Source organism: Fusarium phalaenopsidis (assembly GCF_050370095.1).
Source record: "Fusarium phalaenopsidis strain FUZ10S chromosome Unknown contig_32304, whole genome shotgun sequence".
In the NCBI taxonomy this organism is placed as follows: Eukaryota; Fungi; Ascomycota; class Sordariomycetes; order Hypocreales; family Nectriaceae; genus Fusarium; species Fusarium phalaenopsidis.
Genome location: NW_028145404.1, coordinates 2200180 through 2335171, shown reverse-complemented (window position 1 = coordinate 2335171; position 134992 = coordinate 2200180). Strand labels below are relative to the sequence as shown.

The 134992-nt window shown below is 54.2% G+C and overlaps 36 protein-coding genes across 36 annotated transcripts; 22 read left to right on the top strand and 14 right to left on the bottom strand.

Moving 5' to 3' along the window:
• Positions 1–40: 40 nt before the first annotated feature.
• On the bottom strand, positions 41–1492 carry LRP88_10000 (uncharacterized protein; the record flags this gene model as incomplete). The annotated part of the gene is made up of 3 exons (XM_083246473.1): positions 41–112; positions 175–1018; positions 1074–1492. 3 exons carry the CDS (start codon positions 1490–1492, stop codon positions 41–43), a joined length of 1335 nt encoding a protein of 444 aa, XP_083097586.1.
• Positions 1493–4542: 3050 nt separating this feature from the next.
• On the top strand, positions 4543–9177 carry LRP88_09999 (uncharacterized protein; the record flags this gene model as incomplete). Its single annotated transcript, XM_083246472.1, has 4 exons — positions 4543–4734; positions 4791–5100; positions 5154–7798; positions 7852–9177. The coding sequence occupies 4 exons, from the start codon at positions 4543–4545 to the stop codon at positions 9175–9177; spliced, it is 4473 nt and encodes a 1490-aa protein (XP_083097585.1).
• An 859-nt stretch (positions 9178–10036) lies between these two features.
• Positions 10037–10959, top strand: LRP88_09998 (proteasome subunit beta; the record flags this gene model as incomplete). Its single annotated transcript, XM_083246471.1, has 2 exons — positions 10037–10165; positions 10240–10959. 2 exons carry the CDS (start codon positions 10037–10039, stop codon positions 10957–10959), a joined length of 849 nt encoding a protein of 282 aa, XP_083097584.1.
• Positions 10960–11173: 214 nt separating this feature from the next.
• LRP88_09997 (glycoprotease family-domain-containing protein) lies at positions 11174–15929 on the bottom strand (the record flags this gene model as incomplete). Its single annotated transcript, XM_083246470.1, has 2 exons — positions 11174–12463; positions 12837–15929. The coding sequence occupies 2 exons, from the start codon at positions 15927–15929 to the stop codon at positions 11174–11176; spliced, it is 4383 nt and encodes a 1460-aa protein (XP_083097583.1).
• A 4442-nt stretch (positions 15930–20371) lies between these two features.
• LRP88_09996 (galactosyl transferase GMA12/MNN10 family-domain-containing protein) lies at positions 20372–21850 on the top strand (the record flags this gene model as incomplete). Its single annotated transcript, XM_083246469.1, has 3 exons — positions 20372–20777; positions 20834–21122; positions 21181–21850. 3 exons carry the CDS (start codon positions 20372–20374, stop codon positions 21848–21850), a joined length of 1365 nt encoding a protein of 454 aa, XP_083097582.1.
• A 3063-nt stretch (positions 21851–24913) lies between these two features.
• Positions 24914–25936, top strand: LRP88_09995 (concanavalin A-like lectin/glucanase domain-containing protein; the record flags this gene model as incomplete). The annotated part of the gene is made up of 1 exon (XM_083246468.1): positions 24914–25936. One exon carries the CDS (start codon positions 24914–24916, stop codon positions 25934–25936), a length of 1023 nt encoding a protein of 340 aa, XP_083097581.1.
• A 1026-nt stretch (positions 25937–26962) lies between these two features.
• On the top strand, positions 26963–27532 carry LRP88_09994 (uncharacterized protein; the record flags this gene model as incomplete). Its single annotated transcript, XM_083246467.1, has 3 exons — positions 26963–27013; positions 27063–27164; positions 27245–27532. 3 exons carry the CDS (start codon positions 26963–26965, stop codon positions 27530–27532), a joined length of 441 nt encoding a protein of 146 aa, XP_083097580.1.
• A 1171-nt stretch (positions 27533–28703) lies between these two features.
• LRP88_09993 (major facilitator superfamily domain-containing protein) lies at positions 28704–30716 on the bottom strand (the record flags this gene model as incomplete). Its single annotated transcript, XM_083246466.1, has 1 exon — positions 28704–30716. One exon carries the CDS (start codon positions 30714–30716, stop codon positions 28704–28706), a length of 2013 nt encoding a protein of 670 aa, XP_083097579.1.
• Positions 30717–34297: 3581 nt separating this feature from the next.
• On the top strand, positions 34298–34771 carry LRP88_09992 (uncharacterized protein; the record flags this gene model as incomplete). The annotated part of the gene is made up of 1 exon (XM_083246465.1): positions 34298–34771. One exon carries the CDS (start codon positions 34298–34300, stop codon positions 34769–34771), a length of 474 nt encoding a protein of 157 aa, XP_083097578.1.
• A 1362-nt stretch (positions 34772–36133) lies between these two features.
• LRP88_09991 (uncharacterized protein) lies at positions 36134–37202 on the top strand (the record flags this gene model as incomplete). Its single annotated transcript, XM_083246464.1, has 3 exons — positions 36134–36413; positions 36470–37128; positions 37176–37202. 3 exons carry the CDS (start codon positions 36134–36136, stop codon positions 37200–37202), a joined length of 966 nt encoding a protein of 321 aa, XP_083097577.1.
• Positions 37203–38269: 1067 nt separating this feature from the next.
• LRP88_09990 (40S ribosomal protein uS13) lies at positions 38270–38954 on the top strand (the record flags this gene model as incomplete). The annotated part of the gene is made up of 3 exons (XM_083246463.1): positions 38270–38308; positions 38458–38588; positions 38654–38954. 3 exons carry the CDS (start codon positions 38270–38272, stop codon positions 38952–38954), a joined length of 471 nt encoding a protein of 156 aa, XP_083097576.1.
• Positions 38955–39256: 302 nt separating this feature from the next.
• On the bottom strand, positions 39257–40174 carry LRP88_09989 (guanine nucleotide exchange factor SDO1; the record flags this gene model as incomplete). Its single annotated transcript, XM_083246462.1, has 1 exon — positions 39257–40174. One exon carries the CDS (start codon positions 40172–40174, stop codon positions 39257–39259), a length of 918 nt encoding a protein of 305 aa, XP_083097575.1.
• A 2032-nt stretch (positions 40175–42206) lies between these two features.
• LRP88_09988 (carboxypeptidase C PRC1) lies at positions 42207–43880 on the top strand (the record flags this gene model as incomplete). The annotated part of the gene is made up of 2 exons (XM_083246461.1): positions 42207–42669; positions 42730–43880. The coding sequence occupies 2 exons, from the start codon at positions 42207–42209 to the stop codon at positions 43878–43880; spliced, it is 1614 nt and encodes a 537-aa protein (XP_083097574.1).
• A 2982-nt stretch (positions 43881–46862) lies between these two features.
• Positions 46863–48342, top strand: LRP88_09987 (GNS1/SUR4 family-domain-containing protein; the record flags this gene model as incomplete). The annotated part of the gene is made up of 2 exons (XM_083246460.1): positions 46863–47624; positions 47674–48342. 2 exons carry the CDS (start codon positions 46863–46865, stop codon positions 48340–48342), a joined length of 1431 nt encoding a protein of 476 aa, XP_083097573.1.
• A 1316-nt stretch (positions 48343–49658) lies between these two features.
• LRP88_09986 (FYVE zinc finger domain-containing protein) lies at positions 49659–50714 on the bottom strand (the record flags this gene model as incomplete). The annotated part of the gene is made up of 2 exons (XM_083246459.1): positions 49659–50036; positions 50229–50714. 2 exons carry the CDS (start codon positions 50712–50714, stop codon positions 49659–49661), a joined length of 864 nt encoding a protein of 287 aa, XP_083097572.1.
• A 6703-nt stretch (positions 50715–57417) lies between these two features.
• LRP88_09985 (uncharacterized protein) lies at positions 57418–59609 on the bottom strand (the record flags this gene model as incomplete). The annotated part of the gene is made up of 2 exons (XM_083246458.1): positions 57418–58049; positions 58259–59609. The coding sequence occupies 2 exons, from the start codon at positions 59607–59609 to the stop codon at positions 57418–57420; spliced, it is 1983 nt and encodes a 660-aa protein (XP_083097571.1).
• Positions 59610–61257: 1648 nt separating this feature from the next.
• LRP88_09984 (uncharacterized protein) lies at positions 61258–62109 on the top strand (the record flags this gene model as incomplete). The annotated part of the gene is made up of 1 exon (XM_083246457.1): positions 61258–62109. One exon carries the CDS (start codon positions 61258–61260, stop codon positions 62107–62109), a length of 852 nt encoding a protein of 283 aa, XP_083097570.1.
• A 399-nt stretch (positions 62110–62508) lies between these two features.
• On the top strand, positions 62509–64230 carry LRP88_09983 (uncharacterized protein; the record flags this gene model as incomplete). The annotated part of the gene is made up of 3 exons (XM_083246456.1): positions 62509–62533; positions 62658–63508; positions 63574–64230. 3 exons carry the CDS (start codon positions 62509–62511, stop codon positions 64228–64230), a joined length of 1533 nt encoding a protein of 510 aa, XP_083097569.1.
• A 1617-nt stretch (positions 64231–65847) lies between these two features.
• On the top strand, positions 65848–67390 carry LRP88_09982 (RNA recognition motif domain-containing protein; the record flags this gene model as incomplete). The annotated part of the gene is made up of 3 exons (XM_083246455.1): positions 65848–66139; positions 66197–66462; positions 66524–67390. The coding sequence occupies 3 exons, from the start codon at positions 65848–65850 to the stop codon at positions 67388–67390; spliced, it is 1425 nt and encodes a 474-aa protein (XP_083097568.1).
• Positions 67391–69509: 2119 nt separating this feature from the next.
• On the bottom strand, positions 69510–75772 carry LRP88_09981 (AP-1 complex accessory protein LAA1; the record flags this gene model as incomplete). The annotated part of the gene is made up of 2 exons (XM_083246454.1): positions 69510–69989; positions 70082–75772. 2 exons carry the CDS (start codon positions 75770–75772, stop codon positions 69510–69512), a joined length of 6171 nt encoding a protein of 2056 aa, XP_083097567.1.
• A 360-nt stretch (positions 75773–76132) lies between these two features.
• LRP88_09980 (post-initiation translation factor DPC29) lies at positions 76133–77150 on the top strand (the record flags this gene model as incomplete). Its single annotated transcript, XM_083246453.1, has 3 exons — positions 76133–76367; positions 76421–76483; positions 76537–77150. The coding sequence occupies 3 exons, from the start codon at positions 76133–76135 to the stop codon at positions 77148–77150; spliced, it is 912 nt and encodes a 303-aa protein (XP_083097566.1).
• Positions 77151–77362: 212 nt separating this feature from the next.
• On the bottom strand, positions 77363–77779 carry LRP88_09979 (uncharacterized protein; the record flags this gene model as incomplete). Its single annotated transcript, XM_083246452.1, has 2 exons — positions 77363–77611; positions 77750–77779. 2 exons carry the CDS (start codon positions 77777–77779, stop codon positions 77363–77365), a joined length of 279 nt encoding a protein of 92 aa, XP_083097565.1.
• A 520-nt stretch (positions 77780–78299) lies between these two features.
• On the bottom strand, positions 78300–80135 carry LRP88_09978 (uncharacterized protein; the record flags this gene model as incomplete). The annotated part of the gene is made up of 1 exon (XM_083246451.1): positions 78300–80135. One exon carries the CDS (start codon positions 80133–80135, stop codon positions 78300–78302), a length of 1836 nt encoding a protein of 611 aa, XP_083097564.1.
• Positions 80136–81915: 1780 nt separating this feature from the next.
• LRP88_09977 (nucleotide hydrolase-domain-containing protein) lies at positions 81916–82760 on the top strand (the record flags this gene model as incomplete). Its single annotated transcript, XM_083246450.1, has 2 exons — positions 81916–82453; positions 82504–82760. 2 exons carry the CDS (start codon positions 81916–81918, stop codon positions 82758–82760), a joined length of 795 nt encoding a protein of 264 aa, XP_083097563.1.
• A 123-nt stretch (positions 82761–82883) lies between these two features.
• LRP88_09976 (YjbQ family protein) lies at positions 82884–83487 on the bottom strand (the record flags this gene model as incomplete). The annotated part of the gene is made up of 4 exons (XM_083246449.1): positions 82884–82979; positions 83035–83122; positions 83171–83261; positions 83322–83487. 4 exons carry the CDS (start codon positions 83485–83487, stop codon positions 82884–82886), a joined length of 441 nt encoding a protein of 146 aa, XP_083097562.1.
• Positions 83488–84142: 655 nt separating this feature from the next.
• LRP88_09975 (zinc-finger domain-containing protein) lies at positions 84143–84752 on the bottom strand (the record flags this gene model as incomplete). Its single annotated transcript, XM_083246448.1, has 3 exons — positions 84143–84205; positions 84263–84430; positions 84489–84752. The coding sequence occupies 3 exons, from the start codon at positions 84750–84752 to the stop codon at positions 84143–84145; spliced, it is 495 nt and encodes a 164-aa protein (XP_083097561.1).
• A 398-nt stretch (positions 84753–85150) lies between these two features.
• Positions 85151–86023, top strand: LRP88_09974 (C2HC-type zinc finger protein; the record flags this gene model as incomplete). The annotated part of the gene is made up of 2 exons (XM_083246447.1): positions 85151–85462; positions 85640–86023. The coding sequence occupies 2 exons, from the start codon at positions 85151–85153 to the stop codon at positions 86021–86023; spliced, it is 696 nt and encodes a 231-aa protein (XP_083097560.1).
• A 3922-nt stretch (positions 86024–89945) lies between these two features.
• LRP88_09973 (Metalloenzyme, LuxS/M16 peptidase-like protein) lies at positions 89946–93196 on the top strand (the record flags this gene model as incomplete). Its single annotated transcript, XM_083246446.1, has 4 exons — positions 89946–90203; positions 90273–91127; positions 91180–92818; positions 92868–93196. The coding sequence occupies 4 exons, from the start codon at positions 89946–89948 to the stop codon at positions 93194–93196; spliced, it is 3081 nt and encodes a 1026-aa protein (XP_083097559.1).
• Positions 93197–95037: 1841 nt separating this feature from the next.
• LRP88_09972 (putative ubiquitin-specific protease UBP12) lies at positions 95038–100062 on the top strand (the record flags this gene model as incomplete). The annotated part of the gene is made up of 4 exons (XM_083246445.1): positions 95038–95683; positions 95747–98436; positions 98491–99229; positions 99284–100062. The coding sequence occupies 4 exons, from the start codon at positions 95038–95040 to the stop codon at positions 100060–100062; spliced, it is 4854 nt and encodes a 1617-aa protein (XP_083097558.1).
• A 7429-nt stretch (positions 100063–107491) lies between these two features.
• LRP88_09971 (3',5'-cyclic-nucleotide phosphodiesterase PDE2) lies at positions 107492–110322 on the top strand (the record flags this gene model as incomplete). Its single annotated transcript, XM_083246444.1, has 4 exons — positions 107492–107651; positions 107711–108547; positions 108606–109198; positions 109255–110322. The coding sequence occupies 4 exons, from the start codon at positions 107492–107494 to the stop codon at positions 110320–110322; spliced, it is 2658 nt and encodes an 885-aa protein (XP_083097557.1).
• A 2319-nt stretch (positions 110323–112641) lies between these two features.
• On the bottom strand, positions 112642–114385 carry LRP88_09970 (major facilitator superfamily domain-containing protein; the record flags this gene model as incomplete). Its single annotated transcript, XM_083246443.1, has 5 exons — positions 112642–113020; positions 113095–113233; positions 113303–113350; positions 113415–114192; positions 114245–114385. 5 exons carry the CDS (start codon positions 114383–114385, stop codon positions 112642–112644), a joined length of 1485 nt encoding a protein of 494 aa, XP_083097556.1.
• A 907-nt stretch (positions 114386–115292) lies between these two features.
• On the top strand, positions 115293–117416 carry LRP88_09969 (transcription factor domain-containing protein; the record flags this gene model as incomplete). The annotated part of the gene is made up of 3 exons (XM_083246442.1): positions 115293–116257; positions 116309–117087; positions 117175–117416. 3 exons carry the CDS (start codon positions 115293–115295, stop codon positions 117414–117416), a joined length of 1986 nt encoding a protein of 661 aa, XP_083097555.1.
• A 130-nt stretch (positions 117417–117546) lies between these two features.
• Positions 117547–118650, bottom strand: LRP88_09968 (ketopantoate reductase PanE/ApbA-domain-containing protein; the record flags this gene model as incomplete). Its single annotated transcript, XM_083246441.1, has 3 exons — positions 117547–117690; positions 117760–118406; positions 118461–118650. The coding sequence occupies 3 exons, from the start codon at positions 118648–118650 to the stop codon at positions 117547–117549; spliced, it is 981 nt and encodes a 326-aa protein (XP_083097554.1).
• Positions 118651–119884: 1234 nt separating this feature from the next.
• LRP88_09967 (uncharacterized protein) lies at positions 119885–122284 on the top strand (the record flags this gene model as incomplete). Its single annotated transcript, XM_083246440.1, has 4 exons — positions 119885–120258; positions 120314–121376; positions 121428–121598; positions 121655–122284. The coding sequence occupies 4 exons, from the start codon at positions 119885–119887 to the stop codon at positions 122282–122284; spliced, it is 2238 nt and encodes a 745-aa protein (XP_083097553.1).
• A 6363-nt stretch (positions 122285–128647) lies between these two features.
• Positions 128648–129712, top strand: LRP88_09966 (uncharacterized protein; the record flags this gene model as incomplete). The annotated part of the gene is made up of 1 exon (XM_083246439.1): positions 128648–129712. One exon carries the CDS (start codon positions 128648–128650, stop codon positions 129710–129712), a length of 1065 nt encoding a protein of 354 aa, XP_083097552.1.
• A 4008-nt stretch (positions 129713–133720) lies between these two features.
• On the bottom strand, positions 133721–134503 carry LRP88_09965 (Arf family GTPase ARL1; the record flags this gene model as incomplete). The annotated part of the gene is made up of 5 exons (XM_083246438.1): positions 133721–133741; positions 133798–134121; positions 134190–134273; positions 134329–134367; positions 134429–134503. 5 exons carry the CDS (start codon positions 134501–134503, stop codon positions 133721–133723), a joined length of 543 nt encoding a protein of 180 aa, XP_083097551.1.
• Between the last annotated feature and the right edge of the window lie 489 nt (positions 134504–134992).

The window sequence follows — 134992 nt, the reverse complement described above, 5'->3', positions numbered from 1 at the left end:
ATGCCAATGGAAGTCCCCTTGAATCTAGAGTTAGAAGCTGCTAAAACAAACGAGAATCAATGTGAACAACAGAAAACTCACCCAGGCTAAATGCTTCACCCTTCTCGAGCGGCTATACCCACAGATTGTCAGCAATTCTGGGAAACAACACTGGTGAGTTTGCTAGCAACTAACCCCTTGACAGCCAGTACATTGGCATAATTCGTCATCATGGTCCTTAACACCACTTTCTGGCTTGTAGTCTCTTATCTTGTCGAGTTCGTTCAGCCTGTCCGAGTTGGATAAGGGAGTGTGTGCCCTTTCAGGGGCTTCCTCGCCCTCCATCTCAGAACTAGATTCACTGGTCCAATCCCTTAGCTCTTCCTCTTCCTGGGAGAGCACGTTCAAGGGAAACCTCAAGTCCTCGAGCCCGGGGCTGGGTAGAGTGTGTGGCCCAGAGCTCGATGGTGAGTCAAGTCTGCTCTGTTCGTCAAAATCCTCGGGAGGCCACGTCAAGCCCTCGTTCTGAGCCTCAACTTGATAGTGTTCCCCATTCGCGAGGTCCATGGCCGTCAGAGGCATGGCGATGACTGACAGGATAGACACGTCTGCCAAGCTAAAGCCTGAGAAAACAGACCAGGTATGAGATCGTTCCGCGGAGCTGATGAATGAGCAGTCGCATGAGTTGCGCTGGTTCCGTTTGTATACCCACGACTGCTCGAGGATTCTCTCAAAGGGTAGTCTCAGCACCCTGGACTGATGTCCTTTTTCAGAGACGTGGTTCTGGTTGCCGCTCCCAATACTTTCTCTGGTGCGTCCTCTGATGCTCCCCCTGATTGTTTCGGTGTCGTCTTCATCGTTGTCTCTTGCCCAGATTGTCGATCGGTCATCTTCTTGCCGCTTGGTGAAGGTGCTCTGAGCATCAAATGAGTCTTGCGATTCATTCATCATTTGCCTCAGTGCTTTGTTCTCTTGCATAACACCTTCAATCAATGCCTCGAGACGTTTTTGAGACTGCCACGCCTCAAACTGAGTCTCGCTGTCGCCAGCTATTAGTCTCGTTGATTTCAACAAACGTTTGAGGCTAACAATACCGTTGCAGAATATTGAGCATCAAAGTTAGGGATGCCTTGTATCTTTGAACCTTGGCCATGTGTTCCTCGATATCTTTTGCATACTTGGGCCATACTGTAAACGCTTTCACCCGCGCAATGTTGTCCAGAGTGAGGAGAAGGGTCTCAAATTCAGAGAATGCCATCATAGCATCACTTAGGGTCACTCTCAAGTCATCAACCTGGATCATGGCCGTTCGCGTGGGATTAAGGGAGGCGAGGTTGTTCAGATATCGGTTTAGGGAGCACAGCGCCGACTGGGCATGTTTGACTTCGTTCTTGGCATCGCTAATGGTCGTCGGGGAGTTTTTGACAGAAGAGATGAAGTCGAGGAGACTATAGATCCTGCCTGCAGCTATGATAAGACCTGCTACGGATGAAGCAGCGCTGAAGGGTTCCATTGGAGCCGGAAGACGACGGTAGTGGAAATTGCAAAGAAGACGTCCATTCCGCAAAGAGGAAGCTCGCGGTACCAAATAAGAGAATCAGGGCTCGCATTCAGCCCAGGAGCTGTGGAAGCACCAGACGCCCTGTTTTGCTGCATCCCCCTTTGTCGAAACTGCCATACATCGTTTCGTGGAGGCTAAGAGGCGAGATGCAGCCAACGATTGGAACACGGAGGCTTTTGGCGGCCGAAGCTCTCCTGGTTGGGTGACAGATCATGTTTGTGTGAGGTGAATTATCACCAACGCTTTGAAAGGAAAGCAAAGAACGGTCACGGGATGGGCGGCTCACAACCTGCGACGGGAAAGAACCATTGACATATCATCTCCGAAGCCAAATTTCGTTTGGCTAGTGTTTCGATATTTGGTAGAAAGGCGACTATGAGGTCGAATCAAGTCATGTTGCAACTCGGACGAAGTAAGTTCACCTGAACTCTTTGTTGTGCATTTATCTCTCGTGCAGAGTTCGACAGGATCCTTTCAGGTCAAGAAATCGTCATGATGGAGCACACGTCGTCTCTTTTAGCTATCGAGCCGACTCTATTCGCCGCTTAACAGATTGGGCAATGGTCCGTCAACTTGGAAATGAAGATCCTTATCTGGTCTGTGAGGAGGCGCTAAAGTTGGCGGGCAGGGTTGGAACATTATAGCGATTGGACCAAGAGACACAAAAACAAGGCAAAAGCAAACAAGATCAGGAAACACTGCGATATTTTTTGTCGATTATCAGCTGGTGGACGGATATGGAGTACGTTTTCCCCTTGGCTGTATGCCCGTGCAGGGGTCGCAAGAGGGGATTCAAAGAAAGAAGGTTTAATAATGCCGGAAGTTCAGGTCGACGAGAGTGGCTGTGCATCTGCGGGTGGAGGAGAATGGGGATGGAGGTCGGAAATGGAGGCCGGAGGGCCGTGTGAAGCGCTGAGGCTCTTTTGCAGGGATGCACTGTATACTTTCTTACGACAGCACTCGACGAGAGCATATCACAGTGTACGACAGTCGCAACAGGCGAGATTGCAATGCAAGGGATTCACGGCATCTTGGTTCACCTTTGACACAGATGGATTGACCGACGGTCCAACAGCAGGCGAGCCATTAAGGGCAGGTCAGTGCAGCTAATAGCTCCCGAAGGCAACCCATGGAGGGCATGGCAAGGCGAGCCATGGCGGGCGGCCTCATTGCAGCAGTTAGACGCTGTGCCACAGCAACGCCCCCCTGGACAAGATGAATCAATCACGGGCAGTGACATTTGACGGCGTCACCCTGAACCTGGAGCCGTGTCTGGAACCGTTTCAGCTTGCATCTCTCTGCTGGAAGCCATCGCGAGGTCACGGAATGTAGGTAGACACCAGCACAGCACGGTGCGCAGCCATGATTGCGACAGCAAAGCAGCTGAAGAGCAAACAGGAAAGGTCCCGAAAAACAAAGGCATCAGGAACAGGGATTGATACCCAGGGACCCAGCCGCCGGCGTGCACACTAAGACGTCTCTGCTCGCCTGGCGCCAGATCTTGGATGGGATGTCACCCTAGGGTCCACCAAACCAAGCCCATTTACCAGCAGAGAGTGGACGCTGGAGAGGCCAGTTCGAGTCTCCCCGGACCATCAATTACGTAGGTGCTGCTCAGCGCCGCAGGGGACAGGCCAGAGCCTTGGACAGCTGAGCGATTGGCCAGGTTGGGAGACGGAGGACAGGGAGCTTACGAAGGGTGGGAATGGGTTACTTGGGATGGGGTGATAGGGTGACTCTGCATGTTGCATGTTTCTCCTCCTTCTGGATATAGGGAAATAGCCCGAATTTACTGGTGGGCTCATCCACGCAATAGCTCGGGGGCCAAGCGACGCTTGCTCCAGCTCCAGCTCCAGCTCTCTTGGGTTGTCGGCTCCTCCAGCTGCCAACAGGGCCCGTCGGTCAGTAAGAAAAGAAACAACGACGACTTTTGCCGTGGGGTGGAGATGGATGTTGTCTTTCTGTGACACGGATAGCTGCACGAACACGTACAGAGAGTTGCGAATGCTGCGAGATGTCCCCTTGACGCTTCTATGCCGAATACTATCATCATCGGCATCATCGTATTCATGCTTCTCCCTCAATGACTCTGATGTTCCGCCAGGCGTCGCAATCACCACAGCAGAAAACTCAGGCGCCAGACTTAATTATTTCCCAGATGGGCAGCGTTGACCCACTTGCCCACCTGCCGCCGCGCGCGCCCTCGGCCCGCCATCACCACCACTCCACCCACTGCATCATCACTGGTGTCATCCGCTGTCTGGGACTGATGATAGCTGGAGAACTCTCCGTTGCTCCAATTTCCCCCCCAGCCACAAACCAGCTCGGCTTGCGGGACCCGAGTGGTACACCAGCTGACGCCTGCAGTAGCCCGTCTGCCAAGGTACCTGCGCCGTACTGCGACTCTCCCAGAGACACCCCAGCTCCCTGACGATCGGGAGGGACCTGGCACGGCCGGGCGAGCTGCACGAGCTTGGAAGAAGCCAACCTACTCTCTGCAGCTGCACCTTCAACCTGCACCAACCGACCTTGTGCCAGGATTTCCTCCACCTTTTGTCTCTCCCTCTCTCCGTCTCCGATAACCCAACCCTGCCTGCGCCAGGTTTCCTTTTGTCGCCCTGCATTCTTTCTCTTCTTCTCCTTCTCCTTCTCTTATTCTTCCCTTCGACCCCGTTTCAACTCCTCTCCCGACAGACACAGAGCTGCCTTTGGCTGCAGAGTCGACTCCTCGTCTCAGTCAACCCGCGACTTAACTTGACTTGGCTTGAATCGAGCCAAGGCTAGGACCTAATCCGAACCACCCACCCCCGTCGTCACCTGGCACCACATCCCTCGAGAATCGGTCCCACGGTCGTCGATTACAACCGACGCCCTACCTCTGGATGCCTCGCGACGCTCATCACAGCTTCAATTGTCCCAATTGATCACACGACGATCCGCACACACCATCTTCGAAGCACCGAGTAGAGAGATAGCTGTCGCGGTGACGCTGCAACGGCGTTATGTCAACCGCCAAGGAGGCCAACGAGTTGAAGCAGCAGGGAGCTGTTGAAGCCGCTGCCAACCCCGAAAGCTCCGTTACCGCCGCCGATGCCCAGAAGGAAATCGTTGAGGCGTCCCGAAATGCCGGGGTTCCTGCCTTTACCTTTGATCCCGATGCGAGCCCCGAGCAGAAGAAAGCTCAGGCCCAAGCTGTACGCCTCTCATTCTCTTGGCCCCGCGACCACGACTAACCAAGCTTGTACTGCAGGCTATCCCACCCGAACTGCAGCATAGCAGACGGCCAAAGGGCGCCGCCATCATCACCGATGTTGACGATGGCACCGGCCCTGTCGAGGACCTCCCAGAGCCCAGCAAGGATGGAGTCTTGGATGTCGCACGAGACGAGCAGGGAAAGCCTCTCGCTGATGGTGTTGACCCCGCCTCTGAAGAGGCTCCCTACTCGCGCACAGGTTGGGCTCCGCGACTTGGATGGCCAAGCGACGAGCTTCTAGAGCAGGAAAGCCTGCTCGATCATGGAACCTGGGTAGAGGGAAAGCTCCCAGATACTCTCTACGGCGGTAGGTTCTCCATCACTTACATGTTCTAAAGCGCAACGGACTAACATGTACAGACTGGTATCACAACACTGGACTTGTCATCTTTGCTTGTATCAGCTCCTGGCTTGTCGCTGTCTTTGGCGGCGGTCTTGCTTGGGTTATTATCATCATGGCCATTTGCTCCACCTATTACCGGACCTCCCTGCGACGAGTGCGACGCAACTTCCGCGACGACATCACTCGTGAGTTGGCGCTCAAGAAGCTCGATAACGATAACGAATCCCTCGAATGGATCAACTCATTCTTGGTCAAGTTCTGGCCCATCTACCAGCCCGTCCTCGCTCAGACCATCATCAACTCTGTCGACCAGGTTCTCAGCTCTGCCACTCCCGCCTTCCTGGATAGCTTGAAGCTCAGGACCTTTACTCTGGGTTCCAAGCCTCCGCGCATGGAGCATGTCAAGACTTACCCCAAGACCGAGGACGACATTGTCATGATGGACTGGAAGTTCAGCTTTACCCCCAACGATACCGACGATATGACTTCCCGCCAGCTCAAGAACAAGGTCAACCCCAAGATTGTGCTCGAGATCCGAATCGGCAAGGCCATGATTAGCAAGGGCCTTGACGTCATTGTTGAGGACATGGCTTTCTCCGGTATCATGCGCCTCAAGATCAAGCTTCAGATCCCGTTTCCCCACATTGACCGCGTGGAAATGTGCTTCCTCGAGCGACCCACCATTGATTACGTCTGTAAGCCGCTCGGTGGTGAGAACTTTGGTTTCGATATCAACTTCATTCCTGGCTTGGAGAGTTTCATTCTCGAGCAGATTCACGGTAACCTGGGCCCCATGATGTATGCGCCCAAGGTCTTTCCCATCGAAGTTGCCAAGATGTTGGCTGGCAACCCCGTTGATCAGGCTGTCGGTGTTGTTGCCGTGACCCTTCACGGTGCTCATGGCCTGAAGAACAGCGACAACTTCGGTGGAACCGTCGATCCCTACGCATCCATCAGCTTGAACAGACGCCAGGAGCTCGCCCGAACCAAGGTCGTGGAGGACAACTCCAACCCGAGATGGAACGAGACCCACTACATCATCATCACCTCTTTCAACGATTCTCTTGATATCCAGGTTTTCGACCACAACGATTTCCGCAAGTCCAAGGAGCTCGGTGTCGCCTCTTTCCCCCTCGAGAACATCGAGGAGCTCAATGTGTATGAAAACGAACGACTTGAGGTCATTGCTGACGGCAAGGCTCGTGGTGTAGTTTCTTGTGATCTCCGCTTCTTCCCTGTGCTCGAAACCATGAAGAACGCTGAGGGACAAGATGAGCCTCCACCCGAGTCTAACCAGGGTATTCTCCGTTTCACAGTGGAGCAGGCCAAGGATCTGGATGGCACCAAGAGTCTCGTGGGAATGCTCAACCCGTATGCAGTCATGTTCTTGAACGGTAAGGAGGTGCACCACACCAAGAAGCTGAAGCGCACCAACAACCCCATCTGGGACAACGGCTCGAAGGAAATTCTCATCACGGATCGCAAGAAGGCCAAGCTCGGTGTCACAATCAAGGATGATCGAGATCTTACTGGAGACCAGGTGCTCGGCAAGTATCAGATCAAGCTCGACGAGATGCTGGAATGTATGGAACAAGGCAAGGAATGGTACAACCTACATGGCGCTCACACCGGCCGTGTCAAGATGATGGCACAGTGGAAGCCGGTGGCCATTTCTGGCGTGGCCAGCACTGGCGGCTATGTCACCCCCATTGGTGTGATGCGATTCCATTTCAAGAAGGCCACTGATCTCCGCAACTTCGAGGCCTTTGGCAAGTCGGACCCGTACACTCGAGTTTTGCTCTCCGGTATTGAAAAGGCGCGAACCGTCACTTTCCGAAATGACCTCAACCCTGAGTGGGATGAGGTGCTCTATGTCCCCATTCATTCTGCTCGCGACAGACTCGCTCTGGAGGTGATGGACACGGAAAAGGTCGGCAAGGACCGAAGTCTGGGAATGATCGAAGTCTTTGCTGCCGACTATGTTGCGCAAGACGAAACTGGAGAGTATCTGGTTAACGATAGGAAGGAGCCCCGCGAAGAAGGGCTGCGCCTCCATAATAAGGGCATTGCCAAGGGAACTCTGCACTACACAGTTGCGTTCTACCCCTGTCTGAACGTCGCCGACCCTGAAGAGGAGGAAGAGGAAGAGAAGGAAAAGGAAGAGGCAGAGAAGGAGAAGCAGGAATCTGGAGAGGAAGGCGACCTCACTCAGCAAAGGTCAGCAGATGCCGGCAAGTTCAACGCAACCCTGGACAAGCCCAAGGAAAAGGACGCCGAGCCACCCACTCCCACAACCGTCGGACGTCCCTCCACCACACAAAGGCCTTCGGTGGACGAGCCCAAGGGCCCTGCCAAGATCCGACTCACCCCGGAACAGCTGCTCAAGTACGAGAGTGGTCTGCTCATCTTCAGGCTCATGGAGGCCGAGATGCCAGAGAGCCACGGTCTTCTCGAGGTCCTGGTGGACGACATGGCGTATCCTTCCTACGTGTCTTCTACTGCTCGCAGCAAGTCACACAAGTTTGAGGAGATTGGAGACTGCTTTATTCGCGAGTTGGACTTTTCACGCCTCACTCTCAGGGCTCGAAAGAAGGGTGATGACCAAGACGATCTCATGGCATCGCTTTCTGGCAACACTCTGGAAACCCTCAAGCAGTGTCTGGTATGTCACATCGTCAGCTATTTCTGTAACATCATAAGACTAACTTGTTGTAGAACAACCCGACGACTCTCAAGCTCAAGGGCGAGGATGGCCGTCCCGCTAGTGTCAAGGTCAGCTTGAAGTACATCCCCGTCAAGATGCAGCTCGACCCAAGCGAGAGCATCAACAACATGGGCAAGCTCCGTGTGGATATTCTGGACGGCGCAGACCTGCCTTCGGCCGATCGCAATGGCAAGAGTGATCCTTACTGCAAGTTTGAGCTCAATGGCCAGGAGATCTACAAGACCAAGGTGCAGAAGAAGACGCTGAACCCTACTTGGAACGAGTTCTTCGAGGTCAGCGTCCCATCGAGGACTGCAGCCGACTTCAAGGTCTCGGTGTGGGATTACGACTTTGCAGACAAGCCCGACTTCTTGGGTGGTGCAGACGTCAACCTGGAGTCTCTGGACCCCTTCAGGCCATCTGAGACTAGATATATCCTGGATGGCAAGTCGGGAACCATCCGAATCCGACTCTTGTTCCGACCCGACTACGTGACACGAACCCGACAAGGCACATCGACGTTTGGCGGAACATTCTCGAGTGCTCCTGGACGCATCGTAACTGGCGTCGCCGGTGCGCCTATCAAGGGCGGCGTGGCAGTGGCTGGCGTCGTCGGTCATGGTGTAGGAAAGGGTGCCTCGTTCCTCCGTCGCGGTCTATTCAATAAGAAGGAGAACGGCGACATTGAGGAGGAGACGGTGCCAGAGGTGGTGGAGCCCCCAACTATGGCGTCCAACGGCAGTGCAGGGTCCAACGGTGGTCTTCGACGGCCGCCTGCCATTGTGGAGGAGGTTGACGCGCCTGCAATGGGACGGCCATCCACCAGCAATGGCCACTCCCGGTCAAAGAGCATTGGACAGTCGTCGGTCCACAGCACACTTCCTGGTGGCGCGGCAGGCGGCACGGCGTCCTTCACTGTGGTGGGAGCGTCAGGATTTCCGCCAGCGTCGGATCTGTACATCATCATCTCGCAGATCAACCCTAAGGAGAAGACGGTGGGCAAGACCAAGCACTTCAAGTCATCGTCAGGCCAGTGGCAATTTGACGAGACGTTCAAGTTCCACTGCACACCGGACGCTCAGTTCAAGATTGAGGCCAAGGGACAGCACCTTTTTGGTAGCGATGACGACCTGGGCGAGCACATCTACTTTGTGGATGAGTCTGGTGCCTCGACGGCCAAGGATCTGTCTGTGGGCAGCGGAAGCGTAACGCTCAAGAGCAGCTTCCAGCCTGCGGAGCCAACCCTGGCACCCGAGAGCCCCAAAACTCAGCTTCGACGAAGTTTCCTGAGCAAGCGAGAGGGACGGACCAGCAGGGAGGTGACGCCAAATCCCTAAGCTGAAGTGTCTCGTCTTGTCTCTGCTTGACACGCGTGATGTTTCTTTGAGTTCCTTTTTTTTTTCTGTGTTATGATGCGACTACTACAAATCTCGATATTGTTTCCTGGATTGTGAAGGTTGGCGAGAGTTAGGTCACCTAGGGAATGGAGGGTGTTCTCTTATGGATGGGAGGGGAAGATGACAATACGTCTTGACTGCAGAGACCAAAGTGGTAGCTTCATTTACTTGAGTTTGATATCCTCTGGAAGTTGGGTTCGGTTCCTTGGCGCGGATTGGATTCAATAGGTAGGGTAATTAGGTAGGAGATTAGTAAGACGCCCGGGAAGGGGTGAATGAATGAATTGAAAAGCATTTAAACAAAGAGTGTTGGCATTATAGGAGTTTGAACTGCCAGGAACCGCCTATGATAGAGACGGTATGGTGATGTTTCTTGTTGGAAATGCAGATGCCTGATATTCAAGGCACCCACTAGGCCGCACAGGGGAGCGTCACCTCTGGCAGGTACGTACCCCACCACCCGTTACTGTTAGCAGGTGCTCTCAGTTGACGCGCGCAATGGGAGCTGCCTGAGCCTCAGCTTGACTGGACTGGAGCTTCTGCCAATCCACACTCAAGCACCAACCATCACCACCGCCGCCGCCATCGCCATCACTTCCTCCACGACGACGATACCCCAATCTCGACCGCGAACAATAATCGACAGCCTCGATTAGATAATCTCGACTCTCGAATCTTGTCCTCTAGACACTTTACTCGGCAAGCGATCCTCATCGCCTGCCAGTTCCAGGGCGTCAACATCGTCATCGACGAGCCGCCACGACCTTTGTAGACTTGCCGTCACTTCATCACAGCAAATATGGACTCTCTTGTCGCAAAATACAGCCGGCCGGCGTACCAGCAGAATGAGCCCTTTGAGGACCAGGATGAGCTGGTGAATCCCATGGCCGACCTCTCCATCAAGTTTGCCATGCCTCCCGTTGCTCAGGTTCGCCCATTAACCCTCCTCTGAGAGCTCCAAAAAGCTCTCCCTAATCTAAAAATGCTAACTCAAATCTCCAGCCCTCATCATGGCTCCGAGCTGCCACCGATGACCGATCCAACCCCGACTGCCCCATCAAGATCGCCCACGGAACCACGACCCTGGCGTTCCGCTTCCAGGGCGGCATCATCGTCGCTACCGACTCGCGAGCCACGGCCGGCAACTGGATCGCCTCGCAGACTGTCAAGAAGGTGATCGAGATCAACAGCGTCCTCCTAGGCACCATGGCCGGTGGCGCCGCCGACTGCCAGTACTGGCTCGCCTGGCTGGGAATGCAGTGCCGCCTGCACGAGCTCCGACACAAGCGCCGCATCAGCGTGGCCGCCGCCAGCAAGATCCTCGCCAACCTCGTCTACAGCTACAAGGGCATGGGCCTCAGCATGGGCACCATGTGCGCCGGTGTCACCAAGGAGGAGGGTCCCGCCCTCTACTACGTCGACAGCGACGGCACCCGCCTCGCCGGCAACCTCTTCTGTGTCGGTTCCGGCCAGACCTTTGCCTACGGTGTGCTCGACGCCGAGTACCGCTACGACCTGACGGACGAAGAGGCCCTCGAGCTCGGCAAGCGAAGTATCCTGGCCGCCACCCACCGAGACGCCTACTCTGGTGGCTTCATCAACCTGTACCACGTCAAGGAGGAGGGCTGGGTCAAGCACGGCTTCAACGACACCAACCCCATCTTCTGGAAGACCAAGCTGGAGAAGGGCGAGTTCACCAACGTGACGAGCGAGCTGGAATAGACGGGACATTAGAGGGACGTGGATGATAGAGGGTTGGTTCTTGTACCGGTTCGGCTGAGGGTATAAAGCTCCAGATGGGCCGCGTAATATGTACAACAAAGGCTTTTCTGTTGTGAAAAGGTCATCTAGATTCCAACGCCTGCTCGTGATGTCTTTGTGAATTACAATAGTATACAGGGCGAGCACACGGCTCATGCTCACATGAAGATTTATATCATGACTCTCGTTTCACCCAACCGTCAACACCCAATATGCCCTCCCCATGCTCCGGGTCCATAGGCCACTTGCCAATCCCCGTGATATTCACCTCAGACTCCCAACCGGCCTGGAACATTTCCATGCCCGTCCACGCAATCATGGCGGCGTTGTCGGTGCAGAGCTCAACAGGTGGTGCTACGATCTGCAAATGTCCAAACCCACGAACTGCCAGCATCCGTCGAAGAACATGCATGAGGAAGCGATTACTCGCCACACCGCCAGCCACGACGAGCGTCTTTGCCTCACACAGCTCTGGTCTATCCTCCAAGGCTACGCAGAGCCGGCCTGCGAGGTGTGTAAAGGCCGCCATCATGGTGTGTTGTGCCAGTGTCTGGCGCTCAACCACAGACATGGATGATCCTGATTCCGTAGCAATATTGTGCACATGCGTGTAGATACTGCTAAAGGAAAAAGCGAGCTTACGGCTCTGTCTAAACGGCGTCGGTACAACCCAGTCGTATCCCGAGGGAGGAGGCTCCATCTCAACAGCTCGCGAGGCCGGCGGTGTGAAGACGGACTCGTAAGCAGACTCCATGCCCTCGCCTGGTGGGAAGGCAAAGGCCTCGAGGAGACGACCGTACATGACGTGGTCGCTCGAGTCAAAGACATCCGCGGGGAGGATGTCACGGGCTGTCTGGTCGAGCAGGTTCCCGACGGCAATATCGCCGCTCGTGGCGAGGATGGCGTGGTCAGTGAGGCCGGACGAGTAGACGAGCTGCGTGTGTCCTCCAGAGACGAGGAGGGATAGAAATGGAAACTCTGGTCCGGATCGGGTCCTCTCCTCCGTCTCCGTCTCTCCCATGCTCATGCCCAGCGCTCTCGCCAGACGAGGTGTCAAGGCGTGAGCCTGCATGTGGTGGACTCCCACCAACGGCACACCCCAAGCAACCGCAAGTCCCTTTGCCATATCGATTCCAATCCCCAAGTTGGAGCGCATCCCAGGCCCGCGCGTCACCGAGACAAAGTCCGGGATCTGCTTGCGAGCGCCGCCGGGCGCAGTGCAATGCCTTCCATCACCAACATCGTCAGGCAGAGCGTCGAGGGCACGGCGGACGAGGGGTGCCAGCGCAGAGCTGTGGCCCTTTGCGGCGACCAGCGGGTGTATTCCCTTGAAGGCGCGGTTGTCGGACGATATGCGCTCGTTGAAGAGGAGCTCGATCGACTTGGGCGTGTGCCGGAGGATGGCGACTCCAGTGTCGTCGCAGGATGTCTCGATGGCGAGCGTCACGAGGGAGCGGCTACGGCGCTGGATGGCGGCGACGAGGGGGAGGCGCCGGCGGCTGCATTGTAGGAGGGAGTGCATCGACGGAGCACGAGCGGGATGGCGGATGGTGGGTTTCGGTTGAAGCTTTTGAAAGCGACGCCGGTCGGCAATTTTAGTTTACGGCAGATGGCGGAACCGGACGGCCCCACTCTCCGGTGTGGGGGCCGGAGCATTTAAGAACCTCACTCACATAAACAACTTGAAATCACAGTTTATGAGTTCAATCTAGATGTTTTATAGACCAATCAAGGATCCTAGAAGCTCCGTTTTACCCAGACGCCCCGTCCAATGCATCCGCTACATGCTCCCATTAATCAGATTAAGTACTGTGCTGTATTTTTCACACCCAGTTTACCCATTGGCATTTGCATCCTCCGGTCCCGCCGTCGAATCCGCCAAACTTCTCGTCTCCGTCTGATCGCTTGTTGATCCATGTTCCACCGTAGGCAATGTTGTTGGCCAGCAACTTGGGATTGCCCTCATCTACCTGCTGCCGGTTGTTAATCGGCCACGCCCACACAAACTTCTTCCCCCGATCTCCGCCGTGGGTATCCATGGTCACTGTCACCGGGTACGGCATTGTGCCTGGTCGGATCAGCTCCTTGGAACCATCGATGCTACCCATGCCCTTAGGCTCAAGTAGTGACGATGTGTTGCTTGCGAGCTTGCGTGTCCAGATTTGAACCAGCAGCCGTGTCTCGCTCCAAGTGGTGAGGAAATCGGCCTCAGTTTCCCCGCAGCCGCCATCCTCGTCCAATGGGATGTCACCCTCGTCAGTTTTGTTGAGAACCGTTATCGATTTCAGGTAGATAGTTCGCTTGAAGTACGTGTAGAACCCGTAGTGCTCCGTAGGGAGACCACGGTCGTAGAGCCGCACCGGTTGCTGCACAGGCTTTGGCAGCAACACAGCTGGCTTGGGTTTGCCGTCTTCATCTAGCTCAGGCGGCGGGAGAGCGTCGGTCAGGTTGACCTTGACTTCCGGCGAGCTATCACGCTTAACCAGCTCCTTGGTCTCCTCCGTCTCAATGGAATCTACCAGACTGATGTAGAAAGGCGTTGCTTCACCTGCCTTCTCCTTCGATTTGATATCGTCAGTCGTGTTGCCCAAGAACCACATCTCCTGAAAGTTTGGCTGGTCAGGGCTGGGTTCAAAGTCGGATGTCTGTCGCTCTCGGATCAAGCTGCTCGCACGCGCCGCGATCCCAATACTTCGGCGGTGCTTGAGTGAAGGGGGTTCTCCGTTAGGAACCTTCCACTCATTGCGTGTACTGTTGTCCCACTGGATCTGCATCATGATGGTCGGCTGGGTAGGCTTGTAAGGGGCAACCGACTTGTGCTGCTCCTTGGGGAGAGCACAGCTCCACATGGTTGAGGGCTCAGTGCAGCCAGACTTGGCCACAACGTTGTCTGGTCCAACCACCGTCAGACCTCCTGTGGGCATAGGAGGGAAATCTGTCAGGTTGACCCAAATCGAGGGGAGTTCCTTCTTGTGGTGGGGGCGGCTCAAAACGACACCCAGTGTGATGGCCAGAATCATCAGAGCAATGACGACTCCAACCACAATCATCCAAACTCGTCGACGTTTGCGTCCCTCCCGACCAGTTCGACCAAAGCAGCCCTCCTTGGGGATACATCCCCTACCCCTCCAGAAGCCACCCAAGCGTCGGGCTACCACCTCTTCCTTCTCGTGCCGACGTCGTGTACGCTCAACCTTGGTCATTTCCCCCCCATCAGCGAGCGAGTGTTCTTGGGGTACAAAGGTTCCAATTGGTCGTGTTGGGAGTGGCATCTGCGAGAGTCGAATATTGTCCCGGATGTTCTCGCGGGGAGCAGGCGTCAATGGGACTTCTTGCAAACGAGTACCCCTTTGAGAAGACATGGTTGAGGCAAGGCCTGGAGACATGGGCCCAGGAGACGTAGGTCCGGGGGGTGGTGGGAACTGGGTCTGAAGAGCATGTCCAGGTGGCAGTACAGCTGCGTACTTGATCGGCGTGCCTTCAGTCTTCTTTGGCGGAGGCGAGTATGGGGGTGGCTGCTCAGAGATAACCTCTGACGTGATGACAATCCGCGGCTTCACAATGCTCGAGGTTGCGTTGGGGACTGGAGATGACCGAGCGGTTGAAGGGCCAGAAGAAGACTCGGCTATGCTTTCGATACGAGGCGAGGGCGTTCGACGTGGTATAGGCTCCTTGACGATGGGTGTCTGGAATGGACCAAGCAGCAGGTTCGGCGTGAGGTACAGGTTTGGGTTCGAATTCGGGTTTTGGGTTTGTTTCGGCTGGGGCTTGTCCTCAACCTTATTCCACCACTCGTCAATGCGACTATCTTTGGGTGATTCAAAGGTCTGCTTCAAAGCGGTCGTGAAGGTGAGCCTCTTGTCCATGAAGGGAGTGACAACATGATGATCCCACCACCCGCGAGTCTTTGAACCAGCGCTGTCGGGGGTCACTCCAGGTGACTTGGTCTTCATCTGTTTCTGTGGGCTTGAGGTTCCATCCTCTTCAAAGAGGGTACAGGGGGTACCGCTGTCCGATTCCTCAGGAGCGTTACCGCCCATGTCGATGCTAACATGCCGATTGTTTTGTGCCTTCTTGAAGTTTTCTGGAACCGCTGGTACTGGAGGAGCGTCGCTATCGGGGGGGACTGGGAATTGCGAATAGATGCTCGAAGCATAGCGGATTGTGCTGAACGATGAGGCAGTATCAGGAGTATCAGGCGACCATACTGACTTCTGTTGGGCAGCAGTCGGTAGTGGCTTGGAAGTAGGAACAGGGGCAGCAAGGTGGCCAGGCACTGGTTGTCGCTGAGGAGGTTCGGGGTGAGGAGTCTCGATAGGGGTCGGCGAGGTATTGTAACCTCCCACGGAACCATTCGCCTCTTCAGACGAAAGAGAAATGCCAATCACGATGGGTCGGTCATCTGGTGAGAGCTTTTGATCCAAAGTTCGTCCTGACTGGGCCGATAGTAGTTGAGGCGAGGCGGTCGCTGGGCTTTGATCCTTGCCCCTCTTGAACCAGTTCCAGTTTCCTACTGAAGCCGAGTTTGGCTCTCCTTCCAGAGCCCTCAGGGCAGCAGCATCGACGAACCTCCCAGTACGGCCCACTGGTGTGTGCCTGGTATGGCCGAAGTTGGTCTGGCGTCGGAAAGTAGACATGTCCGTAATGAGCTTGATACCTGCCTTGGCATTTTGGGCCTTCTGGCGTTGTCGAGACTTGACTCGTATGGCTCTAGCAGCGGAGACTCTCGATGATCGTTGTCCGTAAAGCTTGGAAGTTCGAGATGATACGCGATGCGCCGGGGTGAAGTCGGTCGAGGCCTGCTCGCTGGCGTGGGTTGGCGCGGCGTGGTCATCGTCCTCCCAGTCTTCCCAGTCCTCCTGTACTCGCGGTTGGGCTGCTGTATAGGGAGGAGGGTAAGGTGGGAGTTGAGGCTGTGCGGAATAGTTCATGGTGTGATATCGAAGTGTATTAGATGGAAATAGAAAGGAAAGAGAGTCGAAGAAGGAAAGAAAGGGAGCAGCAACAGGTCATCAAATATGCAAGACTGGCTCTCGAGCGTTGACAATGATCATATGTTTTGTTGTTAAAGGACGTCAACAACGCGGTCGGTCGAACGGTAAGTCGTGGCGCAAAACGAGACAGATGATGCAGACAGAACGATCAACAAAGAATGAATATCCCGAACAGATCAATGAGGGGGGTGACAGACAATCAATGAGGTATTGTTCAGCACAAAGGAAAGGAGCTTGACCAAGGAAATAGATGAAAAGGGAATAGTTTGCCCGTGGCCAAAAGACTGACAATGAGCAGTGAGAAAGAAGGAAAAGGTCAAAGGTCAGAATCTAAAGAAAAACAATGGGCAACGCTACGTGAATAGGAAAGTTGGGCGAATGTAAGGATGCGGCCGATACCACCACCGCCCGCCACTGCATGCTGCACTGTCGGCCTGGGACAGAAGACCCGCCAGAATGGGCAGGACCAAGGGCGCAAGCCCTCTTGATTGGGCAAGGCCAAGAGACTTGCATCGATTCGCAACATGGCTAAATAAAGCCTCTTGAAACCCAGATGTTGAACAACGGCTCATAGGCGGGGGGTTGAATGAGCTGGCGCAACCAGATGTGTGGAATAGCCGCCCAGCTTCTGGGGTTCGGTGCTGTGATTGGTCAGGCCTAAGCGCCGACGTATGCTGTGCGTGATTGGATGCTTGTCGCGGGTCGACGGCTTGGCGACCGCATCCCCAGCATCCAACGCCGAACCAGAGCGCGAGATACAGGGGCCAGGAGAGATTGCTCATCAAACGGAGAAGGAATGTCTCTGATGGTGATGCAGACGAGAGCTCGATTGGTGCATGTCGCGATGATTCGGATCCGGATGCTCCCATCCGGCAGCCGTTGATCTGTTGGCAGTCCCTGGTAGGTAGGTCGTAGGCGTCAGGTGAGTGCTGGAGGATCATTTCTCCTGCCTGTATGCAGGTGTAGTAGTATTTGAATGCGGCCGCTTGGCCAATTCGCCGTGAGTATTTGACGGATTCCGACACGAATCTCTGCATACTGCAAGCCACAGTCAATGCCCCATTGGAGTGAAGACATTTTGAATCTCGGAAGTCAGGCAAATCTAGTTGTGAGGGCGATTGTGTTTTAGATGAAGTTGACGATAGGAGGTGGATGGATGTGGTTCAGCATCACATGACAAACAGAGGTTCCTTCCTCAACACAGCGTAGCAGAGGTTTACTTGGAGATGACTGACGTGCTCGCTTGACTCACAAAATCTCCTGACGCGCAAGTCGAGATTCCTTAAGGATTCTCGTGGGCTTCTCTGCGTCGAGCAGGTTGCAGAACTGGCCTGGCTGGGGTTGTTGCCGAGCCTACCCTAGGGCGCAGCGCTGGCCAGAAAGGTCGAGACCCAGTGGCTGAGTGCTTCATAAATCGGCTCCTTGGTCTCCGGTTTCGATGTTGTATCGTGAGAGGCCGCCCGGAAACGACTCTTAGAATGACATGAAGTTGTCAGACTGAATCGAGATGTCCTGGCAACAATGAAACCGGGCGTTGGCTGGCCAAGTGAGTAGAAGTGATTATCTGGCAACCACGTGACACACACACGTCCGTTGACGCAACTTCAGGGTCCTTCTTCCACTTGGTCAAGATAGGAAAGGTAGCAAGAATGACAGCCAAGCGGGCGTTCATTGGAGCTTCGGGCAGAGATGACGGGTGCCAACGACAGGGTTAGGCTTGGACCATCAGTGAGTGAGTTGATGCAACCCCGTCAGGAACAGTCAGCAATACGGGTCGCCAAGAATCCATCCACTGCGTGAAAGATGTGCCTGAATGAGGCTTCTGTCAGCTGGCATAATATCAAGTTACACACAGGGCCATAACACCAGTTGTGGCGCTGATACTGAGAGCCAGTGTGTGAAAAATTCGACATTGTCGATTCTTCAAGTATTCCAGAGAGTGTAGTACGGAGCAACCCTTGGCATCTTTCTTAGCGGGTGAACCCCTGAACAAGTGAAATTGAGCGACCTGAAAGTGAATCGACAGACGGATGTGGGGGTCCGTCATGACCATTGCGGGCACAGGAATGACAGAGGACAAGAGCACAAAGAATGGAGAGGGTTTCATGATGAGGAGTCCCTTGACGGCTGAGCAAACTCCCCGAGCGATGGCGCAGTTGCCAGCAATCACGGGAATACGTGCGCGTCAAGACAGGCATCAAGTTCTTTCCCAGGGTCGTGATTCGAGGCTTGAAGATTCCCCTCATTTTGCATGTTACAGGTTGAGGTTCATGGGTCTCTTGGTAAATGACTCTGACGTAATTTCTGGCGTAGAGAGCGAAAAATTAAAGAAGAGGAAAAAAAAAAAAAAAAAGAGGCGAAAGAGGATACCTTGGGCGTTGCCAAGACACATGCAGGAGATGACCGGCCACCATTGGGTCTGGCGTGACATTTGAAGCTGTCTGCGGGTTATACAAGATGCAAGAGGCTGGCTGCAGCTTGTCATTTCGGAGCGTCCAACAAATACTTGAGCAATTGTCGATTCGGCAGGTTGACTTTATGTTGCATGGATCTCGGTAGCACATGAGATGGGATGGTGGGAATCTCCCACATGCAAAGGGTCCGTCATCTGATGGATTCCTTGTCTGGAAATTTCTCCTTGACGATTGCCCAAAAGAGGGTCCCCCTCAAACCAAGTGCAGCATAGCGATTGCTTGGCTGCTTCTGCGTCTATCCTCCATGACCTGGCCCTAACTGGCGAATCCCTACCAGCATCAATTTGATTTGGCGGTTCGAGCCTTTCCCCTTACTGACCGACGGCGGGTTCGATCCTGACAGGAAAGGGGAGGCTCAGCCTTGGGTTGCATCGTGTCTACTATAGTCTTGGTGTGTTTCTCTGATTGATGTGGCCAATTCAGCTCATTCCATTTTCCCTCATCCCACCTTTTCTCCCCTTCTTCGTTTTGTTCTGACAACAAACAACCTTCTCGTATCGACGCCACCACTGGCAGCTGTACTGAGGGGAACACCCATCACGGGGCAACACGATACGATCACACACATACACTCCCTCGCCTACGAGACACACGCCCATCTGATTGCTTGATACCCGTATTGCATCGTGTCGCATAGCAACGATAGAAGCCTCGATCGCACTGTTGCTCCCGCTGTCGCATCACATTCGCGACGAGTTTCGCATCCATCAATCGATCGACGGACCGGACTCGGCTCGCACTACCTAGCGACTTCGCACCGTACGTCGGTCACTTCCAGGTTGAGAACAGAATTGGAAGGCTGGGTTATCGACCAAAGATACGCTATCGCAACGGCTGATTCCATCATCCGTCCATCCATCCACACGCCGCCGGCTTACCTGTCAGAAAAAAACTCTCGATTCTTCGTATCCTTTTCCGATCCCGATTATCCATACCATCCACTCCGGGGACTCTGCGCCACGTCTTAAGGCTGAAGCTGTGCTGAGCAGTTTATTCTTGGCTCTCGAGCCTCTGTTGGTTGGTCGATTGATCGCTGTGGGCTCTCATCCAGCCTCCCTTGCCAAGGTGGAAGTCGGATCTCAGGTGGCGCCGGTTGCGTTCTCGAAGCAAGCTTTCGTTCCTGCGAGGCTCGAGTAACATTTCGACCCTCCATCCATCTGCACCTGCGCCTGCACGCACCTCAGCCCCGCCTGTCTGCATCTACACGACCTACCGAAGAGGCTAGGGTATCTCTAGCGGGTGCTTGCAACCTCACCTCACCGCGGCATAAGCAGCCATCGGGCTTTCTACTACGTCGCTATCTGCGACGTTGCTCAAGCTGGCTCCTCCACGACTTACCGGTGGCTCTTCGAGCTCCTTTAGCGACCGCCCTCCCCGCGCCCATCATACTCGTCAACGTTCCTCGGTCAGCCATATCCTACACGAGCAGCATCAGCAGCAGCGCCCAAGCCTGCTGTCTATCGATACTCACCAGGCTCAACAGCCTCGTAACACTCCTCTCTCTCCGGTTCCAGGTGAGTACTTTACGTTCTCGGCCTTGCCCACCCAATGTCTCACTGCCCATACCTTGAGCCCTCTTGGCGATTGTGCCCTGCCTCTGTTTCCGGGCCTCGCTGTCCTCCCCATTCACTGTCTCTCCCTGTGCTGCCTGTCTCTTTTTATTGCCGTCCTCCCCGCCCCCAGCCCGCCCTAGGTCTATTCTTGATCAAGGTGGTGCAACTCACCTTGGCGAATCCAGACACTGCACCCTTCCCTTTTTCTTCCCCTTCCTCTTGTCGTTTCTCTCTTTTCCTTGCGTAAATATCCTCCCTCTACGGCAGTTCTCATGGGCCACACCCACAAGTGACCTTGTTCGCGCGGGCTAATCGCTGAGCCCGCCTCCCTCCAGATACCCCAGGGCCTTCCATGACCCTCTCGCGCAGCCCTTCACCCGTTCCCGGTGGTGGCTGGTCAAGTCCAGGCTTGACCCTAAACAGCGGCAGATCGAGTCCTGCAAACGTGAGCGCCGGCCCTGTAATGTGGGAATCCGCCAAGATGAAGCATTACAACCCCAGCACATACCCGTCCTTCTCAACCCAGAACAAGGGTTTCTTCTCCAGACATATACGCCGTCTATCGAGTACCCTTCCGCGATTCAATTCCCGCCAATACGCAGACAAGGAGAAGCTTGGTCGAGGTCGGCGATGGATTCAAAGGGTGCCTCTGGTCGGCAGGATACGGTCCATCTTTGGGCGCATGGGAAGGAAGCTTAAGATGTGCCTGCTGTTCATCCTGGTGGTGATCCTCTGCTACACCATTTTCTACACAACTCGTAAGCTCCCACTTGTCACTGATTTGCGCAAGATGCGATTGTTAACATGCGCACAGCCCTTGTTTACTACTGGCGAAGATCATCAATCGGCGGCGGCGGCAACAAATTCGTTATCATCCTGGGCGCAAACGTTGGAGGCGGCGTCATGGAGTGGAAGGGCGCTCGAGAATGGGCCATTGAGCGAGACAGCGTGCGGAACAAGCGAAAATACGTGAACCGATGGGGCTACGACCTGGAAATCGTCGACATGAGCACCAAGAAGAAGTATGCGCACGAGTGGCGGGAGAGCTGGGAGAAGGTTGACTTTATCCGGTCAACTCTGAGGAAGTACCCCAAGGCTGAATGGTGAGATTTCCCCTGCCAGCGATATGTACGGAATTGGGAAGCTGACTGACTTGGATAGGGTGTGGTGGCTTGACCTGAACACATTCATCATGGAGCCCTCCATGTCACTACAAGACCACATCTTCAACAATATCGAGAAGAACGTGGAGCGCGACATCAACTACTACAACCCCCGCAACTTCTCGCACCCCTTCACCGAGATGTATCTCGACAAGGACTCGCTGAGCCCCGTGGGCGACGGAAAAGGCAACTCGGTCAACTTTATCATGTCGCAAGACTGCGCGGGTTTCAACCTAGGATCCTTTTTCGTCCGCCGGAGCGCCTGGACTGATCGACTCCTGGATGTTTGGTGGGATCCAGTGACATACGAGCAGAAGCATATGGAGTGGGCACACAAGGAGCAGGATGCCCTCGACCAGCTCTACCGCACACAGCCGTGGGTGCGTAAGCACATGGCGTTCCTCCCGCAGCGCAAGATTAACAGTTTCCCGCCGGGAGCGTGCAACCCCGAGGGCGGCCCCAAGGATCCGCACATCCACTACGTGGAGACGGAGCGGGACTTCATGGTCAACATGGCCGGTTGTGAATGGGGCCGCGACTGCTGGGGCGAGATGTACTACTACCGCGAATTCAGCTACTGGCTCAACCGCAACCCGTGGGAACGGTTCAAGGAGGACCTGATAGCGGTGCTGTGGTTTAAGCTCACCGGTCAGAAGGTGAAGCTGTAAAGGAGAGGTTGATGAGCGTCAAGGATGATGTGTTGGGGATGATTCGGGTGTTCCTTGTCAACCCGTCGACATGAATGATATATGGAGGATGACGGCGACGAAATCGCCACGTGTTGGGACTATGTTGATGTTTGCGTTGATGTTTGTACATGATTTGATTTTTTCATTGGCTGCATATACCCCTTTAGACAAGGCATTTTAGAAAGAGAGAAGAAAGAAGGGTTGGCAAGGAGTTCAGACCCTTGAGACTTTTTTTGAGTTGAAGATTTTCTATATGAAGAGAGAAACAGAGGGATCACATTTCACTTTATCGGATCTTGTTTCGAGATGGATGGGACGAACGGGTCTTTCCCACATATGAAGAGGGGTTCAGGGGGGATGCTGCAGTTTCATGCGTGTGGTTTCATGTGGATGCATAGGATGGGGGGACACCACTCGCATTACCTGTTTAGGCCAAGATGAAATGTTTGGATGAGAATTTGGATTGTCATGAATCGAATTGATGAAGCGAATCCTTGGTTCGTCTCGGACGAGATCCTCTGTGAGAGACTTTGAGCAGGATGGCGGTCGATAGGGCTTGGACGATGAGCACGATGCTACAAGAGGAGGATCAAGTTGATACACGGCGCGTATCGACAGTAGGCTACGTAAGCATGTGAAGGAAGGACAAGAAACGACAACCGCCCATGAGCAGCTGTGCCTCCAATCTCAGATACTGCCCGAGTCCCACCCCGTTGAAGGATGGCGATCATCAACCCAACTTGGAAGAGGATTCGCTCGGGACCGGTGATCCACGACCCCGGATCCCGGCACACGGGTTTGATAGACGAGGATTCAACGCTTGTCATCTGGCGGATGGTCCGGGAGTTTGGGGAGAGGATCAATATGTTTGAAACGGGCGAGAGTTTGCGGGTGGTGCCATGGATGAGGGGAGAAGGGAGGTGGCAGAGAGGTTCAGTACAAGACAGATTGAAGTTGAGGCCCAAACAGGTAAGTAAGTAAGCAAGCAAGCAAGGAGGTGTATTCTGTATGTCTGCCCTACCTTACGTCTGTCTGCGTTTCAGAGCGGTCAAGGTGGAAACATTCATGGATAGTCATCCATCCACCTGGATTTATGAGCGATCCCTTTTTTTTCGGTGGCAATAAGGTTTGTCTCTGTTTGCCTCTTGGGAAACGCGCGTCAAGTGAGTTGTCCAGGCAAGGAAAGAAGGGAAAATGTCTCTGGTGAGGAATGGCCCAGCCCGGATGGGGTATTCGATCCATCACGATGGTTTCACAGTAAAAAAGCTTGGTAACAGTTTCTTCTTGCTTGAACAAATGGGGCAGACCTCGGGACCTTGCTCGTGCCTACGCATGCGGGTGATGGATGAACGATGCCGCGCGGTTAATAGAACAGAGTTGATGTTTTTAATCTATCTGGAAGCGCCGCGGCCTGAGGGATCCCGAAGGAAGACTGGGGTTGGCTCCATGGGGAGAGGATCTGACGATCTAGGTATCATTCACTTGAAATCGAGTAGAGGATGAGGGTTATAGCATTGAATTCACTGTAGAGAAGACAGGATTGACCTTGCTGTTCCCTTTCATTGCAAGATTACTACACACAAAGAAAAAAGACACAATGCAAAAAGAATGCAATATGAAAAAACCGCTTGTTTCGTTTTCGTCGAGTGTTTCAAACATCAGCTGGACTTGAGTACGTTTCGGCCACAATGATCCGGAAGCGCCCAGCGGGAGGGCTCCCCAGCGGGTCCCAGAGGGGCAGGCCATCCCCTTTCCAGGGCATCTTCAGTGACCTTTCGGGCCCCGCTGCCGCAGTAAACCCCCTGGGCCACGTTTGAGAGAGGCCATCCCGACCAATCACGGCGCCTCCTCGGAAGCCAAGCTTCACTGAGCCTCCTGCCAGTCAGTGCCAGGCACGCTAAGAGCAGAGCCCGAACTCAGGGGCCGGGTGCTACCTGCCGTAGTAGGCTCTTCCAACCCCCTGCCTTGGCGCGTGATTGGCCACGGTCGTCGATTGCATGGCGCGGCGGCTGAGGAGACGGCCACGCGCTGACGAGCCACCATCGAACGGCCGCCCGAACCAGAGGCATCAGGGACTGCTTGAGGGGGACCTGATTCGCTGGTCTACGTATATGACGGGATCATGGTACTGGGTCTGGGCTTGACTGTTTCGGAGGGTTTGCAGACTGACAGAAGCAAAGGGGGGCTAGACCGGCAGATATCCAACAGGGTCTGATGCTTTTGGTTGCAAGAGTCAGTTGTGAGAGAGGGTGGACATCCATCAGAGACATATAACCTCGCCCGCATTCCCTCGTGAGGCTATCATGACCTCTCCACCCTCTTTCCTTCTCCTTCTCACTTCCGTCTTCAGTGTCTGGTACTCTCGGGACCTTGGTGTCTAACGCGGACTCTCTTTCTTTCTTGTCCATCCACTCATTTTCTACAAACACACACACACTCTCTCTCTATTCTTGCCTTCTGCATTCGTCATCTCGCCGTTCAATCCTTTTGGTAGCTGGCTCGCCGTTTTATTTTACTGCCCACTCTCTCTTCGAATCTTGGCTCTCCCTCTCTATTGATTAGAGACTTGCTTGGCTCCCACTTGGCAGTGCCTGACATTTGCCTCCTTGTCACTGACAACACAAGCCTCCCTCACCTTGGCTCCAGCCCGCATATTCATCCGCTTCGGGTGCTTTCCTCATTCGGTCATTGTAGACAATAGCTTGCATTGTATATCAGCTGCCACCTCACCCTTCCCACCCTCATTCAGGACATCATTCAACCCATTCGGGAAATCAATTGCCAAATCTCGAGATCCCAAAAGAGTTTCAAAAACACAACGACTTTCTGTCCAGTGTGCTTTTTTAAACTTCGTCACATCCACTCTTTCTCTCAACTCAACGAGACGATCACGACGAAACTCGAACTTCAAATTGCAAGAAAAGTGACTGGCTTCACATTCTCAGCAATCTTTCAGCTCAGCAAAGACTTCAACTCTGCTCTTCGGAACCCCTGATCAGATACCCCATCTTCGATCGACGACTACGCCAACACACAAAGACAATGCGTACCTCTACCCTCGCCTTTGGCCTCGCGGCTCTCTTCCAAGGCGCCGTCAACGCTCAGTACACCCTCAGCACCACATACGACGCTTCCAACTTCTTCACTGCCTTTGACTTCTTCAACGAGGAGGATCCCACCCACGGCTTTGTCGAATACGTCGATGCCAATACCGCCAACGCAGAGGGCCTCGCCGGCTTCGTCGAGGGCGCCATCTACATGGGCGTCGACTACCACACCCAGAACCCTCAGAACGGCCGCAAGTCTGTCCGCGTCACCTCGCAGCAGTCCTTCACCCACGGCCTCTTCCTCGCTGACATTGCCCACATGCCCGGCAGCATCCCTGGTGTCTGGCCTGCCTTTTGGATGTTTGGTCCTGAGTGGCCCACCTCGGGCGAGATCGACATCCTCGAGGGTGTAAACACCCAGACCCAGAACGCCATCACCCTCCACACCGGCCCTGGCTGCTCCATCACCAACGACGGCACCGCCCAGGGCACTACCCTCAACAAGCAGAACTGCAACGCCGGTAGCGGCAATGAGGGTTGCGGCCAGCAGACTTCCGACAACCAGAACTATGGTGATGGCTTCAATGCTATCGGTGGCGGCGTCTATGCCACCGAGTGGACATCCGACTACATCGCCGTCTGGTTCTTCCACCGCGACCGCATCCCCTCCGACATCCAGTCTGACTGCCCCAACCCCTCGTCTTGGGGCCCTCCCCTGGCCAAGTTCAATGGCGGCCAGGGCTGCAACATCGACCAGCACTTCAAGGACCACAACCTCATCTTCGACACCACCTTCTGCGGTGACTGGGCCGGCGCCCCCGAGGTCTGGAACAACAACCCCGAGACATCGGCCCTGGGCGCTTGCGAGGACTACGTCGCTTCCAACCCGGCCGACTTCCAGGAGGCCTACTGGCTCGTCAACAGTATCAAGGTGTTCAACAACGGATACGGCAACGGCGGCGGCTACCATGGCAACTCTACCAAGCGCGCAGTCATTGCCAAGCCCTTCCTCGCTTGAGTAGCCACCACTCGCACTTGACGAGCGTTCCTTTACAATCTCTTTCTTTCTCTTTTTTCATCATCTCTTGAGATACCCCATAAACCGAAAAGAAAAAAAGGAACTTGACCAGAGGTGGTTGATGGTTTCCATCATGGAGGCGTTATTTTGGCTGCTATTTTTTCTCTTGTCATCCAAGCCCGGACAAAGGTGCAGACCTCGCGGTCCTGTCCCGGCTGCTTCATCTCTTATGTCACCTTCTCTGTACATATATTTTAGCAATCTTGACTGCAGTGGCCGTGGGAGTCACCACGATGAGCCCGCAAAAGTACTTAGCGAACACGAATCACTTCAAAACCAACGCCTTGCCTGTGTGAATCTGATCTGACCTGTTCAACGTGAGGTGTGATTTTGGGGTTGTAAAGGGGAAGCAATCTCCACATGGTCAGAGGTTGTTGAGAAGGTTCTCCCCACCTTAGTCAGCCTCGTTCTGTGGTTGGGGATGTCATCGTGAGTGGGTTATGGGCGTTATGCTTGATGATCTCTTGCACATCCAATCTATGCAGACCCAAGACTCTGAAGGCTTTGAACTACACGATTCAACATGTCGCATCAGCATGTCCGCATCATTAAATACAGTATCTTTATCAATAATCAGTATGCATAACAACCGCCCGATGACCCGGTGACGCGATGACCCGACGTTGAGACCAGCTGAACCGGAGGCCGTTATGTCAAGCCAACATGACTGCATATCCCCAAGCTTGGCACGTGCCCCGGTCCCCTACACACAGAGACGCCCGACGATGAGAACGTCGATTATTAAACCGGACCTGATCTCGTCGGGCGAGTTTGATAATTCTCCCAGATCAGCTCTCATTGTTCAACGTCTTGATATATTGAAATCCTCAACAATTTGAGCTCAGATACAGATTGCTTTGTTTAAATTCGTGTGTAAATCTCTTTTTTATGACTTATAACTCTTCATCTACAGTATCTAATACACCACCATCGAAGACACATCACCAACACATCACTCTGCCCATCATGGAGTCCTTTCTCGGCTTTGACCTCTCCAGAAACTACTCCTTCTTTGCGGTACACCACCCCTGCTAATATTGTGAATGCCCTCACTTACACATCCCAGGTCCCAGCAGCATTCTTCGTCATCGCCTTCCCACACATCTACGGCGTCCGCATCTCAGCTGGAACCTATGACAACGCCAACCCACGCTGCCACAAAGAAAACGTGGAAAAGAGCGACAAGCTCGACAAGACCGCAAGTCTCTCTCCCCTTTCCCCCTATCTCCCCTCTAACACGCCCATCAGAAGAAGCAGCTCATCCTCCGCGCCAAGGCCGCCACGGAAAACGGCTTCGAGACCATCGGCTTCTTCGCCGCGGGTGTCGCGGCCGCCAACCACGCGGGGGTGCGCGCTCCCGCCCTCAACGCCCTAAGCTTCGGCTACGTCGCCTGCCGCGCGGTGTACAACGTCGCCTACGTCTGGCTTCAGGCAGACCGCCGGCTGTGCTGGGTTCGCAGCGTGGTGTGGACCGTGGGCATCGGGCTCATCACGACGTTGTGGGTGAAGGCTGGGAACAGCATGTTGGCAGCATAGAGAGTGTGAGAGCGTCAGAGTAAAATTGGCACGTGGGGAGTTGGTTAGTAACTGAGTACATCACATGTTTACCATAGGATCAATCCTCCCGTAGATAATGTAACCAATATTGACGAGTGCTGGCTCGTTACCTCCATCCTCGGCCGCCATCTCGGCAGTGTAACTCACTCGCGTTTTTCCACGACACTGTCCTACCTCGCCTCTTGCCTCGGGGATAAGAGCCTCATGTATTCATCTACCGATTCCTTGGCTCCTTCTCGCTCGAGTGTTTGCCCTTGATGTTTGCTGTCTTTGTTGCAAGTATACAGTCACCGTGGCCCATGTGGTAGAGAGGTCGTCGTCTATTGATCGGGCAAATAAGCTCCAATCACTTGCACTATTAGCAATCATGAGTCTCTCCTATCGGATCGTTTGATATCTCACCAAGTGCGACAGAAGGGGGCCGTGGAAGCCTTCACTCACCCGCTTATATAAACCACAAAGGACTTACTCGCCGCCGTAGGCCATCTGCTCATCAACAGCCAACCTCGTTCGATCACATTAAAGTTTCACCATCTTCTACATCCAAAAGTATAAAGTCGGCGAGATGCATCCTCTCAACTACTTCATCCCACTCTTTGCGTCGACAGCGCTCGCCCTCCCTGGAGATGCAGGGCCAATAACCACCACGACGACCACCATCAAGTGCGACTACAAATACTGCGACGAGAAAGGCACCTCATGGTGCTTTCACTTTGTCCCCTTCACCACAATTGACCCTACTCTCGGTCCTCTACCTGGCGAAACAAGAACCTCCATCGGTCTCTGCGGAAGCAAGGCTACCAACACTGCGGCGAATTAGCATAGGAGTGGCAGAATTCACTGTGTCTTAGGGAGTGCGTCAGGTGGGAAAGATGCAGGCAGACTTTTGGCTATGTGAGACACGGTAGAATTGGAACAAATCGAATAGCAATCGAAGCCCAGGCTGTGTCACCGTTTAGGTGTATGGATGTGTTCCAAAATAGCCCAACATGATATTCAAACCCCAGTACCGACAAATATGAAATGCGGTGATCCTTGCGAAACCGCTCAACCCAAACTCTATCAAAAAAGATGGTCCAAAATGCTGTCCCATGATCCCTTACCCAGCGCCGATTCCATGCCAGTCCAATATCCAAGAGTTCAATGTAACCTAGCTCATCTCCGCCCCGCCAAAGCTCTTGTTCCTCGTCAACGTGGCTCGGTCTTGGCTTGCCCTTGGAAGCTGCTCATAGCTAGACTTCCGCCTTGAAAGCGGCCTCGGCCGGGTTGCGTCCTGCAATCCACCGTGGCCCTGCTCGGCTTCGAGAACGGCGTCAGCAGGTAAGGAGGTGTCATCCTTTATCTTGGCCACGAAGAACGACGACACCAACACACAGGCGCCACCGAGAGCTAGCACAATAGAGATGCTATGGTCCCCTGGCGTGCCACGTGGCTTCTGCCAGATCTTGAAGATGATACTGGAGCCAACTGTCGCAATGATTTGGGGTGCTGCAATCGCCATGTTGTGGATGCCGAGGATGACTCCCGCTTGATCCACCTCTTCCTCTTCCGCATCGTTGCTTGATGCTGCGCTGTCGTTCGAAGGGCTACGAGCGGCTGCTGACGAGGCTTCACCGCTAGTCCCAGGGGCAAGTGTCCGCAGTTTCTGGGCACGAATCATGGCATCTCGGCGGCTGATCTCGGCGCTGATGATAGCCCATGGAGCCCACAGTGTCATCGCCCACGTGATGCCGACAAGGCCGATCAACGTGGTAGCCGCCGCGACGGTTCGCACAAGCACAGTGCAGAACATGGATCCAGCAAACAGAATAAGCGACAAGAACCAAGCCCGCTTGAGGGTGAAGCCGGGGATCCTCAGTTTGTTCAACCACGAGGGACGTTCGTCATCTTCATCATAGAGACTCACGGCGCTTGACTCTCCAGGGGCGGTGATGGGCCGGCTGTCGTACGTTGGAGCAATGAAGAAGGGGAGGAAGACGTTGGTGAGCAGGCTCACGATCGAGTTCACGAGAAGGGCAAAGGTACCGATGCGTGTTGCCTGTTCGTAAAGCTTGTCGAGCTCGGCCGGGGTCATGTGAGGGTTCTCTTCGAGGTATGGTTCAACGTAGATCTCTCCGATGTACGACGACGTGTAGAACAGGAGCGGGAAGAAGCCGATCCAGGCGCAGAATTGAACCTCGCATACTCTCTTGATCTGAAGCGGGAGTCGCTTGATGGACGTGAAGATGGTGAAGAAGAACGAGATAACGTTGGGCCGGTCCTTCTTGGGTGGTCCCTCGAGTCTAGGGTCTCGCTCCTTGATGATGGCAGTGCTGACGAAGATGGTCAAGCTAAGAAGAACGCTCGCAATGGCGCAGAGGACCTGGAACTGGGTCTTTCCGAGGAAGCCAATATGTTTTGGTAGATCGATGTACCCAGCAATGTATCCCACAATATTGCCAAAGCCCGTGATCCGGCTAGCCATGGCATTGGCAGCCTCTTGTTGATGAGCGGGTGCGCAGTCGACGATAAAGGCGCGGATGGCCGCCTGGACGGTGTTGATGGCAAAGTCGAGAACATATACTCCAATCACAGCAACAACGATGGTCGTGATCTTTACTCCTTGGGACTCGGGATCCGCGCCAAAGATTCCAAGGAGACCAGCAACAATTTCTTTCGCCCAGGCAAGAAACATGAGGGAAATGACGGTAGCGACAGTACCACCCACCATGAATGGTTTCCTCTTACCCCATGGTAGCCGGCAGTTGTCGCTCAGCATGCCGACATAAGGCTGGACGAGGGTTCCGGTCAAGGGGCCAGCGATCCAGACCAGAGCCATCAAGGACTTGCTAAGTCCCAGGGAGAGCAGATACGGTGATCCATTGGATAGCTCAACGGACCATGCGATCTGAAGACCACCAATACTGATGGTCAGTAATATCAGGTACCAGATGCTCTTGGTGCTCTGTCCATCGTCTGTATCACCACGGTTCGCATTCCTCCCGAGGAGAGCATCTCCATCATCGCTACTGTTGCTGCTCAGCAGAGGTGATTGCTCATTGAAGCCTTCAGCAAGTCGATCCAGCGACTGGTGCCGCGAGTGGCTGCCGACGTCGACAGGCGTTCGCGTCGAGGGAGAAGCAGCTTGGCCGCTGTCGGGTGTGGCTTCGGATGCCAACGTCATTGTGGATAGAACCGAGAGGCCGTGGCGGCCACGATCTTGGCTTGGTTTGTCGAGTTGAATGTAATTCTGCGAGGCTGGAAGCTTGGGATGTCAAGCCGGGGTAGTCGGGCTCCGGGGGAGCGGGGCGTCAACGGAGTTTCGGGTCAAGCAGTTGCTACGCGTCGCTATCTGCAAGATCGCAGAGACGGCCGTGATGGATTCATGTCCCGGGGACAGGGTTACGATACGAGAGCGGATAATTCTTCTATGCCAGCGAGTTTCGAGCTCGAGTCAAGTAGATGCCATCATGTGGACGAGGGAAAACTCACGCGACCGTGGCTCGTCGTAGGCAGGCGTGGCAGCTGAAGAGAGGCCGGCGCATGAGCGTAAGAATGCGTCACTGGCCGCCAATAGATGGTGACGTGAGTGATCAGCCCCGTTCCTGATTGAGTCCTCCTGGGGCTTGCGTGCTAGCCTGGTATTGGTCGAGAGTCTAGCGAGCATGCTGGGTTGACGGCTCAAGGCGGCTGACCCCTTGCGGAGTGGCAGGTTGGTTTCTCACGGGTCTCGGGATGGCTGAGCCCGGAGGCTTCGTGGCCGGTGACTTACCCTGTAGCGACACCTCGAACCGGTTAATTGTGAAGAACAGGGTCAGCGAACGCCAGGAATCGATATTACGAGAGACACCCTTCCCGTGACGTTCACTGTCATGTAAGCACGCGTGACGATGCTACCTGGGGTAGATGCAAGGGGCAGTAAAGTGATGATGCTGCTAGACGCTCAGGACAACACCCCAGGTCTGCCACTTGGGCGAAGCAACAACGCCCACGCAAGTGCATGACCGTTTCTACGACCTCACAATAGCAGGACGAAATAACTAGACCACGGTGTAGTTCCCACTCATGGCACTTCACCGCCAAGTCAGGCTCTCCTCCCATCTCCAAGTGTTCCAATCAGTCCCGCAGATAGCTCGTTGGCGAGATGAATACTCACTCGGGCTAGCCCACGCCGAGATGGGTAAACAACCACGCTCACGTCATGCATGATAACTGTACGGATAGCGAACTGGAACTGGATGAGGGGCCGCAAGGGGCCGGGGTCACGTACTATCCGAACTCCGAGGGCATCCTTGGACCCTGAGGAGATAACCACCTGCGACGACTCACATCATTCCAGAATGGAGACTCACGATCGCCTCTTCCCAAACGCCGTGGAAAACCGGGGTAAAGCCGCCACGTCGGACTTCCTCCGAGGAGACAGGTCGAGACCTCAGGATTGGGCCTTGGCTGCTGTCACTGCACTCGATGCACTTGCCCTGCGCTGCACGGACTGGTTGACGGATTCCCCAAGATGCATTTGCCGACCAAGTCCCACTGGACACAGATGCATTGGGTCGGGTCCTGGGCTGGGCGCACTAAGCGATGTGTTGCATCAAGCCAACCTGCAAGATTGAAATTGCTTTCCACGTGTCCGCCCATTTTTCATCCCGCCGTCTGTCTCCGCGGCGTGGCCTCCCTCCCAAGGAGTGGCCGAATACGTACAGAGCAATAACAAAGATGGTGCAGCCAAGGACGCCGAGTGCGGGTGGCAAAACGACAACGAGAACGGGAACCAACGGCGGGGACAACAGGATTGGGAAAAACCTTGAGAAGCGCCGGGCCGGTGTCTGCCGAACGTCCGGAGGTGGTGGCTGCCAGAGACGGAAGGGGAAGGAAAAGGACAAAGAGGGAGCCGGAAAACAAAAGACGTTGAACCTTCTAGAGGGCGAGCTAGAAGGGATCCGACGTTGAAAAATTCCGCCTCGAGCTGATGAACGCCAGCAACAGCTCGAGATTGGGCGGCTGTTGAGAATGCGGCTGACTGAAGACCCCAAGCGCGGGCTAAAACAGGCTCAGACATCGGCTGTGCCGGGCATTTCGGATGGAGATCGAATACCCGTCCCCCCGTCAAAAGATTTACACGGCTCCAGGGCTGACTTTGATTGTCATAACCACGCAAGGTGACTCCCCGGGCGTTTCAATGGATGGATGCAACAGTCAATCGGAATGGCTAACTTTTCCCACCACACCCTTGAAGGCGTCCGACTTTTTCTTCCGTTTTCTCTCTTTGGGGGTGGCAACCGGGAGACCAACGGAACCAGCTCGGCGTTACCTTTTGCACGATGACGCTGCCAATAGTCAGTCAGTCTACAGTAGCGCGTCCCCTACGGTGCAAGCACCCCATATCGTTCGTCTTGCCAAACCCCAAGAAATCCCCAACAGACAAAGTGGATGAGAAGCCATGAAGAAGAGGGGGGGAGTATCGGGTGGATACTGTTATCTGCGGGACCAAGGAGGATTCTCGACTCTGTCGCTGACCCCGTTCCTGGGGAATTGCGAAAGGTGTCATCAATGGATGTCGAGAGACGGCCATTGTTACACCATCAACTGTGCTAGCTATGAGCATCCAGCGGCGGCAGAGTTCTTCTACCAGCTGCTCAACCCTCCCAGGGACGTGTCAACGGCTGATACACAAGGCGGAACCTTCATTTCAGCAGAGGAGGTGCGCCATGCTTCGTTGTGCATGCATTCTGGAAACGCCTACGGACATGCTCGGGTAAAGAAAGGATGGATGACAGGAAGGAAGCCAAATCTGGATGCCTATTCCAAGACGAATCCCGCGACAGGCTCGGCATCCATACAGCACCCCCTGTCGGAGAAGAAAAAAAAAACTACAGAAATCCCTATCTGTACAGTACGTACCTACTCAACCGGCTAAAAAAAACCATCATCGCCTCCTTGATCCTGCCTGCCCCTTTGAGGCTGATGGGTGGCGTGGCGACAAGGCTTCTCCTGGCTGCTAGAAACCGGCCAAGGGGTTGCAGGCTCGCAGCGAACAAAGAGCGAGAGACCAAAGGTACCGACGTGTACCAGCTGCAACTCCCCCGGTCCCAACCAGCAGGGTTTCTCCATAGTTGCTCTGGCTGGCTTTGGCCGGCGCTGACCTCATTGCGCGGGCAAGCCCCGTAATGCGCCGCCGAAACCTCCGCCATCCTCCGCCTCCCACTCTGCCACCGTCTGCGTCTCCACTGAAAATCCTCGTCCCGCGCCTCTCAGGCTTCAGCATTTCTGCGGCTGTCCCACGGAGCACGAGTCCCACGGACCCAGCGACACGGGGGTCAATCAATGTACCTCTTGTACCCGCGATCCCTCCATCCACGCACCGTGGATGCCAGGATCCTAGAGAAACCCAGGGTCCACCTCCGCAGCCCAGGCTTCCAGGCCGCGGCCGGGGGGGCCACTTGGATGCCCTGGTTGTCGCCGAAACGCCCGTGTTGAGGGGTTTTCTCTATCTCTTGGGATTCCCTTTAAAAGTCCGGGCTGCTGCACCCGTTGTCTCGTCGTTTGCATTTCGATAACGCCCATTCCATCTGCTGGTTTGCATTGCATGCTGAGAAGCTTGTCAATTCCTTGCTTACCGCACTGAACCACCAAACCAATTCACCCCACACACTTACACGCCTATTCCCTTTCAACAAGAACAGCAACAAACAATCACTCACTCATTCCTTCATCCACTCTCGCCTACCTATTCCACTTACAACACTCACGTCTACATCCACAATGGCCATCCGAGAACACTTCCGCCGTGCTCTGCGTTCCGACGCTTCCGGCTCCCAACTCGAGGCCACCACTCCTGGAAAGATCACTGCCACCATCACAAAATCCAGCCAGACCAGCGACAAGTCGTCCTCATCAAAGTCGTCCTTTGCAGAGAAGCTCTCCCGTGGCTGGACGTGGGGGTCCAACAACCGGGAGATCAAGGCCCACAAGCCAAAGAACAAGGGCAAGAAGAAGATCGTCCACCCGAGCGAGAAGCCAATGACGGCCCAGAACCTTGAGCACCAGGAGATGCTCTCTCACTTCCAATGGACCTTTGGCGCCTCCCGACCTGAGCAGATTGAGGATGATGATTTCATCGGCATCAGCCCCTGCTGCACCCGCGCCCCTAGCGTCGTCGACTTTTCTCTCGATCGCGACAGCGAAAGCGATGGCCGTTCCTCATCATCTTCGTCCTCTTCCATCAAGTCGGCGTAGCTGATTCCCTGAACCGGCATGGTCGGCCTTGATGGATGGGCGGGCGATGCAACCGGGCACGCCGGATCTCGATAGGGCGAACCGCCAGAGTTCTAGAACCACGTTCCAACGACCGCCACCCACAACGACATTAAACGCTACGCTACATACGCAACGCAGCAAGGCACACGCACACGCACACCGCTCACTTGGTGATTCTACTGGGGCTGATCTTCGACATTGGGCCCCTCAATTTGCTCATCTTCTTTGATCCCAACTGGGACTGACCCCCATGTCACCTCACGGTTTTCACCGATTGGGTGACACTCCATCTCCAGATCAGCGTCCGTCCCAAATAAGGACAGCAACTGACGATCACGGGGACAGCCTCGCATTTAGCGGGTACTCTTTTCAACATCACTTTCTTCTGTCCAAGCTATGCCTTGGCAATGAATTACAAAAAAAAGGCAGCCAAACAAAAGCAGTGCGCATTGGCTGTCTTTCATCGCTGGGACGATGAATAATCCCCCTATCCCGGCCTCGGTATCTCATCATCCACCGAGCCGCATGATTGACACAGAAACACCACAGAGAGTGGCACGAATTGCATTTTTGGACTTAGCGATTGGCATTGGGAGGTTTTCTCTGCATAGCATTTCGGTCATGGTTTGGGCAAAAACATAGACCAGATATGAGGGCGTTCAAATTGAATAGACCTTGATAAAGGCATTTACCATCTTTAACACGTTGTTTCCAATCTCATGTGAAGTCTAAAGTGAAGTCTACAAGTGAGCGGCTGATACTGAACCCCTTAACTAGGCAACGATGCAGTATAGCCTTGGATGTGCACCTCTAGCTGGGCACTCACAGTCGTGCTCTGATGGATCAGATAAGCATTCATTCATTGGTCGCCGAACCTGTCGTGTCTGCCGTGAGCCTCAGCTGGAACCCAGAACCCAATCAACAAAGAAGTGCAGTTTACACTGCACGGTGAGCTGGCCCTACTCGTTCAAACGGAAATGCCCAAGCCGTGGCCCAAAATGCATTTTGGAAGCCATGGAAGACCGAAATTCTAAATTTTGAAGCTTTGATGCCCTCCCCTCTGCCGACTGCACCTGCACAGAAGACGGCAGCCCCTCTGTGACCAGAGGATGCGGCTCTCGAACGTCACTTCCGTTTACATCACAGCCGTGCTGTGATTCAGCCAGATGCTTCTTACAATCGGCCTTGATTGACCGCCTCAGGAATAGGCAGCAGGCGATCTTCATTTCAACGCCGCCGCTTCCACCTTTGGCATCCTTACCTTCAACATGCACCAGCGCGCGCCCTCTCATCTCCTCCACCTCAACAACGTCGCGCAGCATCGTCACCTCTATCGTCGCAATGTCGAGCAAGTCTTGGTACGCTCTCAAGTCCAAGTCCGTGCACACGCGGTACGGCCTGTCCAAGAACATTCAAACACTTCTACAGGGCTTGGAGAGGTATCATGAGGGCATCATCGACGCGAGGGAGCTGGGGAGCATGGTTCGCCTGAGCCCTAAGCGGCGAGAATCGGTGGCCACCACCATTTCCAAGTGCGCCAACATGATCAAGAAGGATCCTCAAGAGCTTAAAACATGCGTTGACATTATTGAAATGTGCACCGAGATTCTCGAGATCGCCGGTAGGTGCTTGCTGATCAGCAGTTCGCGCAGCTCGCTGACCATAGTTGACTTCCAGACCGACCACCGCCAATCGACGGATTCCCCTTTATGAAGCTGCCGCCCGAGATTCGAGAAGCTATCATCGACTTGATGGTCGACACAGTCTTCAAGTCTAAGGGAATCAGACCGGCCACCAAACGAGTGTCCTGCAATTGTCCGAGGCTCGAGCGAGAAAACAGCTCTTTCCAGAGCACGCAAATGAAAGCGCTACCATCTCTTCTTGGCCCTGCTCTGAACAAAGAGTTCTTCCGTATCTTCCTTCGCAAGAAGTCTGTCCGTTTCCGCTGCTGCTGCGAGCTCGAACACCACCTCGCCAACAACCCCATGCTCGTCAGAAACGTCCGAGATATCAAAGTTCACTGGTGTGGGCCAAAGTCTGCGATGAGCTTCAAGAAGCTGGCCGAATGCGATAGGCTTGACAGTTTGACCATCAATATTTCCAAGTCGACATTGGCACATCTCAGCAAGCGTTCCAACCTGATGAAGACCTACTTCCCCCTGTCCTACCGACATGCCAGAATTACCGATGTTCTCGGGTTGGACGAGCTTTTAGCCCTCCGAGGTCTCAAGGAGGTGGCAGTGGTCCATGTTCAGTCAAAGACTACCAATCTCGCCCTGGAGACGGACAGAGCTAGTCTCGCAGAACTTTTGGCGAGCCAACTCAAGCAAGACAAGGTGAGATCATGTACGTAGAGCACGTTGAACCTGAGCTGACATCATAGGGGTATGATCCTTTTGAGGATATGTAACCGACTAATCGAACCCCGGCGGACGAAACTGGTATTAACGAGTATACGATCTTACGATGGACATTCACGAACTGGCATTTGTCACAATTGGCGTTCAAGCGGAATTAGAAGGGAACATGACCCCCTTTCATGGATGATATGACTTTCACAAGTCTGGTAATTATGAGGGTCTAGCGAACACAGCGCTCAATAGGACAATCCATCAGGATTATGTTTGAGATGTAACAACAGATAAATTACGGAAGCCTCCATTTGGTGAAAACACTAAAGACCCCGTACTCAAAAAACGTTGCTGGATTGTTCTTGTCTCATACCTACACAGAGTGTGGGCATCCGGCTCAAGATCAGTCGTTGCGACTGGGCTGATCGAGCAATGGCAAAAGACGGCTGAACAGTTGGCTTGGAGTAGCAAGCAAGTGTAGCAAACCTACCGTTGAGAGATACGCAAGTCTTGGAATAATGGACTCTGAATTGAGAGCCGTAGAGCTTGCTGAGCGAGTCTCTGCCCGCTCATGGCGAACTGGTTTGCCAAAGGGGAAAGGAGGTCATGTCGGAGGTGACCTGGTTGAAAATTTGAAGCGAGGTTCGACAAGGGGTAAACGGCAGTAGCACTGTGCAAAGACCCACAGTTTAGCTGATGAGACAGGCTGCGATTTCAAGATCAAGAGAATGAAGAGCTGGTGCTTTCAGTGTCTTATGCGAATTTAATGGTGATAAGCATATGGAATAGAATCGGCATAATCACCTCTTTGCCTATCTCTCATGGGTTGTAAATGTGCTGGGTGGTTGGCTCGTTTCAAGCAAAAAGTCACGGGACTACTGAAACCGTTGTGAGCCTCTCGCTAAAGCAGAAATACAGTGCATTGAGAAAAACGGACAACACTGTGTGGACGCGTGATCTTTCACGTGCACACAACAACAGCAAGTTGTGCGCTCTTGCCCTAGCACGGTCCCCACAAGTGTGAATTTCTCGACCCCCATAAGCGAGGGCTTCCTACTCTTCTATCTTTCCACACCCGATCATCGAACTCAACGAGCAACGGCAACGACCGACAGAGTTGCCCATCATGTCGCTCGTCTCGGGAGAGAAGTCGAACTTCCAGTTCGTAAGTCATCCCTCTCCCTCTCCAGCACTGCATCTTCGAAATTGACAACGTCGCCGCGCGCGCCTGCGCTCGCGCCATGGCCGGACGCTCATTTTGCACCGAAATCGATCACGACGGGAAGGATTTGACACGATGCTGACAATGGGTAGATTCTCCGTCTTCTCAACACCAATGTCGACGGAAAGCAGAAGGTTATGTACGCCTTGACCAAGATCAAGGGTGTCGGCCGCCGATACTCCAACTTGGTCTGCAAGAAGGCCGATGTCGATCTGAACAAGCGGTACGACCATCCACACACACACACGCAAGCGAGAGGAGAACATGCAGACTGACAATGCCTCATAGTGCTGGTGAGCTCACCTCTGAGGAGCTCGAGCGAATCGTCACCATCATCCAGAACCCCACCCAGTACAAGATCCCCACGTGGTTCCTGAACCGACAGCGCGATATCGTCGATGGCAAGGACTCCCACATTCTTGCCAACGGTGTCGACTCCAAGCTCCGTGAGGATCTCGAGCGCCTCAAGAAGATCCGTGCCCACCGCGGTCTCCGACACTACTGGGGTCTCCGTGTCCGTGGTCAGCACACCAAGACCACTGGTCGCCGTGGCCGGACCGTCGGTGTCTCCAAGAAGAAGGGTGGTTAAAGATATTATCGGTGTTGGTTACGGGTGGACAGGCGTGACGGCTGGTTTCTCCATCTTTCTGAGCATTTTGAGGGGATTGCTTTCCGGCATGCGCAGCTAGGGCTGTACTCTAGGTCAGAGTCACGAATCAAAAGCATTCAAGTAAAAATGTTCTCAAGGAAAGACGTGGAAGGGTTGCTTCTGGCACATTGTGATATTTATGGTCAAACGAAGTCAACGACGAAAAAAAAGGCGTCTTGCCAGGGAAGGGGTACATATTGCAGGAGCAAAAGGGTATCACTGGTTTCTTCTTTCACCTCTATTTAATCCTCGTGTGTGACGGCCATATCCAAAACCTCTACCCGTCCTTGCCCCTTTGTCTCGTTTCCGATAAAGTCGGACAGGGCTTTGAAGGCTCCTGGCTCGACGAAGCCTACTACTTCCCATTCGGAGCCCATAACATCCTGGCTCTCTACTTGCTCGACGTAGCTTAGGATCTTGTCCTTGACTGTACCGATGGCCTTTTGCTCGCCGTCCTCGTCCTTGTTGCCTCCCTTAGGCCCCTTGACGGCTTGCTTGAGGACGTTGGTGGTGCATGCAATTCGTAGTCTCATGCGTGCTCTGGCCACGGGAATGGGCTGATGAGAAATGAGGGCTTTCATGGCATCCAGAGCCTGACTCTTTGCGCTCTTTGTTGTACTGACGCCGGTCCAATTGTGCTCCTTTGGCCGGGGCTTGGCCTCGCCGTCGTCACCCGCTGCAGGCGTGCCAGTGGCGCTCTTGTCGGGGGTCGAGTTATGCGCCTGGGAGCTCAGCATGTCGAGGGCTTTCTCAATCATGCCCGACGTGTAGACGCGCTTCGTCCGGGGGTCGACCAGCTTGCTGGCGACGATACTGATGACCTCATTGTGGACACGCTCTAGCTGAGCGGCTCTCTCCTTCTCGCCGACCTGCATCTCTCCCTTTTTCAGAATCTCGAGGATGATGTCGTCGGTGGCCTTGCCCTTGCCAAAGGCCTTGTCGAGGTCCTCGCGGGGCGCCGTCTGGCCCTTGGACACGTTGAGGAAGACGTTTGGGATCTGCAGGACATTGTCGAGGTCCGTCTCGATGCCGGAGCGCCACTCAAGGACCTTGTTCTTGTAGCAGGCGAGCTCAAAGCGCTTCTTGCCCTTCTTGAGGCGCACAAGCGAGACGTTGGTGAGCTTGATCTGGTTCGAAGGCTGGTTGATCTGGCGAGACATGGTGGGCAGGGCGTATGTATAGTATTCAGATGGAAAGGAACATGCGATAAAGTGTAAACAAGACAAGACAAGGTGCCGGACGCTGCATAAAATGGCTTGGGACGTTGGACGAGTTGCAAGTTTTATAAATGGGTTTCTTGAACTGACTTTTTTTCTGCTTGACCCCGCCATCAAGGCACAGACAGGATTTCTTGCTGCGTCACGCCCCGCATCAGGCGAGAGCCTGGGCTTTTCTGGTCATACTGAGTCACATCAGCAATATCCAATTTGGCTGCTATGAGTCCACCTATAATTCTGTGACTGTTTTGAAGACTGTTACTCAGAAGATTGAGATGTGCTGACAATGCTCAACTTTTAGGTTTTTATTCGGCGTGGATGCCTGGTCAGAACTCAACTGAGGGCGAGCAAGTTGTAGGTTTGGCCTCGGAAGAGGGTTCGAACATATACATCTTTACGATGCTGTGTTGTCTGACATTGGAGTAATATAGTTCATGTTCTTCAGCCAGGACTCGAGTAGTAGATAAAATTGTACTTGACTGTCTATTTGCATGTGAGATTGGCTACTTGTCGGTGTACCCCGGTCTGCATATTCTCCATACCGCAAGTCTACCCCATTCTCGACAACAACCTACCTATGGATAGAAGTTATGTAACTTTGGAACCGTTCTCTTGGTTAAAAGGCTCGATGAAGATGTGGGAGAGACTGTAGAGAAACCCAACAGAGATGGCATAACAATATCGTGTCCCAGAGTTTCTTGCTTGCCGTGTTTAGGCTTGTCAACGGTGAATAACTTAAGGTTACTAACACTGGGGGCTATCTATCTGAGATGCATACCGCCTTAGCCTGGCAACATCGGCTACGCAAGGTACAGGATCCTCTTCTGAGACTCGTATGCGATCCATGGATTGAAAGCTATGGTCAGCATGGGGTGTCGGATGAAACCATGGGAGTGTTGCAGGCAGCCTAGCTGTCGCAATGCACATGCAACAAGTGTAGCTCTCCCAATGAGGCAAAGTGAAACCGAACCCATGGTCATGACGAAGGCCAACCAAGCGTTGACGTGTCGCATCGACATGCACCTCTACTGTGCTGGAGTTGGGGTAGCTTGTCAGCGGTACACCGTGGCTTCGCAGCCTTGTTCAGCCATTCGGCATACAATCCGCATGATCCGATCCTAATCGCAACCTATCGACCTCAACACGACAAGTCAAGCTGTTGTTGCTCTTAGCGAGAGGCGTCTAACTGTGCTAGAGCAGCCGACGAACTCAGGGCTAGAACCAGAGTCTCCTTGCGGTGTCTAGCAACAGGCAAAGACAATTCGGTACGATTCGATACTGAGAAAACCCTGTTTGAAACTGCTTTCCCATGCAGAGTCAGTGACGAACTCAATATCTCACCCAGCCAAGGCGAACTCCGAGTTCCTAGTCGCCCCTTGGCCCGCGCTGCGTGCTTAGTGCGTGCATTATCAGCGTGCCTGAGGCTGCGTATCAGCACTTACGTCATGTAGCCGGTACCGGCTGGATGTCTGACTTGACAAGCCGCAACCGCCGAGATGCTGTGAAACAATGACTTGCAGGACTGGATAGAAAGAACGATGCTCTCATCTACAAGGACGAAGAAGGCGATTAATAGCTTCCAAGCCCGGAGAACAAGACCTGTAGAGGTGCGCGCGCATCGACGATTCATCAAGGTCACCAGCCTCAGATAGCGCACTCGAGTCACGTTATCAGCAGAGTGGGTCCTGAGTTGTCCGCTTTCCCCACTCGGGCAACAGTCCTGCCTGGAATGGCCCCTGCCGCTAGGGAAGCATAGCCGCTGCGCGGGGTGATTGGGTCACCTGCAGGTTGCTCTGGTGTCTCAGACTGTCGGAGCTTGCCCATGTTATTATGCTCGTTCCTCTCGCTCGCTCTTCCAACCTCTTCCATCTTTCAACATCTCCATCATCTATCTCATCACCGCAACTCCCTCCACCCGTCATCGTCATCATCAAGTAGGGTCTCGTGTCACTGAGTCCATCCCCCAAAACAAACCATGCGTTTGTCCACCTCCGCCCTCGTCCTGGGCGCTGCGTCGTCGGCCGTCGCCCTCGACCAGAAGATCCTCGGCGACTTGAAGAAGCCCGCCATTGATCTCGATCTGAAGTCATGGATGAACTTTGGTGAGGAGATCACTGCCGAGGCCAAGGCCGTCTGGGAGGAGGTCTCTATGCTCGCTCCCGACGCTGTCGAGGCCTTCAAGAAGCAGGTTCTCGGCACCAAGCCCAAGAAGGCCAACCGCCGCCCCGATAACCACTGGGATCACGTCGTCAAAGGCGCCGACGTCCAGGCCATCTGGGTCGACAAGAACAACGAGAAGCATCGCAAGGTTGGCGGAAGACTCGACAACTACAACCTCCGTGCCAAGAAGGTCGACCCTTCCAAGCTCGGTGTTGACAAGGTCAAGCAGTACAGTGGTTACCTTGATGACGAGGAGCAGGACAAGCACCTCTTCTACTGTAAGCTTTCCAACCCCCAGTAGCCCAATCACACGTGAATCTCGCGCTAACTTTTCCAAGGGTTCTTCGAGTCGCGCAATGACCCCGAAAACGACCCTGTCGTCCTCTGGCTCAACGGCGGCCCCGGCTGCTCATCGCTGACCGGTCTCTTCCTCGAGCTCGGCCCTGCCTCCATCAACAAGAAGATTGAGATTGTCAACAACCCTTGGTCTTGGAACAACAACGCTTCCGTCATCTTCCTCGACCAGCCCGTCAACGTCGGTTACTCGTACAGTGGCGGCTCCGTGAGCAACACTGTCGCCGCCGGCAAGGACATTTATGCCCTTCTTACCCTCTTCTTCCACCAGTTCCCTGAGTATGCTAAGCAGGACTTCCACATTGCTGGAGAGTCTTATGCCGGTCATTACATCCCTGTCTTTGCCAACGAGATTCTCTCCCACGAGGATCGCAACATCAACCTGAAGAGTGTTCTGATTGGCAACGGTCTCACCGATGGCTACACCCAGTACGAATACTACCGCCCTATGGCCTGTGGTGAGGGTGGCTACCCCTCTGTCCTCAGCGAGAGCGAGTGCCAGTCCATGGACAACGCTCTGCCTCGCTGCCAGTCTCTGATCAAGGGCTGCTACGAGTCCGGCAGCGCCTGGTCTTGCGTGCCTGCCAGCATCTACTGCAACAACGCCATGATGGGTCCCTACCAGCGAACTGGCCGCAACGTCTATGATATCCGAGGCAACTGTGAGGATAGCTCCAACCTGTGCTACTCTGGTCTGGGCTACATCGCCGAGTACCTCAACCGCCAGGACGTTCAGGACGCCCTTGGCGCCGAGGTCAGCAGCTACGACAGCTGCAACATGGACATCAACCGAAACTTCCTCTTTGCTGGTGACTGGATGCAGCCTTACCACCAGGTTGTCCCCAACGTTCTTGAGAAGATCCCCGTTCTTATCTATGCCGGTGACGCCGACTTCATCTGCAACTGGCTGGGTAACCAGGCCTGGACCAACAAGCTCGAGTGGCCCGGCCACAAGGACTTCAAGAACGCCGATATCAAGAACCTTAAGGTCGACGGCAAGGAGTACGGCAAGGTCAAGACGAGCGGCAACTTCACCTTTATGCAGATCTACGGCGCCGGCCACATGGTCCCCATGGACCAGCCTGAGGCGTCTTCTGACTTCTTCAACCGCTGGCTCGGCGGAGAGTGGTTCTAAACTGGACCTGAGTTGTTGAGAAGCTTGAACGTAATATTACTACTTGAGTGCTTAGATGTACACTGCGCGAGAGATTGCTAGGGCATGATTTGGATTACACGCGAGAAGTGGGCATTCGGTACTAGGAACGGCGGCTATTTGGCCGATTATCAGATACAGACATGAATTTAACACGTACATTATGAAACGACACATCAGAGACGTCACCCGTTCTTTTGATTAGAGTGAAGTCATTGCATGCCATCGGTTGACAGGATCCTTGACGGAAGCATGTGTACGGATGATGTAGGGAGCGGCCGAAACGGAATCGGAGTGTAAGAGAGGAGCCGTTTCGAAGTCCGACGGTGGTTCAGGTCTCCACTCTCGGCCGAACGGCGGCAGGTAGAGGGTACGAGGTGAAAGGAAGGTGAGATGCACAGAACATGGCCTGTTTTTCTGTGAGTGCTGTCAAAATGGCAAAAGGCGGCCACACGAGCAATCGGTTCAGGCTCGAAAATGAGGATTTTTGGTCCTGGGTAGGCAATTCGTGCTAGAAGCTGAATTGAGTGAGGGCTTTCCCGTTTAGGAAGGAAGCTACTGTGCCGAGGGACGGCGGGAGGTGGGTGGTGGATGGGCGGGATGCCGGTAAGGCAAGGTACTGTTGTAGACCTCTGGTTGTCAAACACCACACCTTGTTCAGGCCCAGGTCGCGTGGGCTTCGCTGTGCCTTGTGCGGGTAACTTGAACGTATTGGATAAAGACGTCCCATCGGATGGAGCAGATCCACCGGGTACGAAACTGGCCAGGACAGGGTGCAGGCCCGGGACTGGATCTTGGGAGGCGGAGGAGGCGCCGGGAAGAGGAGAAGATGCGCGGCCGAGAGGCAATGGCAAGGAATTGTAGATTTGTTGAGGATCTTTGGGAGGGGAGGGGCCGGTGAGAGCCGCGGCTCGGCGGAGAGACAGAGGGAGAAGAGAAGAAGTCCTGGCCCTTTTTGCGAGCGCAGAACGTTGCAGAAGCATCCCTCCGTGTCTAAGAGAAGCGAGGAACGTGAGATCTAGGAAAAAAAAAAAAAAGGGGACAGGGCCTTGCGAGACGCATGTGATTCCAACTAGGTAGTGATGGAGGTGAGGCAGGGATCGCATTGACGTTGGAACAAACTACAGAGCACGCACACTCACACTCACAGCTACGAAGAACCAGAGTAAGTAAAGTCGTGGAGAAAGTAGCACCACGAAGCTCGCCATTATCAATCAGAGCGTGATGCGGCTGACGTCTGGTCTGAGCGTTGCGATTGCGGCACATACACAATCAGCACATGCGCGTGGAGCATTGAATTCTTGTTCTTGGTGTTTCTATTGTGATAGTCTCGACTGTCTTTCAAAGACGACAACACTTTTTTTTCTCTACCGGATTCACACGACTACCGAGAGACGAGACAAGTTTCTTTCTAGTCGAGGGGTTCCACAACGGACATTGCATTAGCGCCTCCCCAACAAAAATTGGCTGCGAGATGCCATGCTGTGTGTGTGCGCGCCTCTGTGTGGCCGCCGGACGGACAGCCGCACCTTGTTCACAGATTTGGGGCGCATCCCCGCGTGCGTGCCCGCGAGGTCCCGGTCGATATCCAACACCTTCGGGGCGGGTCCATCCAGGACGGGCGGAGCAGGTATTTTGGTGAGGGCATACAGAAGGGTAAGTCAAAGACCGGTGTCGGAGTGGACAGAAGGAAGAGAACCCCCATTATCAATCAGTAGGCATCAGGCTGAGAACCAATTAATTGAACATCTTCTGGAAAATCAGTTGATGGGTTCCCGGTCAGAGCTGAAGCTGAGTGCGAGCCGCGGTTCAATGGTAGCCCTCCAGGGTCCCCTTGCCTTGCCTGTGAACCCCACACACCCACAATCATCACCACCACGGAGCTCGGTCTTGTGCCACGCACCAATATCAGGCACGTCGTAGATATTCCATATGATATTATCAAGAAACATAATAGAGAGTAAAAACGAGTTTTGTAGTGGCCAGTCTGGCACAGCGTAGTGTTTACAAGCGTCTTATCGGCTTAGAAACAAGGAATAGATAAAAAAAAAAAAAATCCCCAACCTGTTTGCCATCATGACGACTACAAAACCAGGCATGAGACAATTTATCCCAGCCGATCCAGATCTTTTTACCCCACGCCTTCCATCACTCACTCGTTCTCACTCCGTACAGCTCAGGCAGTTGACAGGCAGGCGCTATCCCCTCTCAACCACGGCTTTGATAGGCCTAAAAGAGCAGGCAAGGACCGGAGCACCCTGGGTACCTCCTACCTTGGCTTGCTTGTGCGCGGCCAGGAGCGGGTGCAAGGCGACACCGGCAGGTGCGAGCTTTGCCCATGTTCTTTTTCTTGCCCGGGGCCTCTAACGACAAGGCAAGGTCCCTTTTTCCTTTTCCTAGACCCTTCCATTCCCACCCCCCGGCTCTTGAGCAGGGGTTCTTAAAAAAAGAGGCCTTCTTTCTTGATCTTTAAAAGAAGAAAATCGGCCTCGTCCTCGTGTCCTCGACTTTCCTCGTCGAACTTGTTCTCATCCCCGTCCTCTTCTCTTGCCTCGAGTGTCACGGACCCTCTGTCGTTGTTGTCGACTTCTTTTGTTGGGTCGTGTTATAACCAAACGACTTGGCTTTTTGCTTCTCTTGTTACTCTTTTCCCCATCCTCGTCACTTGTCCTTCACGTTCCGCCGACAACATTACCCCACGAAGTTGGCTATTAGAACGTCAAAGCAACATATCCTCAACACGTCTCAACATTTCAGAGACTAAACGGGAGTGACATCATCTTGGTCACGACGCATAGTCGCCCTGGAAAAGCCACAGGCCTTCCTTGAACAGCTTGGCTACCTCTTCTGAAGGCATTGCCCACTAGGAGCTGTTCAGCAGTCTAACGACGTCAATTGACGACTAGACGGCCGATTTCATTACTCTCGCCTACTAAAACCGCCAAAATCACACCAGCCGTCACCATGGCTGAGCATCTTTACCTGCTGGGTTCGGCGCCCGATTCCAGCCTCTTCAGCTTTCCTCCCACAAACGCGCCGGCTCCAATCCCTCCTGTCGACGTTGTCACATCCATTCTGCGCCCATTCAACATCCCTGGGCACATCTATACAGCTGCTCTCGACGCCAAGGTCCCCTTGACCATTGCTACCCTCTACGCCGTCACCGTCAAGAGCCTCAACATCTACAACAAGTCTCACGGCAAGAAGCCCTGGGCAATCAGCAAGACCGGTCCCTTCCACGTCTTTGTCGTCCTCCACAACGTCTTTCTCGCCGTCTACTCGGCATGGACTTTCTGGGGCATGCTCAGTGGCATGAGGAGGAGCATTCTGAACCCAATGGGTCCTCAGGGTCTTGCCGGTACCGCTGACAGCTTCTGCCGCCTTCACGGCTCTCAGGGTCTTGGAAACTCCGTTTACTACAACGAGACCTCGAACACATTTGTTACCATTTCTGAGCATGCCCCCATCGTCGATGGCCTTCCCAGTGGCACAGAGGCGGGCCGTCTCTGGAACGAGGGCTTGGCTTACTATGGCTGGATCTTCTATCTTAGCAAGTTCTACGAGGTCCTCGACACCTTCATCATCCTCGCCAAGGGAAAGCTCAGCTCTACTCTGCAGACCTACCACCACGCCGGTGCTATGATGTGCATGTGGGCTGGCATGCGCTATATGTCTGCTCCCATCTGGATGTTTGTCCTGGTTAACTCGTTCATTCATTCTCTGATGGTACGTTGTCTCTCGCAATGCTCAAACTCATAAACTAACTTAGTTCTAGTACTTCTACTACACTCTGACTGCTTTCTCGATTCGGGTTCCTACTCCCATCAAGCGAACTCTCACCTCGATGCAAATTACTCAGTTCCTTGTTGGCGCCTCTTACGCCATGGCTCACTCCTTCGTCTCTTACACGGTTCCCATCACCATCACTCGCACGCAGACAAACGGCGATGTGGCTGCTGCTACTTCAGCCGACTCGACTCTCGAGACTGTTGCTGCTAGCGCCATCGAGTCGCTTAGGCAATTTATCTGGGGAGCCGCTGAGGCTGCTGGCGGTGAGCCCGTCGTCTCCCAAGCTGCCGGTGCCCACAGCACTGTGACCACCGAGACTCGGTACATCACCCAGCCTTGCGTCACCACCACCGGCGAGACCTTTGCCATCTGGCTCAATGTGTTGTACCTCGCCCCTCTGACGTACCTGTTCGTCAGCTTTTTCATTGCCAGCTATGTCAAGCGCAGCAACGCTGCGGGCAAGATCTCTCGGAAGGGCGCTGCCCCTGATGTGAATGCCAACGTCGCCCTCGCCGAGAAGGCTGGCTGGGACGCTGCCAAGGGCATCGAGAAGGAGATCTACAATGGCGAGAGCATGGTCAACGGCTCTTCTGATGAGGCCTCGCGGGCTTCAACTCCCAAGAAGTCCACTGGCAAGTCTCGAAGAAAGGCTTAAAGATGTTGTTCTACGGGATAGCGAATAAGCCATGATATGATGGAACGCGGGGAAAGAATATGACGGGCTTGGAATGCCCTTTTGGATGGGTACGACGTGCTCTCTTGGCCTGTTTTCCTTGCGTATAGATGGAAAAAGCGTGGATGTTTGTGTTTATTTATAAGCGTTATAGGATTTACGGTGAAAAGAGAGAAGAGAAGAGAGAAGAGCGTTATATCCCATGTTCACCGGTTTCCTCTCATATATATCTCCAACCCTTGGACCAGTCTCACATGGAAAGACTTGCTCCATATTGTCATGTCTCTTGAACGGACTACACCTGGCTCATATAGACTAGGTTCTGATATACATCTCAAAATGTATGGAACATGCTCGAGAATGGGTAAATGTGTAACCACGCACAAGGTGATATTGCCTTGCCATGCCGGTTGTTCTCAGAACTGCCTGGATCCTCGACATTCACGTCACAAAGCACATGCTGGTGATGAACTAAGTTTGGGGAATGTTATGATTAACTACTAGTCGTAGTGACAAAGTCCAGCCGAAGGAGGCCAGGTGACTATCTAGGCTCATCAACATCGTCAACTCCCTCCAAAGTGTGTGTGCCACGCATGGCATGCAAGTCAGTATCCTATCCTCGCTCATCTATAACTGCTGCTTGTGCAGACCCTTGCCTTTGACGCCATCCAGAAAAAACAAATCATTATGTGACTATGCAAAGTCAGGCATTCACTCTTGCGCACAAGAGGACCAGTCGCCAACAAGGAGGCTCATGCATAGCCTAAGGCTCGGAAATGGAATTCCGGAAACAAAAACCGCAAAAGAGCAGGTCGGGTGACCGTGCTTTCCAAGACGCCTCGCTTTGAATAATAGCAATTAAAAAAAAAAAAAAAAAAAAAAAAAGGGGGCAACTGAGCAGAAACAGGGACGCGCCAGAGAAAACAAGGCCCAAAGAACGGCCGACGGGCCGTCCCCAGGCACTCAGGGGTGTGGTGATTGTATGTGTGGGGTGATTGGGAGAGCACCCAAAGGGCGGGCGGGAGGATGGGGTGATTGGCGGGTTGACTGGGGACTGAGTCGCTCGTCGTGTGATTTCTATCAATCTATCGTCGTTCTGTCATGGCTTCGTGAAGCTGACGGGCTTCGGGTATCTCATTCTGCCATTCGGGGCAGGGGTAGTGGTAATGTTAGGGTAGTGGATGAATGTGGTGGTGCGTTCGAGTGTGATCAGAGGCTTTGCAGACCGCGGTCCAGCCAAGGGCACTCCATCTCTCGATGGCTAGCCATTCCGTATGTGTGTCGGGGTTGCGTGTTCCTTAGAAGGTGCTCCAGTTCCAATCCCTAGGTACACTGGCAGCAACCTCAGGTCCTCGAGGAAGCTCGAGAGCATCACCCTGTCCGCTGGCGGCAATGGGAGTGGACTTGACGGGGTTGGGGGCATCCGAGGACGCGGCACTGGAAGCTCGGCTGCTGTTGCGGCTGTACCAGTTCTTGAACTCCTCGAAGCAGTGACGACAGGTACGGGCAACGGGAGCCCGAGGGTTGAACTTGGCGTCCTGGTCGAGAGGAGCAGCAAAGGTTGAGTGAAAGTCGCAGAAGATGTTGCCACACTTTCGGCAGTGGTGGCGGCGAGTAAAGTAGCTGAAGGTGCGCTTGCAAGTCGGATCGTCGCAGACGGAGGATTGAGAGTCGGGCTGAAGGGGTGCATGTTAGCCCAGTCCGAGTACGAAATCGGAATTGAAGCAAGTTATGGGCGTCCGGGGAAGTGAGACACAGGCTTGGTGTCGCACAAGACGGGAGCGTTGAATTCACTTGAGACAGTGGCACCTCAAGGGGGACGCTGTGCGAGGGATGCCGCGTGACAACTCGCGGATGGCAGAACTCACCTTCCAGTGTTTCCGGCTGGGCAGGGCCGTCACCTCGGGAAACATTTCGAGATCGAAGTCGCCGTCAAGGCTGCTTCGGGTGCTGTCGCCGGTAGAGACGCGGGAAAGTCGGTTGCCAAAAACAGACATGCCAGGGAGGTTCATGATGCTGCTGTTGGTGCGTCGCAATGTGGTGTCGGACTCGGTGCTCGAGGCGGAAGCTGCATCGTCCATAGACTTGTTCTGAGCCTTGGAAGGGAACAGGTTGGGACGGAGAGCTGCAGGCATGTACATGGGGCGGACTTGACGCGCTTGTTGATAAGCTCTCGGCGAGGCAGGGTTTGACGAAATGGAGTCGGGGCTTGTAGATTCGTGCGTGTTGATGGGCGAAATCTGAGGGCCGACTGAGATTTGATACGACTGGTTGTGCTGAGAGCGCTGCTGAGGGAAGAAATGGCGGGATTGCTGGTCGCCCGGGATAGTGGGCATGATGAGGTCGGCAGCCATTATGGCGGTTGATGTCGAGGATGGAATGAGCAAGGTGTAGTGTCGGCTTGTGGTGAATGTTGTATCGACGATAATTTGGTTGGTCGCAGTAGACAGACGAGGAAACAAGCTGCCGTTTGGGGGGAGGCTCTGTTATTGTAGGTCGCCTGGAGGAACGGATGAGGTCGGTAAGCAAGTAGGGGTGGGAAGTCGAGTGGCGGATAGAGGGGATATATGATGAGCCTTTCTTTGATGGATGGCAGGTGTACTGCGTACTCGTTGTACTGTGGCTCGAACAGAGGGTGAGGGAAGAATGAAGGGCGGGCCAAGCCAGAGTTTAAACCAAACCAGCCAAGGAGGGAGCAGATCTTGGGCGCGGGCGTCGCCGTCGCGTGGGAGGGATGGGGGGGAGGGATGCAAAGACGGTGCCGGAGCTGGGAATGGAGATGGGATGGGGGATGGAGACCGGGGTGAGCGGTACGTACCTCGACTCCGTCTGCAAGTATTCCGGAGAGTCGCAGCAGAACTGACTAGGGATCCTAACTTTTAGCGCGAGACCGGGATGTGCCCTCTTGGATGGAGGCGGTGGAGAGGACCCATCCCATCGCTCGTGCTTGGGCTTGGGCGGAAGTCGGTCACTGTCGTAGAGGTGGCTTGGCCTCAGAGCCCAAGTCCTCGCCGTCCCTTGTTAGTGCCTTTTTGCTTGCGACTGGGGTCCGCCCTGACCTGGCCTGGCCTCTTGGCCTGTCCGTTGTGTCCGTCCTCTGCCTGTCGCGCTCGGGACGGTCTCAGCACCTGCTCGAGACCCCCCCTGCTGACCTCTCTCCCCCTTGTGGTGTCAGATTGGCCTTGTCTTTCTTGTTGTCGCTTTCAACCAAGACATGTCATGGGTGCGGTGCAGAATCCCGTAACTAATCGACATGGATGGCGCTCAAGATTTCCGGCCGTGATGTAATTCCGGGTTTCTCGTACCGAGCCAAATCCCTAAGCATCCGGATGGGGATAAGGGTCTTGAGAGATAAACAGAACCGCTGCTCGATACCAGTGCACAACTGTGGATGAGTTGTTTTCTATCCCATTGCCCTGGTTGGACAACCACCGGGTCCGATGGAGACAGATCCAATCCGATGGGATGGCCGATCGAGGACATGTTCCCCTGTCTGGTCGGCGTTTACGTACGTTGCAATGAGATGTCACAACGAGCAGTCACTGTCGGTTTAGCTCGAGTTGTGATGGACACGACGAGGAACATGCCGAGAGTTGATGCGCGGTCCTAGACCGGCAAAGCAAGCAATCCATCCATCCACCCAGCTCAGCGGGGACATGGACAATTTTGGACATGACCAACGATGGATGGATGGTGATGGCAAAAATGCCGATGCTGATGCTGCATCGTGTTGGATGCCGGTTGTTGTCAAGGCCGTACCTATGTGTGTTGCGTCGCATACGCAAGTCGGATACCTCGATCATCACCCAGGTCCCAAAGACGGAGCGGTCTCGGCGAAGCGCGGTCCGCTCGAGTCAGGCAGGCTCCTCGGAATCACATCTGCACGACCCTGGGTTCTGACCTCCCAAACGGTGCTGCGTTGCGCAAAAGCCGTGCCCGACCACCAAAATGCCCACTGCTGGGTGCGAGTGTGGGAGTGGGAGGCTTCAAGCGGTCAGGGGTGTTTCGCTCTGTGGCTCTCTGCACGAGGGAAACCAGTCCCCCAAGTCCCCTCTCCTCCCCAAGCAACGAGATGTGGCCAAGACTTGTGCGGCCCGCGGGGCTGACTATCGTAGGGCGGCAATTGGACAAGCGCGCTTTTAAACCCAGGCGGTGGTCCCGCTTAGTAGCGAAAGCGCAATACAGGGTTCAAGGATTGGGCACTGAAGGATGTATGTTGATTGATTGGGCAGCTGGCTTGACACTGGCTCACCCTAGCGAGCGTTGGTCCGTTGTGTCTCTCGCTCGTTGTTTTGCTGTGCGCTCTGGTTCTAGGCCGGCAGCGGAGATGCTGCACCGCCGTCTCGCGACACATAGAAACTCGTGACGGCTAGAGCGACGAAGAAGGAGTTAGTGGCCGGCTTGTCCGAGAGAGAGAGAGAGAGAGAGAGAGAGAGAGAAAGAAAGAGACAGAAGGAATTGCGGCCTCCCTTTCGCTGTCTACTGTTTCCGTAAGGTGGTGATGCTGCAAGAGGAGTGAGAATTTCAACTCGAGTTGTCGAGATGCACGATAGAGGATAGAGTAACCGAGCTACTACGTTGTAGGGAAAGAGGGGAGGACCAATAGTGGGATAGATGAGCGATTTGGCAAGTGCAGCCTGACGGGTCCTGCCGTCAGTAACTCATCACTTCAAGGTCGGTCTGGATAAGGTAGACGCCTGCTTACCTATCCGATGTTGTATCAACTGCAATGCCACGCACCCCTCCCACTTCATCTCAACCTTCAAATTTTCATCGTCATTGTCAAGTAAGGGAAGTCTTCCCGCTGTGTTGATACCCCTGTCAATGACGGAGGAGAGTGTCCTATATCGGTGGCCCCTCCTCCACCTTGATTTGACAGAACTACCCGGCCATGTCCAACACGACAACACCATACGGATACGCGCAGCACAAAGTCGCGCTTACCATGTCATGATTGCCTGTGCACAGTACAGGACATGAGCATGAGTTCATGCCTGAGCTGAGTTGACCCCCGTATGTATCTCCATTTTCTCCGATCCGATCGTGTTGTGGTGCCTGCCCATCGCGATCTATGTCTGAATTCTGTCGGGGCCATGGCATCACTTTCGTCATGATCTCCCTCACTAGAACACCAACTTCCACCATGATCGTCTCCTCTCTTCGTTCCGTCAAGAGCGACAGTGAACTAAGAGACAGCTCACTTATTACACTTGCAAACATGTGGTGCTGCACAACACCGGCTGTCATCCCGACCCTCCTCAATACCGTTTTTTAACCTTTCACACAGACACTATCCGCTGGGCTTGGCCTCACTCAACATGACTAGTTGATTCTCTAGTAAACCCAACCCGCTCACTGCAACTCTCTCGTTGCCTTCACCTGCTTCATTGTCTACAGGTCGCCTCTGGTTGGACGGTCCTGTCCCGCTGGTAACCCTCCCACCATATCCACTCGTGGATCCCCACTCACACTTTAAGATTGCTCCACATGGGCAGGATTCAGAGGATCGCCAACGAGCTTCATTTGGCCAGGGGGCAGTCAACATCCTGAGCGAGTAATCTAGCCGGGGGCGGCGAGCTATCATGGAGAGGGAGAGGAGTTGGCAAAAAAGACAAGCTCCATGAAACCCACTGACCGGCCCGGGATCTGTTGTTGGACCCAGCAAAGATTCCCTGTCTTCGCTTTCTTCCAGAACCCCAGAATGTCCGAACCCATCGCTCATCCCTGTCACGCCGCTGCACCCGTCGTGGCGCCCTGGTCTCGTGACCGTTCACCTTCCCAGTCAAGTCTCAGGTCTGGTCTCAATTTCGCAGGCCTCACGTCTCACTCCGCCCCAATGCCAGGCCCGCCTTAGTCCGAGTCCCTCGGCCGGAACGGTCTTGCTCTTCGGGCGGCTTTTTGTGATATCCGGAACTTCTTGTTGGCTGGCGGCTTGGCACGGGACAAAACCCTTTTGTTGGAGGTGCTTGAGACGGGACGGCATCCACCGAATCTGACAAGTACTACGTGCGTTAGAATGGCGATAACACGGAGTCAGGCAGAAGAGATCACGACTGCTGCGTTGAGCTGGGCTGTGCTTCGGCTCGGTTTCGGGAATAAGTTTCCACGCGCCACCGTCAACGTCAAACTCTCGTCGTCCATTCCAGTGCTTGAATCTCGATTGCCGCCGTCGACCTGTCCTCTGCAGCCTTCACCCGGCCGGGCTGGTTGCCCGTCTTGGCAATCATTGTCGGGCTGCTCCGACTTCTGAAGAACAACGAGCCGCGGCCCCTCGGCGCTTCATCGCTGCCCCTCGGGCACTTTTGCCTGCTACGGCGGGCTTCTCGAATTATTAGAAGCTCTTGGGTCTGGAGAAGGGTTCAATTTACCCGCCACCTAAACGTTGCATCTTGGCCTGTGCCCCTTGGCCTCTCCACAAGAAAGACTGTTTCGGGATGGTATCACTGGGCAGTGGAAGATGGAGACACAGAAAGTCCAACCTGACGGCCCACTGGACCTGAACTGGTTTCCTCTTACCGCAGGGCGCTCCGCTGATGGTCCTTGCTCAGCGGAGCCGATGCAGCGTCTTGAACTAGGCGCTCCCGAGGTTTTGTGGGACGGCTATTTCCTGCTTTCTTCGCCACAGCCACGTTTTCTCCATCTCCGGGAACTCAAAGTCGTGGCGTCGCCGAGGGCCTCCTCTGTTGCCGTAGGGAGTGGCACCGGCGGCGTTTCCTCCAAGCTCAATCGACCAATAGCTGCCGCGTTAGTCCGTCGAGTCCGTCACCGACTCTTTGTTTAGCAGATCCAACGTTGTGTGGGTTGGCCTCAGACCTTCAGAGGCCAAACAAGCTGCGCGGGATGCGGTCCCAGTGGGAGGGCTCGGCCTGATCGACAGCGTCCAGAGACCCGATCGACGCGTTCGAGATGATAGGATCGTCGGGCGTTACATGGTTCGATGGAGACTGGCGTTTGCATCTTGCATCACAGCATCAGAAATTCAGGGTCCAGGCCAAAATAGCCCAAGCTGCGAGCCACAGGACGGGACGATGTAAGCTCGTACCTAGAGCTCAGGTCAGGAGCCGCCGGAGTGTTCTGTTCTTGCAAGCACCAGGTCGCGAGCAGGTGAGGATTCCCAAGGTGAGAAGTGAGAGGTCAGATTCACGGACAATGCGGAGGTGGATGCCCGTACCACATGCCCAGCCAGCTCTCAGATGTCGTACAGAATCGGCCAAGGCAACATCGGATGCTGCGCGTCAGACAAGACGATTGCCAGGCCAGGCCAGGAAGCGAGCGAGCGAGCAGGAGCCTGGCCTGTCTGGTGATGGCAAATCCGAGGTTACAGACGAATCCACCCGTGACCGTTGAAGATGCCGACTCCAGCCGCGACCGTGTGCAAGCCATCAAGCGCCACAAAGCAGGTGTTCAGATGAATGAGACGCGTGCCTGGTGGACGAGGCTGGCAATTACAACTGGGCAAGTATTCCCGGTCGACTTAACGCAACAACTGACCCAGGGACACAGGCTAAAGAATCGCTCGCCCCATCATGAGGTCCCTTGGTCAAGGTCTCTGGAGCCTCTTGGCTTACACGATTGGCATCCGCAATGCGAACGACAGCAAATACCAGCATCACGACTGGCTGACGCGCGACCTGGCTAGGATCATCTGGGTCCAGAATCCAGAACTTGCTAGTCGCCCCTCATCTGGGGCATCACCATGTTGGCCTTCTTCTCAGCTCGCGCCCCAGCGAGAAAGCCCCGAGATTTCCAGTCGAGAACTCCAGACCGGGAGGCGACAGGCACCAGGATCCCAACTCGAGGCTCCTCAGCGAGTTCCAAGCCCATGTTCATGTTCGTTTTCAACTTGTGAGGGAGAGAGCCGCCAAGACTCCCAAGTGGAGACTGCACTTTACCTGTATCGGAAGTCCACCTTCAACACCTCCATGCAGCTTTGCGGCTCCCCAGGATCCTTATCATCGGGTTCTTATTGGTCGTGACACACATGCACACCTTCTTCAGACCTGACAGGGCTTCTGAGTGGAAGCTTGAGAAACGCCCAGGAGAATGCCTCTTTATGCCTGAGGCATTAAGCGTTGAGATGGGTCATGTCGATGCAGCATCTGCCCAATCGCAGCTTTGGCTTTGGAGGGCAAGAGGATGAACTTGCAGCAACATCAGCAAGTCATTAATTACACATTCGAAATGCAGCAAAATTGGACTTCCTGCCTGCATGGATTGTCGCATGTATCCTCCACCGCCTTTTCTGTTTCCCCAGGAGGTGTTCATCTCCAGCGGCTCACGCGGGTCATGTGCCACAGGTCACGACCACCATCACCTTCGCTGTGCTGTGCTGTCCACAGACGGATCTCATCGGTCAGCGCCTCTCGGACTTGAACGGCTCCGAGCCCTCACGCTCACTCCTCCCCCGCCTTCGATCGGGAGTCACGTCCGGGGGGCGGCCGGGCGGCTCCGTAGGCCACGAGTCTGCACCCGACCCGGTGGTGTTGACACAAGGACAGACAGGACCCTGACATGTCTCGGCTGTCCATGGTTGCTTTTTCTCGCCTCTTGTCGTATTGCAGAAGCTTCCGCAGCCGTCGTTTAATTCATCTCGCGATTTCCGCTGCATCTAATCTCTGATTGTACAGGGCCAGACGCAGATGAGAGGTGATCAAAAGAGGGTCTCCTGCGCTGTGGCTAAAACGATAGGATCTAACATGACCGACTAGACTCCACCTCTCACTCGTTGCTTTTCTTTTCTCGCGAGAGAACAAGACCGTTGTCCCAGCTATGCGCTGGTGTCGTTTGGCTAGTTAGTCTCAAGTGGGATATGGCCCAGACCTGCTTCCAGCCTTCACGTTTTCCCATCTCTCAGTCCCTCAGCCACCTGAGCCTGGATCTGAGACTACAGATAGGACTATCAGATGAAGCCAATAGCTCGTGGGCCCTGCAAGTCTCATCAGCCTGTTTAATTCGAGACAGGATGGTTCTGCAAGGGCAGGTTGTTGTAGTATCGCAGTGTTGTTATTGTTATTGTTGTTGATGCTACTCCATACTGGCGTCGCTGCTCTGAATCCCTCACTCCATCTCCCACCTCCCGCTCTTCCCGCCGTCCTTGAGCACAACCCTCAGCCCCTCAATCACCATGCCCTTGTCGACCGCCTTGCACATATCATAAACGGTCAAGGCCGCCGTAGACGCCGCCGTCAGGGCCTCCATCTCCACACCGGTCCTCCCCTCGCACGTGACCGTAGCAGCGATCTCGACCCTGTCGTCACCCCTGACGTCGAGATCAACGACGGCCTTGGAGAGGGCGATCGGGTGGCACAGAGGGATCAGATCGGGCGTCCGCTTCGAGGCCATGATGCCCGCGACACGCGCCACCCCGAGGACGTCCCCCTTGCGCATCTGGTTGTCCCTGATGAGGGAGACGGCCGTCTTGGTTGAGAATCGGACAGTGCAGACGGCTTTGGCGATGCGTGATGTCACGCTCTTGTCTGATATCGACACCATCCGCGCTGCTCCCGAGTCGGAGACGTGGGTCAGCTTCGGCCTTGGGGGATCGACCTCGTCCTTCTGAACATGGCGAGTCTGGGAAAAGAGTCGTCGTTGGTGAACTTTCGAGGGGCCCCTTCGGGCGAATATGCCATCACGTAGCAGGGATTGGATCCGGGGCGGCATGGTGCGAGATAGAGAAGGCTTCATGGCATCTACAGCAATTTCATTCAGCATATACATCATCATGAGGGTATGATATCCAGGCCCAATAAACTTCATGACAAGAAACCCCCCTCAACGCCCCTAAGATAGTTGCCCCGCGAACAATCTCAGAGCAAATACTAACAGATTGATCCCATACATCCATATCAAGATTACCGGCAAGTGAGCAAGAGATGGGCATGAAAGTGCCGTTACCCACCTATCAAGATCATGGGCCTGTTCTTCATGTGCTCCAGCTCGCCAATTCCCGCGTGCTTGGCCTTCTTCCTCTTGACGGCAGCGCCAATGACCTCGAGCAGCTCCATCTCGTTGGGTGCCAGACCGAGGGGTGTCTGGTTCGACGCCGCCAGGTCCCTCCGGCGGTCCATCTCGATCTGCTTCATGGCTTCAAACGCCTGCTCGTCGATGGGCTCGCCGCCGTTGGACTTGCGGAGTATGTCCCGCAGCGATACCTCGGCGTTACCAAACAGGCAGACCTTGAGGTTGCCGTCGCCCGTGATGCGCAGTCGGTTGCAGGTTCCGCAAAAGTTGTGCGTCATGCTTGTGATGAAGCCGATGCGGCCAGCGAATCCGGGTATGTGCCATGTCTTGCTCGTGTCGTTTCTGTGGTCTTGGACCTTTTGCAGGGTTGGATACTTTGTCCTAATAAGATCCAGCATCTCCGAGTAGCTAAACATCTTGTTCTTGCTCCATTTGTTGCCGTCAAACGGCATGTACTCGATAAAGCGGACTTCAATGTCCTTCTCCTCGGTCAAGTCCACAAAGGGGAGCACCTCCCTGTCGTTGATGCCTCTCATGACGACGCAGTTGATCTTGAGCTTGATACCGGCACCGAGCTTGTTAAGCTCCAGGATACGGTCAATGCTCTTCTGCACCGCGTCGAAGCCCTTCCTCCGTGTCATGATCTGGAACTGCCAAGGGTCGAGAGTGTCGAGGCTGAGGTTGACACCGGTCAGCCCGCTCTCGATCATGCTGTCGAGCTTTCGATACAGCGAAATGCCGTTGGTCGTTATGCAAATTTCCTTGAGCCCGTGCTGTCGCAGGTCTCCGATCTGGCGCATCAGAGGTAGGATGTCTCGCCGGACCGTCGGCTCTCCTCCCGTCAGGCGGATCTTTGTGACCCCCTGGGATACAAAAACGGACGATAGGAGGACAATCTCGGGCGTGGTCAGCAGCTCCCGGTTCGGCGAGAGCGGCACGCCCTCCTCGGGCATGCAGTAGACGCATCGCAGATTACATCGCTCCGTAACAGATATGCGGAGGTAGTCATGCTGCCGGTGGAAGGTGTCGGTCAGGAAGTCGGAGAAGGGCCTTGCCTCGCTGATGCGGCGACGCCGGGGTTGCAAGTGCTCTGGATTTGGTGTCGAAGAGGGTGTTTCGGGGAGCCTCTCATGCGATGCTGCCGACGCTGCCGCAGTGGCCACGGTCCTCGAGGTGGGAGGGAGGACGCGTTTTTGAGCTGTCGCCCCCAGGCATCGCAACAAGGAAGTTGGGGTAGCACGTGAGAATCGAGCTGGCGCGCTGGCGCCCAAGCTGCAGAGAGGTAGCATCGTGAGTAGGTACCTACTCCAGCTCGTCGAAGGGAGAAGAATTAGAGATTAGAGTGGGCAAAGCTCGGTGATTACTTGTCACGAAGCCATATTCCCCTCAAGAACAAAGAGAAGGGTGAATTGGGAGAAAACGCTCAGGCACAAACTCTAAGACAATACGTATTTGGGTTGTCAGCGTTCCAACAGTCACGAGCGACGAGGTACGCAACTATGAAGACATCCAATCTTATCGTTTCTCCCACTTGCCACCCACTTTCCCCGCGCTGATTAATTAGCTTCCAATTCAGGCAAGTGCGAGGAACCGGCCCGCATGAACTACGACGAGTTATAAACATCAAATTGATCGCGACAGTGGAATTGTTGGAGATGAGACCGTATCGCGACTTGTCCGAGGAGATGGCCATGTCGTGGTTGGTGTTACAAATACTCGTTACTTAACTGGGGATAACGACCTACTTGGATAGATACAGAGATACCCTACACCTAGAAAGGAGACATTGCAGTCTGGTGCAACTGATCTCGATAGATAGGCAAGTGGCTGTAGTCGTCGGCTCTCAATCGCTGTTTTTCTTCCGTCAACACCATGCCGTGCTCTATACGGGCCAGCAACGCCTGGACAAGAGCAAATCGTGATTCTGGTTCTCGTCAGGCACCTAAGCCACCTGCTACTATGACTCAATCGTGCCATTATGCAGCTTCCCTCACAGTGTGATCCTACGAGGCAGTTCTTCCTACTTCATAGCCAAGCAGTGAGCCTATTCTGCGCCAGTCAGATTGTAGCAAACGGGTAGAGGCGGCTCCATGCATTTTCACTCTATAGCAAACAGGCTAGGGGGTGCTGTGTGCTTTGTTTGTTAACCGAACAGCTTTGTTTGCGTGTTGCTCTTTGGCCCTAATCCTTGTTTGCATCCTGGTTCACTGGCGTTTGGCTCTGCAGCAAACCGAATAGGAGGCAATAGTGATGAAAATACAAGTAGAGCCATTAACTGATGTTGCTGCACTCGATGCAAGCGCCCTCAGACTTGTCCTGCCCCTTCTGTGATTGCCTGTCTACTATGAACACTGATTCCTTGTCGGCAGCTATTATGAAATGGCTTCTCCAGCATATCTCGTGCTCGCCTCACCTTCTCCCGAAACACGATTAATCCTGATCCAATATCGCGACGCTGCGAAACTCGAAAGCTCATCTTATGCCCGGAGGCTGCACTCCCTTACTGACCATCCTCAGACCCTCTTCTTCCTTTGGTGTCATCTCATCGCCTTCTCGGTGGCTATTGCCCCCTTCACACGTTCCGGTCACTCGGAAACTGCCAAAGTTAGCAGTTCATTCTTGTTCATTCCCATTCATCTACCTGATCAGAACGAAGTTCCACGGGTGAGTATCCTGTCATTATCCCTGCATAATACATCTTTTCGCTTCTTATTTGTATTGGCCGGGGGACAACTTCTAACCACCTATCACAGACAACAAATCATGTCAGCTATGTCACCCCCGGGGCCGGCCTCTGACTGGATAAATGGGCTTTACTCCGAAACGTTTCTTCAACGTAGAGGCGTCCTCCCGTTCCATGCATCGTCCCCCCAAGCACAAACTCCGGATTCGACTGCTCGGGTACTGCCTCGTTTTGACGAGAAATCGCAGACATTCATGCCCGCCGAACACGAGTGCGTCATTGTTGCGCTGGATTTTCGGGATCTCTGTCGCTGGAAGATAGCTCTGAACCACCTGGGACAGCAAAATCACAGCTACAAACCAATCACGGAGGCTGGATGGGCGTACATTGACGCCAAGGACATCCTACGCAAGAGGATCACCCCGGGGGATCGTGGGCAAAAGCTCCAGACCTTGATGGAGCAACACCACTGGATCGTGAAGGAATTTCGAGGACACTGGGCCGAAACTTGCCTTGCTAAGGAGCACAAGCCGGCGCCCTACTCCTTTGCGTTCGGAAAGTCTGAGCTAGTTCCGGAACCCAAGCTCGCACACAGACTCAACAATGTCTTCATGTACCTCTGCAAGCTCAACCGGACCGCCGAGGAGAGGGAACAGGGCAAGTTGCGCAAGGTTATCTTTCTCACCTGGGACTCTAGGCTGGTAGAGATGACTATAGAGCGCCTTGGTCTCAGGTGGTTCAGCCAACCTAACGTCGAGCTATGGGACATGCAGAAACGCTTCGTGTGCCCTGGGCCCAGACTCGAGTTTGCCTTGCAGACTCTGGGGATTCGGTTCGTGGATCAGTTCTTCGGCAACCTCGCTCGCAACTCCGGGAACGTCTCAATGTTTCTCTTGCAGATGTTCTTGTCCACCTTTTACATGGCAGACGGTATGCGGAATGCCTTTGTCAGGGGCCAAAACCCCCCATGGCTACCCTATTCCTGGGCGGGTGTTGATCTGGGCCAGGTCAACGTGCCTCCTGGTCAACTTCCAACACTTCGGCCTCCTGAGTGCAAGAACGACAACAGCGTTCCTCAGAAGAGTGATCCCAAGATTTGGCCATGAAGGAGGGGTTAGGGGGAGTTGATCATGGATAGGCATGTACTTAAGTAGTCAATCTTAAGCTGTCGTTATGCTGCGTATGATTCGTCCATTTGAATGCATAGGTCGCTATTAATTGACCATTGACGCTAAACCCCAGTAGGTGTTATGTAAACAGCGACGACAGGCCAACAACCCCCACCATCCTGGCATGTTCTTGAACTTGAACAACTCGGAATCAACTTGAAGAATTTTCCACGGTAAAGGAGTGAGACAACACAGCTCGATTCTACTGAAGAAACTGTGTCTCCGAGTTCGTTGTCTCTATCATCTGCGGTTCTCGTCACCCAATTTCCGTTCCTGCCCAACTATCACCAACCTCGACTTCAGGCTTTCAACAACGTGCGGGGAGAGGCAGTCACGATGCATCCCTCACGTGTTTTCAAATGTATGTCTCTAGTCCCCAAGTTCCATGCCTACTCCTCTCTCTCCTCCTCTCTCTTCTCTCACCCTCCGTCGCCGGCTCCCCGCACATAAAGGATGGCACTAACCAGCCTCGTCCATCCGTATAGCCTCGCCGCATTGCACCGCTAGTCCAGACGGGAGGCTTATTGCTACCCTGTCCTCGCAGAGCATCACTGTGCGGTCAACCCTGTCGCTCTCGATTGCGCACCAGGTAAAGCTGCCTTCGGATCTGCCAACCCCTGTGTCCACGCTAGCATGGGCACCCTCTTCTTCCCGGATCCTCGTCGCAAGTGCCGACCAGATCCACGTCTTCTCGATAACCGACTCATCATTCCATGCCACGATTCGGAACCCTGCGCCTGGCGGTGGAAAGCAAGCTCTGGTTCAGTTTGGAGCCCACGAAAACGAGATCTTCGCATGTGCTGCCTTTGGACTCAAGTTTATCATTTTCGATCTGTCTACTTCCAAGGCGATCGAGATCGCAAACCCCAAGTTCTACCTGCCCTCCTCTGCCTCGAGGGGTTACTCTGTACGCCCGCATACCTCGCACCTTGCCATCCTGACGCGGACGAGTGGTCGAGACGTCGTCAGCATCCACCACCCTGGGACCAGGCAGGTCTTGAGATCCTGGTATCCAGACACAGCCGACGCTCATGGTTTGACATGGACCCCTGACGGACGATGGCTGCTGCTGTGGGAGTCGCCGGCACATGGCCACAAGCTCTTGCTCTACACGCCTGACGGAGAACTCTTCCGCTCCATTGGGGCTTCCAGCATTGTGGGAGGACAAGATGCTGACCTGGAAACCGGAATCAAGCTTTGCCGTCTCAGCCCCGATGCGTCCCTGTGCGCTGTAGGCGATCACAGCAGGACTGTGGGTGTCCTCAACACGCAGACGTGGAGAGACGGTTTGAAGCTCGTCCACCCCACCACCATCGTCCTAAAAGATACGCTCCAGGTGAGAGACGACTTTGAAATCGACGCCAAGTTACCAAGTTGTATTCCTGACAAAGTTTATTTCAGGTCTGGCAGGAACAGCTCAATCCCTCTTCCCTGGGTGGCCCCTCTCACACGTTCCTTCGAGCTACTCAGATGATTTCTCCCCCGAGCCGATTGGTAGATGGAAAGCCCTCTCCCGATGTGAAGCCGGGTTGTTCCTCGCTATCATTTGACGCATCCTCGAGCCTGCTGGCCACGAGGCTTGACGATACACCCTCTACTCTGTGGATTTGGGATGTCACCTCAGCCGAACTCCGGGCGGTGTTGTTGTTCCATTCGAGTGTTGACTTTCAATGGCACCCGGATGCTCGTGAGGTGCTCCTGATAACATGCCAGGATGACAAGTACCGTGGGATATCGTTTGTCTGGGATCCATTGTCCGAAGGGCCCAAGCAGGTCTCATTACAGGCTCACCTGCCAAATGGAAAGATCGTGGGCAAGGCTCGAACTGCCTGGATCAGCGGGGAAACCGAGTTCCCGGTTCTGCTCCTCTCTGATGCACAACACTATGTGTTGATGTCGTGCGCAGATGCGGAGCAGTGCCCAACTCCATGGGGCGAAGCGGCCGGTGACAGGACTTTTGGGTCGATGCAGGATATTGGAGACACGGTCGATGTGTCTGCTCTGATGCCGGACGATACATCCACATTGGATGACACCTTTTCTTTCAAGCATGTGTGAGAGAATCGGCAGGCTGGCGGTTGGGATCCATGCTCTGATCTGATTGAATTGACACGTGTGGAAAAGGTTGCATCTTGGCATGCACCGCGAGATACGATGACTGGGCTGGGCGGGGCCTTTGTCGAGATGTGATATTTCGAGCAGAGCAGGGCTGGCTGCCAGGGCCGTAGGCGCACGGGTGGCGCTGCTTTGATGCTTCTGATGACGATGCGTCAGGCATGACCGCATAACGAACTTGGTATAAGAAGGCGTCTAGTTCCCTCTTTCCTCGCGCGAGCGTTGTCTGCACCCTTGGCCTCCAATGGGAGATTAGGGCATGTTGTGCTGGCGCCGCGGAAACGACTTGACAGCCCGGGCTGTATTAGACGACGACACCCCCCAGGCCAGGTCAAACCCCTCGTGGTTCTCAGAAGAAAAACGCGCGCTGGCGCTTCGAGCCCTGTTCGATGATGGTCATCCTGCCTCTCAGGGCATCTGTCACGGCCGACATCTCACTGGGAAACTGATAGCGGTGGAGCACTGATCTCAATATGATGTGTCACGCTGCAAGGCGGGACAAAGCTGGCGTTCTGCAGATGGACTAGGAGGGCAACTGGCGTGGGTACTAGGCTAGGGCCTGTGGCTTGGACCTGATCTGTTTGCTGGGCATGGAGCCGAGATGATCAACGTTGTCGCAGACTGCAGCATCTCTCTCTCGTGGGAATGAGATGAGTCCCCTGCGCGACCTCCAGCTAACCCCGGAGATGTTGGCTTTCCCCCCTATGTACAGTACCAGACCAGTACCAACTAGGCCCGGCGGTTCTCAACAGTTCTCGGGTAGTTGGGCCCCACATCCTGAGGCTGAGGATGGATGTGTGCGTATCGAAAACGCCAGACAAGGATCTCGGGTTACACAGCGCTGCTAATCATCCAGGAGACGACGAGCTATCCAAATACGGTCGTGTTAGTGTCGAGGTCGGCGAGGGGGACCAAAGAGTGAGAAGACTTGAGACGACAGCAGTTCTGCAGTACTGAGCAGTACTGGGCATGTACGGATACCTTTGGACCCTCTCGTGCGTGTCTGTCTTGCTCCCTCATTCTCTGGAAATGCACTATCCCTGGACCCGGGGGACCCAGACCAGGCGCCTGGAGGACTGGGATCAGATGCACTCGAATCCAGAGCTGGTAAGGGACGGTTCTCGCGATGTCTGGCAGATGGGACAGGCTGTTGCGCGGTTCCCGTCCCTTAATCACCACCCACTTGTCGACGTTTTGTCAGCTGGCGTGAGAAGCGAACTATAAAGTCGACGTGATTTGATGATTGGATTGAGGATGAATCACGACGTGACTGAGCACCTCTTTCACTGCTAGTAAGAGGAGACGCTTGGGTATAAAACAAACTACTCAACACCCAGGACTACACTGTGCAGCAAGCAAGCAAGCAATACAACTCAAACACATCGGACCAGATTGCATCCAACATCACATCACATCATATCGTACTGCACTGCACTACACCGTACCTACTGTACCGACTGTGGCACGGTCTCTCATCTCTTACCGAACCCGTTGTAACATCGCACAAGCGTCATATCTGAGATCTGAGCGCCTCGGCTGTGTGCAGCTTACCGTTGATCCATGTCCCCCGAAAAGACTATCCTAGTGGATGTCCTGCCGGGCGATCAGACAGGCATCTACTACATCCCCATCTGTAATGTCTGTTCCAACTTCCAAGGACCCTGTTCATGCCATGCCATGGAGGATGAGGCTAACTGCGAAGTACAGCTACCTTTCAATGTACTTTTTCGGCGACTCAAGAGTTGGATACGCAAAGGGGCCTCGTGCGAGGTCGACCACGTCGAAATCTTTTTCAACAGCACTTCGGGATGGGTCCGCCTTCAGGGCAAGGACAATTTCGAGAAAGCATGGAGTAAGCGAGCTACTTCGAGCATAGTTGGATGCATATGCTGACGAGACAACACAATAGAGCTCCTTAGCAGCGGGCGTGCCTTTGATGGACGCTCTATCATAGCTGACGACAAGAACCGAACCCAAACAATAACCATTAAGAAGAAGATTGTTCAGCTAAATACTCAGCAGCAAGAACAGCAGCAGCAGGAGCAGCAGCAGCAGAATCCGCCTCCGCCGGTGGTGGCCTATTCGCAAACCCCAGGTTATCCCCCTGCTGCTCAAGGCCAACAAGTCGCTGCATCATCAACTACGTCTCCCCAGTATTCTTCGACACCTGGACAGGTAATAGAGGTTTGGCGTCATAACGATGGAGAGCATATATTCTAACTCGGGGTTTCCCTAGTACTACGCGGCTGGCTACAACCAGGCTGGAGTCCCGAGTTACTTGGGCCAATCTATGCCGACGCAAGGCTACCCTCTCCAGCCGAGAGCAACGACAGACCCACGGGAGTATTACGACTACAGCGCGGCCAATGCTGGTCCTTCATCTGGCGTTGGATACTCCCCCGGCTACCAATATGACGGCACCCAGTTTGCCCTGCCCTACCGCGGCCAACAAGAGGCACCGGCGTACTATGCTGGGGCCGGAGCCGGAGCCGGGGGGAGTGTCCCAGGACAGGAGCCAGCGTACCAGACAGAGACAGAATTTGTCACGACCGAGGCCCGGAAGCTACATGTGTCGCCGTTCCCTCAGAGAGAGTCCCGTAAAGACGTCGACAGGTGGATCCGACACAGGATCTATGAAAAGCAGACGATCAAGAGCATCGACATCCCCATGAACGGGACCAACAAATATCTCCGAGGCCACGTCTTTGTCATTTTCGACAGTGCCTCGTCAGCAACCAAGGCTATGGAACAGCTAAACAAGGCAACCTACCAAGGACGCACAATCGTAGCGCGGCCCACAGCGGAGGGCGTCGCGGTGGATGAGCAGCCCCCGGCGCTGTCCCGAGCTAACGAGGCCAGCATCCCAACGGGACCCCGAAACGATCGTCATAGGGGAGACAAGCCGCAGAGGCCAAGGCACAGAGAGCCCGACAGGAAGCGGTCGTCGCCTGACAAGAAGTCGTCTTCGTCTGCTAAGAAGAGTTCTAAGACGTCTTCTATGAAGACATTGCCGGACAAGGACAAGAAGGGTAGCAGCAGCATTAAGGATGCGGGCCCTCCCCTCGTGGTTGACGGCAGCTGCCGCAGGCGTGACAAGCGTTGATGGTGGTGTACTGCGCTGCACTGCATCACATTGCACCATGGCACACTATAGTGCAGAATCTTGGCCTCGACGAGGTCTAGTTCAGTTCCTCTGGGCTCGATGCCACGAATCTATATGGACCTGACGCGTGGTATGCAGACTTGTCATTGGGCAAGGGAGGCTAGCTGAGCAAGAAACAGGCACAGCAGCAACAGGGGAGGAGAGTGTGCTTCTAAGACTAACTAGAGCTGGTAGGCTGCGTTAACTAGTCAAGGGCAGGATAATGGCAATACCAGATTTGCATACGATACGACCCGCACAGAGAGCTTCTTTGCTTTTTCGATGCAGGGCATTTGGCGTCGGGGAGGGGGGGGGGGGGGGGGGGTGATATGGTTGAAGAAATTGGCATTAATTTTGGTTTCCGAGGGAATAGAGAGAGAGGGGGGAGAGTGAGACAGTTGGATAGGTAGTCTAATAGAAAAGCTTCTCGTTATTCTCAAGCCGTTTCTCGATACGAGCTCGACAGCCATGGCATGGCGTCTGACATGATCGATCTGCAGCAGCTGGCTTGTGGTACATGACAACATTTCCGACAGATCAAAAGCCCTTCATCCCTGCGTATGTTGTGTACCCCCATTTTTCCATTACTTCTGTATCTCCAGCGGAACGGCCAACCAACAAGACGACCAACTGGAGGGGAAAACGACATCCATGGAAGAGAAAATATCTGCCCAGAGACAACATTGGCGCCCACAGACAAGTCAGACACAACCAACAGCCCCAAGCCCCTCCCCCTTTCCCCCACCAATGAACATGTCGTTGGCCATATTGGGCCGTTGATTGCATGCGTGGTCGCGCGTGTACGTCAATGCTGTGTTTCTTCAAACCCAAAGGCCCGTTTCGTTTGGTGGAACGAACCCCTGGCTGGTGCATCGCAGCCAGCCTCATCTACGACATGGACATGGGCTTCGGCAGGCAAGGCAAGGACATGGTCAGGGGACGGAGAGATCCGGCATGCTTGTCACATACAGCAAGTTCATAGTTATCCAACGTCTTTTTGTGTGATCTACAACGCCTGTCTCGGGATGTTTTTCTAGACGGCGTCCTCCGTCGTCGGGACTATTCCATGCACGTCGATTGGTCCCATATATATATATTAGATAAAGATATGGCGCTACGTAGAAGGCGCTCCATAGGGCTATCGCGGCTGGAGCTCCCTGTTACCGGATCGCCCGCTAGCAGGGGCAGAGAAACAGGAGAGGCAAAGACTTGATCGAGGCTGAGAGAGGATGAGACAAAATACAATGGTACGTAGTATCAACCAAAAGACACATGTCCCTTCTTGGGTGCCATCTATTCAAAAACTATGCTGTCATTATGTTGTATGCCAGGTACTCTCCAAAATAGCACTTGTCTCTCCCATCGACCTCTCTTCTCCCCCATCTCTTCTCTCCGTGTTGTACAGAGACGACGCTCTAACATGCATCTGCAGTACAGCTTTGCCCCCAGCATACAACTATGCATGGTACCGTACCCGTCCTCTCGGCATCGACAGCCACACCCACGGCGAGAGGCACTCTGCTGTAGTAGCTAGCCTGCCCCTTCCCTCTCTCACACACTCGACCATACATGTCCAAGCATCGCCCAAAGGAGGCAGGCTGGCAGGCTGGCGATCCTTTGTGTAACCTGACAGGCCCACCGACGAAGCAGCCTGGGGACACCAGCTTCGTTCGTCCCCCAATCGTACCATGGCTGCAAGCCGGTATGTCTGTACCCGCTGTCACCCCCTGTCTGTCCTGTCCGTCGACCACACTAGCTTCTGCTTCTGCGTCAAGGCGCGCCCACCCCCATGCCCCTCTCCTCTCTCCTCTCTCTCCTCTCCTTACCCCTGTCACGCCCACTGTCGACAACTCGTAGATCGTTATTCTTTGTAATGGGCTTGCATGTCGAAACTGCGCCTGGAACCAAGCATGGATGGGTATGGGGCACGGGGCCCGACCTGCCAAGAGCCGCTGCATGAGGCTTGTTGATTGCTCTCTCTACCCTCACACGTGTTGAACCTTTGCTGTTGATGTTGTCCTTTCTCTGCCTCTGCCTCTATCTCCCCCCGGTCGACACAACACGTGAACATGCTGCTGGTTCAGCCGCCAAAATCCATCTTTAGCGCAATAGTGGGTTGCCCAGAAGATCCCGAGGCTGCCTTGTCCGCTTGACCTGTGTTTTGCCTTCCGAAGCGGATAACCTCTTCCAGGAATGCCTTCTGCCCGTCACTCATGCCGCCAACTACCGCTCTAAACGTCTCCTGGTCTATCGCTGCAAGCTCCAATAGTCGCGCACTCGTCTCCCGGTACACCTCGTCACCCTCGGCTGTTGCTCGGGCCATGAGGGTCGGAATCACCACCGATATGGCCGCCAGGCGCCGGGCCTTGTCTACTGTACCCACGTACTGGCATAGCGTATGCGCGATCAGGGCCCTGGCATTCTCGGGATCTTCAGGGTCCGTGTCCGTCACAAAGGCTATCAGACGCGGGAATAGGTACCGGGCAATGCTAAGGTCAGCGCTGGTCGGCGCCGGCTGGAGCAGCAAGGACCTGATGCAGTTTGCTGCAATCTTGGCAGTCTAGTAGTATCCATCGTGGTTAGCAGTTGGTCTTTTGTCAAGGGGATGCAGCGCCAGCTCATAGCTGGCTCAGCTCAGGCATAACAACATACCATTCGGTCCGTGAGGCAGTCCAGCAGCTCATCCAGATAGCGCGCCACCAAGGCTTCAGTAGCCGGCAGGTGGTTTCGCCCACCCGTGAAGAGGATGGTGGTGGCCAGTAAGCAGTTCTTGACACACGCAAGGGACTGCGGAGCCTCGCGCTTCTGCGCATTCAGGTAGATGGATAGGAAGCGGCGCAGGCAGCCCTGCATCTGGATGTCTGTAGCCGACGGCTCACCACCGCCGGGGCTCCTCCGCGAGTTAGACATGCTGCCCACGAAGCGCTTTAGCGTGGGCAGCGACTGTGGAACTATCAGCTCCTGGCAGTCGGGCGTGGCCAGGGTGGTGGCAAAGATGTGGACGATGCACGCATGAAGATCCGTCTTGATGATGGCCGGGAACACCTCTGCAGCGTCCACGAGCGCGTTCAACGACGACCGTATCAGCAGGATCGCCTCCTCGTTCATCTGATGCCTGGCCGGCTGACTTCCCTCTGAGAGGTTGGGGAGGAGCCCCGTCAGTACCAGCACGATGATTCGTGTGAGCTCAAAGAGTTGGTCGATATCGTCAGACAGGTCGCCTTCTTCGGTCGCATGTCTCCTTGCAGAGGGGTGCGCAATGCAGAGCACACTGGCAATTTCCACAATCACACCTTGGACGTCCAGACCTTCAGTTAGCACTAGGCGGTCTAGTAGATCCATCGTCTCGGAGAATACGTCCGGCCTGTAGATGGCATGACCGGAAACGCTAGGATGCAGGATCTTCTTGAGCGCCTGGAGGATGGCCAACGTCTGCTCGTGTGTCGCCAGAGAGTCGCTCTGCCCAGACCGAGTGGCAAGGGCCTCGAACGCAAGCCCAAACAGGACGAAGAAGAATGCAACAGGCTCATCCCGGTAATTGATGTCTGAGCTCTTGCCTCTGCCGTTGGTCGATGGGCCATCTGACTCCTTTCCGTCCAGGGCATCAAACACGAACTCGCTGTCCTGCTCGATCAGGCTAGCAATAGCATCGACCAGCTTCAGCCAAGAATCCTGGTAGAAACGCAGCAGCGTCTCGCGGTTAAGGGCTGCATAGATCGTGTCCAGGCTTCCAGACAGCGAGGGGGGTCCCAGTGTCATCGAGATGTCGGGCTCGAACCGGAGGCGCGCGAATTCACGCAGAGACTCTAGCCAAAGAGGCGTCAACGTGCCGATATGCGGTCTCAGCACATCCAATAGGTACTGCTGCTCCGAGCTGGCAACCTGCAGCTCTGCCCAGGCGGAAAACACCGATATCTTGACCATGACTTGGGCATTGGAGCTCAGCCCTTTCAGGTCGCCAATGGCCGCGTTCTCGTTGTCCTTGGAGAAGTTCTCGAGCGCACTAACGAGTGTTTTCAAGATCCTGCCCATGCGGTCCACATCAGTGACGATGCCGATCGAGATGAAGCTTGCGCAGACGTTGACAGCTTCTGACGCAAGCTCAGGCGAAGAGTCTGCGGCGAACGCTGGAGTGAGCGCCGAGCTAATCTGGGCTTGGTACTGCTCCAGCAGCATTGCTTCCTCAAAGTCTGGGTCAGGTGTCTTTCCAAACATCTTGAGCACATCTCCAATGATCTTGAGGCCCCAGATCCGAAGCTCTAGCACACTCGAGGTGGATGCAGAAAAGGCCATGCGGACAACATCCGCAACCTTGCTTTGCAGGTCGCTCTGGGCCTTGGACTCCCCATTGGCCGTCACGTCCTTTGCAATGAACAAGAACATCTCATCGATGCAGCTCATGGCAAAAGTCGTGACTTGCCATCGCAGAGGCTCAACCTCAGAGGTTGCCTTGTTTTCCTTCTCGTCCTTAGCTGCGCCTGCTGCAGCAGCAAAACCAGCCACCTCTTCATCCTGGAGATCGAGTTGACCACCGCCCTTGGAGCCCGATGAGGCGTCCTCCGTCTTGGGCCGCGCCCTCGTCATCTTGAGCACCGCCTGGAATCGTTGAAGCCAGGCGTTGGTCTCGGCGAGACAAGTGTGATGCATCCAGTTTCGAATAATATTGCGGATTCCATCGTGGGATGGGACAGTATCAAGGACAAGCCAGAGCTGTTCTTCGAATCCCTTCTCTGCTTCCCGGAGAACATCTTGTGGGTTTCTCTTCATCATGTTGTGAATGCCATCCACTGCAACATCCCGCAGGGTAGTAGACTCGGAAGAGAGGTACTTTTGGAGAAGCTTCACGTAGTCGGCGAAGTGCATGTGTCCAGGAGCGTAGAGGGACAGATGCTCTAGGCACCCCAGCGCTGCTCTCTGCACAAGCAAGTCTGGTTCCTCTCGGAACTGATTGACCAACGTGAAGATGAGTTCTCGTGACTTGGTGGCATCTTGCAGGTCAGGACCAAGCACGTTGATGAGCGAGTCAACACAGCGAGCAATGGCAGATGTTGTAGAAAGCTCCATTTCGAGGTTCATGGTGATTGCTGAAGATATCTCCGCATGATGTGTCTCGGATAGATAGAGCTGGACTAGCATGCCGAGCGTGCTGGGCACGTATCCAGCAAAGCTGAGCCCCGATGCGTCTGAGGCTAATGACAGTGCCTCCAGCGCCCAATAGTGCACTACTGGGTGAGGATCATTGCAAAGAGACATGAGGATGCCGAGGATAGTCTTGAGATGGTATCCAGCGGCCATTCCACCGACCTGGGTTTGGATTGACCCGAGCGCCATGGCGCAACCCGCTCGCGCACTAGGTTCACGGTTGCCGACGATGGTGTCCACTAGGTACTTGATTTCGTTGTTTGTGAAGCCATTCCCATAGACGTTGCAGAGGCGAGCCACAGCGGCGTAGCCAAGGCTTCTGACATGCTCATCAGGATCAAGCACAAAGTCACGAACAATGTCTTGTAGTAGCGCCTCCACTGCATGGTTGGAGATGTCACCGGCAGGAGATTTTGTCTCCTTCACGGCCACTCTCATCGTTGCCAGAATGGCTGTAGCGAGGTTGACATTGATGGCAGCCTTGCGGCCGGGGTCTCTTTGTAGCGAACCTGCTGACGCAAAGGTTCGAATTTGTTCCAGGATGCTCTCTTGGACCTTGGCTGGAGTGAGGGGGAAGGCGAACGCAAACAGCTGGATCGCAGCGTTGATGACCTCTGTAGCAGGAGGATCAGGGGTCACCGACGATGGATCCATGTTGCCAATGTACAAGACAGAGGCATCATGCTCCAAGCTTCCACAGATAGGAGACCGAAGCAGGTTGTTGATCGCATCCTCAGTGCTGTCGAGTTCATCATAGTTCTCAGCCGAGTTCTCCTGCTGCCCAGGAAGCTTCCTGACCAGAGATCCAGAGACAAGTCCGGTGATACCGAAGCCAGAGTTGTCACCAACCTCCCAGATAGACTCGAAAGTAGCCGCTGCATTTGCGATCGAGGCACTGAGTGAATTTGGTGCGTAGTTTTCCGGGTCCGCAAAGAGAGAAATGGCCAGAGTCAACAAATTAGATTGCAGTAAGGCCTCGCTTCCACCAGCGGGACTAAGATTCACGAGCTTGACATAACATTGTAGGACTCTGCGTTGAACCATCATGTCAAGATCCTGGAGCTGCAAGGCAGGGGCCAGTCTCTGGCTAATATCATCGGTTGTCTTCTTTGACGGTAAAGTCTTCAAAAACGCTGTCGTGTTTTGAAGCATGGTGGCGATCCTCTTGGACACATCGACTGTGAGGAGACGGCTGTTAAACTGGAGGAAGGCCAAGATTGATCCCAAGGCACATTCCCTCACATGAGCCAGGAAGGATGCTTCAAGCAGACTTCGTGCTGATGTGTTGTCTTTGGCGAGCGGCTTTGGGAGCGCATTCTTCCAAAGGAGGAGCAGCTGTGACAAGTGAATCTTGACAAAGTTCGGACCAAGAGACATCAAACCGCCTATCAAAATCCAGGCGACTTGGATCTGCGTACTCGCAACACGAAGCTCTGATTTACTGCTCGATTTCAACATGTTGGTTGCCATAGTCAACACTCGACTGTTGATTTCGACCGATCCATGAAGGGGACGAGAGGGACTCGCACTCAACGTGGCGGCTAGCCCATGTGCAGCACCAATACATCGTCTTGGCGAGTTTCGGGCGCCCCCTAGCAGAGAGAGTTCGCGGTTCAGGCTGTTCATGCAGACCGAAAGGCAAGGGAGTAGTTGCTGAGGGCATGCAAGAACTAATGTCTTCATGCAGTGGGATGCAAAGACCTGGACGGTATAACTGGGATGTTGCAGCACCTGCAAGAGACCATCTCTGCATGACTCTGCAAAGGTGTTTGCTGCTGAGCCAAGGGAGTCCACCAGTGAAGAGACAGCACTCAGCGTTGCGATCAAAGTATGCTTAGAAGGCTCGGGCCGCTCTGCCAAGGCTTGGGGGTAATTCTTGAAGACGTTGTTGATGAGTGACCTGGCAGCCGATATCTGACCAGACTCTCCCAAGATCTTGCGTCCAATAACGTCCTGAATGATAACATCAACGATTTTTCTTGAGATTAAGAGGCGGTATCGATTGTTGATGATCGTCGGTGTCCCGAGCAAGTCGATCGTAAGACTCTCGACGATTTTGAGATAGTTGGTTTCAACTAACTTCTCCCCAAGTCGACGAAATAGCTTGCCATAGCAGATACCAATAGCTGCTCGCGTCCTGTTGGAGGTTGAGGCCTTGACATACTGAGTGGCCAGGATCTTCAGCATATCAGCCAGTGACAATGCCAGCACTTGACTTCGCTTGCCAGATGGCGCGGGACTAGCTGAACGAGACGGAATCTCATCTTCGTCGGCTACGATGTTGGGGATTGTAGATTGCCGTTTCAAAGCCTTCTTGGTCTTTTTGCCCTTGGGTGATGCCACCTCGGCAGGCCCGCCTTCTGAGTGGCCTTGATACAAGGCTTCGGCAAAGCATTCTGCTGCGGCTTGCCGAACCTGGACAGATGATGAATCAAATGCCTTCAATACGGCCGACTCCAGTTTGTCGAAGTCGTTGGAATTGAGGAAATAGGGGGTGTGCTTGACGAGCACCTTGAGAGTCCGGCAGGCGGAAGCAACAACGAGATGCCCCTTGTCGGACGAGGCGTGGTTCCGTGCTTGTTTCCAAATGTCTCGCGCAATGACCTCGTCCATGCTCCCTTCCACCATCCGAATGATCTTTCCTAGGGCGGTTATGCATGCTGCGCGAAGACCAGCATTGTTGGAGGAGGACTTAAGCAGCTTGATCAAGGTTGAGCAGGCAAGCTGGTGTAGACCAATCGCGCTGTCTCCAGCAGAAGCGAACACATCGCCTAAGCAGACAACCGCTGCATGCTTGGTCCGTATCTCGGCATCCGTCTTGAGCTTGCCGCTCGACACAATCGCAATCAAGTCGTTGATCGTTTCGAACAGCAGCTTCCTGTCTCCGTAGCCAAAGATGTGCGCCAGACATTTCCCCAGGTTGTTCCGTATAACTCGAGACGGCTGTGGTGAGGACAGGTTGATGATCTGGAAGATTTCCTTCTTGAGATAGAACTGTTGCGCCGTGCAGTCATCGGCCTCTAGCTGCAGTACGTGCTTGGTCAAACTCGAGACGAATGTGAGCAGGAATAGCTCTTGCTGTTCGGCCGGTAGGGATTGGAGCTTGGGGAGGTCAAGCTCTGGGTTCGCAGTCGCCGAGTCGGGGGAAGCTTGCGCCTCGCTGGTGCGGGCTGGAGCCTCGGGCTCCTGTGTCGACGACATGGCGCAAAGATGTAGACGCCGTCAACGATGCCCGAGTTCGATGGAAAATATCGTAAATATGGTATTCGACAAAATGTTGTTTCTTGCTTGTTTCAAAGGGTAAAAGGTGGTAACCTGGATGCTCCCCATGCCACATGCCACCTGCTTCCAGGGGAATGGCAGGTACCACCCTTACAAGCAATCGATGTGGGGCATAGTTCTTATCCGTCTCCGGAGTTCGCCCGGCGCATCCCGGCAAGGGTCTCAAATTGGCCTCGGACTCGACTATTCGAGGATAGAGGTTTGAAGTTGATTGACACCGCGAGGTCAATCTTGAGAGACAGATCCGGGTCTAGGCCTTTCTGCTTCTTTATAAGCAAAATGTCTACTGGGCAGGGCTTGCGCTCGCTTGCAAAGGCGTCCACTTTGCTCACTTCCACTCAGCCAGCAAATTCAATCATCTGTCGACAATGTCAAAGATCCTTTGCAACGACGCCGGCTCAATGGGCTGGGCACAACAAGTGGTCCAAGACGAAACACATCAAGGCGGTCACGGATAAGAAGAAGATGACTGAGCGGGCTGGGTTTACTAAGACGATTGCCATGTATTCAAGGAGTAAGCCATCAGTCTACCGTCTTATTGTAGTAGATGTTCTAATAGAGGAGCAGTGTACGGTGATGATCTCAAGTTTAACCCTCAATTGGCCAGTGCCATATCTGCTGCAACAAAAGGTAAATCCCAAAACTCTCCTTCAACCGTTTTGGGGTTCTAAGGCCATTGGCAGCGAGTATTCCGAAAAACTTGATCGAGGCCGCCATCGCACGAGGTCAAGGCCGTTCAGCCACTGGTGCCCAGCTCGAATCCATGTCCCTCGAAGTCTTGATGCCCCCCACCATTGCCATGATTGTTGACGCCGAGACGGACAACAAGACCCGTACCCTCCACGACCTGCGACTTGTGGTCAAGAAGGCCGGCGGCGTCGTCGGATCGACCACCTTTTACTTCACCCGACGTGGACGTGCCGTCTTCAAGACAAAAGAAGGCGGCCCCTCGCTGTCTGACGTTCTAGACGAAGCAATTGAGCACGACGGGCTTGAAGATGTTGAGGAACTGCCGGAAGGCGATTTCCTAGTCTGGACCCAGCCCAACACGCTGGCCGCCATCACCGAGGCAGTGTCCAAGAAGTTTGAGCTCGAGGTCTTGGACTCCGACATTGTCTGGGCCCCGAACGAGGACACGATGGTCAGCGTTGACAAGTCTGCCGAAGTCGAGAGCCTCGATCTTCTCTTCAACGGGCTCAAGGAGTACCCCGAGGTCAAGGCCATCTACGCCAACGTGCGCCAGGGAACCATCGAAGACGAGGAGTGGGACAGAGTCCAAAGGAACCTGGATGTATGAAACATGTATGCTGTACAACATGTAGAATAGCGTTTTTGTGTCAATTTTGTACAAGTGCCTTCGTTCCCTCCTAAATTGAGGTGCGAGATTTCTCCAATGCCCAGTTCCAAACGCCGTGATTACACTTTCATGCCGCCGCAAAACATCCTCTCCAAGTCATAATGTACAGGTTCGGGTCATGGTCTCGAAAGCTGTGTCGGCTCGATAATCGTTTACGACTCGTGGTGCTCCTGCTCTGGCTGCTGCGCTGCTCTTTGTCGCTCTTCCTCGAGCTTCTTGGCCTGCCGCAGCTTCTGCCGCGCGACAATGCGCTCGTACTCGGCCTTGATCTCGTCTCGGTCCTTGGGGATCTTGTTGCACTCTTCAGGCTTGGGCCAGAAGCCGGGGACGGCGAAGCGGTTGTCGAGGTTCGTTCCGAAATAATACATGATGCCAATCGGAAACATGACATATGTGCCGAACTAATACGCCGAGTTATGGTTAGCATCTGCAGTGGCGAAGCGGGTGGTGAGGCCATCCAGACGAGGACCTTGAATCAGGCAATTGAAGCATTTCGCCGGATCTTCGGGAACTGCGAAATGGGGGTAGAAGGAGCTTACCTTGAACACTTCGAGATTGAGACCACCCATTTTGAATATCTGATCTTTCAACGCTTACACTTGTAACTCGGAATGGCGATGGAGCAGGTGAAGGCGAAATGTTTGAGAGGACGAGGTGATGATGCCTTTAGATGGATAGCCCCGGTAGAGTGGTGTGAGTGGTACTAGCGCCCACCACCACTCAGAAATCAGTCTATCATGATTGGCCATCTGACACAACAAACGCACATTGTAAGCCAGCAACTCAAAAGAGGTCAACAACGTCATGTAGGCAAGTAAGCTTCTTAGTTTCTAGGTAGCATATACGGGTTCAACTACAACGCCCATAAATACCATCGTCAATCGGTGGCATCATTCCTTTCCAAAAGACCCCAGAACCAGCATACACCAACCCTTCACCCCCCATCCACGTGTATATAAACTCCATATCCTCGCATAGTTAATTCAACGCCCACATCGTGTTTGTTTGTTTGTCCCAGTTCCCAGGCGTTTAGCCACAAGTATATGCACAAGATCCCCGAACTCCCTAGTCATGACCAAAAACCCTTCATTAGGGCAGCCTCGCACCGCCCGCCCTGGCCTTTTGGGCCTCCTCCATCATCAGGCGCTCCGTGAAGCTTCGAGGAGTGCCGGAGAAGCCAGTATTGGCCACACTGGCGCGGAAGCTGTTGAGGTCTCCCTCGTCCATTCCGCTGCGGCCGTCTAGCCCTCCTACAAACGTATTGAAGTTCCCGAGAGAAGCAGCTTGGGCGTGCACCTCGGGATTGCGAACGACTGGCATGATGACTGGTCGTCCTTTGTAAGATCCCAAAGAGCCAACTTGAAACCGTGTGGCTGTTGGCGTCGTTGGGCCAGATGAAACATCTCGTTTGGTGATATGTACTGCTGGCGATGTCGCATAGAGTGACTGCTCAGACTCTGGCACATCCGGGAGCTCGACCTCAGGTTCCTCTTCCTGCACAACTAGGGGCTTGGGTCGCGGCTTTGGCGGCGCAGACAAGCCCCCAGCCTCGAAGTGGAACAAATCATCCTCCTCTGCGTCGGAGTCTTCATGGGGATTCGTTGGTCCGTTTCCGCGAGAACCTTGAGGTTTCACGGGCGACTTGAGGCTCGGAATAGGCTCGCTGGGGTTAGACTCCTCGGGGCTCTTCGCTAGAGAGGGCGAGCCAGGAGGCTTCTTATTCGTAAAGGACTTGGGCTTCGCCATGGAAAGGAACTCCTCATCCGAGGAGTTATCCTGCTCTGTGTCCTCCTCTGGCTCCTCACTAACGCTTCCGAGGGTGCGCTCTATCCGAACCGATTCGGGGATATACATTGCCGATGGAGGTTCCGGCGCGATGAGCATTGGGCTGCTTCTCTCCTCTGTTTGTGCGTCTTGTGAGGTTGTAGTAGTATCCCGTTGCTCAACGGTAGTTTGATCTGTATTCGAGTTCACCACAGTCCACACAGTGCCGTCTTCCAATGGTGCTCTTGACAATGCCCTCAAGGCTTCCGATGACGAGATCTTGCGGGGCGGTGCTTGTTCCTCAAATTCGTCATACAACATCGAGTCTGTGCCGGGTTCATCGATCGGGGGAGCCGGAACTGCTGGCGGAATCATGAAATCGGTCGATTGTGGTGAAGCTGTAGGCAAGACCTCGGCGCCCATGACATCAAAACGAACACGCCTAGGACTGTGCGGAGGCCTCGATGCGCTGGAGGAGCGTCGCAAGGCACTCCGTGGTGTTTTGGACTCGCTTCGATCCGAGTGGCCCGACGAGGTTGTGTCATCAGTTGCTCGACGGACATGGCCTGGCCGGGCAGGCGATTGAGGCAATGCCGGCAGGCCACTCTGCAATTCGTCGAGACTCGGCTGATGATCCATGTCTGCGCCTTGCTGCTGCTGCTGCTGCTCTTCCTCCGCTCGGATGCCTGGCTCAGGCAGCAGCATCGCAAGAGGAGGACTGGGGAGGTTGGGGATGGGAGGAGAGATGGGCAGCATGGGAGAGCTCTCCAGCAGAGGTAGGTAGCTGGGAGTGAAGAGGCCGTGCAACTCCTGATGTCGATCGCGGGGGGTGCCTGGAGGCTCTGCGGCACCCGATCCGGAGGTAGTAGAGGCAGCGCTCGGCGGGGAGAGGTGGCGTTGGCCCGATCCGGGGCGGGCGAATGCTCGTGAGTCAGCCTCGAGGTCCAGACTGGTGAGGGCCGAGGTCAGGTCTGGATAATTGGGCAATGACTTGGCAAGGGATTGCCGAATGCTCAAGGCAACGTCGGGGTGGATGTCTCGGAGCAGATCGTGGTAGTAGCGCAGAAAATCGGCGGCCACCTCGTGGCGAAAGGTCTGAACCTTGTGCTCGAGCTCCGAGAGCCTCTGCGAGAGGTCATCGACAAGCCTCGCCTCCTCCATGACGCTTAACAGGCTCCTGCAAGCGGACTGGGCAATGGCAGGTGTCTCGGTATGCGCATGACGCAACAAGGTCCGGGTAGATGCGTGCCAAAAGTCTACGGGTGACGGCACGCGAGGGTTTGTGGGATTGAGTGCCCGCGTGAGCCAGAGATGGGGATGGGAACTTGGTGGGATTTTGATGGGCGCCGCCGCGGCTAGGTTCAGGACAGTACTCCATCCACGAGTTAGCGGCCCTTGTTCTAACTCTGGCTAGACCATACGAGTTTTTTAAACGAGGGCTCAACCATTTCATTTTCGCTCTGTTCCTCCGAAGAACGATAAACACATTGTTTTGTCGGTGCTCATCATGAGCCTTCACCTCACCTCGTGTCCATCTCAGCCCCAACTTCCGTACCGCAAATCATCCCGCGGCCAAGCAGACGAGTCTTTGTTCTGACTGGCCGGTTGCGGAGAATGGCGATCACTCTGCCGAGTTGCGGCTTGTCTCCAACAGTCTGATAGCTCCCCCTGGACACTCTTGGCTGATTCGATTGGGCGCCTGGTGCCTCAACCCCGCGGGCTAAGGTCATGAGCAAGACAGGCAACCCACGCAGCTCTGCGGGCTTTGTTGAAGAGGGAGGGCGGGAGCGGTCTTTGTCTTGTCCGTTGTTTCCACATTCTTAGATGACCAAGCATTTAAATCACCATCTATTAATGGATCGCAAAGCATTTGCCAAAGTTGGTCGCCTGCTTCTTGTATAGTCCCGAGCAAACAGTCCTGCGGAGAAAGAAACCCTTGTTCTCAACGGCTGCATCCTCTTACCCATGTGGGCAGGTCAATGTGACAGACCAAGCTGAACGACATGGCACCCACGTGTGTGCGGCTTCTGTTTTCCGCAAGTCTCCTGCTAGACTGTGTCATGACGAAGGGCTGAGACATTCACGGGGTTGGAAAACATGGAAGATATGCTGTCGTGGGTACTTATTGGCCAACGTCCAACTTGAAGCATTTCGTACTTGAAAGTATGCAGCAACTAGGGAGTTTCATGGGTTTTTTACCTGGTTTAAGAAGCAGGCTGACGTTGGAAGTGACGTTGAGGCTTGTAGAGTTACATGTACTGAAAGACGGGGAACACGACCACGTAGTACTCCGTATGCATCCTCGATTTCAGCCGCGAGGGGTCCATCCTTGCCGGAGCTGCGCGTATTGGAGGCTCCGCAACGTACAGTAGTTACTGAACTCTCCTTCAATGTTCGGTTACACTGGATGTCACATTGCTTGAAAGAAGGCAGAACGATCCCAGCTCTCCGGGCTCCTATAGGTCCAGCACCAGATACTGGCTGTTAAAGACGATAGGTAGGTCTCTTGCGCAATCGACAACATCATGACCACCACAACAAGAGGTGAGCCCGCAGAAATCGCGGGGCTCATGCGTCCAACGGTCTTCCGATATTGATCTACCAATGAATTTCAATCTCCTCCATCAAAGGTAAATGGAAGGCTGATATTAGCCAGGTCTAGCTCTGGGTGCCCGCATGCGCCAGAGCTTGTGTGCTTCACCGCCTTCCATCCTTGGCGTTCAAGGCTGATAGTTCTGCCGCAAATTGTCCATCCTCCAGACGGGAAGCTCTAGAAGCACTGACCTCCCCACATCCGTTGCCGTTGCCATCCAATATCCTCAGTACGACCGCATTCTATCCCGGTAGATTGCGCTCACCAGCTCATTCCCTAGAGAGCTCGCTGGCGACACGGATGCCTTCCTTGTTAATCTCTTATCCCAGCCTTCTTTCCTAGTCCGTCATGTCCACGATCACCCCCGACGCGCACCAGTCGGGAAACCCGCCCATCATCCCGTTGTCCTTCAATGGCCACCAACCCGAAAAAGTGACACTCTACCCTCTGTCCAACTACACGTTCGGCGTCAAGGAAACGCAGCTTGAGGAGGATCCGTCGGTCATCGCCCGCTTGAAGCGCCTCGAAGAGCATTATACCGAACATGGCATGCGCCGCACGTGCGAAGGCATCCTCGTATGCCACGAGCATAACCACCCCCATATCCTGATGCTTCAGATCGCGAATGCCTTCTTTAAGCTTCCAGGCGACTACCTAAAGCCTGAAGATGACGAGATTGAGGGTTTCAAGTCCCGACTAGACGAGCGGTTGGCGCCTGTCGGCCGTCTGGGAGAGGGAGAGGAAGCAGGCGACTGGCAAGTCGGCGACTGCTTGGCCCAGTGGTGGAGGCCCAACTTTGAGACGTTCATGTATCCATTTGTTCCTGCGCATGTAACGCGGCCGAAGGAGTGCAAGAAGCTCTATTTTATTCAATTGCCCAAGACTAGTAGGTTGGCTCACCATTGTTATCAACCTTGCCGCTGACCCAGCTCTCAGAGGTCCTAAGCGTTCCAAAGAACATGAAGCTCCTCGCGGTTCCTCTATTCGAGCTCTACGACAACACAGCCCGGTATGGCCCGCAGCTCTCTGCCATACCCCATCTTCTGAGCCGGTACAATTTTGAATTCGTCGACGAGAAGGGCAACGTCGTCGCTGCCACGCCAGGGTCCAGTGCCCCCGATGGCTATGTTCCGCAAACAAAGGTCCTGGCAGGAGACGACATGGACATGAAGGAAGAGAACGGTGCAAGCTAATCTCCTAGAATATCAGTTTGGAGACATGGCGAAGGTGTTTGGCGTTGTCGGTGTATGCGTATATGGAATGAATGGTCTAGAATCAATCTTGAACTTTTGACATCCATGCTCATGCGCGCTCTTCTAAGCCTTTTCTCCCTGGATGGTTGCCACGAGTCGGCGTTGGTGACGAGCCGCGCGGAACTCGAGATACCAGATTCCCTGCCATGTTCCCGTAGCCTGTGAATCAAGTTTAGCTGTGGTCTGTGGTATTCAATGGGAAGCTGAAACTCACCAGTTTTCCGTCCTTGATGGGAATTGTAACGCTTGCCCCGATAAGGGCCGACTTAATGTGCGCAGGCATATCATCAGGTCCCTCGGCGCTGACATTATCAGCGGATATCAGCCATGTTGGTAGGAAAGACACTCACTCATGGCGGTACAAGGCCTCTCCCTTTGGCCCCTCTGCAGGCGCAATTCGGTCGAGAGCATCACTCATATCCTCGCGGACATCAGAATCCCCTATAAGAGGTAGAAGGTCAATATCGAACCGCATTACAAAACATGAGTCTCGATACTCACAGTTCTCATTCAAACTCAAGGCACAGCTCGTGTGCTGCACGAAAAGATTCAAGAGACCGACTTTGTAGTCTTTAATCTCAGGGAGAGCAGATACAACTTGATCGGTGATCAGGTAGGATCCCCGGGACTTGGCCGGCAGAGTAAACTGCTTCTGAAACCAGCTCATGGTTGTTGAGTGATCTAGGACTGGAGGGGTTGTTGGGCGGGGTGAAGGAGAGGATCCTGTTAAGCCAAGGAGACTGAACGGCAGAGTCCAGACGAAGTGAAAGGCACTGGGGAACAGCGACAGCACAAGAAGGAGGCACAGAAGAACTGGAGTAGTGGTAGAATTAAAACGCGAGGTTTGCGGTTGAGGCATAGTTTGTATCGTGGTTGAGCAAGCAAATGCCCGTCATAGTGGGGCGGGAGTTGGAGTCGGACTGGGGTTTTTGAGCCTGTCAGCTATCGAGAACCGTGAGCCAATCACAGAGTATCATTTCATAATCCCGCCCTTGAAGATGCGAATCGCACCACGAGACGTGATAAGGCCTGTTGTTTGAGAAGCGAAGTATATCTTACCGATGCCTAGGCGAATTGTCCGGCGGTTCTGAAGGGCGTATTGACCCATACCACTTGGGTTGATCAACGGACAATCGTCAATGCCAAAATCACCTTGTTGTAGCTGCTTGTTTTGCTCATTCGTTGTATTGGCATAGTATTTACAGAACTTCCCTTCCTCATTTCAGTCAGAGCTCAGTACACGAGTCCGATGCCTTCCCTCTCGTACGTCTAGCGATCTAGATGTTTTCCCAACCAATTCAAACCAAAATGCTCGAGGCCGATCATGACAGGGGGTAGGAGGTCGCTGGGAGGGATTCGAGGTGCTCGCGGTGGTGCTCGTTGGCCTGGAGGCAAATTAGCATTAGTTATAGCATTGAGGACTTATCGGAAGAGCATCGTACGTAGGGCAGGCCACAGTAGTTGCAAGTGGAAATCTCAGGCTTGTCGGTGTTGATGAAGATCTTGGGGTGGCCGTTGGGGCCGCCGCCGCCGTCACAGGCGACCATTCGATCGTGAGTCCATCGGACGGGCTGCTGGTGAATCAACTCGATCGCAGACTTGGGTTGAGGCTGTCGAACAGTTAGCCGGCCTGGGGTTCCCTTCCTAGCTCGCAAGTGCCGGCTGTACCTGGACAGAGAAGTCGGTCTGCTCGAATCGGGGACCAGTCATGGCCTGGGCGCGAGGGCGCTGGCTGCGGGACCAGACGCCAACACGGTTGGGAGCCTGGCTGATCTCGACAGGCTTGGACTCGTCGACGGGGGCGGGGGACGTCTCGGTGGTCTTCGCGGAAACGGCGGCCTCGAGTTGCCGAGCAGAGGTGGTGAAGGCGCGCTGGGAGAGTCGCGCGCTGCGCGCCAGGACACCAATTGCCCTCAATTGAGATGTGACCATCGTGATTGCGTCGGATACCGGGTGTGCGGGTCGATTCGACGTTGTCGGCTCGGGGTGGGCAGTTGGAGGTCGTGAGGCATTGAACTTGTCGACTGGGACGAGTGAGCTCGGTGGTTCGGTTTATCCGGGATCCGAAATATTTTCTAGGTGACCGCGGTCCTTGGGTTGCTGCAATTGCGCCTGGACAAAGAATCTTGCTTGCGACAACCCAATTTTTGGTGTTACGGACGACTTCGAGATAAACACATTGTATCCCATACTCTAATCATTCTTCATTTTCCACGGAGCGTGTCGATATTTTCCCCCGTGCGCGCAACTGCGCTTCAACACCGATAACCTGTTGACGGCACGTCGACTCTTCACTCACTTTTTCCATTGATCGATACAAACCCTCAACCATGGCGCCCGAAACACCGAGAGGTGTCTCATCGAGACTCCTCACCATGAAATTCATGCAGCGGGCAGTGGCTTCGGCAAACTCTTCACCCGACATGGACACAAACTCGGCAAAGAAGCGGAAGCTGGGGCACTCCCCTGTGGCAGGTCGCATCGACATGAATATTGACGAGGCTGCGATCAAGGCTGCTCTGGACGATCAGGAGGCAAAAAGACAGGCGGCACTGGACAAGCACGTCGGGGGCGACACTCACTGGGTTCTTGACTCCCCTTTCACAAAGGCCGCCAGTACCTCTAAACCATCCCTGAATGTCGTCTACGTTGGATACGGTGACATTGATTCATCTAACGAGTCAGGGGACAATGAAGAAGCTCCATCCAGGGGGCGCACTTCAATAGGCAAATCCAAGGGTTCAAAAAAGCAGGCATGTTGAACGCGACAGCTACACTGCAGGAATTTGGAATTTAGGAAACTGACAGTTAACGCGCAGGATGTGTCGAAAAACGAGGATGACGACAGCGACGATTCAGATTCAGAGAACTCAGACGCGCCGACCCCGGGGCGAAAGCGAAAGCCATCCAGTGATAGCCCACACTCTCAAGCTGGGCGAAACCGCTCACGTTCTAGGTCACAATCGCGACAGAGCATGGAGACTGCCAAAGCCAAAGAGTTTCGTGACAAGAGAAAAAAGAAGGAAGTGAAGCTTAGCAAGCTCTCCTCCATCTCATCCGGTGGAGGGATATCATCTGGAGGAGGCAACCAGTTCTCGCCTGCTAGCAGCAAGGCCATGACTTGCTACAAGTGCCACCAAGCCGGCCACAAAGCCGTAGACTGCCCCAAATCTGGAGGCTTCGGGGGACGATCCAACAGGTAGCTCAGCGATGGCATGAAACTGTTTTAATGTGCTCTATGTGATGCAGGGCAGGATGTCAGGCCCAGACTGGGCTCCTTTCCCCCATTTTCTGGGGTAGATGCTCACTGGGGCATGCTTTGATGATTGTGCCCTCTATGTTCTATGCACAAGCATGCTATATTCTCCTCCCAAAGTATATGGCCCGGTCCGCCTCCGGCGTCGTATCTTGAGGATTTCTCTGGGAAGGCAGGTCCATGAACCCCTGCGTCAATTGTTTAGGGCATGGAAAAGCGGCTCAATTTGAGCGTGTATGTTAATTGTCAATACACTAGCACGTGAAAGAGCGTGTCAATCAAGTTATTCAGTGACAGGGCTTAAGTACCGAGTCAGGGGCTGGCTCGGACTATGTGAATGTACTAACCTGGAGCCGTGACTACAGGTTAACATGTGAATGTATCCGGCAATAGTTGGTTGTGTTATTGGTTGAATCAGCCACGTCAAAGGCGTCCCATGTGCGTCCCTAACTTCTTGTGAAGCAGAGATCTCCTGCGCCTCGGATGTTTAGATTTGGCCTACGATAATTCAATGTTTCGCCTCAAGGTCAACGCCAGAACAAGCATCACCCCTTGCCTCATGAAGGTCGAATGCATGACTGGGAAACACGTAGGGCATATAAGTGACTGGGGAAGTTGAAATGAAGTTCCAGAGTATCAGGGGACTTCACCCCAACCAGTCCCCTCGCCTCCTAACCTTTGTAGACAAGAAACAGGTGAGGTTGCTCTTACATGCTTCCTATGCTCAAGGGTCCTTTTCGGAGAGACAGCGGATTGGGTGTAGACATGTGTGCTGTATGCAAGGGCCACCAGTACCAGGGGCAACTAACCTGGGGTTACCAAGCATTCGTCATATCGTACAGAAGGATGAGGCGTACTACGTATATCCGTACGTATGTATAGGTAGTATGGATTAAGCAACCTGGGGCTGGGCGCCATCCGTTGTCAGTCTTGGACATGGATTCAGCTTTGATTCGTCTATACCGGGGGTGAATCACAAGCGAAGGGCGACGTGATGGTTCACCGAGATGGATTTGACACTGAACGGTGCCTCGGTGGCATTGTTCCTTTCGTGATGAACCGTCTCATGATAGGTATATATGTCGTCGCTTTCTGCCATCCCAAGCTCCAAGACTTCATCTCTTTCGCCAACACCACGATCGGCTTTATACAGAACACTACAGCCACAGCCTGCATATTGAAGCAGCCTCATCATACCTCGTACAGCCCCGAAAAGAGGCATCCTACATCATCGCCGGTTCCACCGCCGACGAGTCAAGGTCTTACCCGGGGCCTCGGCACTCCCTGGACGACACGTCGCAATTCCCGGCAGATACATTTGGTCTCGCTCGTCGATCTACCTCAGGGCCGGGATCGGCCAAGATTGACGTTGCGTTCCGTCCGTCGTGCCGACAAGGTGCTCGCCTCATCTCGCTGGCGGACAAGCAGGTGGAAACTCTTGAGCTGGGCGACGGCACACCCCCCCTCTGCGAATTAGCATTGTGGCGATCATTCCCTCCCTCGACTCAGGCGACCAATGTGAGTATATTGTCTCTGTTCTCGAGTCAGCTTTCCTCAACCAATCCCTCCAAACTTTGCAAGCCCTGCCTCTACTCATGTTGATGAACATTTGCGCTTCACTCTTTTGTCCCTGGCAGGGATGGCCAGCCCGCGGCAATAGGCGCCCTCTCCGCGACTAAAAAAGACCGGCGGCCGGGCAAGGGACATGCCATGCCATGCCACGAGCATGCATGCGCCTGCGAGCCGGGGATTGGCTTCCAAAGGGCATTTCTACATACCACTAACAGACCTCTTCTGGCGATATTTGCGAGGCGCGCCACTTGACGGTGGGAGTGGAGGGTCTCTGGTTGAGTTATTAGAGACTGACCACATGGCCTCGTGTGCAATTTGCCCAGCGGCAGAAGCAAAGTGACTTTTGATATCGTGACCTCATTGACCCCAGACTTATCCCGGAAAGCTGACAGTAATAGCAGTCAATTGGTACTAGCCACCTAGTCTTGAACAAAGGGTCCAGGTAAGCCCCCCCTGTAATTTAGGTCAGGTTGATGCAGCCGAGCGTGTTTGCTCAACCGTACTGGATATTGACAGCGCCTTCAATAATAGGCAACGAGAGAACGACAAAGCAATATCATCCATCCTTCCCCGTATCCATCCACCATCACCGCCACCTCCTTACGCGGCCAGACAGAGAGAAAAACGTCTGGACCGGCTTAGTCATTTGATATTTATAGGCAGGCAGAGAGGCAATACGCAGTGAACCTGAGCTCATGTTGTCTCGCCAAGCATATAAACGAGACAACTAGCTGCGTAGGAGAGATAACCAAACGGACGGCATCCACCGCTCAACTGCCTGGCCTCATTCGGTCACGGAAACTCGCAAGCCCCGTCAGCCAAACGATAACGTCAGTTTGACGGCTGCTGACAAGATACCTACACTCGGCGCTGTCCAAGACACACTTTGAGACACCTAGTCCTTCTAGCACCTTCGCCGCAGGACTGCATGAGACAGAAGAAATCATCTTCGGTCTCCAGCAGTAACCCAACTGGGGAATAGCAAGTGCAACTTCGGGCGTATCTGCTATCAACGATTCAGCGTTGTGCGTCTTGCAGGGCTTCACCATCGGTTGGTTAGACCTCTTGCCCACAAAAGGGCTTTCGAGGCGGTCCCAGTCATCACCTACGCCCACAACTTGAGCTTCCCTGAGCATCTCCACCAGTGTCCCGTTTTCACCTTGACTGGACTAGTTGCCCGCCTATCGGCTTGAGCTACGGATACAGCTCCATCAGACCCAGGTACCTGCCTTTGGTGCCACCCAACAAGGTGTCGGTCGACTACAGCACAGTACATTCTCGCCCTGGGATCTGTCCTGTACAACCTACCATTCCTCCAATCGTCGGGGCGTCCAATCTGGTTCAACGTTTTATCTCAGGTTACAAATCGCACCCGAGAGCTCCGTGTTCCTTGAAATATCTATCCGAGCGCCCGTCCTTGCCTTTTATTCATTCATTCCAAATCTTCTCAAAGAGCCGCCCAGCCCAGATCTTGCAGCGTGCTCCCCCCCTCTCCGATTCACTCCCGTCACCACCAAAAGCTACAGCTACCACCCACATCGCCCACATCACCGGTAACATTGGGACCTTCTGGCTTGTAATAGCGTCCCCACTTGCTCCGTCGCACAGACCCTTGGGTCTTCTATCTCTGCGCTCGTCTGGGGCTTCTCAAGGGCTCTAAGTGGTGGCGCACCCCACAACCACAACCGCCGCTCTCTCAGCGTCCTCGTCAGTATCCGGGTCATCCCCAAGCCAGTTCATCGCCGTTCATCTCGCAGTCACTCGAGCCCATCTCGCTCGTTCGCTCACGGTCGTGGCCCCTAGCCCTAGTACCGTACCTACCTGCCGGCCGGAAGCGAGGGGTACTTAACGCTCAGCACCCTTTAGTACTTAGTAGAGGTGAGTTGATACCTTCTGGAGCTCCCCTCATTCTTTGGCCTCTATTCGTCTGCGCCCCCTCGTCTCCCCGCGACGAGCGCTGGCAACATCCATCACATCCATCTTCCCCCCTGCTGCCCTCCCTGCACTGCATTCCGGCACCTACCCACCAACGCTTGCCGGGTATCCATCGGATCAGTGGTATTTGCGCTGCGCACGCCTTTCGCACGCCAGCCGCCGACAGCAGAACTCGTCGACGTCCCCTGCTAACCCTCGTCGACGCCTCTAGGTACGGTCAGGTTGGTTTCCTTTCAAACCCGCCAAACCCTTCGCCTGCCACGGCCGCCTCTCCCTTCCGGATTCCGGGTTTCTTTGTGCCGTGACGGTGACGGTGTCGGTGTCGTGGCCTGCATGTCCGTTTTGCTGCTGAAACATCCACAATGCCTCACTCGCAGCATGATGAAGATGCCCCCGCCACCACGGGCGGTCTTGATGCCCCCGTGACGCTTCTCACCGATTCCCTCGAGAAGCCCTTGCTCGATGATCGCGACTATCGCGTCGTCCGTCTCGACAATGAGCTCGAGGCTCTTCTGGTCCACGACCCCGAGACCGACAAGGCCAGCGCAGCCCTTGACGTCAATGTGGGAAACTTCAGTGACGAGTCCGATATCCCGGGCATGGCCCATGCGGTCGAACATGTAAGCCAGCACCCCCATATGCCCTCAATTGCCTCCGGCGTACTCGCTAACCTCTGCCTCTATCTATAGCTCCTTTTTATGGGCACCAAGAAATTCCCAATTGAGAATGAATACGGTCAGTATTTGTCTGCTCATTCGGGAAGCTCCAATGCCTACACCGGCCCGACCTCGACCAACTACTTCTTCGATGTCGCCGCCAAGCCAGCCAACGACCAGGATCCTTCAGACAGCAACCCTTCTCCCTTGCGCGAAGCCCTGGACCGATTCGCTCAGTTTTTCATCGAGCCGCTCTTCCTCCCCAGTACGCTGGATAGAGAGCTGAAGGCCGTCGATTCCGAGAACAAGAAGAACCTCCAGAATGACACCTGGCGGTTGCATCAACTCGAGAAATCTTTGTCGAATCCCAATCATCCCTTCTGCCACTTTTCGACGGGTAACTTTGAGGTCCTCAAGACCCTTCCTGAGGCTCGTGGTATCAATGTGCGGGACAAGTTCATCGAGTTCCATGCCAAACACTACTCGGCCAACCGCATGAAGTTGGTTGTCCTGGGTCGCGAACCGCTTGACGTTCTCCAGAAATGGGTCGTGGAGCTTTTCTCTCCCGTCGTCAACAAGAAGCTGCCACCAAACAGATGGCCCGGCGAGCTTCCCTTCAGAGAGTCCGATCTCGGCATGCAATGCTTTGCAAAGCCCGTCATGGACTCGCGGGAGCTGAACCTTTACTTCCCCTTTATTGATGAGGAGTTCATGTTTGCCAGCCAGCCCAGCAGGTATATCAGCCATCTCATTGGACACGAAGGTCCCGGAAGCATCATGTCGTACATCAAGTCCAAGGGCTGGGCAAACGGCCTTAGTGCGGGTGCTTACCCCGTCTGTCCTGGTACTCCCGGCATCTTTGACGTCCAGGTCCGCTTGACAGAAGAGGTACGCCATCAAAACAGTCTGTTTATAACCAAGTAGTGCTAACATGACACAGGGCCTTAAGAACTACCCCGAAATCGTCAAGATTTTCTTCCAGTACATTACCCTCCTTCGCGAGTCTCCGCCTCAGGAATGGATCTTCCAGGAGCAAAAGGGAATGGCGGACGTGGATTTCAAATTTAAGCAAAAGACACCAGCCAGCCGTTTCACCAGCCGAATCAGCTCGGTCATGCAGAAGCCCCTGCCTCGAGAGTGGCTGCTCAGCGGTCACAGTCGCCTTCGGACGTTTGAGCCTAAGCAAATCGAGGACGCCCTTGCCATGATTCGCCCTGACAATTTCCGAATGGTTATCGTATCTCGCAACTACCCTGGCAACTGGGACCAGAAGGAGAAGTGGTATGGAACCGAGTATCGTTACGAGAAGATCCCCGAAGATCTCATGGAAGAGATCAGGCAAGCCGCCTCAGTATCTCCCAGCGAGCGCCTGTCATGCCTTCACTTGCCCCATAAGAACCAGTTCATCCCCAACCAGCTTGAAGTTGAAAAGAAGGAGGTCACAGAGCCAGCGCTCAACCCACGAGTGCTGCGCAACGACGGCATCGCCAGGACATGGTGGAAGAAAGATGATACCTTCTGGGTTCCTCGTGCCAACGTCATTGTCAGTTTGAAGACGCCACTGATCGACTCATGTGCCGAGAACGACGTCAAGGCTCGTCTCTTTTCGGATTTGGTACGCGATGCGTTGGAAGAGTACTCATACGATGCGGAACTCGCTGGCTTGCAGTACAATGTCAGTCTTGATTCGCGAGGTTTGTGCTTGAACGTTAGTGGCTACAACGATAAACTTCCCGTGCTTCTGGAGCAAGTCGTTACGACGATGCGAGATCTGGATATCAAAGAAGACCGATTCGAGATTGTCAGGGAACGCCTGACCAGAGGGTACAACAACTGGCAGCTTCAGTCGTCCTACCACCAAGTTGGCGATTATACCACCTGGCTGAATGCACCGGAGCGAGACTTCATAGTGGAAGAGCTTGCCGCGGAGCTTCCAAGCATCACGGTCGAGGGCGTCCGACTGTTCCAGAAGCAGATGCTGGGCCGGCTGTTCATCGAGGTCTATGTGCATGGCAACATGTACAAGGAGGATGCTCTGAAGATAACGAACATGGTGGAGTCTATCCTGAAGCCTCGAACCCTGCCTCGGGCCCAATGGCCTGTCCTTCGGTCGCTCATCCTGCCACGAGGGTCTAACTATGTCTTCAAGAAGACTCTCAAGGACCCTGCTAATGTCAACCACTGCGTCGAGACTTGGTTCTATGTCGGCAGTAGAGAGGACCGTGTGATTCGCACCAAGACTCTGCTTTTGGATCAGATGCTGCACGAGCCAGCTTTCGACCAGCTCCGTACCAAGGAGCAGCTAGGTTACATTGTCTTCAGCGGACCCCGAGTGTTTTCAACAACGTACGGTTTCCGCTTCCTCATCCAGAGCGAGATGACTCCCGAATTTTTGGATTCCCGAATCGAGGCTTTCCTTAGGAGATATGTGGAGACACTAGAGAAGATGAGCGAGACAGAATTCGAGGGCCACAAGCGAAGTCTCGTCATCCGTAGACTGGAGAAGCTTCGAAACTTGGACCAAGAATCGTCTCGCCACTGGTCACAAATCACCAGCGAGTATTATGACTTTGAGCTCGGTAAGTACAAGCACACAGAAATATGTAGGATAATGCTAACTGGTTACAGCTCAACAAGATGCTGAGCAAGTCAAGAAGCTGACGAAGCCCGAGATGGTGGAATTTTTCAACAAGTATTTCGACCCTGCCTCGAACGAGAGGGCCAGATTATCGATCCATTTGCACGCGCAAGGCAAAGCCGAGGGAGTCGAGAAGAGACAGGAGGAGGCTCAAAAGAAGGCCGACGAGGAGGCGCCGGCTGGAGATGTGCCATCCGCCATCTCGACCGCCGTGGAAATCACCGATGTGCGGGTCTTCAAGGCGAACCTACCGGCCAGCTCAGGCGCACGACCGGTGAAGGATGTGAGCGAGTATGAAGATACGGATGCGAAGCTCTGAGGGAGGTCTTGGTTACATGACGTCTTGGGTACTTTGACAAGGGTTGTTTTCTCGTTGGCGCTTTGTTGTTGGAAAGGCCGGTTGAGGGAGCAGGTTTAGACAAAGGCGCTATCACGACACAGGTAGACGGGAGGGGACATGGCTTAGGCCATGAAGCAGAGCATGCTTATGGAGCTTTACCTTATGAGAGGGATTCCTGTGCAGTTGGGAGGACACAGCACCTGAATATGGTAGCATGGCATTAGTCTAGTATCCCGCAAGGGATGTATGTAGTGGTTGCATTCTAGAAGAAGCACGGTACTGCCAGCTATGGCTGAGATCACTGACCAGAAAAGTAGTCAAGTAATTATGCGACGAGATGTGATAGGATCGTACTTGTAGTTGTGATCTTTACTCGGGCTCTTGAACCATCTGACATGGATCTAACTAGTCCTAGCTTGAGTCGCAGCTGCTAGACTAGACGCCGCTAGGTACCTACCTAGTCAATGCTTTCACATGAAAGGAAAACAAAAAACACGGCGTGCCTGTCTCGGAGCTTTTTGAGAGCTTCTGGATACTGAGATGGTGTTGCACGAAGATCTGGGAGCGTACCACTCATTGGCATTGCACATTCCAAAATGGACTTGGCCGCCAGGGGCAGGGGTTCACACACATTGTGTGGGACCAGAAACGAGCAGGGGAGGAGAAAAAAAACTGCGAAAAACCTTGATGCTGATCTCAGCGTTTGTCACGGGTTGTTAGTGGTTGCCTGCTGAAGCTGACGACGGAACTTGTTCACCAATCTGACCTACGGTAGAGTGATAAACTAGCTCACGAATAGAATATGACCTTTATTCATTGACTCGAATGTCAACAATGAAACGGAGATCTACCTGGGGATGAGATCGTCGACTTGAAACCCTCCCGTCTGGAGCGGCTATGGCCAAGTGCCCAGTGGACCTAATGACAGAGGGCACGTTTACAGGGCACATGCCAGCTGTGGACGCCCCCGGGGCCCGCGAATGTTAGGTGCCTTGGTATTTTTTAAGCACGGCGGGTATCCGGTAGAACACCTTCCCAGGTGGAGAAAAGGCGGGCAAGCAGGCAGCTGGAATCAAAGAATGAATCGCATGCAGCCAATCATTCGGCTGATGTCACATCTTTTTTTTCTTCTCCCTCACTCCCTGCGACCCCTCCACCCGTGCGGCGACCCCTTCCTTTCTCGAGACAGGAACACTGCAAGGCTTTTTTTTTCGTCCATTGTGCATTGCAGCCAGCAGCAAACTTGCCGTTTGCAGTTTCTCAGGGAGCCTCACCAATCTACCACATTCTATCTCAGCTGCCGCCAGCAATCAGCAACAGCTTCTGCAACATATCTCCATCACCATCATCTTCTCCAGGCTTCCTCCCGTCTTCATCATCAAGCCTGCCACCCCGCCACAACTACCTACTTACCTACCTACAGCACAGTGCTGTACACCACCAAGTTCCAGTTATTTAAAGAGCCCCACCGTGTCACCGCTTGGCCAGCCTCCACAGCCCCGATGCCACTATTTGTGCCCTCTTCTCGTTTGTGCTTTGGGAGATCAGTCTAAAAAAAATCACAGTAGAGGCTTCCTCCCCCCCTCTCTCTCACTCCCGCCGAAAAAAAGTATCGCCGAACGGCCTGGCTTTGTTGGTCTTGGTTTCTAGATGCAACACGACTCTTGCTTGACTTCCCATCGCCTTGGCCGTCGTTCCCGACTCTCGTCGTTCCCGTTCCCCGGCAATCCCTCCTCCACCTCCGTCGTCGGTGCCCTTGCCCCCCGTCTTCGCCTTCGTCTTCCCCTCCCACCCCCTCCGACTCCGACCCCGACCCCGAGCTGCCCGGGCAGCTCGCCTTCAAGACGTCGTCCTCAAAGAAGAGAAAGCTCTCCCGCCCCGTCGACAACGACCAGGATTCCATTGACTCACCCTCCCCCGACTCGGTCCTGCCCTCGTGCGAAGTCGACGACGATCCCGCCCTCTCCTTCTCCGCCGCCTCTGTGGCCTCGCGCCCCGACACTCCCTCTTACCTTCGGGCTGACTCCCAGCCTGCCTCGAGCCTGCCCCCGCGCCTCCAGCAGCAGGCCAGTTCCCTCGTCTCTGCCGACTACGCCTCGTCCACCGCCTCGAGCCCTTGTGCCTCTGCATACGCCGATCTCTCTCTCGAAAGCGACCGTGGCGGCGAAGAGACTGGCCCGGCCCAATCCACGGCCAGAAGCCAGTCTCCCTTGCGTCTCTCCCATCGTGCTATTATGAATGGCGATGCGGACCTGCCTCACCGTTCTTCATCGCCTTTGAAACGACGTGCCTCCAGCATGGATCCAGAAAACGAAGCGGATAAGCCCCGCGACGTCGACATGGCTTCCTCCCAGCCCGCTGACTCTGCCGAGGGGCCTTCTCAACCATCCACCAGCACCCTGCCCCGAGCCATGAGCGTTGATCCCTCAGAACCTACGCCATCGACCGGTGATGCTGCCTCACAACGTAAGCCTTGCGATGCCGCCAACCCGCAGTGCATCCAACCCGTAGCTAACCCTTCTACTCCAGCAATGCCCCCGTTGAAGGAGCAGGTTCAGATAATCGAGACTCTTCTAAAGGCCTTTGACGAAGAGCCTATCAAGGAAGGCGTCAAGGCCTATCTCGTTTCCAACACCTGGGTCAAGAAGGCGCTCGCGCTACGTGGAGACACCAAGGAGAGCAAGGATGGTACCCCCGAGGCTCTGGGCCCTGTGGACAATTCAGACATTATCCAGGAAGTGCTCAAGGACCCCAGCGGCGGCAACTTCACCCTCCTCAAACCAGGGTTCGGCCTTGATGAGTTTACCCTCTTCCCCGAAGATGCTTGGAAGATGGTGGTCGAGTGGTACGGGGTCAAGGAAGGCCAAGAAGCCATCGTTCGCACTGCTATCAACACTGCGGCTCCAGGCGACGAATCTAATATTCTTTACGAGTTCCACCCGCCCGTCTTCACCGTTCACCGGCTCTGGTCTCAGGTCAGCCCGTTGCCAATTGAGCAGTCCCTCAAAGCCAACAATCCTCCGCCGCTGAGAATCGCCAGAAGTCGCAAGTACCATGCGCAGACCTTCATCAAGGAAATCAAGACAGCGACTGGGGTTCCGCTTGATCGCAAGATCCGCCTGTTCATGGTCCCTCAAATCCAGCAGGAAGCGGGCCCCTCGGAACCCTCCCGAGCTCTCACACCTCCCGACTCTCCAGACCGAGCAGATGAGGAGTCGAACCCTACCGACTCGTGGTCAAAGCTGCTTCTTGATACCCCATCCTTTGCAGAGGTTCGAGATCTTAAGGTGAAGTCTACTTTGGAGGATAGAACTACCGACCCAAATTATAACGGCAAGACAACGCTAGCAATCTTCGATCTTGTCACGGACCAAACACTTGTCATCGATGAAGCGATCGAAAAGTCGTGGGTCAGCACGTATACTGGACAAGGCCGCGCCAACGAAAAGTCCATCCCCACGCGGGGCAGCGGACTAGCCTCGTCCAACGCAAGTGGCCGGAGTAGCCCTGCGCTTGGTGGTCCTCTGACTCGGGGCCGAATGGGGAAGAAGTCCGGTCGCAGTGTGGGCGCAGTTGGTCTTCAGAACCTTGGAAACACCTGTTACATGAACTCTGCGTTGCAATGTGTTCGAAGCGTCGAAGAATTGACCAAATACTTTTTGACCGACGACTACGTTGACGAGGTCAACAAAACCAACCCTCTGGGGTACAACGGAAAGGTTGCTATGACGTATGGAAATCTCCTCAAGGAGATTTACACAGAAGGTAGAAGCTCGGTAGTTCCGCGAGACTTCAAGACAACCATCGGTCGTTGCCGACCAACGTTCTCTGGTTGGGGCCAGCAAGACTCTCAGGAGTTTCTTGGTTTCCTGCTGGATGGCCTCCAGGAGGATCTTAGCCGTGTCAAGAAGAAGCCCTACATCGAAAAGCCAGACTCAACAGACGACATGATTAACAACCCGGCCGCTATCAAGGAGATGGCCGACCAGGTGTGGGACATCACTCGACGCCGAGACGACTCCGTTATCGCCGACCTCTTCACTGGAATGTACAAGTCGACTTTGAAGTGCCCTGAATGCGGCAAGATCAGCATCACATTCGACCCCTTCAACAACCTGACCCTTCCGCTGCCCGTTGAGGATGTGTGGCACGGCACGGTCACGTTCCTGCCTCTGAGCGATGCCCCTGTCTCAATCGAGGTTGAGTTGCCCAAGCACAGCGCTATTGAGCAGCTCAAGCAGTTCGTCTCAATCCGGACCGGTGTTCCTCCAGAGCGTCTGATGGGCGGCGAGGAGTTCAAAGATCGGTTCTTCAAGATCTATGACAACACCCAGGATGTGAGTGAGGAGATCGGTAAGTCCGATATCGTCACATTCCACGAGCTGGAAGCTGTCCCGACAAACTGGCCTCACAAGGCACGAACTAAGAAATATCGTTCCATGCTGGATGTCGATACTCCTCTCGAGACTGTTTCATGGGATGACCCACGATACGAGCAGATGGTGGTGCCAGTATTCCACAGAATAGCGGCGTCATCCAGCGGGCGTGGCCGGGATAGTGCCTCCCCACCCAGCTTCATCTGTTTGACCAAGGAAGACGCATCCAACATCGACATCATTACACGAAAGGTCCTGGAGAAGATTGCTACCTTTTCAACTTGGTCCAAACTCAAGGATACTCAGGAAGAGAGCTCGGATAACGCTGATGGAGAAATCGTCCTCACCTCCGCCTCAGATGCTGATTCTTCAGGCGATAGTAAGGTTGTTGCCACCTCTGTGGAGGGCGAGGACGACTTGGTGGATGTGCACATGAAGGATTCAACTGATGCCAACGCCCCTCTCCCTCATCAGCCCCAGGTCCTGAGACGTTTCAACTCCAAGCGACCCAAGTTTGTCAACCCAGATGGCTTCCTGGACCCCGAGCTCCAAAATCTTTTCGACCTGAGCTACTTTGTAGATACCGGGGCGGACGGTGGTGTGCCGACTGGCTGGTCACATGTTGACGCCCATCGGCTTCTGCCCAAGCTCACGGATCGTATCCCTGAGCCGATTGTTGACGATGAGGATGCTGTCAGTGTTGAGGCCGATAGCAGCACAGCATCGGGTCCTGATGACGATAGCACCAACGACGAGAGCCACAAGGCTGAGACGTCGCAGACTCGGATGGTGGATGATTCAAGCGAGGAGGAGGAGGAGGAGGAGGTACAGAAGCCTGCCCGAGTAAGCCTCAACATCAGTTCTCTTGTCAATAGTTCCACCACTAACACGTTACAGGCGTTCAATGGACGTCCTTCGAAGATGGCTGGCCGACGCAAGAAGTTTAACAAGAATAACAAGACGTATGGCAAGAAGGGCAACAAGCGGCGAGACAAGCAGACGCGTACAGATAAGAAGCACAAGCTACAGACTGTCAAGTCTCAGCCCACGCCTCCAGCTGTGGCTGATGGCGGCCCCTTGATCCGCCTGGGCGAGGGTCTCGTCGTTAACTGGAACGAGGATGCTTGGCTCAAGGTGTTTGGTGGCTCCCCAAACAGTCCTTCAGATGAGCAAGGAGTGGCAACATTCACCAACCCAGAGACTCTCAATGACCCTGCTCTTAAGATTAGCCAGAGACGGAGGAACAATCGTCGCACTCGTGGCATCACTCTCGAGGAGTGCCTTGATGAGTTCGAGAGGGCTGAGATCCTCTCCGAGCAGGACATGTGGTACTGTCCTCGCTGCAAGGAGCATCGCCGAGCGAGCAAGAAGTTTGATCTTTGGAAGTCGCCCGATATCCTTGTCGCACACCTCAAACGGTTCAGCAGCTCTGGGTACCGGCGAGATAAGCTGGATGTGCTCGTCGACTTCCCCATCGAGGGGCTTGACCTCACCTCGCGCGTCATTCAAAAGGAGGAGGGTAAGGTCGAGATCTACGACTTGATTGCCGTCGATGACCACTACGGTGGACTTGGCGGAGGTCACTACACTGCCTATGCCAAGAACTTTGTTGATGGGCGTTGGTATAATTACAATGGTGAGTGACATACCTTTCTCTCCTTGTCTTAGCAGATCACTAACAAGTTGCTAGATTCATCCGTCAGCCCAGTATCGGACCCCTCAGCCTGCATCACGTCAGCTGCATATCTTCTCTTCTACCGCCGCCGTTCAAGCATCCCTTTAGGCGGATCGCGGTTCGGAGTCATCTCTGAGAAATACCGAACCAGCGAAGAGAACTCAGAAGAAGATGACGACGAGTTGGGGGAAGGTCAGCGCCTCGGCGAGGGTTCCTCCCTGACTGGGTCGTCGAGCGCTGGGACCGGAGCCGCAGCAGTTCGCCGTCGGGGCGAGCGTGGTTTGGGTAGTGTTGCTGTAAAGGCACTGGCTGGCCCAGATGACGACGACGACCCTCCTCCCTACGAAGGCGCCAATCGTATCGAGACTATCCATGACAGCATCGAGGACGAGGGTGTGGACGTGAAGGATAGCCACCAGCAACTGGGCACTTCCAAGTCTATCAGCCTTACTCAGACCTGGAACTTTGAGGGCTTGGCCGGCAGCGGCGCCGAGGATTCTACGGTTGCAGATATTGCCTCTGATGAAGTTCAACTGGACTCATCATCAGATGGGCGAGGCCTGAGTCAGTTCGACGACCCTGATACATTGATGACGGGTCACGACCTTGCAGACGAACAATTGGAGCCGCTGGTCCCCGATGACGGCCACCAGGGGTCTCTTGCAGACATCCAGAACGCGACTTGGGAGCGCAAGGGGGTTATCGCGGTGCCTACCGGAGCAGGCAGTGATAGGGACTCGAACGAAGTGGCAGAGATCCATCTCGAGAGCGAGAAAGGAACTCGGACCGGGTAGAACGGCTGTCCGAAGACAATGATCAAGCGACCCAGGCCGGAGGCGAGCACTGGCAGACCATTTTGTCACGACACCAACAAGCGGCAACGACATGATATGAGACCACGACCTGGTGCAAGCATGTGCAAGACGTGAAGCAAGACGTGTTGGGAGAGGGTGTAGATAGAAGCAAAAGAGAATAGAAGCACACACATATGAGCGCGCGCAGGCAGCATGTCGCGTTACAGAGGATGGCGTTTGGTTTTGCATCACACATGTCCAGCGGCTGGACATGGATGGAGATGCGTCCGTGGCTAGGTATCATTTGTTGCAGAATACCTTTAGCAGAGAATGAACAATGGATAGCCTCAGCAGGCTGTTGTCAGAGCAGTGCTGGTATTGTTCATTACTTTGGGATAGCTCTTGCTTGGGCTTGTTGCAAGTAATAGACATTCCCATTGAGGAGCAGATATTTGACACACCAACTTGACGACCTACCTATCTGAGGAGCAAGGGCAGGTGAATATCCAGAAGAGACTATGTAGGGCCTGCTCTACCTCGGTTAGGGCTTACTCTCCTTCCTCAAAATTGTCATTATATACAATACGACATCGATGCTAAAAGCTAAGGGGATAACCTAATTGATTTCCATACCAAATATCCAAGTTGGTTTGCGGAATGTTTGCTCCCGGTCAACATCGTCCCGGGCGAGCGGCATGAACACGGTTCACCTTGATAACCAGGCTGGCGGGTTTGGGTCATTATTAACTTGGGCGCTGGCTGCGGCTCTCACAGAGTGGTATTCTCAGCGGGTATCCCTCAAGCCGGTCCAGAGCATCGAGGAACAGCTCAGATACGACCGTGTCCCTCGAGTCCGTGGGGTGGGAGAGAAGCCCCAATAACACGACAAGGTCCAGTGCCAGTCAGAGCGCTGAGATTTGAGCTCTGCAGAAGGGACACGGGATCGATCTCAACAGCGCCTTATTGTCTCCAGTTCCAACTCCAGACTGCAAGCCACGTGACGGTGAGGGTGGCATGGTGTCCCCAGTACCATGGCCCTGGTCGTATGGGAACCACAAGATAAGGGAATCCACTCGGGCGACGCTGTTGTTTCTGGGAAGCAGGGGGGGTTCCAAAGGCAAGTGAGTTGCAGAGGGCGACAGCAGCCCGGCGTTTCGGAACATGGGGGCACTCCGTTGCAGTCTAATGACTTTTTTCTTTTTTCTTCCCGGGGAGCGCTGCCATGGCATGGCGTCAAGCAAGGAGATTGACGAACCTCCATGTGGATGTTCAAGTTGACGACATAACTTGCCATTCAACTCGTCGATACGTACTGAACGTACATGTTGACGAGATCAAACAGAAGCAATGATGCGGCGCAAGTGACCAGGATGCTTCTCCAAGGTTGGGCATGTTTGATAGCCCACTAGGGAAGTTGTTTGATGCGATTTCTCCGCTCCACTGGAGCGACCCAGGCGGGCTGAAATTGAGAGCGGGGGGGACGGCCGCTGGATTGAGGGCGCGCGACGTGCGTTACCTGCTTGCTTGCTTGCCGTGCCGGCCTGCCTGCTTACCTCACGCAATAGGGAAGGGACCCGGAGGATGAATGAGCAGTAGCGGTGGTTTATGTACATAGCATGTAGTAATCGAATTGATACCAGGGGATCCAAAGACAAGGGATCTCTGACCGACATCAGAGGGGATACGGGGCAGCAGCCAAGGACACGGGGCGGATGCGGCGAGGGCCCTGGTTTAGGCCATCTTGGTTGGGTTGCGTCCTTCTTGTGCTTGGACTGGTGGTGCCATGGGGCCTCTCGCCAGAGCTTGAGCGTTGTTGTTTCCGAGACAGCAGGGTCCAAGACAGACCAGCCCTGCCTTTTGGTCGCGGGGTCGACGGACGAGGCTGCCAAGACATTGAGCCGTATGTGTGGGCATGTCTAGTTTGGATGGATGGATGATATGACAGGTGCTGGTTGGTTCCTGTCAGATCGAAGAGCCGGTCGGTTTTAGCCTCATCGACAATGGGATGCTTCTTTGAGTCCTCTGTATCGTTGGTTGCTCGCCACGCACGGGAGGCAGGCGAGCAAGCTTCGATAACCCCCTTCAAGCTGGTCTCCCAGGGGCTCACGCTATCGACGCACGGTGCCTGGACAAACTGGAACGAGTAAATAAGGCAAGGAATGAAGAAACCCTAAAGGTGGAATCGAGGTGCGCCCGCCGTGCACTCCAGATAGTATATCTCTGCGCCTCTCAGCCTGCCGTGGGCTCCAGACATGGCGGACAATGACGGGCGTCCACTAAGGCTGGGTGACCTGTCCGATTCCGGATAGAGGCTTTGTCGATTTGCCCATCAGGGGCCAAGGCACACAATCAATCAACAACGACGGAATTCCATCCTTGCCGGCCCCGAAGGTAAGGTCAAGCCATCGGGAGCTGCTTCGGGGGTTGGCTGTGGAGGTTCGCGGGGCTCACGGAGGCGGCGTCGGCGTCGGCGCCGAGCCCGGAGACACCACCCAGATGGGAACAAGGCGGAATGAAGTGCTCCAGAGAAGGCAAGAAACGAAACGAAGTTGGGGTGAGGATTTGGCGATATGGCAAAAAGCCAGCCGAAGACGCGGTTTCGAAAAGTCGAGACCCCTGAACAAGACGAGCGAGCATATCCTTACTCGGTACAGAGCAACATTCTAGGCGCGTAAGACTCTGCTCGGTGTCTCTGTGGGGTGCAAAGTCAAAGTAATTAGGAGCTGCCCGTTTGGGAGAGATGTGATGCTGAGCCTCGGTTCGGAGGTTCGAGGTTGACAGGGTCAAGCGGAGCTGAGTAATGGATTGATCAAATTCTCCTTTCTCATCATCCTCAGTCTGGGGGCGGAGATGTTATAGCTTGAGGCTGCATAGTTTCGGCTCTTGTACGCCATGGCAGACGAGAAAGCTCGTTACTAGAATAGGTGAGCTGTTCGCCCCGCGCTGTCATGGGTTGAGTGCAGTTCATGGCCTCGTCCTGCTCGTCTTTTGCTGCCCGTGGGTTCCCCTCGCGAGAGGGTGACGGCAAGGTAGACAATCAGCTGGATCCCAGCAACGGCGTGCGCGCACTGGGTGGGCGGGACCACCCTGGCATTCGCATCTCACAGAGCCCCCTGGAAATCCAATTCTTCCATCATTCCCTCGTGTGTGCCGTGGGGCTGGTTGGAGGCTGGGAACCGCCTGTGACGATCCAAAGCCACTCCGGAGCCTCTAAGCACTTTGCCACTTTCGGCATTGCTTCTGGAAACCGGAAGGTTTGGAGTGTCAGCGATTCGCTGCTCGGGGGGTGGTTGCCAAAAAGCCGGGGAATTTGGATAAGCGTGGGGTATGAACGAGAAGATACTGTACGCCCAAGGTTCTCGTGCCGAGCTTGTTCTGTGTGACGTGACGGAGAAGCACAAACTACAAGGTATGTAGGTGCCAGGTCAGCCAGTTACGGCCTCCATTCTTACCGGTGACTCTCGTGACTCCGTTGGCAGCCATCCTATCCCCAAAGCGTAGCTACCGCGTACCTCCTGCTGCTTCTGCTCCTCACAACCTCACCTAGAGGCGGGGAGAGTTTTGAGCCGGTGCGGTGCGGGGCAGCAAGCCTACGGCGGATGCGGACGGGGTTTGGAATGGGCATGGGAATGGAAGGGCGAGACAGAGGGTTGAAGAATGAAGGCGGATGAGGCTGGCTTTTCCGCTCCATCAAGAGACGCAGCTTGGACATTAACATTAGGGAGCAGCCTAGCCACTCGCAAAAGCCAGAATCTATATGTTGCTCTGGCCGGCCCATCGATAATAGCCTGGGCAAGAATGACGACGTTGATGATGAATCTAGTGGTTGTGGGATGTGGATGGTTCAAGGTTGTAATTCGAAGCCAGTCGTTGGCTGGGTTAGGTTGTCTGCGGGCTGCACGGAAGGGCCTCCCCGGTGCAACCTCCTGCCTATCTATGGATTGGATACGTATTTGCACTGCACAGCTTGCAGATGGGACAGAGCTCGGGCATCCTCCAGGAGCGTCAACTCCACCGCTAGAGCGGGCAAGTTGAGTTGACTTGCATGCTTGATGCTTGGAGCGGTCTGCCAGCGCATTGTATCTTGTATCGTGTCAAAATTGACCATCTACAAACTGGTTCGGATACCAGCAACCTGAAGCAACCACGCCGCAGGAACAATAGAGTGGTAGCCACAGTGCGCGTCTAGCCGTTATTAGACAGTGTGGAGACCATGCGGGTGCCCTCTCTCTCGAAGCCTTCTGCAGCTTCATGAACCGAACCCAAACCTTCGATTGGACAGTGTCCACAATGCACTGAGTACAGCAAGCTGCACGCCAGGACCCAACTGGTTGGTCGAAGCGATGGGTCGAGGAGTCGTCTCTGACGGCATCACCACCACGGATCTGCCCGCTGAGCGTGGTCAGCCATTACTGTCAGTCCTGCACCCTATCGACAACTGCTCCAGAGTGGCCCGGCGCTGATGCGTTGCCTCTGGGAGCTTGCACCAAGTACACTGTACAGCCGGACTGTGCTTGCTTCGAGAACGATTCTTGGTTCCCCTTTGCGTTGCAGCCCTCATGCGCCCCCGCCGGTCCCTTGTTCGATAATTGTGGGAATTGTGGCCAATTCCAGATTCTCGAAGACGGCCAGAAGAATCCAAGCCAAGCCAAGCAGCCCGCTTGGACCCCCTTTGTCCCCTCAGCGGGCTGGCACGCGTCATCTGATAGGCTCGACCAGCCCATCCCCGGTCCCGGCCATAGCGAGTGGAGCACGCCGTGGGTTCTAGCTTGGCTGCCTTGCTGCCTCGTGTCTCGTTGAACCAAGCACGTTCCCCCTTCTGTAACGACGATCCTCGACCACGCCCAAGAATGCCCTCCCTGGAAACTCGCGATAGGGGATCCCAAGGAACCCTTCCCATTGACTGCAGCCCTCCAACTCCACTGTTCTCTACTTTGACCTGTCTTTTTGGGTGCGGGTCACCCCCTGTATGCCATGTCAGCCCTCCCAAGGTCGACACAGGGATACCTTCGCCTGCACAAGCAAGCAGACGCAGACGCGCCTTGAAGCTCCCGTCCTGTCTCTGCCCTCAACTGAACCAGCCGCGCCAACCACTGTGACCTTCTCCTCATCGTCCGGAGCTACTCCTCTCGTCAAGCCATCCAGCTTCCTCCCCCGCGCGCAACCGGCACCTATCTCACAGGAACACGCGGCGCATCCACAAGCCTCGTTCAAGCCTCGTCGCGCACCCCTCCATCGATGAACTGCTCATCACGTCCCTCCACTGTGTTCTATGTGCCCTGCGCTACCAGTTGAATCACTCACCTCCAGCTCTCTGCTAAGCTAGGGGTCGCCTCTCTGTTTTCTTGTCCTGGTGATCGCTTCAATTCTGTCATCAAACAACCTGGGGATATCGTGTCCCCTTGTTCTTGAAAAACGACACATCATTGCTTCTACCGAGAAACACATCACCACCAGGCAGTAACTAGTCGCTCCTCTCTCGGTTGCCTGAGCTGAGCTGAGCTGAGCAAGCCTTTCTTTGTCCCTGCCTGAGCGTGATGGTGTCCATCCTCATCATCATCATCCTGTAGCTGCCATCCATCTTTGCGCCTGGACTTCCTCTCTGACCTCTTTTTTCTGCATCAATTTCCCCTTTCCTTGTTCCAACGTTACTTTTTCACCTTTCTTTCTTTTTCTCCTTCACAAGGCTGCGCCATCCATTGTTCTTGGGCACCTCTGCCCCGTAAAAACCCCTCTCAAGTCCCCTAAAGGCTGGGTCCCAGTCTCTGCTCGGGGAGTAAAAGTCACTTTTTTGACTCCTGCCCCCCCGGCTGGCTCTGAGACCTTTCCTTCTCCCTCACCCTCACCCTCCTCTCTCACTTTCGCGCCTTCCCTCCCTCCCTCTCTCCTCTCCTCCTCCTCTCTCTCCAAAAAATCTTGTCTTAATCCGTTCCTTGGCCAATTCGACTCGTCGAGTCGACCCTCGATCCGGTCGCATCTGACTCGCTGTCGATTATCTTTCTCCACGCCGTCATCCACGCCCTCTCACGGCAGATACTCTAGGCCACTACTGTCAGAGTACTTGACTACCAGCGGCAGGCTTTGCCTCCCGTCTTCGCCTTTTCCCGGCCTCGCCTCATCCGTCTTGCCTTCGAGTCTTCGTTGCCGCCCGCTGCAAGCCAAGCCAGGCGCTTCCTGTCGCATCTCAACTCAACCCTCTCTCTCTCTCTCTCTTCGCGCACGCGCCGAACATTCATTCTCTTTCCCATCTTCTCCTTCTCTGGACCCTTCTTTCTCTCGGCTTCCTTTTTCCCCCGTTCCAACCAGTTTTACCTCAGCTCCCACTGGTATTGTCGTCACGTCGCACCATCCATCCACAATCGCGACCACGCCCTGCTCCTCCGCTTGCAGCCACGCTCGCAGATCGTCTCTCCCCCGGACCCGGTTACTTCGACCGTCGGTGCCCTTGTCCTGCTTGGGCTCTTCCCTCATCCTTCCCTAGCCCTTCTCCAACCAGGATCCGACACCTTCTGCTCGCCGCTAAGCAAGCACATCGCCTGCTGCAGTGGTACCTCGAGGTAAGGCCCAGATACCTTCATGGCCCTGACACCATTGTCCCAGCGCACGCGTGCTCCATCCATTCTGCCACCACGATCCCAACCAAGCACCCTCACCCTCACTCACATCATCTTGCCCTTCTCCTTCTAGTAGCTTTCCTCATTCTGTCTTCCATCCCTGGCCCTTGTTAGTCCATTCCATCTTGACCCATTCGTCTCCATCCCCGTGTGTCGACCATTTCTTCACTCACCTTTTCGCCTCTCTACCTACCGCGCCATCATTTCCAGCAGATCTCGCCCTCTCTCTTTCTTCTCACATCGCTCTCTGCCGAACCCACAACGTCGCCGCGACTTTCCTTTTTTCAACTCGCACCCAGCTAATATTTTTTCCTTTTTCGCCATCCAGTCTCGATTTCCATCCCAATTTGTTCGAGACCCTGTTGTCTGCCGACAGCTCCCGCCACTGCGACGCCAACCAAGGAACTCGTCCGACCCTTCCACACGAAAGCCGTCTCGCTGTACAACCAAACCGAGTACTCTAGGACGTCTTCGATTCATCGACGCTGCACACAGGCGCGTTTCGGTAATCGGTTCCTTTCTTCGTTCTCTGCGACGGTTTCATCTATCCATCTCGTCGCATGTCTCGCGGCTCCTGAGTCGCATTGACCCAATCGCCTCGCGATCGCAACGCCCCTGAACTACGATCCCCGATAACCCTTTGGCGTTACTGTTCGCAATCGGCGTTAAACCACGGCTCGAATTCGTATATCACAGGACATTTAGTCCTTGGTGTTTCGTGAGGGTATTCATCTTCACCCACTAAAACATCTTGGTCCAATTTCTCAGCTGCCCGAAGGGCTACGGTGCTCCAGTCGTGAGACTGGTAGCTCTCCATGAGCAACATGGACCGCGCCGCTTGTCACGTTATCTATGTCAATCGCAATGTCTGCGAGGAGGGTTTGGTTCGCGCCATTGCTGACCACGGTGCATCCGACTGGGCTACAGATGAAGCTCGTCAAATCGTGCAGCCTCTTCTAAAGGCATTTGGCGATGGTGAGTTTGCCAAATAATGCCTGCTTGTGGTATGCTTGCCTGGCTAACACGCCGTCCAGTCAATGTCTGCGCCTCTGGGGGCGCTTGTTTGTCAAAACTGTTCGAATTACAGGAAGTATCTATGCTCGATCTGAAGCCGACACTCGTACTTCTCGACACTCCACACGATGAACCAGTTCACGAGTCCCGGAGAAGACCCCTGTCGCCCTCGCCTTCTTGCACTTCTTCCACGGAAGATGTCGATATTCACACCCCCGACGAAGATCTCTATGGTCTTGGTTTGCTACAAAAGATCATCACCGAAGCCCATTTGCGTGGCATGTCCAAGCTTATTGTCCCGATACCAGTTATCAGCAATCCACAGATGGAGCACCCATCTACGAATGGACAGATGACTGATGGCGCCGTGGAGCCCGTTGTTTCGCCTTTGGGGTTACTGGATGCAAATCGTCAACTCATCAGGAGATGCCTAGATCTTGGCGCTGTCGACGTCATCATCAGCCCTCTAAGCGTCAAGTGCATAACGAGTCTAGAGATCTGCGCTTATCGGGCCCATAGAGATGCTGCAAAGGAGCAACAGACCCTGCTGGAAATTAGGCAAGGCCGGAAACGATCCTGGGTTGGTGTGAACGAGGAGAAGCCGTTTGCCTACCTCCGGGAAGCCATGGTTTCGGGGCTGATGAACGGGATTTGCCGTTTGTCTACCAACGATGACCAGATCAATAATGCACACGTAGCCGTGTCTTCTGAGCGACAGGCTGCCATTGCTACTGCAGTTGGTAGTTGGCGTTTCTGTGCCCACTCACTCTCCGACGATGAGTTGCTGGTGGCAGCCATGGACATGTTCAGGCACGCCTTGTCCATGCCTGAACTTGAGCGATGGCGGCTACATGCAGGTACGTCTTACTATTTTAATATTGATCACGGTCGGCCACATGCTAACCTCGACTCTAGACCAACTGATCAGCTTTCTCGTTGCCTGCCGTGCCGCTTACAATAGTTTTGTCCCGTATCACAACTTTCGCCATGTTGTGGACGTCTTGCAGGCAACCTTCCATTTCTTGGTTCGCATCAACGCTCTGCCGCCATATCCTGCAGGTGCCGAGCCCAAGATTACTCCGGCAAAATCTCCGATGGCTGCGTTGATCACACCTTTTGAGGCCTTGACGCTTCTCATCACTGCCATCGGTCACGATGTCGGCCACCCTGGTGTCAACAACGGGTTTCTCGTCACACTGAACGCCCCTCTAGCCCAGCTTTACAACGATCGTTCCGTCTTGGAATCGTTCCACTGCGCAGCTTATTCGCAGATCCTTCGCCGATATTGGCCTGCGGCCTTCGAAGACAGCAAGATGCGTGATCTCATGATTGCCTCAATCCTGGCAACAGATATGGGCCTACACTTCGAATACATGAAGAAGCTAGGAAACGTACAGGAGCGTCTCCAAGTGGACAACAGCACGGATGGCTGGAACGGCCGGCAGCTGCAGGAGGCTAAGACCTTGGCGTGCTCACTTCTCATCAAATGTGCCGACATCAGCAATGTGGTATGTTGATCCTTGGATTTGTCAATCTGGACTTGAAAACTAATTTGTCCTTTTAGGCAAGGAATCACGAGATAGCGTTGAAATGGACGTACATTCTCTCGGAGGAGTTCTCGCGGCAGGCGTCAATGGAAGGTGAACTGGGCATTCCGTCGTCGCTCATGTCACCGCCGAAGCAAGACATGACATCATTGGCCAAGAGCCAGCTTGGATTCATGAATCTCTTTGCCACCCCACTGTTCCAAGGAGTTGCCGACATCATGCCTGCTATGGATTATACCGTGGAGGAGCTCGAGATGAATAAGAGCTTGTTCGAGCTGAAGCTGCAGCAGGAAAAGGCGAAGGAGCCGTTGGATGACCCAGTTCGCAAGCGCCTCCTGAAGGAGGGCACGTTTTCGCCGAGGACTATGAGTTTTGCGGTACCACAAGAGGAGGAAAGGAAAGCCCCAGCGTCATTAATGGAGGTAGCGGACCGAAAGTCGGACTCGACTCCAGTGGGTAATGGAGATCTGCCAAAGCCCCGGGCGGAGGGAGAAGATCTGTCGCCAGCCGACAGCCAGAGGACAATGGGTGCGTCGCCCGTGAGTGGCACGCTCGAGGAGTTTAAGGAGATCAATGGCTCGACGTCATCATTTGACGCAGTCAGGGAGTTGGCGAACAGCGATCCGTTTCAAACACGAAGCAGGGGCGACAGCTATCCTGATGGCAAATCAATGCCCTCGGCGAAGCAAAGATCGAGCGAGACAACTGAAGGAAGTGTGTCGGGGGCATGCTCGGGAGACTGGGCTTCCCAAGCGACGAGCGCAACAACGGGCAAGATGCCAATGTCACCAAGCACGCGGGGCACAAGTATTGTCAGTGGGGACTCGACGGAACATCCAGTTGGCATTCCTACGATCAACGTCGATTCGGCGAGCTTGAAGGAGACATCGGGAGCGATTTACCACGACAACTCGGCGATGGATGACGAGACAAGATCCAACGCAAGCACAACAGGCGGAAGCATTGGCAAGGCCGAGGGCAAGTCATTGAAAAAGAAGACTAGCAGGTTCAGGATGAAGGACTTCCCATTCTTCAGGAGGCATAAGGGCACAAGCTCGCCATCGACGGCGGACACGACTGGGTGAAGAGGTATCACAGAACTCGTCAGCCAGGAGCGAAGATAAGATGTAACGAATCGCAAAAATGGGGTGTCTCGAAATCCGACTCGAGGCAGACAAGAAGCTGGAGAAGCCCGAGACAGGGTTATATAGGCTGATGCTGTCGGAGACGTGTGTGGCTATTCCACAATGGCCTTTCTTTTCCAAGGACGTGTCAGTCAAGGCGACTGCCCTAATGATTGCAGTATATACTTGTACAATAACTATGGGTGGAGAGTCTCGGCGAGCGAGCGGTTCAGCCGGGTGCGCAGACTGCAGCTCGGGCCCAGAGCTTGCGATGACGGAGAGGCATTCATCTTGTTCACTCAGGAAGCATCTTTATGGGAGCGGGAAAACCGGGACCGGGACCGGAAACCGCTACAGGCGTTGGCGCAGGGTCGGCAGGGTGACGAAAGGGAATGTATCAAAATCAGTCACGGCAGGATGGGTGTGGGACATGATAGTTTTTTGCTTGGGTTGGGTTTGGTTGGGTATATGATATATGGAAGGGGAGGACGGATGTAGGTCTGTGGTGTCGTTTAGGTGTTGTTGGGTGATGGGCAAGTTACATGGCTGTGAGGCTATGTATGGTTCCGCAGGCAGATGCCCTCGCAAGAGATGTCAGATTCAATGATGACGGCCCTTTGAAGCAGTCGTTTTTGCTATTGGTGATTCTGAACCATGGTGCAAGTGATGGTGTATGTTGTGTGAACCGGATCATGTGTTGATGCTACTAGAAGGGGATACATGTGCAAATCGCCAAGAATACGGGTCCACAGCATGTGAGAGATTTCGGCGGAGGAGTGAAATGCATTCACAGTCGTCATGGTACGGTAAGCGTCAGGTCCCTTGGTTCCACGGGTGAGTCGAGGTGCGTGACTAGTATAAGAGCTGGTGGGATCTAGGAGGATATGTGAATATGGTTCCTCCATCTATAACCAGGGGGCTAGTTCGGAGCCCTCTGGCAGGCCTTTTATGGCTTGCCCGGGTCGTAGCTGCAAGCCTAGTTTCCCGAGAATTCGGTGTCGTCAGATGAACCAGATCCGGAAGAGGTGTCATCAGTCTCGCAAGAATCGTCAAAAGGTAGTCAAAGATTGAGAGACCGGCTAGGAAAGGGCAATCATAATAGAGATGACCTTTATGGTGTGAATATCATGCAGAGCCAGAGTCACCTTGGGCACACGGTACTTGTCAATAGTGAATAGGTAGTCACTTGGACGTCAACCACATGAGACTTGCATACAATCCATGCCTCTTCCTCATGCACGACTCCTCACCTGCGAACGCTGCTGATGCGGCTCCTCTAGACTTTCTGATCACGCACGGGATAATAATTCCCGAGATGATGGGATTGGTGAAAGCCCATTGGTCAGAATTTCCGAGCTCGCGCACGCCCTCCATGTATTGCCAGCAACGCCCATCGGATGGTCGGCCGATGGGGTGAGAGGGGGAAATGTCATGGATTCATGTAAGGTTAGATGGACGGGTGGCATTCTAGACCCGGGCTTTGTGGGTTCTGGATCTGTTCTAAATCCGTGGGGGTTTGTTGTAGTTTGTGTTTGTGGATGAGGGCAAGCAGGGTTGGTTGTTACGGTGAAGCCGTGATAATTTCTTTAGGCTCCCATGAAAACCCGACTTTAGTAGGTCAGGTAGAAGGACAATAATCTACTCGGTAATACCAATGTGGTTTAGAGCCACACTCGGAAACAGTTTAGGCGGCCTCGCTAGTCTATGTTCATCAAAGAGATTCACATGGAACATTTATCGTGGTGTTCTCCTATAGTCAGTGCCTCGCTTGGGTTGCCAACGCCTGACTCAATCAAACCCTATACCAGGTATTTTTAGAAGATGTTCAGCCCCAAAGTGATGTTATCTATTCTAAACCTTTGCGATTTCTAAGCAAAAGATATAGTAAGGATGTGCTACCTTTGGGTTATTAGCAAAACTGCCTTCCTTGGGATAGATACATAGACTGTTGGTCATGAGAGTGCGGTCACAAGCGTCTACAATGAATGCATCCTAACCTTTCTCCTAGAGAAACCAAGTATAGAGACACGCGCCATTGTCAATAGCAATAGAGTAACATTTTCAAAAACGCAAATTATTATTATTTTCATCCCATGCTTTTCCTTTTCAAGCCCAAAAACGCCCAGTGTCTTGTCTCCCTTCCCATTTTAAACTCAACCAATGTATACGCAAATCCAAGTCGCTATTTCTAATGCAGTATATGATGCAATGCCGAAATTTTGTCAAGTAATATCGCCGTCATGCAGCCGTTTCTCGAAATTCAAGTTGTGCACTGTGGACCTAGTCCTGGATGGCAAAGGCTGCCCTGGCCGTCTTGCTGCTCCTCGCCAGGCGATCGCCGTACCTGATGAAGACGAATGGAATAACTCCCATGGCGAGAGCGATAAAGGCCAGCACCGAGGGTGCCCAGTGGAGGCCCAGGTCGCCGTACATGCTGTCGGCAGCAAGCGGTAGTAGGATGGCGCCGATGGAGCGTGTCATACTGGCTGCAGCCAGGGCAGATGCCGAGTATTGAAGAAAGACGTCTGTGAGATAGTTGATCATTCCCATGAACAGCAGCTGGAAGCCCAGACCGAAAAAGAGGCCACCCAGAGATGGGATAATGGGGTTCACGCTGGGCCAGACGGTCCAACCAAGCCAAAACAGGGAGATGACCATGCTACAAGCCGACAAGTTAACATCTCAGACCACACAATATCGGCCAGCTCATGGTTGAAGAGAGTATGAACATACCAGGGAGAAGCAATGCAGGCAAGGGGTAGGCGGCGATAGATGTGGTTCTTGGTCCATTCCGCGCCGGCCTTGGTTTGGCTATCATGATACCAAGTAAAGATGTAGAAAACCACCAGAGACAGGATCGATCCAACAGCCACTGCGGGAGACAGGTTAACGAACTGTCTTGACGTGTTGCGTAGTAGAGCGCGGCGACAAGTCAACTTACAAGGTATAAATGCAAGTCCAGCCATTCCTGGAGATAGTTCGTAAAAGTCTGCTCAGCAGATCAATGTTAGGGATATTCGGAGATGGCATGGGCCAAGTTTATGCGTGCTTACCTTGAAAGACTCGAGGATATGCCTGGAACATGAGGTAGAAAACAGCGTACACCAGTGTGAGGTATGCCGAAGTGGAGGCAAGGATGGGTTCCGTGAATAGAAGCTTCATCGGTCGTAGGAAGATCTTTCGGACATCGAAAGGCTTCAGCTCGGGAACCTGCCCCTCGCCAGACTTGCGGTTCTTCTTGAGTTGCTTGCGCGCCGCCTTGTTATGAAGGACTGGGGCGTACGTCTCAGGGAGTGTGAGGACGAGAGGCAGTCCAGCAGCCGCCATCATGCCGGCGATCCAGAATGGCCAGCGCCACGAGATTGGGGAGGAAAAGCCCGAGACGATGGGGCCAACCAAGGGACCCAAGGTGGTGATGCCCATGTAGAGGGCCATAGCGTTGCCTCGCACCGAGGGATTGTCCAGAATGTCAGAGTACAATCCGCCGATAACAGTCGTGGGAGCTGCTGCGTTGACTCCGCAAAGAAGACGGAAGATGAGGAGGACCGCATAGTTGGGAGCCCCAGATGATGCCAGCATAAAGACAAGATAACCCAGATAGGTACCGATCAAGACAGGTCGACGACCGATGTACTCGCTGAGGGGGCCAAAGAGCAGCGGACCGAGGACATATCCAACCATGTACAAAGAGTTGAGGAGGATGAGGTGAACAGGATTGGTGACATTAAACTGCTCGGCGATGGCAGCGAGAGCACCTGAAGGCATTGACGATCCAAAGTTGCCATTGAAGGTGCATGTGAAACCGGCGACGATGATGTGCAGTTTTCTCATCTTGAGTATGTCAGTATTACCTAGTCTATGTTTGTTTTCATAGTTAACTGACCGGTGATAACTTGGTAGCATCCCAAGACTCGCTGTCGGACCAGCTCGACTCGTCCGAAGAGTCTCCTCTCTCTTCAATATCGACAACAGTGTGGTTGCGGGTGGCATCATCGCCAAAGCACTGAGTCTCGTCGGAACCCATGTTTTTGAAACAATTGGCCGAGCAAAAGGTCAAATTGTATGTTGATGTCTGTTACAACTCGAGCCAACTGCCTTGTGCCTGGGCAGGCTGTTGGCTCTTATATCCGTCTTCTTCCAAGCCATCTCCATTGCTGTGTTCCCACTGTGGGTAATTCACACAAAATTTTCTTGCCTCTTTTCCTTCTCCGACTTGTTACTGTTGGCTTGACTCAACTCATCGTGGACATTAGACCGGTCGCGAACTCTGGGTCTTCTGTTGTGTATAAGCCAGAGCCTTTCTCGCGCCGTCATTGGACAGTTTGGCCGAAGGCGTCAAGCCAACTTATGTGTCTCGGCTTTTATTTGACCCACACACTCCCGAGTCCGAGCTGTCGGTTTTGATCCGTCATTGATACATCCACTTGACTAGGCCCATGTGATGCCTGTTGAACGATTCGATTCGGCCGAGCCTTTTTCACCCCCAAATTCCTGTCGGGAGTTTTTGCGGCTTAGAAATCTCGACGGGAGGAAGGGCGCTGTCTTGTAAAAAATGTCACCAGAAAGGCCCGCCGAGCATCGGCATCCGGAGCCGGCCTCCAACGACTCCCACCAGCCTCGAACAGGACCTACTCGACGAAGAACCAGTATGAAACCCCCTCATTGTATTGTATTTTTGCTGTTGCCGAGATAGTTCATCTCTCCTCTTGTCTTGGTGTTTTGTTGTTTCTGCTCGCCGTCAATGCGTCAGGTTCCTTGCCCATGAGACTGACTGTCCATATTGCTTTATTTCAGACGGGAGAGCCTGTATTGTCTGCCATCAGCGAAAAGTTCGGTGCGATATCCTGGAAAAGGGCATACCTTGCTCAAACTGCCAGTCCCAGGACAGGTCAAGCTGCCGGCTGTACGAGAAGAAGAAGACAAGGTCCACGCTGGCACGTATAAACCGTCCAACCAATATCCCCCTTCAGCCTCGTCACCGTGGCCAGCAGCCCGTAACAGCACCTGCAACACCCACTCCAACACCTCAGTGGCCCGGCATCTCGGCGGATGGTTCAACAGATCCTATCCCTCGACCGAGTTCATCGTCAGCCGACAACAGGGCCCGATATCATCACAACGACTCCCCTTCAACCATCCACGGCTCCGCCGCCGGAAACTGCGAGGATGAGCAGGCCACACGTAACCTAGCAGAGTTTATTGACCAAGACGAAGTCAGAGTGGGCGAGATCACTCGAGCCGCCCGCCTCTACTACATCGGTACTGAATTCTCCAACCTCAACTACCTGGTTCGCCAACGAGCTCGACAGCCGGACCAGAATGTCGTGCACTTTGGAAGCCACCCTCTTGCTCGAAAGATACCTTCAGTACCGCAGGAAGCACTCCAGTTGCCTCCCAAGGCATTGGCCGATGAGCTTGTCAGGGCTTACTTCACCCACGTGAATAGGGGGTTCCCTGTTGTCGACGAGGAAGAGTTCATGGCAAGATATAATGGAACAGACGCCTACAGGCAGATCTCTTTGCCTTTGTTCCACGCCGTCTGTCTTGTTGGTGCACATGTCCTGTCTTCCCGTCGCGAGGACGTCAAGGCCATAAAGTTCGACTTTTTCCGGAGAGCAAAGCTGCTGTTCGACTGTCGCTTTGAGCAGCATCGCGAGTCATATCTCCAGGTTGCCCTTCTCCTAACATGGCAGTGTGACAACCTCGAAGACATCGTCTCCAATTCGTGGCATTGGGTAGGTGTCGCTGCCCGAACGGCCATGGGTATGGGCATGCACCGAGATGCAGCGCCGTCCAGCCTCAACGCCCTGGACAAGTCCCAGTGGGTTCGGCTCTGGTGGTCTGTCTTCCAGTTTGATGTCATGGTCTCAGCTTCTTATGGCCGGCCACAGGCAATGTGAGTGTGTCCCAGCTCAGAGCCGTAATGCATGCCTTCTAACAAAGTCAGAAACCTCGACGAGTCCGATGCGCCCATGCTGCATGAAAAGTACTTTGATGGTATCCCGCACGCAAATACCGCGTTTGCAATTCATCACACCCAGTTGTGCATCATCTTCTCCAAGGCCATGAAGGGGCGAGTGGCAATCCGAGCCTCGCCAGCCGATCGAGCTCAAGTGACGAAGCAGGCCGATGAGGAGTTGGCTCAGTTCATAACCCAGCTGCCAGAGAGTCTTCGATTGTCGCTTCCAGAGCCAGATATCTGGCGGGCAACCCTTCACCTCTCTTATAATAACTTTCTGATCCTGCTGCATCGGCCACCGCCTCGTCAAGACCCAAAGCACTTCTCACTAGACACAGCCACCGATATGAGCATCTGTGGGGACGCCGTTGCAGCCATCAACTCGATTTTTGAGTCGCTCCGCTCAAGAGACCTCTTGTGTGATTTGTGGCTCCCAGCAGTTCATGTGCTCTTCACGGCCTTGCTGCATGTGGCCAGTGAACTCAACTCAGCCAATCCTCTCGTAGCTGCAAAGTCGTTGCGCATGTTTGATTGCCTCCTCGTCACTCTACGAGAGTTATCGCGTCACTGGCTGTACGCCGAGAGTCTGTTGCGTTTATTTGAGGAACGAACCATGTGGAACAGGCCAAGGGCCAATCTTGACGATTCTACTGAGGCTTTTGTCGCAAGAGGGCCACAGCGCTCAAACGAAGGTCCTCAAAACGACGGCCTAGATCGCTTCTCCCTGCGTCCTGATCCTCTCGCCACTTCCAGTGGCATCCCCCAGAGCCCGGCTGGAGGCATTGCAGCCACAGGATTCCAAACATCCTCTAGGGCCTCCGGTCTTGGTCATCGTGAACAACTTCCGGGCCAAGGCTTGCCCCATGGACAGGCTGGTCCTCCATATTCTTTTAACTATGACTTTGGAGGTGCAATGGCAGGACAAGGCGCAGGAAATACTTCGAGGGATATTGCGCAAGAGGGTATCCCGTACAGTGACGGTTTCATCGACAATGGGATGGATATGGCTGAGAGTGGCCAAGGTTTGGATCTTCTACCCGTGCCTTCAGCGCTGGAGTTTCTTCTTGCGGGTATGGACGGTGAGTATGACTTTTGATCCAATGTTCAGGTGTAAGGAGGCCGGCTGCAACTTGTTGTTTCGCGAATACCACTAGGGTTGGATGAATTGGGCGTACATCGGGATTAATCGATTATGACGAGTTGAATCAACTTGAACCAATCCTCCTTCAAGCCGAGCGCTTTGCTTTGACCTTCCACTGATAACTCCTCGCCAAGGAGTATAGATTTTGCAAGATGGGAGTCTGGACTTGACGAGCTTTAGCAGCCCTAAGGGGCTCCCCAATGAGGTTCTCAAACTCGATGTATTGCCCCTGAGAGGTGTAAGCAACTGCTTATCTACAACCGCCGGGTGGGAGGAAGACGGGGGTATGGGTACAGACCTTTCGCACATCGACAAGCATACTTGGTGGAACATGAGCTCCGATGGGTTCCGTCGTGATCATTGCTTCTATAGCATCGTCCGGAATCTCTTGTCCGTAGGCGGCTGCCGCAGCCTGGATCTCCTTCATCGCAGGCCGAACGACATCGTCAACGAGTCCAGGGCAAAGTTGCATGTCGCCCGTATCAAGATCCGTCAAGGCACCAATTGGGTTATAGACAGCGTTGTAGAGAAGCTTTCGCCAGCGCGAAAAGGCAACATTGGAGTCGAAGTGGCAGGTACAACGTCCCCCAGCGCCATACCGAGCGACGAAATCCCTTGCTCGATCAGCAGCGTCGCCCTCATCGCGAAACGGGCCAACGCGCAACTCGTCATGAAGCGTATGTTCGATTGTCCCAGTGACCGGCTCCGAGGACCCACAGATGCTGATACCCGAGAGGATGATGTTCTCGGGAAAGGCTTCGAACAGGGGCACCTCGATGTTGAGTCCATTCTGAAGCAACAAGATGATAGAATGACCTGGAGTGACAGCAGGGCGGATAAGGTCAGCAATTGACGGGCCAATGTCCGGCATGTTTTTGGTGGCACAAATGATGTAGTCAAAAGGAGTGACACCGGCTTGAGAGACGTCAGGCACGGAGTTCAGGACTGTTGATTGGAGTCAGTAGCAGAATAGAAGTGGTAGGGGATCGTCTACCATACTCTCGGTTGGTCGAAACCCACGAACTTTTCCGTGGTCGACTGAGTTTATGGTAAAACCAGACTCCTTGACGATTTGATAGCTAGAGCGCAAGACAGCTGTGACAGCAGCTCGTCCACCGTATTCCAGGTTCAGGGCGGCCATGCAGCCAATACCGCCGCAGCCCACAAGTAGGATTCTAGCCTTGTCCATCGTGTGTGACTATGTCAATTCCAAGTGTAAACGAATTTGGATGTCGAGTTGATGAGCTTATATTCTAGGGAGACGCCTTATAGACGCTCGTTCATGTAGTATTGGGAGGTGTAGTTGAGAGGGCGCAGGCCCGGGCCGGTTGCCGGTTCCGATAGCCATTCATAGTGACTGATGCGAGATCGGCGAGACAAGGCCGGTGAATGCCGTTCATCTACCGGCAACGAGACGCTGTGCAAAGCGAGGACGGCAAAGCATGAAGAAGCGGTTTCGATTGACGAAGTGAAATGATTGAGGAAAAGAATCGGTTTGAAATCTGCGCATTCGCATTGGGTCTTGCCTGTTTGGCACCTAAGATATCAGGTTACAGGGACCAGGTTCAGCTCAGCGATACGGCAGGTGAACCCGAGTGTCGCGCCTTCCGGGCAATCCACAGCGACTGGGTGAGAACAAGAGGAAGGTGTAGTTTATCAGTTGTATCTTATCAATAAGGGTCAAGTATATGAGATAGGCCTTTCATTTAGGTATCTAATCGATAAAGCATTCTAAGGCGAGACCTATTGACCCAATCCTACCTAGATTGCGAGCTTCGCATAACTAGCTCCCCAGACCTTACGCAAGCAACCTCGGTGGAATGATGCCTCTTCTCCCTTCAAAATGAACATGCGGAAAAGCAAATAAAGCATTTTCAATAACTAAATTAACACAAAAGAGCCGTTAATATAATCGTGAAACAGTTTTCCTTCCGAGGCCCTTGTCGTGTTTCAAGATCCTGGCGCAGGTCAGAAAAGGCGCCAACCACTATCCGTATCTACTAGACTCGACTTCAAGAATCCATTCTCAGTCATTGCCTTCTCTCATCTATTATCACGAGACAAATACAATTCAAGGGTTACCGAGGATCCATGATGCCAGTCCTACCAATAGCATTTTTCCCTTCGGGAGTTTCCCCTCACTTTCTCCTGGCTTTATTCGGAGTATGCTCTGTTTGCCCTCCCACACTAACACCCTGGCCCGTTGTTTAGGTGGCACGGACAATTTACATGGGCTGAGAGATCCTCTCAGAACAAACAAGACCAGGGCAATCTTTAAATGTCCTCGGCCTCCGAGCATCTCATGTCGTGATACCCCTCTTTTGTCTGTCTCTTTTCTTGTATTTGGGCGGGCTTTTATGTGAGAAGCCATGTAAGACAGTTACTCTCGAATTCCTCGTCAGATCATCACCATCACCATCACCATGACTGTTCCACAACCCCATCTTCTGGCCCCCGTCGCCACAGCTCTGCCGGAACTCCCACCAGATGACTTCTTCAGTCCAGCTCAATGGAGTGTCTTCTTCGCTCTCGTGGACGGCACTGTCCCCTCCATCACTTCAAAGTCAGCCGCCACCGATGACCAAGGCCAGATCCAACTCCCTGACGATGAGTTCGACGACACGGTCAACCAGGCTCTCGAGCCCCTCGCAGCTCCAGCCACTGGAGACAATATCCGCGCGTTCCTCGAGGATCGCCCAATCATGGATCCCCGCTTCAAGGAGAACCTCCTGAGGACATTAGCCCTCAGCCCGCCGAGCCAGCAGAGACGATTGGGTGGACTGTTGACTTTGATGGCGTGAGCCCAAACATCCAGACCCAGAAGCTGACGGCAAGCTGATCTACTTTTATAGCACCCGCCCTGGTAGCTACTTCATAACTGGCTACTGGCAGCCCATATTCAACCAGCCAGCTTACGTCCGCGAAGCCATCCTCAAGTCTTGGGCCACATCAAGCCGTGACATATGGAGGACCTTGGCAAAAATCTTTTCTACCCTGGCTCTCAAGTCCATTTGTCAGACTAACCCCATCTTTCGTCAGATATCCGGCTACTCGGATACGCCCAAAGACTGGCAGCCCAAACCAGGCTTTAAATACAGTTTTCTCCAACTCGAGGCAGCCGACGACCCTCATGTCATTGAGACGGACGTCGTCATCGTCGGCTCTGGCTGCGGCGGAGGCGTATCCGCCAAGAACCTCGCAGAAGCCGGTCACAGGGTCCTAGTCGTCGACAAGGCATATCACTTTGAGCCATCACATCTCCCCATGCCCCAGGATGCCGCGAGTACTCACCTCTTTGATAACGGTGGCTTCTACATCACGGACGACAACGGGTGCAACGTAGCGGCTGGCAGCACATGGGGTGGAGGAGGCACCGTCAATTGGAGCGTGTGTCTGAAGCCCCAGGATTTCGTGAGGAGGGAGTGGGCGGATTCGGGCCTTCCTTTCTTCACATCGAGCGCCTTCGACGAGTGTCTAGACCGCGTCTGGGGGTTTCAGGGAGCGGGCACTGATAGTCTCCGTCACAATCACCGTAACCATGTCCTCCTCAGCGGTTCCAAGAAGCTTGGATGGGCTGCACATCCAGCACCGCAGAACACAGCTGACAGGGAGCATTATTGTGGCCAGTGTCACTTGGGCTGCGGCCTAGCCGAAAAGCGAGGGCCTGCTACGAGCTGGTTGCCAGATGCTGCAAAGGCTGGTGCTCAGTTCATGGAGGGATTCCAGGTGGACAAGGTGCTGTTTGGCCCGGATGGGCAGAGTGCCACGGGCGTCGAGGGAGAATGGGTATCGAGGGATGCTGGTAACGGTGACAGTGACAGAGTGAAGCGGCGAGTCGTGGTCAAGGCCAAGAAGGTGATCCTTGCGGCAGGCTCATTATGGAGCCCGCTGGTGTTGATGAAGAGCGGGATTAATGTAAGTCTTTTGGTCAGAACTGAGTCAGGGGGCTTCGACTAACCCGTCCAGAACCAACACCTGGGAGCTAATATACACCTCCATCCTTGCAACTTCGTCTCAGCAGTGTACAGGGAGGAGGTGCGGCCCTGGGAGGGGGGCATCATCACCAGCTATTCACCCCAGTTTGAGAACGTCGACGGGAGTGGGTATGGGGTGAAGCTGGAGACTACGTGCATGGTGGTAAGTATCAAGTCACAACAGCTACTGTCATCAAACTCGAGTCTGACACCGTCAAGCCTTATACAATGCTCTCCATGGTGCCTTGGCGCGGTGGTCTGGAAGCCAAACTCCAGATGGCCAAATATCGCCACATGAATGGATGGATCTCGATAACCCGAGACCGCGATACTGGCAGGGTTTACCCCGACCCGACGACAGGCAGACCTCGGATCGACTACACACCCTCCCACTATGATCGAGCCCATACGCTCCAAGGGGTAGAGGCTCTGGCCAAGATCTGCCATGTCACGGGGGCAACCGAAATCCGCCCTCTCCTACCAGGCCTTGAGCCCTTCCTCCGCGCTGGGGAGCCCCCATCAGAACATGCCATCGAGGGGAACGGCCCAGTGGCCGACCCCGAGACCAGCGACCCGGCGTTTGCTGCCTGGTTACGTCGAGTCCGCGACGTCGGCAACAAGCCGCCAGCAGCGCCCTGGTCGTCGGCCCATCAGATGGGCACGTGCCGGATGAGCGCAAGCAAGGACGATGGCGTAGTGGACGATAAGGGCCGGGTCTGGGGCACTGAGAACCTGTACGTGGCGGACGGCAGCGTGTTTCCCAGCGCGAGTGGCGTGAATCCCATGATCACCGTCATGGCCATTGCGGATTGGATATCCCGCGGGGTGGACGCAGACCTGAGGGCGTGAGAAGCCTGGGAGCCTGGGCTGTGTTTGCTACTGGTATGGAGAGAGAAGCTTCTGTGGTTGTGTGTAATAGTATGGCCATCCTATCAGCAACGGGGGGCAGTCTGACCGACGTAGGATAGGTATGCAGGGAGCTTTCCAAGAGTCATCATCCACGGAGTGCATGAACCACGTGAGCCGAGCCCCTGAAGTCGGCATGCTTGGACAATGTAGTGACGTCTTGTCGCAACTTGACTCTTATCACAACCTGCGTCCGCCATCGGCAGGTCAGGTCGTCGATTCGTCATCCTTCCCCGCGAAACAGGACGGAAACGGTCCAGATCCGAGTCATATTCCAGTGAGAGACGAGCGGGGACACTCTATCAGGGATACTTTGAAACTCCCAAGGCCGTCATGTGGCCAGCGGCCGCCGAGCGAGTTGCGCAGGAGAGGCGAGTGAAGGGCCCGCAACGCAACATCGGAGACTGCGATCCGTACCTCTGGAATTCCATGTGCTAAATTTGGCAAGGATACCAAAAAAGATTATCCTCCGTGGCGAGCTTCGGAAGAAGCTATCGACATTTCGAGGACTAGTCGCAACCCGAGGGAGCGGTTGCTGGTGCCACGTTTTCGAGATAGTCTTTGAAGCTGCCAAAGTGAGGCTCTCCCAACTGTCTCGAGGTTCGCTTGCACAGTAGCGTAGGCCTCCCGAGTGGGGCGCCGCCACATATGGCGAAGCACAGCCACGGACGCCGCACCGACCGAGCATAGAGGTCGGAGGATCTGCAGCCACGCCGACTCTACTGCCGCGCCGAGGTAGGTACCTACCTGTTGTGCGGGCAGGATCAGCAAGGCAGGTCGCATTAGCTGGCTGCTGGCCTACGGTAGGGGAGGGGGATTTCAGCTGTTCAAGGGGTACATGTGATGCAGGAACAAGGATCGAGGGTTTTGTGTTTTGGGTTCTTCTGGCGTTGCCGGAGCCCGATGGCTTTTGAGTCACCTACCTCAGGCAGGTAGATGTCCGATGCAGTCAGTTCAGAGTCGAACCAACACTCTAGCCTGGATCCAGGATGAGACGGGACGGCACGGAGATTTGATATCACAAATGAGCGACTGGGCTTTCTGGGGCAGGACTGTACGTACCTGCGGGCATAGACGTTTGGAACTTGTCACTGAGCTGAGACTTGGATGGCTAGGAAGTTTGAATATTCGGCTTGCTATACACCACCACCGATTCCAATTCGACGACGTTGGCCAAGGAGCCCGCTTGGCTTGCTCCGAAGACAAACCTGCAGCATGCATTCCATGCTAGTGCACTATCCACTCCGAGGCTCTTTTCCAGCCCTGCGTTTTGTCTTTTGGATGATGCAGACGAAGCACAGCGAAACCAGAGCCTGGGGCTCCCGGCCCTCCGGACAGATTGCCTAATCGGGAGACAAGCGCCGGGCGCCACAGTGATGTCACCGCCACAAGCGGTCCGTCCGGCGGCCCTAGTGGGTCAGGTTTCCCTTGCGTCTCGCCGCTCTTTCTCGGGTCCGTGCCGGGCCGTTTGGTTTTGAGGAATTCAATGTCCATATACGACTTCATAGTCGACGCCTTTGAGTTTGAATTTATTTTTGGCACTGGTTGCTCTCGAATCTTGAAGATTCCTTCCAAACTTGGGTATATGGCGTAGATCTACAGAATATCTATCGTTACATTCAAGTCTTGGCGACTTATTGGCTACCCTATAGTTTCGTATTTTCGACGAGGGGAACTCCTCATGGAGACGGAGGTCAGATTCCGTTGTGATGATAATGCAATTTTGGGTCTTGTGACCGTGTGATGCCATAGTAATTGGTATTTGGGTTTTTGCGAGGGTAACTGCAGGGTCTGGTGCGGTGTGATAGACAGCTCGTCCTCAGCATGACTGCCTGCAGGCAGTTTTCTGACAATGCATGAATGTCACTGACTCAACTCCAATTTTCACGTTGCGCAGCACATCCAGCAAGCCGTGTCCCAAGTCCCGTGACCGACAATCGACGTCATGGCGGCATGGGAAGAGACCCATTGCTGGCCAGGTCAAAGCTGGCATGGCCCCAGACGGCGGCTAGAACGATGCGGTGAAACCTGGGGTTTCGCAGTCACACGGAAGAAAAAAAGACAAAGGCTGCGAAATTCGGAGTGGACTGCCCTCTCATGTGACATCCAATATGACGAAAGACACAAATTCTGTGACTGCAGCCAGCATACAGCGCAGGACTGTAACAATATGGGGAACGGAAGCGGAGGCTCCGTTCCCACTGGGCGGCCCTGTGCATGCATATGTATCTGCTGCAGCATCAACGGAAAGGCAGAATCACATAGTACTACTGTAGATGAGAGAGATCGCGGGACTGCGAGATCGTAATCGCATGGAGAGCGACACACAGACAGCGGCAACTGACGGACTGGCCGATTCCTGGGGGCCAAAAATAGGAAGATACGTACCAGCTGAGCCACAGTCAAGTGCGTCCCTCCATCTGCACCTTCCCTGTAGCCCTCCCATAGTCCCACGCCGGGGCGCCGGCCTAACCACTACCGTTCCTGGACCCTTTGCCTCTCGTCTCCAACGTTGCAGCTTTCGCACACTACAACCGTCCAGTCCTGGCGTGAGTATCAGTACCTTTGAAGTGTGATCTTGGGGACGCACGTGCATGTGCAATCCTTTTCTCCTTGCCCTAGACCAGCCGAGCGATCAGTGGACCCAGCCAGCCATCTCCGCTCTCTGGTGGTGGTTGTCCGTCGAGGACGGGACAGACGCACGCACGCACGCTGCGAGCCATTGACGACGATATCGAGTAATCGACCTCTTCCACGCGTCTCAGAGCGCGTCGCGCATATCCAGTGCAACAACAACGACTTTTGCTTGACCCATTGCCTTGGGTCGCCGATATTAGCAGGCGTCCTGAGCCGACCCATTGGTCACTGAGCCATGCGGCTGTAGATTGCGACGATGCTGAGACTTCCAGAACGGTACCACGAGGTCTAACAAGAGGAGAAAAGGGATGGTTGGCTTGCGGGGGCCCCCTTGCTGGGAGGTCCAAGAGTAGAAGCCAGATAGCAGGGTTCATGTCGATATCCTTCAAAGATTCTTCTCCCTTTGGAATGCATCGAGCCTCCGTTGCGGATCGGCCTGAAGCTTTGACCGCGACGCAACATCCTCAGGCGCCTCCTGAAGACAGTTCGGCTCTTGTCAAAGTCGCTCATCTTCCCCTTTGGGCTTGGTTTCTCCGTGACTCCATGGCCCTTTGCCTGGTCTCACCAACTCTCTTCGTCTCAACCCGTCTATGGGCAATGATTGGAGGTTGCCATGAAAGCCGAGAAATGCCCCGCCCTCTGATTGGCTCACCTCAACTCTTCCTCCACCAATCACAGGCTGTAAGTGCACTTTGGAGAGAGCCTCACCTCACATCTTACACTAGCATGGATGGCTCTTCTCGTACCAGGACATCGACGGGCTCTTGTTGCTCTCCAGTCTTTTGGGATCCCCCCTCTTCCTCCTGGTCTAGTCCCCGTTCTCTTTCCTTTTCCTCATGCCCCCATTCCTAGCTCGGGTGGCCCAGGGCTCCTGGACAAGTTGTCCTCCCCCCTTTCCGGCATCGAACACTCTCGATTCATGGATCCTGTCCCGCCGACTTGGACATCCTGAATCAATGGGACAGTCTGTATGACCAACCATGTCGTGAGGACCACGTTTGCCCCTAAAAGACGAGACGGGAACGACGGGAGCGACCGCGATGATATGGATCCCGAGCCGTTTGTAAGGCAGAGGCCCCTTGATACTCCTGACGGTGGGAGGAAGAGGGCTGGAAGCCAGCATCAGGGTTGTTCCACCGGGGCTAGGGACCATGAGATCGCCTCGGCGTCTACAAGAGAAGGATTCTCTCAAAAATGAGGGCATGCCCATCCAGTATCAAAACTCGACGGTGGGGGATGGGGGCATCCCGCCTCCCATGGCGTCTTTGTTGGGGACTAAACCAACCGCACATGCAGCTGTCTCAATGAGCCGGGCACCTCTTGCGTCTGGTAGTGCAGGTGCTATCTGTATGCGCATGCAGGTCATCCCATAACCTGCTCCTGGACAAAGCGTCCGACGCATCCCATTGACAGGACTGTGACGGGCCTTGTTATTACCTTCATCTCGCCAGCTGAGGGATCCTGGAGCTTCAGCTCGCCCCAGAATCAGAGCTGACGGGCCACGGACAAGGTCGATATTGAGCATGATGGGCGATCTCGCCGAGCATTTTCGATAAGGGTGTGATCCCCGAGTCGTGGGTGGTCCCCCTCCCCCGGGTATGCGGGAAGTGGAAGTACGGAGCACACAAATGTCTTTACTCGCCCCATCCACCACGAGAGGCACGAATGGGCGACTCGCTGTGTCTCTCGTGGAAACAGAGACGGCGGCCAGATCCGCCCTGGGGCCTTTTTCGTGCTGAATTCTGAAGCTTGCATAAGCGGCGCAACCCCCTCTCTGACCAGGTCTTTGCCCTGATGTTTGGGGCACAGGGAAGCACTCCGTTGGACGGGCACGGGCATGGAAAGACATATGCCGAGCGCCCTCACGAGTTTGGGGACTGGAATGAAACGAGGCGGCAAGACTCGTAAGCCATCGGCCGAAGAGGAGGTCGCATATGGTGAGGAAACGAACCAGTCGTGCCCGACCGGTCTCGCCCTTGGCTATGCGAGGGTCGGAGTGGCATGGTTTGTGAGGAGAGGGCTTCCTAGCCGTAGGAACAGATCACATTTCACTCTTACAAAGGTCTATATCAGGCCAAGGCTATAGTGTAGAGGTGCCGTGAAGGCTTCGTTGAAGAAAGGATGTGCAAGGTCAGTTCACTTGGCGGAATAGGGCAAGGCGAGAAGACTGGGATCATGGCAGGGGGATGACAAGAAGCGCCGGCGGTTGTTTCGTTTCTTGTTTGCCTGTCTGGTTTCGTCCAGACGGGACAGGACAGCGGCTAGGGCAGGGAATGGGCCGGGATGTGGCTGTGACTGCTTCGGCATTGCGGGAGGAGAGGGAGAGGGAGAGATTTCCAAGAGTCTGGATATGGGTGATAAGATTACGAGCTGATTCACATCACTCTGTTTAATTAGAGAATTGCCTGATGACAAGTGAAGCCGCAGCGATTGAGTGTCATGCTGTGAATTGAAGGTGACAGCTTTGCTCGTGTCCTTGATGCTTGTTAGTTAGAGAGGAGACGTTTCCACCGGGGAGGGTACAGCAAGCCACCGTCGCCCAAGGTACCGGTACTTGGGAGCGCCACACCCACCATTTTTCCAAGTTTCCAGTCTTTTACCTAGTCCCCTTGCAACTCGCAACACACAGAATCTCTTGATCTTCCCTGCCTAGCAGGTACGCATGCAGCTTTGTCTTTCAGCTACTACACGGCCGTCGTCGGTACAGGTATCCCATCCCGTTGCGTAGGTTGCCTGGAGCCGTATGCGTACATATGCAGGCCGTATCAACACAGCCGCACGCCTCCTCCGAGAACCACCCCCCCTCTCAGTAGGGATGGGCATGGAGATGGACATCCATGGTCAGTGCCGTGCAGATGCAGATGGATGGAGGAGAGGGAGAGACCCCTCCGCTCCGACGCCGCCGTGACCGATGTCCCCAAGTCGCCTGGCATGGCTGCTTTTGGTACCTGTCCCGACCCATCCTGCAGGTGAGGTACCCGGCGATGTGGGCTTTTGCAGGACGGCCTAGGTTGTAGGTGCAGGTGGGCTGGGCTGGGCTGGGCTTGGGCTGGGCTTCGCTTCTGAGGACTCATGGGATGGCCCTCGTGCTAGGCCTGGCTCCCTCAGCATAGTGGGCCGTCGCCTGCAGCCTCTGCTCATGCGCTATCGACACAGCCTGTAGCCACCATGACCATCATGGACCTACAAAATACAGGGCGCACTTTTAGCTCTCTCCTCGCCCGCTAAACCGGCTGACACCCACTGGCATCCACACCCACACACACAGACACACGCACACCACGGCTCTTGTGCAAGTATATCATCTCCCCACACCACCCTCCGTTGCCCCTTCTCTCTTCCTTTTCTTCCCTCTCACGAGCAACTCGTCCTACGTTCTCTTCTTTCTCGGTTGCGGCAGCTTTGCAGGCGATTTCAAATCTCTTTACCAAAAGATTTAGACAGACAGTCTATTATATCCCCGAATCCCTGCTCTGCTCCGTCATCCGATATCTTTTTCCTTTTTTGATATATATTCTTGTTCGACCTCCAATCCCCCCCACCGTCTTCCCGCCTGCCACAACGCCCGAGCCAACGTCTCTACGCCTGCGACTGCGCTCACCCAAGCCAAGTTACCCCGCCATATATCCCTGCGCCCGCACCTTCAGCTTCACAACTCCGACTTACAACATGCCCGTGCAACTACTTCCGGCCTCGGCTGCCGCCTTCGCTCCTCGAGCCTCGTCCGTCAATGTCGTCCTGGGTTCCAAGGTTGAGCCTTGGCTCTCACAAACTCTCAAGCGCATCAACCGAGTAAAGCGTCCTCTCAACAGCGTCCCTCAGCACCAGCGATGCCTCACTGAGACTCTATCATCACCCAATGCCATCTGGACCCTCACCTCGATCATGCTGCCCAAGACTCCCGAGGCCGACTTTAAGCGTGATGCCGGCAACCCCCTCGTCGAGGCCATCATGAACTACGAGCTTGTCCACCTGGAGGCTTACATCGTGCACGTCGACATGGTTCTGCGCAACGAGGTCGCTTACAAGCTCACCAAGGACACCATCGAGACCCTCGTTGAGTACCACAAGGAGGTCTATTGCGTCGACGCCAAGGCCAACACCTACGACTGGTCAGACAAGGAGCAGCAATGCAAGAAGCTTCACGAGGACTTTGTCCAGGCCATCAACAAGTTTGTCTTCCGCACCCACGTCTCGGCTCTTGAGGGCCTTGAGGAAGAGGGTGCTGGCGAACTTCTCTGTGGCAAGAGCGAGGAAGTCAAGAACAACATCTTTGCCCTCATGAAGCCTCTGCTGCCTCCTCCTCCCCGTGTCGTTGATGTCGTCCGACAACCCACACTGCTGCCCAGCTCTCCCGCTAACAACATGTGGTCGCAAGCCGGCATGCCCGGCAGCCTCCCCGCTGTTGAGTCGTGGAGAGTCCTTCCTTCAAGCCCCAGTGTAACATCGTCGGTCGACTCCAACACCAGCCCCATCTGGGCGCCCATGACCATGAGCGACCTGTCGCCTACTCCCGCCTTCACCCAGCCTCAGTCCACCGCCGGCTTCTTCTGGAGCTCACCTCAAGTGACAGCACCCATCCCCGCCCTCCCCCTCCCCAGCATGCTTGCTCCTGCACAATGCGGTGTCAGCGTCAGCATGGGAGGAATGGGCGGTATGGGCAACATGAGCGGCATGGGTGGCATGGGCGGCTTCAGCTGGGATCGATACCAGGAGTACGCTACCATCATGTGACAACCAGGGCCCCAGGACAGCTATCCAGTGGTGACGACCTCGAGCTAATACAGCACGCACCCGCATCCCCTTCCTCGTTTCCCGGAGAAAAGTTGAAGCTCTCAATTTCGCAGCGGCATAGAACTATCATCCATCATGGGCATACCGGCGTTTTACTGCATCAGGAACGGTGTTTCGAACAAGTCAACAAATATCCCCTCTTCGCGTTGCTTAATCTGCTTTCTTTGGTTCTTTTTTATTATTTCCTTTGTCCTCATAGCAAGCGGTCTTTTTTGGTTTCGGGGAATCTGGTCTCTATTCCTCTCCGGGAAACACACTCGAACGGTCGTTCACAACAAACAACACAACCAACCTCTCAGTTTCCAACTCTGGGTTTTCTTTCATCTACCACACCACAAATGGCTGGATCCGGGGCGGGTATTTGGAATGCATTTACAACCGGGCAGGGATTCGATACAGGCGGCTTGTTTTCTTTTGGCCTTTTTCCTTCCGTCATCTATCTTTTGGTTCACAACAAGAAAAAGACGAACACGCAGCAATGCACGACGCTCGGCCAAGTCCGAGACAGAAACTTTTGGATTCTCGATATCCCCGGAACTTTCTTTCTCTTTTTGTTTCATTCCTTCGGCATAGAGAGGCTTTCTCGGAAGATACCCCCCATACAAGGAGCACGACTGGATCGCTCGGATTCAACTGAAGCACAAACAAACACAACAAACACTCTCGCTTCGCTTCTTTCCTTGGCCTTGTTCCCGAATTACGACGACGATAATTTTTTAATGACGACCTTTTCTACGAATCGATGACGAATGACGACTACTTCTTCAGACCTGGTACGACTTACGAACGGAATCACGAACTTTCGGCTTGATGTCGAAACATGACTTCTCTTCGAAAGCCTATCGAACGCTGAGCACATACACTTCATTCGGCACGATGACTAGCCTAACAGATGGCACCTGGACTGGATTTCAGGATGTCTGATCGCAAGGCCGTCTCGACTACACGTCATCGCGTAACCAACACGGAATATCTGGAATATCACCGTCGAGGCATGACACTGGTTGTCAACGGGATCACCGCCGTGCGCCGGCGACCAAGTGTCGACCGGAACGCATGAAATTGGAAAGATGGAGTGAACTCATGGGTCCCTTCCAATGAGCTGGGCGCTGTACTTCTGCCGTGCAGATACAGTCGCGCAGCCTCTGTCTAGCCGACACGTCCTGGTCATTCATCCTCCGAAGCAATAACCCTCGTCCTCTAGGAGTTCCGTCCCCCGGATGTGGATGACCGCAGATCGTCGAGTCGAGGTGAAAACCACAACGCCGCTGAGCCTGCTAGCCGGGCCTTTTGGTGTGTGGAGGACGCCGCTTCGAGGATGGATCTGCGGCTCGGCCACATGCCGGGTGATCGGGACTGCCACGGGGACCCGGGCGAGGATGGACTAGGGCGACTGTAGGATCGTCTCCCTACAGACCCTTCACGTCGGACAGGTCAGAGCAGCTTGGTCTGCTCGGCTTGTCCAGGCGAGCTGGGATAGGCCGCAAGAGAGTGGAGCTGGTGACTGCAGGGCAGTGCCAAATGCCCACTCCGGACGTTGAGTCCTGCGGCCGAGATGCTGGTATCTAGTGGCGTGCGAGGGAAACAGGATACGCCCTGGCGGCGGTTCCCAAACACAAGGACAAGCCTGCTTTGCTACAAGCGTCCCTGCTCGTTGTCTTGTCGTTGCAGTATTAGTTAATCTGAACAATAAAAAAACAGATTCAATGAAGCTTCTTTCCCGTACTTGATTATGATGTGACATTTTGAAGATGCTGCAATCCCTAAATTGCATACCTAGCTACTTGGACCGTCACTTGTCTTGGTCGTTACTCATCTTAGGTCAGACTACCCGCTTGAGATATTAATAATGTATTACAGACCCTCCCGATTGTTGCATCCCATTTCACTCAATTTGCTGGGCACTTCTGAGTTCATGACTCTTTGACCCGCGTCAAGAAGTGAGTGTATATACGGGCAGCTTCACGCGACCGACCCTTGGCAGTAAAGAAGCCCTAGCTAGGATAAAAATGATAAAGAGCATCCTAACTCGAACTCAATCGATATATCTTAACATGAAATCGCAGGTTTGACTGGCTAGGCCGGTATGGAATCACCGTCTGTCTTATGGTGCTCTGTTGGCAAGTTTTACCGCCTGCTCCTAGCAACTGCCCCAAGGCCAGTGCCAACCGCGGAGAACGTGGTAATACTCCTTTCTTATATACCGCCGCGTTTGACAGAAAGATGGCACGGAATGTTGATGGAATTTTCCTGTTGGTTGATACTTCGTCTCAGGACGTTGTCGAAGCTGGTGACCATCAAGGCAACACCCACGAGAAGCTTCTCGCGGAGTCTCAGGCCCAATATTATCTATGAAGGTCGGTGGTGATACATAGAGGGAGTGAAGAATTTTGAAATATCCAGCTAACTGTGGCTAGGGAGTGTACTCGGCTCAGCTATGCGTGTTACATGGTTGCGGCTGGCTCTACCTCAACTGTCTACTGTGGATTTAGGTAGATATTTGTTATTTTCTTCCTCTATGCCAAATACGTAGCGATTATCCTTATTATGGGAAAGGTTGTTTGCGCCTGGGTCGGTATCAAAGAGGAGAGTTGGTAATTGTAACCTTTGGATGAAGGGAATAATTTGAGTGGTTGGATTGAGACGATGAGTTCATATAGGGAGGGAAATCTAGTGAATTTCTACGAAGTTCCTGTGAGAAACAAACCATGCTAATTTTTACAGATGATTGTCGGAATTAATAATCTTAGCATCTAGACCTAGCCCCCCATGCCTAGTTGACATCAAACCGTTGACGTGAGTGAGCACCTGATTTATAAGGGATCCTGCAGGGACGATGGTAGTTCATTTTCGAGTAGGAATTAATAGAGGGAACCGACTAGAATCTCAGACAACCAAATAATACTGCTGCCTTGCTAAAGATGAAAGCGAGGTTAGTTGATGAATGGAGGTCTTGGGGTCAAAGAGGGCACATGGAACAGACCCGTTGCCGACCTGGGAGGTTCAACAACTTGAGTATGCGTTAATGAGTCTCTACTAGGAGCGGGAGGTGGGAGCAGACTTGGCATTGACAACCATGTTGATGGATTCGCATAGAACGGAGAAGATAGGAAAAGTAGAGGAAGGAGAAGAATGACCGACGGGGGTAAACTGCCGGAAGGGAGCCCAGATATTTTATATGCAGTCGCTCAGACTTATAATGTATTCCCATTCTTAACTGTTGGTCTGGCCTAATGCCCCTCCATTAGCCAACGGTATACCATCGTGTGCTGAGCATTCATCGCCCTATGTGCTGCCACTTGCTACAAGTAGGCGTAGGGAATGAAGCACTACGAGCTATCTGTTGCTGTTGGTCGGCAGAAATGGAAAAAGTCAATGCAGTCGTTGATCCTCCAACCCTTTAGCTTGTGATACTTGAAAGCAAATCCGACTCTACCGCGAGATCGCGCTCTTTACCTTGACGGGTTGCTGACATCTAAGTCAGAACCAGGAGGCCTCAAGGTCTGAATGTTGTATATCCAACATTAGGTCATACAGTACTAGGTTCCGGAAGTGCCGTTACAAGGGTCTCGGCATTTAAACCGGGATATCACTTACACAGACTATCCAGACTCGACAGCTCAAATTCTCCATTCTTGCCATTACACTTCGTCGGCTCAAAAGTTGCAGCAAGAATCATAGCCGGGACGCAACCGGACCCGGATTGTAGCATTAGAAAAGTTGTACTATCATATATCCCCTTTCCCTTCCTCACCCTCTCAGGAATCGGGCTCCTTTCCTGTGACGCCGAGTCATCATCTGCTTCGTTCTCCTCCTCCGTATACGCTGTCTACCCAGATGCCACTGAACCGTGAGGTGGTGGTGGTTGTTGTTGCAATCATTTCATGTCGTCTGTTGTACAAATGCCAAACTGAGGCGCAAGGAAAAATCGTCATCGGAGGGCCGGCCTTAGTCTTGGCTGACGGTTTGCTGTAAGGACGCGCATCAGTATTATGCCCCTTGGAAAACCTCAGGGACAAACTCACCACAAGCCAATCCATGCCCTCGTTCACACCGCTGCCGTCGACCGCCGAGCAAGCCATGATGCTCCAGTTACGGTCGCGCAGCTCGCCCAGGCGCAGCGCCTCCGAGATCTCGCCCGCGCCCTTGGCTCCGGGCTGGTCCTGCTTGTTGGCAAACACCAGGAGCGCCGCGTCCTTGAGCTCCTCCTCGTTTAGCATGGCCGAGAGCTCTTCCGACGCCGTCTGTAATCGCTCGATATCGGTAGAGTCCACCACGAAGATGACGGCCGCCGTGTTGGCGTAGTAGCACCGCCAGTATGGTCGGATGCTTGTTTGACCACCGAGATCCTGCAAAGGTGTCCGTGTTAGTATTTCGAAGATGTTCGAGGCGGTAGCTCCAAAGGTACGGCTCATACCCAGACGTTGAAATTAAGATTCTTGTAGGTGACGGATTCGACGTTGAAGCCGATGGTGGGTATCGTGGTGACGACCTCGCCAACCTAACAGATCATGGTCAGCATGCACTCAAGTTTGGAGGGAGAACGAGCGTCGAACCTTCAACCGGTAGAGCAGAGTTGTCTTGCCCGCGTTATCCTGCGATGCCGCCTCGTTAGCGTCCATGTCGGGGATGGCGGTAGGACCAACGTCATCGTACCAGACCCAGAATCAATATCCTAATCTCCTTCTTTGCCCACAGCAGGCCCGACAGCCATGATACTGAGTTACCCATGTTGTTGATGTGAGAAGATGTCTTGTCTTGTTCGCTCCGGTCCGCCTGTGGTGGTGATGGATGTCTAGATGGTCACCACTTGAAGCTGCTATCGCTCGTCCGCCTAGAGTAGCTCGGTCTCGTGGTTTGCTCTGCTCAGCACCAAGAGGAAGGATGGGAAGAAAACAGAGTCGTCGGGGGGATCGGCAGGGAAATGATGCGCTCAAGTGACCGTCTTTCTTCGTCGCGTGCCTCGTGGCAACAAGTTCGAGGGGCGTCTTTACTTAGTAATTGCTCGGGAGATCCCCTTTTCTGGACCTGACCTCCAATGCATTCAAAAAGGACTTGGGGCCCGCTTGATGGACAAGTTGCTCTTTTTGGCGGGTTAGACTGGTCCAAGCGCCCGACAAAATAAACCGGGCCAGCCTCGTTCACCCCCTGCAAACCAGAGAGAGAAAGGCTGTGCATGCCTGCTCGCTGCAAGACTGGGGTTATTTTTATCGTTGCATC